This window comes from Rissa tridactyla, chromosome 1 (assembly GCF_028500815.1).
Source record: "Rissa tridactyla isolate bRisTri1 chromosome 1, bRisTri1.patW.cur.20221130, whole genome shotgun sequence".
Taxonomy (NCBI): Eukaryota; Metazoa; Chordata; class Aves; order Charadriiformes; family Laridae; genus Rissa; species Rissa tridactyla.
In genome coordinates this window covers 26,257,769-26,387,325 of record NC_071466.1, presented here as the reverse complement: position 1 = coordinate 26,387,325, position 129,557 = coordinate 26,257,769, and the positions used below count along the sequence as shown (strand labels likewise).

Below are 129,557 nucleotides of genomic sequence, written 5' to 3'. Positions count from 1 at the left end.
ACCACGCCAGGAATACCACAGCGGCACTGTCAGGGAGCATGTGCCCACAGCGGGCTGGGAAGGAGGTGGTGGTGGTGGTGGTGGCAGTGGCAGGAGAAGATGGAAGAAGGCTGGGGGTCCTGGGACTCTGTGGGGACCACGCGCCAGGGTGTGAGCAGGTGTCTATCACACCGAGGACAGCTCGGAGAAGGGCAGAGACGCGGCTGCCATGGTGCTGGCACAAGCCTGATGTTTGTGGACTGTGGATGCCGTTGTATTTTTGGCTGGAAGAGCTCTCACGGTGAGCTGGCTGGCAGTGCTGGAGTAACCTCCAGCATTCATGGCAGCTCTTGCAGGATGCTGCGACAGCTTAACTTCCCCTGGGGGAGATTATAAAACAATAAGTTGTTGTTTTATATGTTTAATGTGGTAGTAAATTAGATGAGGAGCTCAGCGCTTAATTGTGAAGCTCAAAAAGCCAGATATTATCCACCAGCCCTGACATCTTCCCAACGATATTTTGCAACCCCATGGCACAGGCTGGTCAGAGCCAATCTCTTTCCTCCCGACACATCTTTCTTATAACCAGGGACGATGCTCTGCTGCCTGGGGCAAAACCTCCAGGAATAAACCTTCCCACTGTGCCCTGCTGGCACCAGATCCCGCTTCCCTCTGGCTCTTCCTGCTCCACTGTGGCTTTCTGCAGCAGGCACTGGCCAGGGCTCAGACACGTGGAGCCCGTGGGGGGCTGGGACACACGAGCTCTCTGGCTGGCAGCATCCCTGAGCACTGCCGCAGCTCAGCGCACTGATGGCAGCCTGCAGAGCAATCCAGAGGCTGCGGCTGTGCTCAACGCGGGCAGGGCTCTGGGCATCCCCAATTATCCCTTTTAGTTTTCCTGTTTACCCCAGCGGGGTTCATCCACCTGTGCCCTGAGTGAGCTTGGCTCCCCAGGCGGGAATCGGCCAGATCCAGAGGCTGTTGCCTGATGAAGCAATGCCATTGATTTGGCTGAAGAAGTTGCCCCACTTGCTCGGCCGGGTGCCTCCTGCCAACGCGGTGGCATCGCTGCGTGCGAGTCCCGTCTCTTTGCCAAAGGTCAAAGACCATAAACCGGAGCGGGGCTGTTTTGGATGGGACAGCCCGGGCAGGCGACAATTATTCACGTACGCAGGGCGACTTCGACAGAGTCACTATTTACTGTGGGTGTCACCTTTCCCCCTTGTGGGTCTCACCCGCCTCCTCGCAAGCACGTGCTCAGAAGCAGCAAACCCCATGAGCACCTCGGCATGTAGCCGTCATCCTCGCCCCCTTCCCTCCCTGGGTTGTCACCCCAATTTGGGCAGCATGCCTGCTGCAGCAGGTGCTGGGGGGCTCAGCTGTGATACCCTGGTTCAGTATCACAGCTCCTGGACCTCCTCCAGGAGGTGGGTTTTTTTGTTGTTTTGGGTTTATTTTTTGTTTTGTAATTTATTTTTATTTTATTTTTGTTTTATTTTTTATGTTGTTGTTTGTTGTTTTTTTTTTTTTTAATTTCTATTTTTCCTTCCACATCTTAATGTGCTTTTTAATCTCATGCTGAATTTGTTGGCACCTGTCCACAGAGGGCTGGGCATCCCTGTAACAGAATAACCTGCTCCCGAGCAACTCCCACGCGGATTCTCTATTCTGAAGCAAAAGGATTTAATTCTGAATAAATAAGTTTTATACTGAAATAGTTTTTACTCTACCTATTCAGCCAGCCTCTCTGGAACGGTTTTTCCGGAGGGGGTTATTTTGGTGTGGTTGCCCATGAAGATACTGGATGCATGTCCAGTTTACTGAATACTGATGCTGGCACCACGAAATGCCCTCCTCTGTGAAGTTCGGTTTTGCACAACAAATTATTCACATACATAGAGTCTCCCAAGGCAGCGTCTCCCAAGAATTGTCTCCAAAGACAGTGTCTCCCGAGACAGTGTCTCCCAAGAGAGTGTTTCCCAAACATTAGATGCTTGGGAGACCCTGTCTTCTGGCTGAACTGGGCTAGGAGCGTAACCATAAGTGGTTTTATTGTTGCTGGACGGTGTCTTTGTCTTGGATCAAACATTAGAGGTTTGGGGCGTGTTTTCGGCATAGCAATAGCACTTCATAAAGAGGAAACAGATGACAGTTCTTTTCCTGTGTTAGCTTTGGCATGGGTCGGTATTCCTCGCAAAATAACCTCTTAAATTAAGCTAACGAGGTTTCAAACTAGACAGGCTATCATGGCATGGAGCGGAGGGGAGGAAGAAGAAGGTGTGACCCATTGGCATGCTCAGTGGTGCAGAAGGGTGTGTACCAAACAGCTACACAAACACACCACAATTACACGCAAAATAATCAAGTCCAAGTTGTTCCTGCCAAGACCCACCCCCAGCATTCACCCCAAAGCTCCTGTGCTGGCATGATGGTGTGGGAAAGGTTGTGGATGCCCCGCTGCCTTGGGTCAGAGACCCTACAGGGACCTGAAAACAAGTGGGAAACTCCCCAGAAAGGGATGGGAGGTGACCTCTGGGCCAAACAAATGTCTCTGCTTCCCTGGGCAGGGAGCTGACATCAGCCCACTCAGGGGAAGTGCTGGGGCTCAGAGTTGAAATCCACGGCTGGCTGCTCATTGGGTGCTTGCCACGTCATGGCTGCTGCCTGAGGAATGGTCCAGAGGAAGAACCACAGCCCTGACACAGACGAGGCCGCAATATAGAATCATAGAATCATGTAACAGTTAGAGTTGGAAGGGACCTTAAACATCACCCAGTTCCAACTCCCCTGCAAGGGCATTTCCCACTAGACCAGGCTGCTCAAAACCCCATCAGCCTGGCTTTGAACACTTCCAGGGATGTGGCATCCACAACAGGCTGGGCAACCTGTTCCAGTGCCTCACCACCCTCAGAGTAAAGAATTTCTTCCTGATATCCAATCTAAATCTACCCTCTTTCATATGACATGCTGGACCTCACACATGCTTGGTTTGGGTGTCTTCAGGATATAGGACACAGTGGTTGTATCTGCATCAGTGACTGGAAGGTGCCTTGGGCTGTTCTCTGACTCTGTGGCAGCTAGATTGGGGTGGCCCACACCAGTGTGATTGAGATCTCCATCCCCCAGAACAGGGTGGCTGCACTCAAACTACCTACTGGGAAAGGTCCTTGCCCCACGCTAGCTCCCAGAGTGTCCCCAGGAAGGATTTGTGAGCATCATGGTCAGCATGGATGAGCCATGGTGAGCCACTGAGGTCTAGCCTAAGGGAGTGCTGCCTACCACACTCATGATGCTAACAGGGATGTAGCTAACGAGTATCCGGCTGACAGGATATTTGAAGGAATATTCCAAATTTCTGTTCAGCGTAGGTGCCTTTTTACTTGTTTTTGTAAAAACCGTGATGAATGCTAATGTGTATGTGCAGAAGAGGTGCAAAGGAGAGAGCTGGTTGCTGGATTTACCCTGGCACCACAGATGCTGAGAGGGGCTGCTGGAAGGAGCAGAGCTCTGACCGTACACTAGATAAGAAGCTCTGCTTTGCCTTAAACCGGGCAGAATCAGACCCCAGCAGACTGTCACCATTACATGACGGGGAACCGGCCATCTCAGCAAACCACTCATCATCCCTTGCAGCACGACAGCCGTGTCCATCCATCAAGCCCATGCCATCAAGCGACTGGTGCCTATATCCAAAAACATCGCACGTACCAGCCTGGGACCTTCATTCCACATGCAATTTTTTTTCTTGGAAAGCTCTACTGACTGCTGCCTCCCCAGCGGTGTGCTGGTTGGGAGGCGGCAGGGCATGGGCACTGGCAGGGGCTGAGGCTTCAAGTGCGTTAATTAATTTGTGTCAAATTAATTAGGGAAAAGAGCGAGACTGCAAGGGGCAAGCAATGGTGCCAAGAAAATTTACCCATCACTCTGCTCTGCCTCCCCGGCAGGTCTTTTCTGAGTGCCTGGGGAGCTCGAGCTGCCCCGTTCGAGGTGTCCCCACACCATCGGCCTGCGCCTCGTGCTTATTTAAAAGCAAATCAGAGAGGCAGCAGAATTGCTCAAGCAAAAACCCGCAGAATGCATAACAAAGCTCGGGAGCTGCTATGTTCCACACGCCACCAGTTGCATCGTCAAGTAAATAGCCCCGGGGCGCTGGTGACTCGAACGTTGCTTTTGCGTGGCTGAAAAACGATTCTATTTATTGAACATTCGTTTTACACTTGAGAGCTAAAAACTTCCTTTTCCCACCTTCTGTCGGAGACGCACGCACCTCCGGCATGTAACTGAGAGTGAGCTGCTTCCCGGGGGAGAGGAGCTTAATGACTCATGGAGACTCACTCTTTGCTCAGCCCGTGGGCTGTGACATCCCTGCAGAAGCAGCTTGGTTCTTCAGGAGCACAGTCTCTCTAAAACCACAAGGTCTTTGACTCTGGCCTTTATGGCAATTGCACAGACAGAAAAGCTCAAGGACAGGGAAATAAAAACATGTGTCAGGCAGCGGCAGTGGGCGGGCGCACAGGTGAGGTGGTCAGTGGGTGCGTGTTGGTGAGGGGAGCATCACTGGGGACTTTGGTTTGGGTTCGAGGATGTGTAAGGAGCCTCCAAGGCTCCAGATCTCCCCCAGCCTCAGGGATGGGATTATAACATTTCAGCCAACCTCCACATCCCCCCTGGGGCTTCTTCGGTAACTGCTTGGTGATGGCTTTTGTCCTTCTCCAAAAATATGCCGATGTTTGGGATATCTGGTTGCCCCAGCTGCCCCATGGCGGTCATCCCAGTTGGGCAGCACCTGCTTTGCAGCATCCATGAGCAGACCTTTGGGCTCAGGCACACCAACAGGGGGGTGACCTTGGTTGAGTGTGTCCCCTTGGGAAAACCCAAGCTGCACAAACCTCTATGAATGGACTTGGGGCCATGACTGTGGGAAATGGAGACAGGCACAGCAGCCCCTTAGGGATGGGCTTGTCTTCTCATCAGCCAGGGAAAAAGGACATGTTCAGTGGGCCCATCTGCCAAGGAGGGCTCCTGCTTCCCTTTCTGTTTTACTTTCTGAGTAACTACAATGTGTGCGATACCACATGTGAGACATCCTGACAGCAATGCTCAGCAGAAGCCCGGCCATGTTACCATCCAAAGAGATCCTTGTCCCAAAACAGGAGGTGATGGGCACAAATGGAAACTGGAGGCTCCACCTGAACATTGGGAAACACTTTTGCAGTGTGAGGGTGACCGAGCACTGGCATAGATTGTCCTGAGATGTTGTAGAACCTTTATCCTTGGAGATACTCACAAGCCCTCTGGACATGGTCCTGGGCAACTGGCTGTAGGTGTCCATGCTTGAGCAGGGACATTGGATCAGATGACCTCCAGAGGTCCCTTCCCACCTCAACTCTTCTGTGACTCTGAGATATGCCATCTTGAGTTTACTGGAGACTAGGGTGTCCCAGGGCAACACTAGGCTGGCGTTGCCCATCCCCAGCTGCACCAGCACCACGGAGGGCCCACAGCTGTGCTGCAACACCACCCTTGTCCAGCCTCGCTGGGAACCACGGAGGAACCCATCATTACCTTGTGCTAACGGATGCAACCTGATGCTTACTCCCCCTGAAGCAGAAGCCTCCACGTTTTTAGGTGAGCTGTCAGCGCTGGACAGACAGCAGCAGGGTGCATAAGGCCGGTGATCCCCACCAGCAGGCTGGGCAACACCGTGTGCTGGAGGTCTGCAGAGGTCTCCGGCAACAGCAAAACGAAGGTCTTTGGTTTTCAGCATTTCTCAAATACTGTCGGATGTGTGTTGCTGCAGAAATACATGTCCTGGATTTTAAACATCATGCTGGTCTCTGTTAGGAAAAGCCATGTTGCGTCTGCCAGGTGCCTGTGTCACCGGAGGTGACCCAACGGTGTTGCAGCTGAGCAAGCTCCTCCTGCTGTGCTGCACCCGGGCTTGCTCGTGGCCATGCTGCCCTGCCACAGCCTGGACCAGGAGCATGTGTGTGACGTGCCTCTGGTCCCACTGGTGTGCACGACACCTCTGGGACGAGCAGCGTCTCCTCCCCCCATGTTTTCTTATGAACACAGAGGAGAATCAATGCAATGAGCTGCAGGCGCTTTTCTATCCTGGAGGTGCAAAATGGCAACTGAGGTTGCCAAATTAGTTGTCATAGTTAATTATTTTTCTCAATTCATTAATGCTTCAGGGGACCTCTTCCCTGCTGACTTTTCAGAGTGGAAACGTGGGCTGTCTCCAACCAGCCTTTGCCAGTGCAACATACGTTGCAGATGGAAACACGATGGTTGTGGTCACTGTTTGCTGTCTGCTTGTTTCTAGAGTCAAACCTTCCCGGTAAGTATCACACATGCAGATAAAGCATGGTGAAAGCCAGGATATAAATTCTGAAACGGACCTCAGGAGAGAGGAAAAAAAGAAAATACCTACAGCAGAAGGTGGAACCTGGTGGTACGTGCCCGCCTTTGCCTTTGGGAAGATAACAAAATTACTGCTGAAGCAAGCAGGAGCTTTCCGTCCAAGTTTGTTTGCCACACACGGGTGCTGATCACCTAACAAATTGTCCGGGTCCCGCGTATTGGAAAAGAAAGGCTATAACTCATTTCTGGGCTAAAATTTCTCCCACTGACCCTCTTCACTGATGTTTCTGTAAGAGCCAGTGCTCCTCTGATCTATTTACTGAAGAATGGTTTGCAGAAAATAAATCTCTAACAAGGTCATGCCCTTACTTGTGGCTCTGTGGTGCAGGAGGTGACTCTGCTCCAGCTCACCACTTCACCTCAATGTGGCAGCGGGTTTTGGGGTTCGGGGTGGGGGGTGGATGGGGCAGCCTCCCCTCCACAAGGGGTCGGACTCACCACACAAGAGAAGCTGAAAGGTGTTCACCCGATTTTTAGCGTGGACTGCACGGACTTTATCCAGGAAGAGTTCAACTCATGCCCATCAGGGCCAGGATGAGGCCAGCATCCCTGCTACCCTGTTGCCCATCCATGGGTCCAGGGCCCCACACCCTGGGGGGGTGACGTCTGCCTGCCCCATCCTTCCCTGCAGAAAGGCAGAAGCTTCAGTTGGAGCATCCCAAGGGATGAATCAAGTCCCCACCGGGTAGCTGGGCTACACGACGAGCCTCCAGCAGCCTCAGAAGAAGCGATGGACCCCAGCATTTTTGTCACTCGAATCCCAGGTTACCCCACAGAGAGACTGCAGGCGGGCTCCCCGCTGCACAGAGGCACTGAGGATGTGAGCCAGGGCAGAAGACGGTGACTGCCACCATCTTCCCTGTTCCGTTCATGATCCGGGTGTGCAAAACTCTCTGCCTCACCTTTCCATGCGGCGAGTGAACGGCTGCGACTTGCAGCCAGTGTTCCCCGCGTTAAGCAGGGCGGAGCTGCCCTCTACCGTCTCCCTTCCATACAGCTGCCCGCTTGGCTATTAGTTAGGAAATAAAGCACGGATACACTGCTCTGCAGCCAACAGGGCTCTTTGGGAATGGGTCAGGCTTCCCTGCGATGCCACATCGGCTCGCAGCAGTGTTCAGAAATGGTATTTCTGCCGGCTGGCAACTTCCCCAGGCTCACTCAGGGCAGCATCCCCAGGTTCAGCCACCGTCCGATGAAGGAGAAAACAAAATTGGAGCTTTAAGCACTGGGGCACCTCCACTGCACAGAGAGGGTGAGAGAACAGAGGTACTCAGTGCCGCTTCTCAGATGCTTCAGTGTCCCTGGATGCTACTTACGCTTCTGGGCTTTCTGATGTTCCCACGTCATCCCCAGCCATTTCTGCTCCCTGCAGAGGAGATCTGATGGAGGGCTGGTTTAGTTGGATATAAATGCAAAGTCCCTTGAACAGAATTTAAAAAGCACATTTAAATACTAGTTTTTAAAGCAAATCTCCTCTTTTGTCACAGAGGAGAATGGGTGGTGTCATGCTGGTGCGTTCAGCAGTCGGTGTTGTATTGCAGGTGAACACCAGAGAAAGCAGAAGGGATGAATTCCCTTATATGTACCCTGCATCACTGTTAGCGTTTGGAGGTTTGGAGGTTCAGTGCAGCAGAACAACATCAGCTACAGGCACGTGGTCAGCAGAGCGTCCAGCCCCGGTGTCACCACACAGATGACAATGCTGTTGACTCCTGTGGTCTGCATTCAAAACAGCTGGGTGAACTGGCAGAGCTGGTCTGATAGTTCACACACATTTCTTGGATGGTGGTGGGTCTCCAGAACCTGGGTTTATTTTTTCCCCATGACCAAGAAGCAGCAGGAAAAAATCCCAGCTCCATCTATTTCTTCCTGAAGACTGCTAGGTGTTCTCAAGGGATCTCTCGAAGATGCTGTGAGATGCTTTGCCCATCCGTGCCAAGGTGTGAACACAGACGGGGAACAGAGGGACCAGCTGTGACTTTAAGCTGAGTTTTGAAGTTGCATCACTGTTTAGCTTCACCTGACACAAGGATGCAGTGTTACCCCAGGTTTTCTGTAAAGCCTCTTTCCATGCAAAAGTCAGAGAGAGGCTGGAATGAGATACCAGGTGAAAAAATACCTAGCTTTTTAATGCCCAGGCGGGTATGATCTCCAGCTGTGCACAATGCCAGGTGATGGCTATGCAGGGAGAGCTCTGGAAATGTGGTTTTCCCTTATCATAAAATGACGAGTCAAACCAGGGAGGCAGCCCCTGCCATCAGTGCCTGTGGGTTGTGGAGGAGCGGAGGGGCAGGAGCATCGCTGAGCCAGAGAGCACAGGGATGCCTGGGTGAGGTGTTCAACCACAGCATCCCACGGAGATCTCAGGTTGTCGTGATTTAACCCCAGCCAGCAACTAGGACCATGCAGCCACTTGCTCAATCCCTCGAGTTGGGATGGTGGAGAGAATCAGAAGAGTAAAACTCCAAAAAAACCCTTGTAGGTTGAGATAAAGACAGTTCAATAGGTAAAGCAGAAGCTGTGCATGAAAGCAAAACAAAACAAGGAATTAATTCACTGCTTCCCATCAGCAGGCAGGTAGGTGTTCAGCCATCCCCAGGAAAGCAGGGCTCCCTGATGCGTAACTGTTACTTGGGAAGACAAATGCCGTAATTCCAAACATCCCCACCTTCCTTCTTCTTTCCCCAGCTTTGTATGCTGAACATGATGTGATATGGTATGGAATGTTCCTTTGGTCAGTTGGAGTCAGCTGTCCCGGCTGTATCTCTTCCCAACTTTTTGTGCCCCCCCAGCCCACTCGCTGGTGGGGTGGTGTGAGGAGCAGAAGAGGCCTTGACTGCTCAGCAACAACCAAAACCATCAGTGCTTTACCAACACTGTTTTCATCCCAAATCCAAAACATAGCATTATACCAGCTGCTAGCAAGAAAGTCAACTCTTTCCCAGCTGAAACCACGACACAGGTCCACCATGGCATGTGGTGGCATATCCGTGTGTGCAGCTGCCTTCTGCTGAGCTTCACCTTCCTTCTGTTTTCTCTCCATTGCAGTCCCCAGCAAGCTCAGCTCCTGCTGAAGCTTCCCAGGTGCCCCAGCCTGCCCCGCTGGGTGGGCAAGTCCATGGCTTTTCCTCCAAACTCTTGTCATCCTCAAAGGAAAGTCCCCACACTGGGAGGCGCCTGCAAAGCATCAGCAGCAGGAACGGAGGGAACTGGGGATGCGGTCTGAGGGTGCTAACAGGGAAGAACAGAAACTTTATTTTTCTTGCTCAACTTGAAATGAAAATGATGATTTAAAACTGAACTACCCCCTCCCCCCCCTGCCCCATGCTTTCTAATTTAATGTGATTGATGATAATTTGGTTGGACAGCTGCAATTCTCACTAATACCTTGGTGCCATTTCGGGGAACGGAAAAAGCATTATGTTGATTTGAGCTGCAGAATTACCAGTGGCCACTGAAGTGTACAAATAAAAATAACACTTCCAGGACAGTTTGGGATTGGAATATGAAAGGCGGCAGTGGTTGCTGCTTTCAGGAAATTATACATGGAGTGATTCAATGTTAAGTGTTTTAAACATAACTAGCGATACAGCAGTGTTTTAATTAAAAGTGCCCATAAGTAATTAATTATTTTAACAATTCAAGCAGAAGATAAAAATGAGGTTCTCACCCTTTTGTAAATCACTGTACTACATTGTGTTAGCAGGATGCTGTTAAGGGATGGTCTTTATTCTGGAGAATTTAAGTATTATTCTGGGTCTACAATGACAAAAAGATGGAGATGGGATTAATGTTTTGCCCAAGATCAGAAAGCAAATGAGAACAGAGCCTGGAAGAGAATAATGTCCCCCCCTCCAGCTCCTGGCCTTTGAGACCAGGGTGTCCCAGTCTGGCAATTTTGTGAGATGCTGCAGAACCAGGATCTCCATGGCCCCTGTGCTTTGCAACCATTTTGCCCTTGTTGTGTGTTAGTGGGGGCAGTTATAGAAGATGCCTGGTCAGAAGAGACATGTATCAACATCCTTCACTGCTGAAAACAGGTCTTGAGGGCAAAAACCTTTTGAAAAGAAAAAATTACTGCCATCTCCTGCCTGTTGAACTTCCATCCACTCCTGATAGCCTCTGGGGCTGGTAGCCTGCACAGGGTCTTGCCATGATCGTGAACCACAAGTCCCATGTTTTTGCTGTGGCTGGAACCTGAGCCTGTGACTAATGCCCAGCATCTGCTTAAAAGCTTGAACGCAGGGCTGTCCGCAGGAGAGCTGGAGCTTTGCTCCCCTCTTCAGACCTTCACAGAGGCTCAGCCTTCTCTGGTCTAGAGTTATCCAGAAGTTAACACTACGCGGGACTGTATGTCCACCTAAACCTGGCAGCAGCAGCTGCTCTGTTAGCGTGGATTTCGGAACAGAGTCCTCCTGCTGGCTGCGCTTCCCATCCCAGAGATAACCATAACTCTCTGACACCATTTCTGCCTGGACGGCAACACTGCAGGAGCAGAAGTGGTGGAAAACCTAACAAAGATGCTATTATTTGTGCATTTGTTATCCAACACTTGTTTATAGAAGTGGATATTTATAGGCATTTCCCACCAGCCCTCCATAGGGAGGCACCGATACACATTGTGTGAAGTTTTCTACGCGTGCCAAATTTCTCACTCAGCTGTGCTCTTGCAAAATCTCGCTCTTTTTGGCTCTTGTCTCGTGCTAGCGGCTATGTGCAATGCTGTGGATCCCACTATGTGTGTAATTACTAACACAGATGCCTGTGCCAGTGTAGCAAATTACAGGACAGATAGCACATGACAGCCTCTAATTGCAGCGCCAGCCTGGGCACCAGTGCCAAGGGTTTCTTACACTCGGTGCAGGTATCACTGCTGAAGAGGATGGCAGTAGGGACAGGAGAGCGAGGAAGGCTTTGCTGTCCATTAGCGGCACTTGGTCCCCAGTGTTTTTTCATTTTCTAGTCTGTTTTTGAAGAGGGTCAGGAGAAGAGTTGGGTGAGCGATGGTAAACCCGTGGCTGGGCAAGGACGTGCTCAAGTTCTGCTGCTCCTGCGTGAGCCTCAATGCTTTTGGGGGGTGTGGGAGCAGCTGAAGGGCTACAACAGTAAAAAAAAAGTGCTTCAGTCTCACCCCTCCGCTCAGGGACTCGCGAGCTATCACGCATCCTCTGCCAGGCAGCGGGATGCGGGGCAGAGAGGTCTTCCACTCCTTCCCATGGAAATCCCACCCCGAAGTGTGTGGGGTTCTCCCCACCCCTAGCAAGGGTGAGTAGCAAGCGGTGAACTGGTCCAGCCTGGGAGGTAACCCGGCTGTCGGGAGCACGCCTGCCCACAGGATGCTCTGGGGGTGCTGAGCATCCCTGCTCCCCCATCCATTGGGGACCAGGAGCCTGGAGGTGCTCAGCGGGGAGGGAAGCATCCCCCCCGTTTCGGATGGGGCTGGAGGAGCCGCTGCTGCAGGACTGCGCCTGCTCGTGCTCCATCTCAGCCGACTGATGGTGCCGGCAAAGATCTCTGCGGACACGCTGGGCTCATCCTGCTGTGTCAGGGAGATTTTTTTTCAGGCGTTCAGCCTACATTTCTACTTTCTTAATTTCATTCTTAATGTTCTTTGCTTAAGCCCTTGGGGCAGTAAATAGGAGGCAAGTTCGCAGGAATAGCTAAGCAGCTGTAATGAGATTTCTGCTGAGGACGGTCGTGCCTCCCCGTTCGTCTGCATCATGCAGCTTCTGCCTGAGTCAGCGTCCCCTGGAGACGTGCCACTTGCTGAGGTCTTCCCCCAGGATTTATTTTTAGTTCTTTCGACTCAGGATCAATTAGCTCCGTATGCCTCTCCCTCCGTTCCCGTGTTTTACCTGCGGCTGGCCATGGGATCTTCAACTCCTAGGAAAAACTGGAGACCGCAGGTCCCTCCCAGCGCAAGCCTGTCCATCCTCGGTTACAGCTATTCCTCATGGCGAGGCAGTTTTCTGCAGCGTTCCCGAGTGTAGGAGTAGGGGCAGTGATGTATTCGCTTTGGCATCGCCTTCTCACGGACACGGAAGAGCATTTGTAGGTCTCGGGCTTCCTTTCTGCTGTACGAGCGACTCTGTCCTCTTTCTTTCCAAGATTTACAAGATTCCTTTAAGACTCCCACAGTTACTGTTTTCCACTGACATTATTAACTTTTCAGTTTTGTCCTGCCTCATTCTTTCGTACTTTGCAATTAACTTCTCTGAACTCCTGCCCGGCTCCTCCTCCTCCTTCCCTTTCACACCTCCTTTTTCCTCCTGGGATTGAGACACTCACTGGGGTGGGACAGCTGCCGCAAAGGTCCACAGAGACTGGGAGTTACTCTGAGCCCTAAAATGCAACCCTAAATGAGAACTAACACCCCAGTGGCCCCAGTTTCACCCAGCTGATGGGAAATTTGCCTCCTGAGCCTGCTCCAAACTGCCTGCGCTTAGCTATGCCATGTCAAGCCTGATGGTCCTCCAGCACCATGTTCCTGCAGCCCTTCTGCCCTCGGATGCCCCCAAAGCCCTTTTGCTGCACCCCAAGACATGCAAAACACAGCTTTGGCAGCCATTGCTAGGAGAAGGCACCTCTCTGGCAGGCTATGACCAGCCCTCTTGTTATTTCAGACCCTTTGAACTGGAAAGCCACAGAAAAAGAACAATTACGCCTAGTGGCTGTGGGGGCACAGTGTGGGGACCCAAGCCTGGGCCAGCTCTGAGAGGCCAGACTAGCTCCCTGCGGGCTGGGCACAAGCCACCCTGTGCCCACAGGGATGGGGATGGTCCCCCTGGCGCAGGAAGGAGGTTGGAGTGGCTGCCATCAGATGGAGAGGTGCCTGCGTTCCACAGCTACGAGAGCTCAGTCCCGCTCGGCACCACCAGCAATAGGAGTTTGAGCAGCAGCAGCACAAAGTCTCCTGAGGCCACCGGGTGCTGAGATGTGCTGCTCCAGTTGGCTGGGCTCACCTGGATCAGCTTCTCCTGCAGTTTGCAGAGGTCCTCCCAGGTAGCCACCACTGCTGGGGGACACGTGAGGGTGCAGAAGGGCCGGTCGGTCAGCGTAGCAGCAGGGAGGTTTGCTCCATAAACGGCAATGAATAGTAATGGGTGTAGCGTCATCCACTTCTCCTCCGGCACTGCGTGGCCTCCTGCTGACCTGCTAACTGAAGGGAGCCTGAGCGCCAAGCACCCAGCTGGGGAGCGGGATGGATTTGTTGAAAAGGGATGTCAAGGAGAGGGCTCCACGCAGCATTAAGCATTTTTATTCAACATATTCCCTGCTATTGCAGGAAGTTTTGACAGGACGGTGCGCTTTAGCACAGTCAAGCTTTGAATTTGTTTTTTACTAGAGCTCTGAAGTTTGTATAAGATACTAGAAACTTTTTTTGGCCTTGTGGTGTGCGGGGAGATGTAAATGGGCCATCCTGGGGTCTCTGTTGCCCATAAGTATATGGTCTCCGAGGAATATTGCCCCTTACAGGTCCATGCCTTTGCCAGTGTGTTTTCAGCCTCAGCTCCAGCCTCCTTCCATAATGTTTATCACCTCTGAAAACACCCACGGCATTTGAATCAGTCTGTTTGGGAGGTAACTGATGTTATCAGATGTATGTGTCAGAAGGAATTTGTCCCTAGAGCAATTAGGCTGGTTGGCTGTCTTTCATGGGATCTCTCTTGATTTATATAAATTGCAGTAAATATAGGCTTGGCCTCCTGTTAGTCAGGCTGCGACTGGTCCGACCGGGGTGATGAAAAGCTCCTGGGTTTAATGTCTCTGCATATTTTCTCGTAGGCGAGTTCCCGCATTTGCTGCCTGCGCGTGTGCGTGGATGGTCACGAGTGGTCCTCCCCGAGCCCTGCAAGCGGTGGCCGCACACATCAACACGGAGCGAAGCAGCTCCTCATCGCCCCTGAGCCACCAAATTGGTCCAAAATTGAGTATGTTTGGTTCAAATTCCTCCTTGGAGCAGCTGGCACGAGATGCGCCTCTTTGGCTCTTCCTGCTAAGCTACAAATTGATGTTCAAATAGTAAGTGATGCAAAACGATGCCCTTCCTGTGACAGGCACAGATGAAGGCTGCGCGTGTCGTATGCAAACGGGCCCTGATCCAGGCGCTCCAGGGTTTGAGTAAGCCTATTGATGTGCTTCAGATTTAGCATGAGTGTTAAGTGCTTGGCTGGGTCAAACCCTGAGGAAATGCCTGACGGTCCTGGGAGAAAAAACAGCTGCAGGATGTGCTGCAGCAGTGACCAAGGGAGAAACCTACCCCAGGATGAGAACGTACTGTGGCCCCCGTTTAACCGACCGAAATAAATCCTGTGGATCCAGGGTCTGGAGACCCTCCCCTTGTGAAGCCTCTGCTCCGGGGGAGCAGGGAAGTCACGTCTCTGGTCATGGAGCAGAACAAGACATCTCTCCTCCAGGGACTGGTTCTGGAAGAGCTGAAACGGTGCCAAGCCAGAGCTGTCCCCACCTGGCAAAGCCAGTTTGCCCTCATCGGCCAGACCTCAATCTGCCCCATCCTTTCATGAGCAGCCAGGTCCTCCCAAACCTTCCTTCTCTTGCAGTGCCTCCTGATGGTGACAGCCACCCCCTGCCCTGGTCTGGAGTGCCCAGCATGGGACACCCCACTTGTGGGTGCTTAAAGAGGTGAGCTGAGCTCTTCAGGTCTGGTTCTGTCATCCTAGTGGTTTGAAGAAACGTGAACCAACCAAAAAAATTAAGCAGTGCTGAGGGCCCCGGCTCCCGAGGCTGGGACAGCTCATGGGCGTGCAATGTCTCCCACGCTCACTGCTCTGCAGAGCAGCTTCCTCCCCCCCAGCAATCATGATGAGATGCCTCCTCCGTCTTTAATTACTTCCTTCCACCCTGTCCTCCCTCGTTACCCCTGCTCCCTGGCCCATGTGGCTCAGCTCGCAACACCCGCTGGCATGCAGGAGGCTGCAGGGGTGGGTGGGCGAGCTCCCCAGGACCAGGGGCTTTCTCACGGCCTGTTTGCAGCACGGAGGGGGCTTCCGCGTTTCCACCCTTGTGCCTTTCCTCCTGCTTTCCCTGCTGCCGCTTGATAACCCAGATGTGGGCACTCACCACCAAAAGCCGTGCCATTGCCACCAGTTTAAACCTGGTGCCACTAATCTCCACGTATGCCCTTGGCTCGCCTGCTTGCACCAGAAAATATTTCCACTTAAACTGATCTGGTGACTGTGACCACAGTGAGTTGTTGCAGCAGAGCCGATAGGCATAAATAACATCCCGAATCGAGGTGCCACACTGGATCCATTACCCAGGATGAAGAATTATAACTTGCCCAAGAAGAGGAATCTTGACCATAGTCAAGTGATGCTGTAGGTGCCTTAGTGAACATTGCTGGTGGTGGTGCTCATGTATCTTACTGCATCTGAAGATAATTTTAAACATCCTAAAACACCTAAGAGGTTGCATAAATAAATATTCTAGACAATATACATGCCTCATATGTTAACACAACTGTTAAGCAACAAAGAGCAGGTGAGTAAAGAGAGGAAGATGCCTGATTGCTGTAGGGACCCAAAGGGCAGCAGAGCCGGGGAGCAAACTTTTTTTCTGGCTTTGCCCAGAGGCAATTCTCTGATTTTCATTTCCAGATTTCATGCGTTCCTCTAAGGTGAAGGTCTTGAGTTAGGTGCTGTTTGCTCTGGGGCCATCTGGGGACAGGAGAGCAAATCCCTGGATTTCTTCTTGCTGTGACTACTGCGTGTGGGTATTTACTATTTGATGTTTAATCAAACAGAAACATGCATAAATGTAATTATAGTAATAATGATAAAAACCAAACCCAAACGACAGAACACAAGAAGACACCAAATTAGTCTGAAACCAGTCAGACTGTCAAAAATGAGAAAAATGCTAGCTGTCAGTGGAGCCTTAATTCCCACCCACCTCAGGTTGACATGGGTTGACGGTCTGTAATTGCACCGTGACACACATTTGTTTGCAGGGCTGGGGTGAGGGTTTTCAGGAGGAGGCAGGAGAGGAGAAACAAGCTTCCCAGTGTGGCATGGCTGAGTATGAGTGGCAATGATAGTCACCCCAGGTCTCAGCTCCAGCCCTGTGTCCTCTCCTGCACCAGCCGTGTGTCTGTGTCTGGGAACCTTCACCTCCTTCTTTTACCCCCTTTCTGCCTTTACCAACCACCTCCAGTGCGTGGCTTGGTTGTGTGCACCCAGGTAACCCCTGCACAGGCTTTATAATGGTTAATTTCCTCCCAGGTGCTTCTGCGATGCTGTCATCCTGGGAGCAATCTGCAGCCACTAATGATGCTGTCTCCTCTGTCCCCTCGCGGGTGCAGGGAAACCTCCCCTCTCGGTTTTGCAGCAGGGGAGCTGGGGTCAGTCTGCCCATCTCATCTGGGACACACAGGACGCAACTTTTTTGGTGTGCAGAGCGCGTTTTAGTGCAGCTGTTCGTGCGCAGCCCTCCTCAAAATCATGTGTCCTCCTCGCTACTCACAGGGTGTCTGGGAAATGGGAAGGTCAGGTCACCTTTGGGTTGATGGGCTGGTGGCATCGCTTAGAAACATTGCAACCTCAGCAGAGGCAGAGCCCCGTTCTTTGGCGGGGCCATCAGCCCCTTTAGCTGGTCACTTTAACAAGTCCCTCTTCCACTTTCAATCCCCTTATTTCCTTCCCAACCGCATCACACAGGCAGGGATCCTGCAGGCAGAGCCTTCCCTGTGCGCAGCCCCGCCACGTTCCCTGAGCATCGTCTCTCCTGTCACAGGAGGATGGGAGGAAGGGTCCCAGCTGATCTCCAGTATGTGACCATGTAATTAATTTTCCTAATGCACAGGTTAAGTGAAAGCTGCACAAGGAACTTTACTTGGATGCTGCTGAAGTATAGCTAAACAAAAGCGATAATATATTGCATTTGTGTACTTTAGACTAGCTATTTGTTGTATCATATGCCTTGATGGTAGAAACATGTTCTGAAGGATGAAACTAGGGGTTTAAAATGCTGACTTATCAGTTTTTCTGAGTACTTTGATTACTTTTTATTTTCTGTTTGCACAGCACCATCTAAATCCAGCTTTCCCTCAGGACTGAAACTGTAAAAACTGCAAACAAGCCCCACTAATAGGTAGACCCAACCTTTCAAAATGTTCTTCAAAAGCATGGCTGTTGTGGGGGACAGACTACAGGTGACCCTCATTGTCCAAGCAATGATGCTGACCTTCATCAGTTCTCCCAAAGCAGGGAGAAACACTGTGGCCTCTTCCCCATTTCCAGCTCTTCCATGGTGGTGATTTCACGGTACACCTCAGCAAAACATCAATTTATCACGACAATTATCTGCTGTGTAATGACACCTTCCAGCCTGGTAACAGGAGTCTTTCTGCACTTTCTTGTAGTGGTATAAAAGCCACAGACAGGTCATTGGGATGTAGCTTTTTGAAGGCTAATGGGTAAACTCCTGCTGAAAGACAGCAGAGCTTGTCTAACAGAGCCTTAGGCCACACTGTTAGTGGGTGCCTGGGTGGGAACCCTGCATGGGGACAGACACTGTCTGTCTATAAATATGTATAGGATAAACATCAGATTATTTCATAGTGGGAACAGGTGAGTAGAATTTAAAGAAAATCCTGTTGATATCTGCCTACCCTTGGATCAGATGCAAGGAGCCCCTGTCACTCAGGGTGCTCCAGATGACCATCTTCTGGTCGTCCACTCAACATCTTCTGTGGACCTGGCTCTGCAGTCACAGATGAAAGGCTGCTTGGAGGTTCACGCTGCCCCTAGAAACAAACCCACCCGTTCTCCTTAGGAGGAAAATCCCACTCTCCTTTCTTTCTCCAAGTGTTACTGATTCTCAACTTATGCACGGAGAAGTTTTTGATATTCCTGCACGACCTTTTTGCAATATTGATGTCCCTCAGGGAGTGAGGCTGGGCACAGTCATTCCCTGACCTGACAGTAAACAGTACCCTTAGCAAATTCTTCAGTGCTTAACTAAGGGATAAATACCTCCTTAATATATCAATAGTCAAAGCTTCAGTGCAACAATACCTTAATCCAGCGTGAGGGATCCTCATGATGAGTCAAACGCTGTGGCCACCCTGATGCAAAATATTTAGGATAAACTCACTGATGGGGCTCTGCACGGTGCAGGCAGTGACGGACAGGTGTCCCTGCCTGCTCCGGTGCCAGCATGTCCCTCCGAGTGACCCTGCACCGCACTGACCTGGCATTAACAGCAGTGGACTGTGGAGCCTCTCCATAAATTCCACTTTTGGATGAATCGAGTACACTGGCAGCCGTTCTTTGTTTGCAAACATTGAGACATCGCTGGGGCTGGACTGAGCCCCGCCATGACGGTAATTGCCCGTGTCAGGGTGGCAGAGGTATTGGGGTGATTGACCTCCAACCCTGGGGTTCAAGGGATGCCAACACACCTAGCTGGGGAGCTGTGGGAATCCACCTCGCCCAGCCCGAGATGTACAAAAGATGCATTCAGGTGTTATGGGCAGCTTGTGGGTGCTCTGAATGTCCTGTGCTGGACACATCAGCAGCTGTAATATATTATAAATTTATCTCCCATGACCTTTGCTTTGGCTAGTCTGTGAACCCACATGGCAGAGAGATTCTGGAGCGGTATCCCAGGTGGAGCTGGGTCACTGGAGGTGATCTCAGGTGACTACCAGCCCTGCCTCGGGCACACAAGCGTGCAATGAGCATGCAAGGTGTGTCCCAGCTGGCTGCACACCCACAGTCATGGGGGGCTACCCCATACCTGTACACCCCCCAGCCGCAGCCCCGGCCTGGGGTCGGTTTGTCCGTCACATTGAATTTTTGTTGTTGTTGCTCTCAGCGGGTACGTCTTAAACATTTTAATATAAAGAAAATGAGGATGAAAATGAGAAATGAAATTGGGAAGGGGGGGGTTTCATGCCCTGGATCCGAGTAGTGGCTGAAAAGGGAAGCAGCTGAGGCTTGCTGCTGCTGCTGCTGCTGCCGCCGCCACTTTCTGGGGAGCAGCCATGAGCCACCCCCACACCAAGCACCCCTGAAACATGCTCCCAACAGCAGGAGCAGCCCCAACCTCCTTCTGGCTGCAGGACACCCTTCCCTGGAGAGGTGGGTGAGGGCAGAGGTGTGAGGAAGAGGGACGCAGTGGTTCCCTGCCGTGGCAGCCCTTTTCCATGCAGCAAGAGCCATAGCAGGGGTGTAACATGGAGACTTGGTATCCTCCCCACGCAGTGTCTGTCTTAAAATTAAAAGCTTAAAAGTAGCTTTTACTGCTGTGGTGGAAAGCCTTGGTGGCCCCACAGGTGCACTGCCATGCCTGGAGTGCGGTGACTTGGTGGTCCACCACTTGTGGTGGACACGGCTCCTCTTCCTCAGTGGTGAAGCACACCAAGGGGAGCCCGCTTCGTCCTGCCGGGGCTTCGGTTTAAGGAGATGGATGCAATCTGTTAAAAACAGTGTGGTGGCAAGCCCAGAGGCAGAGCGACACAGAGACCCTGAAGCAAAGAGAGCGGCTGTGACTGCTGCTGATCGCCCTGCTGGTCCTGTCCCACCACGTGAGGTTGGCCAGGTGCAGTGCCGGGGCCCAGCTTCAGAGACACCCAACATCGGCTCCATAAGCAGCTTCCCATACAGCTCCCTGCAGCAGGGAACACCACTGCGGATGAGCTGAGGCCACCTGTGCAGGGCCAAGAGCGGTCCCTGGGGGAGGCACAACCCCAACCTGTCAGGGGCAGACACCTTCAACCCCAGCCAGGCCAGAGGCACCATTCAGCCCTGGGACGTGGCGGCAGTGCTGGCATCGGTGTTGGCTGGTGCTGGGACCAGTAAAACTTCCCACCACCCAGGATCAGTTGCCTGCCCCAGCCAGGTCCTGGCTCCATGCCGGGCAGAGGGCTCATCCCAGCACCTGGAGAGGTGCACACCCACCGGCTCCATGGCCGTGAGCATTTTAAGGAGCGAGGGGCCAGATGCCCCCTGTTCCCAAACTGCCTTTGCAGTTTCGGGGGTGTGCATGACAGTCAGCCCCAAAATTTTAATTTCTGCAGGTACTGAGCCCTGCCATCCCTTTAACGTAGTCCACAGCTCCATCACCTGGTGAAAGGACACCACCTCTGATGGGTAATGGTTGTGGCAATGGTGGGGCGACATGCCCTGCCTTCTGCCCCTCTCATGGAGACACTAGTTAAGCCATTTAGCGGGGACACGGTCCTACTAAAGATCAGATAAGCAGCAAATTTGGCTTCCAGGGAGGTGTGGCAGGTCGGGCACAAAGGCAGAGCTGGTGTGATCATCCCTCCCCTTGGCCACACATGCAAATCCTTAAAAGTGGGCAATCATGACTGCTCGGTGTAGCCCCGAGGCAGTTCTTTGCTTAGCAGTAGCGAACAGTCATGTCTGACAAGAAAATCTCTCTTTTGATAGTTTTCCCTTTTTTTAGCAGCAAACCTTCAGTTTTTCCCAAGGGCCTTGGAATAGCTAATCCTAATATCCCAGGTTTCAGCTACCACCCACCATGTGTGTCAGTGGTGGGAATGCTGGATAGTTGGGGGTGGCACATACCCTCGTCCTTCCACTTTTTGTCTGCCAGGAGAAAAGCCTAGGCCCATAAAAAAACCCTTGCCAGGGAAGGGAACAGTGTTAGATAGATTCTGGGGACTCAGAAATCATCACTCTTCCTCCAAAGGAGGGGCTTAAAGCCGTTCCTGGGTGACACTCTGCCCCACACATCCTGAGAGGGAGACATGGGCATGTGGGTCACTTCATGCAGAGACATCTCACTAGTCCAATGCAAAGGCCAGGCTAATTACCGACCTGCCACAAAGTCAGGAAACCAAAATATTTGCCCCGATGTCTGGTTTGGCTTCCCTCACGCTGCCTTGAAGCATCTGCAACACTTGCATCTCCCACCAAAATGCTGATTTGTTTCTGCCAGGCACCCGGGGCTGGTTCCTTGGTGCCAAGCCGACTCATAAGTCACTGTTTAATTTGGTGTGGGACACGGCGGAATGGTGTGTGGTGGGACCAGGGCGACCCGGCCCTGCTGGGTCTGCACACATGGGTCAGAGCCTGCAGCACCTTCCTCCGGGGGAGAGGAGCAGGCTGGAAGGGCAAACCACATGGGAAGACAAAAAGCAGCTGAGGAAAGCAACCTGGGACCCTTCAGTGTCTGTCCATGCCCCTGGCATCACTCTGTTAAGGTAACAAGAGTCAAAATTATTCTTAGCAAGAAGGGCAAGCTGATAGAGCTGAGAGCAGAGCTGGAACTCAGACGTGGTCTCCCCTGTCCTGCCTGGCTGACACCTGGCTCCCGGGCACCATGTGCTGAAACAAACCCTCCATTAATGCATGGTGGGCTTCCGCCTCCACCCGGGATGCTTCTGGAAAGCAAATGGTGGGTTTACTGGGGGGAGAGGAGGCACACCAGAGGCTGTCCCCATATGGTGGGGCCACTCCCACGTGGTTCTTCCTCTTTCCCCATCCGGCCCGGACCCATTGCCCCCAGCGCTTCCCTGACTCACGTGCCCAAACCACCCCCTCCTGCCCGGCTCCCGCCCAGCTGCAGCGCGAGGGTGCACGTTTCGCAGAGGTGTGGTGCTAATGACGAGGCGGAGGGCAGCATAAACAGGAAATCCTGCCACGAGACACCTCCGGGCACTTTAATCAGGTTTTCAGAGCCAACCGCCACCCAAAAGAGATGGAGCAGCCCTATATCCGCTTGTAAAGCCGGGCGGGAATGCTGCTGTCGGGGTGACGGAGGGCTGTGCCCAGCCTGGCTCCTCTGCCCTCCTGGAAGCGAACGCGAGTGGGAGTCAGATGCCTGGCAAATCCAAAGGAGAAAGATTGACCTGCCAAAACTATTTTGTCTGTTCAAGGCAGAGCAATAGATGCTTGTCTGAGTTGTGTCTACTATTAGTGGACCTGTTCCAGAATGGTAGGAGATGTGATGAAAAAAAAAGTGCTTCCATTTTAATAACTAATTAAATAGGCTAACTCAGCCAGGGACCGCTGCCGTGGAACTGAATCCAAACCCTAAAAGAAATAGCGGTAGCTATTGCCCGAAGCCTTAGCAGTGAATGAGCGATAGAGCAAAAACATCTGTCCCTTGGAAGAAGGTCAGAAAAGGCTGATAGTCCTCTTCCAAATGGAGAAAAACCTCTCCAGACTGGGAAATAAAACTGCTCCCGTTGGACCCATGCCCCCCAGCCCTTGACAAGGCAGCCAGCGCGGTGGCAGATGCTCCGTCTGCTGCTGTGGTCCAGGCATGTGGCTGCCTGCAGGCTACGGTGGTCCAGGGTTAGCAGGAAGCTGGGGGGATGCTGTGCTGCTGTGAGAGCGGCCAGACTGCCCCAGCTCGGACCTGGCCCTTCTTGTGGAGTTACTGGTTTATTAAATCGCCAGCTGGGCTGACAGCTCCCTGGTGTCCTCCTGGCTTTGCTGCAAAGCTGGCTTAACTCCTGGCCTTGAAACAGGCTGGGAGCACGGCACACACAGGGATTTGCAGTTCTCAGCACATTTACTGGGGAAAACCAAGCCTTTTACATGAATGTTTGCGCCATCACACAGACTCCCCCATCCTATTATGCCCATGTTAGGGATCATGCTCACCCGGGTTTCCTGATGTCCCATTGACACCAGCTTTTCATGCAGCTTTCCCCAGCGCAGAGGGCATCCCGCTTTATCTGGGGGCCTGCTTTTACCAAATTTATATAAACCTGGTTATCTGGGTTGCCTTTGCCCTGATACCACATCTGGATGGAATTAGTCAGGAAGGTCAAAAATTACTCCGGAGAGGAGCAGAGAGGCAGAAAGAGATGCTCACGTGTGTGTACACCTGCAGGAAAGCGGGCTGGAAGCACAGAGTGCGGTGCCAGGGTGCTGGGATGCCGGGATGCTGGGGTGCAGGGATGGCAGGGTACATCTGCTGGAGCAGGGGGTCACCAGGCCAGGGGGACCCAGCACCAGAGGCCACCGAGGGCACGGGCAGAGAGCTCAACCCGCCTGGTTTTGCATCCAGGACTGTGCAGCCAAATCAGGTGGGGAAAAAATTGCCTCGGCAGGTGCATTTGACAGCAAAATCTATTTATTTTTTTTCTCTGACAGATTCCTCAGGCAAATCTGGAATGACCCAGAAAGGATGAGCTGGGCATAGTTTATGCTTAAAGTGGGCAGTCATCTCTGCGGTGATAGTGTCTCATTTCCCTCTGCGGGCACAACTGCCAGGCAGAGCAATAAATCTTCCAGATGGAGGTACTTGGTGTGGACCTAAATTTACCTTCCTTTCTGCAACCCTCTCGGCTGCGCGGCAGCAACTCCTAAGGCTGCTCCCACCCCGGTTATCCGAGCGCAGAGCCTTTTCAGGATGCTAAAACCCGGCTGCCTGGCGTCATATTGACTCCTGCTAATTTGGGACCAGGCAGAGACAAAGCGACCCTTCCTGCGGGAGGCTGTGCTCGTTTATTTACTCGAGGAGGCCATTCTACATGCCATGGTGGCTGGGCCATGCTTGTCTCCACTGTGTATTTGTAGTGTGCATTTGATCCATGGATGCACATGGAGTAGTCCCAGCACAGCCCCGCTTCCATGAAGGACTGAAGCCACCCCAACACTGCTCCAGAAAATATGTTGGAAAGCAATTCAGCTCTGGGAGCGGCACGTGTGTGTTTATTCCAAAATAATCCATGGTTTGGTACTTTGGGCCCTCAGAGCTGGGGTTTTCTCAGCCGCCTCTTCTCCTGACCTCCAGGGCTGCCAGGATAACGGCTTCTCTCCTCTTATCTCAGCTGATGCTATCACTTGTTCCTACCATGCCCGCAGACACATGTCATGTGGTGAAAACTCCCTCCGGGGGAAGCCGCCTTCCCAGCCCGGCGTGATCCTTCATCTTGGAGCGGGGAGGGAAGGGGTCAGAAATAGATGCTTCTCTCCATTTAAAAGCATCTTTGATCCAAAGAAGCCTGCATGGTATCCTGCCCTTTGATCTGTGTATGAGAGCTGGGAAAGGAAGACCTCAGCTTAAACTCTTCCTAGGGCAAAGCACTACGCTGGACTCTGTAAATCTGGATTGTTCCTGCTGCTGGCTCCCATGTGAGCCCAGGCAAGCCCCTCGCCCCAGCATTGCTTTAGGGTACAGGGACAAGGGCAGGTGTGGCCCTGCAGATAGAATCATAGGATCATAGAATAGTTTGGGTTGGAAGGGACCTTAAAAATCATCCAGTTCCAACCCCCCTGCCATGGGCAGGGACACCTCCCAGTAGACCAGGCTGCTCAAAGCCCCATCCAGCCTGGCCTTGAACACTTCCAGGGATGGGGCATCCACTTCTCTGGGCAACCTGTGCCAGTGTCTCACCACCCTCACAGGAAAGAATTTCTTTCTAATGTCTAATCTAAACTTCCCCTCTTTCAGTTTAAAACCATTACCCCTCGTCCTATCACTACACTCCCTGATAAAGAGTCCCTCCCCACCTTTTCTGTAGGCCCTTTAGGTTGCTATAGGGTCTCTCTGGAGCCTTCTCTTCTCCAGGCTGAACAGCCCTAACTCTCTCAGCCTGTCCTCACAGCAGAGGTGCTCCAGCCCTCTCATCATCTCCATGACCCTGCTCTGGACCCGTAGGGGTTTGCCTTCTTCCCAGTCTCTGACTTTTGCTGAGCGGTGAGCGACTGATTCTGTCAAAGCCATGTGCTTGGGAAGCTGGGCTCTGGACGAGAGCTGGATACCCAGGTCGTTGCCTAGTTTTGCCACATAAACACGTCCCTGGTCGTTGTACACGTGTGCCTGCATTCACACAAACACTCTCATGTGCACTCCACCTCTGGTGGCACTTGGGATTTTTCCTTACACGCTGGTGTTTTGGTGAGGTCAAACGTCCCTGGCAGAGGGACCCTTAGCAGCCCTGTGCCCGAGGGGACCCAGAGCCAGCAGCTGGAGCCAAGGATGGAGGAGCGGTGGCGGCACAGGATTCTGCTGGCCGGGTAGATGAGTCATTTGGGCTCTTCCACTCTCTTTACCTTTTAAAATAAGGTGGTGAGTAAGCCGTGTAATACCCAGCTTAAAAGACAACTCTGCAGTTAAAAAAAGTAGATGGCAGGTTTGCTATATATACTTCTTATTGCCGTATTCCTGTGTGCCATAATCGCACGGTGTACATGTCTGCGACAGTCAGGTAAAAATGGAAATACAACATTGGTTCCCTGAGCATATTGTGTGCAAGGTAGGGGGGGGGGGGGAAAGGTGGGCAGATTCACTCCTCATTACCCGCCTAATGATCAATAAAGTCTCCTAAGATGCTGAGGCAGTGCTCAAACATCCCAGGCAGACGGGCTGAGTGGCTTTTCTGTGCAATAGGATTTTGGAGAGCAGCTGGCCATCTGGGCTCAGTAGCCCTCCTGTAAGACATAAGTGAGACCCAGGGCTGAGGGCTTGCTCCAGCCTCTTGATTATAAGGAACGCGGCATCCCAGAGGATGTGGGTGAAGGCCTGGTGGCGGCAGGGCTGAGCCTGGAGCGAAGACACATCTCGCGCCTTGTGAAACCAGGTCTCCTGGCCCTGACCCAGCAGCTCAGCCAGGGTCTGTGCCAGCAGACCAGGCTATGGCTGGCCAGAGCAGGACCAGCAGAGATGGTCGCCTTGTCCTGGGGGCTGCCAGCCCTCTGTAGAGAAACCTCCTGGGATTGAGTGTCTCTATATATATCCCATGTGATGTGTGGATCCCTCTCGGGTTTCTCCCTGGTGCATCACTTCGGAGAGATGTGGGTTGCGTTCCCTTGGTGCTGGCTTTGTTCTTGATTTGACAGGGGTAAAAATAGTAAAAGAGAAAGAAAAGCAGTGTGTAGGAATGGTCTCCTTCTCACGGCACATCCCCCTCAGCACAGAGGCTGGAGGCAAACCCCCGCCAGTCCAAAGAGCCCAGGATCAGGTCACCTCTGAGATGACCCCTTTGCAATGAGATGCTGGCATGGAGGAGCTGCCAGGGCCTCGGAGCTGGAGGCAGCAGTGTCCTGAGTGCCTCCCACCCACCCGTGCCCAGCGAGAGCTGCTAGGTGAGGAGCAGAAGCCCTTTTCTCCCCGCCCCAAAGTGATTCACAGGGTGCCTGCTCTACCCGAGCTGTCGCAACTGTTTCAACACATGCTGTTGTCTGACCCATTCCTTGGGTAGGTGTCCCCTTGGCAGGTCCCTGGTGCTCCAACATCCCTTGCAGAGCACGGTGATGTTTCTCCTAACACCCTGTCCCTGAGCTCCATGGGGATGCTCTGTGACCAGCTATGGGAGCAAGCACCACCTGTACGGCACAGGAACAGGGCACAGGCATTGCAGAGATACCTCTTTAATTGCTCTTAAAACTACCCCATCCAAATTCATGATCATCCTCTGACCTGTCCAGGCAACCACAATGCTATTTTTGCCTTGTTGAGACAGCATCCTTATCTGGATCTGTGCTACAGTATGTCATATGAACACGGCTTGTCACCGTGATAGCTCTCTTCCTTCCTAATCTCACATCACCATTGACTGCTGTGCACAAGAGAGTGACTCCTTTCCTGTGACAGAGAAGTGCCATACCTACAGGATTACTTTCAGGCAACCCATGGGAGATTCATCCTGGCAGCTGTGAGTTACCCCTTTTACACTCTGGCCCTAAACCCACTGTTTTGGCTCTCCAGTGTCACGCAGAAGAGACTTCCAGGCTCCTCTTTAGCTTTCTCTGCTACTCTTCTTCAGGAGGTTTGGTGCCTGAAATCACAAGAGAGTTTACAGAAGCTGAGCACTGCTTTGGAGAAGCAGGGGAAAGCTCCTGGCAGCGGAGACCAGCCAAGAGGAACCATCACGAGAGTTGTTCAGGCTTTCACAAGAGCTGCAGGAGCCAAAAGAAGTGTATCTGAGCTGCTTCCTCAGGTGGTCTCTGGGCTATTTGGCCATGATCACCATCCCGGAGGCTTTGTGCAAAGCGCCTGTGGCACGAGGCAGCCAAGCTCACCATGCCATCTCATTGTCTGCAATGAGATGTAGGGATCCACGTTGTGGGATATGTTGGGAGATGAGTCTGGGGTTCAGTCACCCCAGTCTCCTCACCACCTCAAACAGCTGATTGCTCCCAGGTCTGCCTCATTCACAAGGAACAAGCGAGATGAAGGCATTCACACCATGCCTGTGTCTGCATCTTCAGTGTGGCTGCCAGGGCACGTGATGTTAGGAGATCGATTGGTGAGACAGAAAGAACTTCCTGGGTTCACACTTGGCAGGAGGCTGAGTGGAGCTCTGGGACTTCTTCCAACGCACCAGAAATGCCATAGCCCCCTGATACAAAAAGCTTACCTAGGATAAACACGTTCTGCTGGTGGGAACCTGTTTTTTGAAAGCTCACGGGTGACCTCTGTGTGACATTAGGGACCGTCTGTTCTCCTGCAGCTGGTGCAACCCCTGTGCCACCTCCTTGGATAGTTTGACAGAAACACACCCATGTATGTGCCCATGTCTAACCTATGTCAGACATGCCCACCCGGGTGATTTTGCTGAATTTCATGATGATGTAGCTGCAGGCTGTCATTGCCCACCTTGAGGGAGAGCATCCTGTGAGATGCTCCGCTTGAGAAACCTTCTGTTTCCAAAGAGATGACAGCAGCCAGAAACACTACCTCCTGGAGAAATTAGGGGTCAATAACATTTTGGGAGAGAGGGAGACTTGAATCTGAATCACATCCCTGGGGGATTTCAAGAAAGAAAAGGAGTATAAAGGCTGCTGTGAGTGGAGTTTCCACCCTGCAAAGGCGGCCCGAGGACCCGGGGCATGCAAAAGCACAAGGGGAGTTTGTAGCAAAGCAGTGGGAATAAAACAGCTTCTTTGCAGGGGGCAGTGCCCTCGGCTCGATCGGCAGAAGGACCTCACAGAGGGTGGGTGCCGGGGCCTTTTATCTGCACGTAGGCTTGTAGTGATAAGGCTATGGTTCTTGAGAATACCCAAGATCAAGTGTGAATATCAAAAGAAGGCTTTATTTCAGTTCCAGGGAAGAAGCAAATAAAATGGCCACCCTGCCATAATGAGCAAGAATTACCAGCCTTAAACCAGGTACCTCCGACTCTCTGCTGTCACACAGCAAAGAAAAACCCATGTTTGATATATGTATGACTAGCTGGGGGGCAGAAGCGTCCTGTGTGAAAACTCATTAGGAAAAAAAAAAAAAGGCAAAATCTTGTGTTAGGTTTAGAATAAACAATGTTTAGCTATGTTTTGCAGTTTGTGTTATTCTCCGGCACAACCAGCTGCAGACTCATCAAACTGAATCATTTCAGAGCTCCGCTCAAGACTGACACTTTATTTTTTATTGCCATCAGAATTTAAACAGGAACAACAGATTCTTTTTACTTTTCTCTTAATTTTTTATGTGAATAATAGAATTGCGGAGTCACAGAATTATTTCAGTGGGAAGGAACCCAAGGCAGGAGCAGCTCCAAAGCTAGATCAGGTCCTCAGGCCTTCAGTTATGAGTTTCTCCAGGCATGGAGATGCCACCTCCTCTCTGGGCAACCTGTGCCAGTGTTTGACCAGCCTTGTGGTGAAATATTTCCCTTATATCAAACCATAATTTCTCTTGTTGCAACTTGTGACCATTGCCCTGGTCATTTCAGTGTGCACCTCTAGGAAGAGCCTGCCTCTGTCTTCCTTGTAACCCCTTTTAAGCAATGGATGACAGCACTAGGTCCCCCAGTAGACAGATTTAGGACCACCCCCCAGACTCAGTCCTCCCAGTATGTCCATGTCTGTCTTATACTGGGGAGCCCAAGACTGGACACAGCACGCCAGACGCAGTCTCATGGGTACCAAGTAGAGGGGAATTATCATTTCCCTTGGTGTGCTCTTGCTGACGTGGCCCCACGGGTGGCCAGCCCTCACCCTCCCCTTAGCAGAGCTCTAAATAAGCAATGATGTGTGAGTCACAGAGTTTGGAGGGAAAATGCCATCACTGATAGAGTTCCTTAAATATTTGACTTCTCAAGAAGCCTAAAATCTGTATTTGCTTAGAATAAGACTAAGAGGATGACTTGAGAAAGAAGGAAGGGGATGTAATCTAGTAAAGATATTCAGCCTCAGTGAAAGGTATGGATGAATATTCACTGGAGGTATTAAACAAGTTTAGTTCCCATTCAAGTTGAGGATCTCCTAAGGCTTAAGTGGACAAAAACTAGTCCAGCCACCAGGATGGGCAGTGTTAGACCCATATGCTTTTACCCCAAAGTCCAGGCTGCTGCCCGCGGAGCACCAGAGGTCCCAGCCTGGGAGGTGGCGAAGCTTATGTGCCTTCCCTTCCCTTCCTGCCCCTCAAAGAATGACCAATCCACAGAAAGCAGGGTCACCTCCAGTTCTGCAGGCTCTTCAAATCCCAAAACATCTCAGTACACGCAGGAAACCTCCACCTGACTCCCGAGCTCTTTGCATTCCCATCACTGCCTACCAGTGCTTATGGCACAAAGTCTTGGACTGCATCGGTCTTCCCAACAACTCCTCCCTGCAAAAACCTCTCTCCTTCTTGTGCTGTCTCTTAGTTTTAATCTGTGCCCCGAACATATTTTACCAACGAGGCTTTTGGCCCACGTATGACACTGTGGCCAGCTGGTGGCGGTAGGGCTGCCACATAGACACGTTCATGGCACACAGCGGAGTCTGTCCTGGGACCCCCAGCATCTTGAGAAAGACAGACGTGGGAGGAGATAGGGGTCATCTCCTGCCCAGGGAGACATGGTGCTGCTGGGAACAGGAGTTTCTTGGAGACCGACCCCCCATGTTTAACCCCGCATTTTGGGAGCTAAAAGCCCTTTAAGGACTCCCTCCTCTTGCTTCAAACTACTCCATTGCCATCACCTTCACTGCTCTGACACTGCGAGAAACCTGGCTGGGCTGGAGTAGCCATGGCTTGTGCTGGCTGGGGGGGACAGAGCGTTTACAAGTGGTTGGTGGATATCACGACCAGACAGTTCACAAACACATGCCCTTCTTTGTCCTTTGCTTCTTCCTCAAGCTACAGCAAACTGAAGCCCACTGACGTGGCTTCTTGCTGACGGCTGGTTGCCCATGCAAACTTCTCTCCCATCACAACCTGGACCAAAACTGTGGAGAGGGAGCCAGGGAAGGTCAGGCACATTTTGATACCTGCTGTGTTACAGGAAAGCATGAATACAGCAAAGCGCGCACCTCATATCGCCACCTTCCCTTCCTCGCTGGATCCCTCGCATCGCCCCAAAGCTGGTGCACGCTCCCCGGTGCTGCTCGCTAGGTCACTTGAAAGCCTTCTGACCACATGTGCTCATTCACCTAATGGGGGAATGTGGCTGCCTGGCTGTCATGTGCTGTGCGCTGCACATCGTGATTCGTGCCTGACTGCCCTCTGGTAAAGGCATTGAAATGCCTTGGGGGGAGGTTCTGTGCTCACCCTCTAATTCCCGTGCCTCACTCTCAGGGCGGCCGGACAGATTCCCAGCACTATTTGCAGGGTGCTGGTTTGAGGTGGATGCTGTTAAGAGGGTGCCTGGATGTACCAGTGTTATTGCTGAACCGCGTACGGTTGCCATAGAAATCTAGGACACGTAAATCTGACTGATCATCCTCTTTTCCCTACCCTTTCTTTCTTTTTGCAGTAAGTAAAGGCAACTGCAGAGCTAGACCTGAGGAGCTAGACTGGGAAATCTTGGCTGTCAAGCGGTGGTTTCAGATGTTGATGCTGCAAATAGCCATGTGTGTGCTGACGGACCAGGGTAACGCTGAGGGAACAGACCTGCCCCAGCGTGGGTGATGGACAGAAGCCAGAGGCAGCTTCTGTTCAGCTGGGACCTTGTACTGCTGCTGATGACACAAGGTGGAAGTGGGATCAGACCCCGGTTTTGCTGAGCGCCATCTCTCCACCCCCAAAATACGTGAACTCGTAACAGCAGAAATATTCTTTCCTAATTAATGATCCATCTTTGTGTTCACAAAGCTCTGCCAGATATTTCACAATAAATACTGTTTGCACTTTACAGCGTGCTATGATGTGATATTTAAGTACATAAATTTGATTTCCTCCTCTAGATAAAAGCAATATAAGACCTCATTCACCTTCAGAAATACCAGCTGCTTGGCTCATGGTGCATTGCCCAGCGCTGCTGATTTTTAAGCAATCTTGCTAGAGTTACTCTTGCTGCAGTTGTGTTTATAACATGCCTGCTCCTTTTGCTTTGAAAGAGCAACATCAGGGCACAAATAATTGTACAGCAAAGAAACAACTGTTCAAACATGTTACCAAAGACCATAACAGAAGCGTTTAAGAAAATGTTGAAGTGTTAAGAGTTTAAAGAACCGAGGTTTCCTGCCACAGCCAGAATTACCTCCCCCTTTGGTTGTCCTCCCAAAATGGAGCACCTGACCAAACCTGGTGGTTGTTGCAATGTGAGCCCCAGCCAAAACATCCAAGCAGAGGAAGCTTTTTGCCTTTCTGAAAACTTTGCTGTTTCTCCCACAAGCCCAGAAGCCACCCTCTGCTCACCTTGGGGAGTCCTCCCTCCTGCGAGTGCTGCCATTAATGTCAGAGGAAATGAGTTACATGCCCAGCAGCATGGGAAAGCCTTGCACAACCAGGCCTAAATATAAACCGGACATGAAAGATAAAGTCTCCAGTAAATATAATTGTGATAGCTCGGGGGCCCAGCCAGCTCGTGTTAGTGTCAGGGGGGTGTTGGTTGCCTGGCCATCTCCTGGCTTCCCCTCAAATCAAACAGCATCATCCTTGAACTTCAGCCCATGGCTTAAAACTAGGGGTTTTTTTCTGAATTAAAAGCATTCTTAAGATAGCCCTTATTAACTGGTGTTTCAAAAGTGCCATGGAGTAAGATGATGAGCAGCATGGTTCCTCCTTGCACTTTAAAGCCAGGGCTGTCTTCCTCCCTGAGTAGTGGTCAGGACTCTTAATTGCGGCAGCCCACTGCGCCAGCCAGCCTGATGTCTCCAGCTGGTGGGATGCTCGTGGGCACCAGGGCTCGCACCCATGTCACGTATGCCCAGGGTGCTGGGGAGGTGGGGCCTCATCAGAGGGCGGAAATTCGGGTAATTACCTCCCTGAGAGCCAGATTTCCAGAGCGTATAATTGAGCTCGAGTTAAATTGCTCATCAACAGGTAATCAGACGGTCCACTTCATTTGCTAAGAGTCATAGCTGACGCTTTCCTGCTCCTGTGTGTTGTTCTTTGACACGTTGCAGAATTTAAGGTCAAGGTGGGGAGTAACGATCAGTCCATCCCGCATGCCAAAGCCTAGCTTCAAACTCCAGCCTCATAATACCTTGAAATGGCTTTGGGTTGGAGGGTTCAAGTACACACCATGGGTAAGATTGCTCTGGCACATCCTTTTTCTGACACTCCTCTGGTAGGAGGCATTTCTTCCCAGAGAGCTTTTTGGGCAACCCGGCTGCTGATCTGGCACAGCGTGGTCATTTTTGCAATACACTGAAATGTCTGCAGTGACAATGCTCTTGCATGGCCCTCGAAAGGTATAAACCTACGTCAGTAACAGATGGATCTAATCCTGTGAGATTCTGTGGGCCTCTGAGGACGTGCTGATGCTCTCACTGCTGCTGGTGACTCCAGACGCTCCACACCTTGTGAGACACAGGCAGCCAGCCACGCTCTTAAAAAAAAACAAACAAACCCAAATATTAAAACAACGCATCAGCTTGTGCCCTGAGTTTCGCAGGATATATGGGACCTTTTGCACCGGTTTCAGGGCGAGAAAGATCACCCTGCGGGGTGGTGGTTTGCAGGAAAAGCAGCGTGGCTTGCCTGCGCATCCAGGCGGAGTTTCAAAGGCAATGGAGATCAAAGGACATGTCTTCAGACAAAGCCACGGCACCGGGTGCTAGGCACGTTAATAATTTAGAAACAGTCAAATGTAAGAATAGTCAAACGCAGGCGCTGAAGCAGTCACAGGGCTTTCGAGGTGAGTGCAGCCCAAGGCAGGAGCCGGGCATCGGTGCGGGGCTCTCGCTGCCTGGCTTTCCCTGCTCGCCAAGGGAGCTGACGGACGGTCCTCCCTCTCCAGAGGGCCTGGAAGCATGATGTGTACTGGTGAGCACGTCTTTGGGAATAAAAACCTCAGATTTTTGCTGGGTGTGTATGCAGAGCCTTTGGAAAGTTGTGAGCGCATAGACGCTGGCCCGCTGCCATTCACTTTGTGCACGTGTGTGTGACCTGAGCGTGTGTGACCTGAGCCTGCCCAGCTGATAGAAAGCATTTTTGGGGGGATGGTTAAAGATTCTTAATAAATTTTATTAGGGGAATGAAATGTTTCTTGGTAAATAAAGGATTTTTAATCAAGCTTTATTTGCCATGTGCCACAGATCTTCCTTATGCTGAAAATAATGAATTTCAGTCTGAATTGTATTCTTAGGTGACTAATGGGACACTGGAAAACTCACTTGGTGATTTTTAGGGATGAGTGAGAGAGGGTGTAAACAAAGAGCCTGACAGAAAGGTACTTGTAATCATTCAGCTCTGGCTGCAGGAAGAGATGAAAATGGGAGTCTAAAAAGAAGCTCCTTTATAAACCCATCTCACAATATTAAGGTATGAATTTTAGAGGCAGCCCACGTAATGGCTTCAAGTTTCAAATCACATGCATGATCCATTTTTAATGGTACTATTTTTGCTGTGGCGCTTCTGACAAATGGTCAGAGAAACATCAGTCCTGACAGCCCATAAAATTAGCAAAATCCCCCTAATAAAGCTAAAAGCAGGAGCCACTTTCTGAAGCCGTAGGGGCCAGAGCAGCGCTGTCCCAGTGTCTCACCACCCTCATCGTAAAGAATTTCTTCCTCCTGTCCAATGTAAACCTACTCTACTTCAGTTTAAAACTGTTGCCCCTTGTCCGGTCGCTACAGGCCCTGGTAAAAATTCTCTCTCTGTCTTTCTTCTAAGGCCGCTTTAACTACTGAAAGGCTGCAATAAGGTGTCCCTGGAGCCTTCTCTTCTCCAGGCTGCACAACCCCAGCTCTCTCAGCCTGTCCTCACAGGAGAGGTGCTCCAGCCCTTGGATTACTTGTGTGGCCCTCCTCTGGGCCCAATCCAACAGGTCCATGTCCTTCTTGTGCTGAGGGCTCCAGAGCTGGACACAGTACTCCAGGTGGGGTCTCACCAGAGCAGAGTAGAGGGGCAGAATCACCTCCCTTGACCTGCTGGCCACACATGGTCAGCCTTCTGGGCTGCAAGTGTACATTGCTGGGTCGTGTTGAGCTTCTCATCAACCAACACCCCCAAGTCCTTCTCAGAGCTGCTCTCAGCCCCTTCATTCCACATCCTGTACTGGGTATTGCCCTGACCCAAGTGCAGGTCCTTGCACTTGATCTTGTTGAACTTCATGAGGTTCACACGGGCCCACTCCTTGAGCTTGTCCCAGTCCCTCTGGATGGCATCTCTTCCTTCTAGAGTATCAACTGCAGCACTCAGCTTGGTGTCATCTGCAAACTTGCTGAGGGTGCACTTGATCCCACTGCCTATTTCCCAGTACAGGCCCTTGAGGGACACCACTTGTTACTGGTTTCCATTTGGACATTCAGACCTTGACTATAACCCTTTGGATGTGGCCATCCATCCAATTTGTTATCCATCTAACAGTCCATCCATGAAACCCATATCTCTCCAATTTAGCAGCAAGAATGTTGTCAAAGGCCTTACAGAAGCCCAGGTAGATGGCATCAGTAGCTCTTCCCTTGACCACTGATGCAGTGAATCCATCATAGAAGGCCACTAGATTAGTCAGGTGTGATATGCCCTTGGTGAAGCCACACAGGATGTCTGTGCCTGCAGTGTATGGCCAGCACTTTTTGGGTGAGGGCTTCCCTTAGACTAGCTGCAGCAGGGCAGGACACATGATGCCTGGGGGTGAGGTGTGGAAGAGTCCCAGAGCTGGTGGATTGTGAGGTGGTGGATGTTGCACCTTCCTGCTGCAACGGGCTACTCCAGGTCACGCAGAGGTCTGTCATGGTCTCTCTGGCCCCGAGCTGGGGCTTGCTTTACCCATACAGACTTGTGACCCTGTGGTTGCTATTTTTTTGCCCTCAAGCATCAAGAGGACACCAGAGTCTCTGAAATAACCCTGCTGTAGCTGCAAGGCACATGGAAATGTGCTATCAGTCCTGGGCTGAGCCCGAGGGGCTGGCAGCCTGCACAAGGAACTGTGCATTGCCATGCTGGGCACAGGATCAGCCCCATGGAGGGACCTTGCAGGCCAGGCGATGGATGGAAGTGCTTACTCAGCACGTAACCTTGATGGGCTTTTTAGTTTAGGAGTTCCTTAAGGTACCTGCCTACACCCACACCTACTTATATATATACATACTTACATAGATCTCAAATCCAAAGTTGAAGTGCAAAGGCTTTTAAAAGCTTCAAAGGATTTAAAGACTCCTACTAGAAACAATGCCGATATGGGAGAAGAGAGAAAATAAAGGTTTGCCCTGGCTGGGGAAGCAAAATTGCAAGAGGGCTGTTGTGGGGAAGCATGGTGTCAGCTTCTTGTCCTTTCCCAAGCTTTTTGTCTGCACACAAATCACGGTCTGTGTCTGAGAAATGGGGGCACTCAGCGTCTTTGTTGCTGCAGTCCCCCATGTCCTCTGCTCACGGGCTGCCCCTCGGCACACAGCACAGTGGCAATCCTGCCGCCTCACACTATTGCAATAAAACCAAGAAGAAATAACAGAAAATTAAGCTTGGGTCAATAGTTACTGATGGGAACTGAATGGAAAGGAAGCAAATTTGGAGAGGACTGATATCAGCTAATACAACCAAGAGCTGACGCTTCAGGGAGTATTCACCAGGGAACGTGGGTTTTTTCCTTTCTTCTTTTCTTTTTCTCTGCATCTTTTTTATTGATCTCTGAGAGGGGAAAGTTCTGTGGCTGCGACATCGGAGAGCTGGTGGTATCTCACGCCTTTATCTTCAGCCCCTGTCTCCGTAATTGTTTCTGGCTTCCTCTGTACTGCGTCTTGGGCTTTCTCCGGGAGGCCTTTCAGCTGTCTGAAATTAAAGGTTCTTCTTCATCAGCCCCTCACCTGAGCTCCTTGCTTCCATTACTAACCAGCGTTCTTCTCGACATCCCAAAACAATTCAGTATTTCCATCAGAGGTCAGGAGTTTCAGCTGGAAAAAGCCATCAGTGGCGAGGCCATCCACCTCTCCCTTTGGCCCCAGCCCTCCTCCCCCTCTCCCACTACACGGGAGGCTGCTTCCATTCCCCCACATCCTCCTCCCGCGCGAGGAGCTGGAGTGATGCTGCAGCCCTGCATTTCCCTCGTTTCGATGGTGCTTTGGAGCCAGGAAAACAGCTCAGCCCCGCTTATATTTTCATTTGTCTGGGGAAGTGAGTGGGTGTTTCTGTATCAGTATCTGTGTGCTCGGAGGCAAAGGAGGGGAAAGCGTTACCCTGCTCCTCGCACCTTCTCCCCTCCTCTTGGACCCTCCGTGTCTGGCCGGTGTGGACTCACGACAGATGGCTGCTCAGTTTGCATCAGCGTTCAAGCCCAGAGACACCGGCATTTCCCGGGCAGACTGGTAACCGGACACAGAGATTAGCTCTGGCACATCTCTGTGTTTAAATGAACTTCCCCTAATTAGAGAAATTGCCTGTGATGACACTTCAGACAGGGCCTCCCTGGAATTCATAAGCTTCTCGCACACCAGGTTACAAATCGAGCCACAAGCATAGTGTGAGGCGATGCTGGTCCCCGAGCCCCTTCCTGCTCCCACCTCTGCCGCGGTGGCCACACCGGTGCCCAGGGTTTACACTCATGTGTCCCCCCTTTTCTCACCAGATGATGCTCACCTTTTTGTCTGGAGATGTGCAGGTTCTTCTTCCTCCACCTCTCAATGGTTACCGTAATGCCACCAAAACCATGACCCCACACTTAAACTTTTATTATCCCCGAACCCCTGCTCAAATCACACTGAAATCTCTACCAGGCCAACTCATGATGAAAGTTTCCCTACCTCCCTTTGCTAAACATGCACGATTTTTAGGACACCTTACAAAAGAACAACTTAAGGGGGTTGTGTGTGTATATATTATATTGCCACATTTTTGCACAAAACAGACCCTTCTGGGTTACGGTGAAGACTGTGTGCTCTGAGACAAATTAAGTCTGGGAAAAAAAGAAAGAAAAGCAACCAAATTAAGCTTGTTAAGTTTTACAGTAAACCGCTGCAAGTCTGAGGCATGACATAAAAGCTGGGGTTTTCAAAGGGCCCTGAGGGAAGCAGACCTGGGGCTGACACTGAATTTAATTTGCTCTGTGCCGAAGGAGACAGCTTTGGAGAAATGCCCATACGCATACTGATCCCTCATATAGATGTTTTACCAGGTTTAGCAAAAATGATGTGCTCCAGAGCAGGCGGGGTGTCCTTGTGCTGGATGGAGAGCAGCATCCAGAGAAGGGGTCCCTCCACCCTGGTGCATGGTGGGGACTCCATAAACACCACGGCTTATCTTTTAATAGAGATGCTACTTCTTCTCAAGAGATATAATGGGAATTTTCTCAGTGTACACAGACAAGAGAAAACGTTTTCCAGAACAGAAAAAAAACCAAACCAACCCTCCACAAATGGCAGATGAAATCTATGTAAGAACAGGAAATGAATTTTCTGTTAATAATCCTTAAGGTTAAGAAAGTCCTAAGAACCAGAGGGTGAGAATGCTGCCCAGCTCTGACATCTGCCCTCCAAAGCGCTTTTTATTTCATGTCATTTTTTAATTGAATGGATTTCTCTTTTTCTGTTCTTTGAATTGTGGGTAATATGTTGGACGGAATAAAGAGGCGTTGAGCCAAAATGAGCTGAAATTGAAAGAGAACTGAGGGAAAAGCAGAGCTTTCCTGGTTTGAGAATATTGTTTTTTAATGTGGGAAGAGGCAAACCAAACAGGCAGAGTTCCCTCCAAAGGAAAAAAACACCAAAACCTAATTCAGGTCCTGGCTCCAGAGCCTGGTTCCTTATCTAAGCGGCAGGATTTGTCATCCCAAGTGCAGTCACACAGAGAGTAATAGAGTAATAAGAGTGAAAATGTATTTAGTGCTTTTAATACAATGTTGTCTATCTGAATTATTTCATCTTGAATTCCAGTGTCAGGAACTTCTGTTAAGGACCAAGACGCTGCAGTCCTGCAGCTCAGCAGCATTGCAACTTTTTATTCCAGCCTTCTTTTTCTCTCCTAGACATCGGGGAAGAAAGCTTGAAACGCCAAGTCCTGAAGATCAGGCTCCAAAAAGGTTGTGAAAGATGTCTAACTGCTGTGGTTTTAAAGCCTCAGTCTTTACAAGCAGGATGAAGATTTTGGGGGCAACCAGATGAACGTATGGGGCTGGCCAGCAACAAACACGAAACGTCATCCAGGGGAGATGAAACATCTTCATTCACCAGAGGAGGTGAAGCATCTTCATTCATCAGTTAGAAAATTCATCTCATTAGTCATTCATCAGTTGTCAGTCATTCATCTCATTAGAAAAGCAGGTTGTCACAATGTGTTGGAGCTCAGAAGGTCCCTGTGCCTCTCAGTGAGCCTGGGCCACCTCTGAGTTTTGCTGTGCCTCCACACAGATCCCTTGCCCAGAGGCCAGATGAGTGTTTCAGTTTCATTCCAACTTTTGGCTTCATGGTTTCAGGAAAAGAGTGAGATCATGCACTGTAGCCAAAAAGCAAAATAAAGAGAGTGCCACGTACGTGATTTTTTTCAAATAGCAGGATTTTATGTCAACTTCATGATGGGAAGGAAATGGCCAGATGGTTGGCAGTCTTGCCTTTACCTAGATTTGTCCCAGAAGCAGGATGACATGAATGTGCTGGAGGGGTCTTTAAAGCCTGGGGATAAGGTTTTGCCTCCACACAGGAATGGAGGGAGGAGGGTGTCTTGCCTCAGTCCTTGCATCTCCACTGCCATCCAGGTGCTGTTTTGGGGGCTGCATATCGACAAAAGTGTCTCTCCCAGATGTCCCTCCACAACCAGGCAAGGCTTGCGAGCTGTCATGCAAGGTCCTGTCTCCCCCCCGCGAGTATATTTGCCTGGGTTTGCTTTGTGATTGGATCTTTGGTTGGTGGCAGAACTTAATTTCATTCTAAATTTGCCTGGAAATTAATCCAGTTCCTCTGAGCGCCAGCTATTTGCAAAGAAATAACGACAACGTCCTGGGTTAGAGTAACTCTGGGGCCAGCGATCAGATCACCAGCCCTCCCTCTTGCTTTGCACAACACACGATGAACACGGCATTATAATGTCAATATACTCGGTACACTTTTCAAACCCACTGAGTAAACACGCGCTGAGAGCGCGCTGCAGATAGGCTCGCTTGCCAAGGGCTGTTGCCTCTTTCCTTAGCTCTGTTTAGCGAGTACATGGTTTTGTTTAAACAGGAAAACACATTAAGAGGCACTTCATCTTCGAGTGTTCCTGTCTACGCTGCCTGCATTCCTGGCTAGGGTGTTTAGTATACATTAAGTGCAATGTGCTTGTGGGACCCTCTGATTAAAATACTGACAGACCAACAGCGCCCCGCTGGAATAATCGGGGTGGCTACTTAACTAACAAAAGGACAGTTATGTTCAGTTTTTCATCACCTTTTTTTTTCCCTTAGGTTTCATGTCTGTTGTCCGATAGTCTGTACACTTCCCATAGAGCCTCCAGTGGCCACAGCACCTGGGTTAAGATCCACAGTCGTGATTTTCAAGCATGACTTCTGGGCTTGAGTTTGGGTTCCTTTAACTTGCACCATGTGAAAGCTGACTTCAGCCTCAGCTGAACATCTGGGTTTCTCGTGCAGCCAGGATCAGTGTCTCGTGGGTAAACCGATGGTCTCCCCATGCCCCTTTTTCTGTGCTGACTGTGGACGGACACAGGATTGCTTACGGAGGAGGGATGATGCTGCATGAGGTGAATCCCAGCTGAGGTTGCTCTGTTTTCAGATGCTCAAGTTGAGAGGGCTCAAGGTGCCCGGCCTTTGTGGGAGAGCTCAGCACGAAATCCGGTGCCCTTAAAGTGTGTTGAGTAAAGACACTCATCATCAGGCCAGGCCTTCATCCTGATTAAATTTATAGTGGAAATCTAGTTTTATTCTCTTCTGCTCAATGGGGTGATACAGATTTACAGCAGTGCAAGGCCTGCCCAAATGTGAAAATTTAGATGCAGCTATTCCAGAAGAATTACACCAAAACGAGTTCTTGACTATTAGTCCAAAACTAAAACCACATTCCTCCACGATGTGCTGAAACAGATACTTTGTCTGAATGTAAGAAGCTGTCTCCTTACTGTACTGAATCTGAGTCCCCAGACATCAGATCCACAGCCCCACAAACACCTTGGTTTGCAAAGATGACAGCAGAGCTGCTTTCTTTGGCCTGCTGAGCATGTCCTGGAGGGGTTTTGGTGGAAGGTGCTCCACCTTCATCCCCAGGAGACCCCATGCCCTAGGCCCAATGATCACTGGTGGCCCTGGACTCACTTGGCACTAAATAAAACCCTCCCAAGAGCTTCCACTGTGAAAGGTATGGAGAGAGTCTTGCACAATTCCCTCTGAGTTTAGCGAGTGGGGATGAGACACAGGTCTCATGTGAAAAAAAACCCCAAAAAACAGAAAGAAGAAAAGAAATCACAGCCAGTGATTCTTTCTAACCTCTCTTTCCTCTCTTCTCATGAGCCTGTTCTGGGATAATTCTCACAAACAATCAGGTTTTCCCATCTCTGTCTGATGCTCTTCCACTCAGACCAAGACACTTCTCACATGCAATCATGACTTTTTCTAGTAATCAAAAAAAAAAAAAATCCCTGAAGTACCAGGGGGATGTTATTTGGTTATTTTGCCTCCTTCTCAGTAGATGAGATTGTCAAAGTTGGTTTCCATTAGATGTGCCATATCCAGCACTAAAGTTAACAACAGCTTTTGTTGGTCCCGTAGCTTCCTCCCAGGAGTCTGAGTTGCAGGCGCCAGAGATCCCCTCCCTCAGTCCAAGGCTGATCTCGTTCCTTGTGGGACATCAGGTACACAGCGATTTAAGAGACTTGCCAGAAACCTAAGTTGTGCCTCAACACTTTCTTCAAATGATCACAACATACGAGGCAGATCGAACTAAAGTAGGGGGAGAAAAGGGCGCCAGACCCAGAGATAAGCATGCCCATATTTATACCAAAATAAATTATTGTAATAACTTAACAGAGTTTATCCTGGAGAAGACGTAGAACAAGTTGCTGGGTACATTTCCAAGAGGAGGCAAATCAGGCCAACACAATCCATCTTCATATATTTTTAGGAGAAATGTAGGGAAAGACTTTAGAAATGAGGAAGGATCTATTTGCTTGTCCTGGAAAAACAAATATTTCAGGGTTAGTAGCTCTGGTTGCCAGCACCTCCCCTGAAAGATTGCACGGGGGCCCATTTGCCAACGATAATGATCAAGTTATGGGATCAAGAGTCCCTGCGCGTGAGAAAAGCAAGCGAGGAAGGTGATACTGTATGGCATCTCCCTGTCTGCCTGCACAGATCCAGGCAGTGCTCTAGTACTACACATACACTGTTGTTAGTTACGAAAGCAAAATGCCCCACAACCAACCAGTACTGGATGAACCAGTTGACCAAGGAAATGGAGACTGTTGTAAGGAGAAACTTGAAGTTTGTGGTGTACCCAAAGAAAAGCCAAAAGGAGCTGTCACTGCCCTCTGTAAAACACCTGGGAGAGGAGGAAAAGCTATTTAAGGTAAACGCTGGCATCAGAAAAAAAAATTATAACTTGTCTCCACAACTCAGGCTGCAGAGGGAAGATCTCTCACCATCAGAGTGTGACATCCTGTGAAGTCCCTGAGCTCCCCAGGGCAGTCGTGGAGGCTGGGAACCCTTTGGTGAGCTTCAGCCTGGAGCTGCTGGTACTTGGTGGTTGCTGCTGGGCAGGGGCTGGCGCGTTATCGCCAATGAGGGAATTGTGGAGCAGAGCAACATCTGCTTATGGTACCGGACAACCAGCCATTGTCCTGGGGTTGGCAGCCCGCAGGGATTCCCGAGATAAGCTGCTGGCTGAAACCAGATCCTGGACATTGGTGATGCCCATAGCGTCCATCAGACAATAACGTCAATTGATCTCCTTATCATGGAGGGGAGAAAACCCAGAAGGATTAGTCATGGGAAATGCACCCCAATCACATCTCTACTTCATGACAGAAATGAGTCTTGTGGGTGAAAATAATGTAGCACAGCCAGGGCTGGCCAGTTTGCCGACACTGGAAGCCATGCTGGTCTCATTAATGAGGAGGAACAAGTGGGGACAGACCGCAGAAGAAGCAGTGACCGGGCACGTTGCAGCTGGCAAGCCCCAGTGAGTCGTGCAGCCCCTGAAGGCGCCGAGGCAGCGGGTAGAGATACAGCAGCAGGCGACGCAGCAGCAGGCGATGCAGCAAGGGTTACCCCCAGAGACCATCCCATGCCCCAGGGCAGCCTGGAGCCCTGGCTGGGGCCTCCTGAGGAGAGGACCCTCCTGCCCACCCACATGATCTTTCCTCTAACTTTCCTCTGTTTAGATTTGGTTTTGTACTGACAACTGGTATAAACAGGTCTGGTAGCCTGAAGTCAAATCCTGGCCTTAGGATTTCTGGTGCCCCAGATACAGCTGTCAGAAGAGACTGCAGTGACCCTGTTTGTTCCCTGGTGAGCAGTAGCAAGAACGGTATGTCCACGTCAATTCAGCTATATCCATCTCTGCTGATAATTTTTCTCTCTGGAGGAATATAAATATTCGTTTCCCCTTCCCACTCATGAGGGGTTGCTCAGAGCTGGACTAGTCTCACTGATATCCATGGAGTGATTGCTGGGTTAGAAAGAGAAGAGTCCCAGGGAGGCTGGCCATGCCAGGGTTTCCACATCCTCCATAGAATCATAGAATCACAGAATGGTAGGGGTTGGAAGGGACCTCTGGAGATCATCTAGTCCAACCCCCCTGCCAGAGCAGGGTCACCCAGAGCAGGTTGCACAGGAACGCGTCCAGGCGGGTTTTGAATGTCTCCAGAGACGGAGACTCCACCACCTCTCTGGGCAGCCTGTGCCAGTGCTCTGCCACCCTCAAAGTAAAGAAGTTCCTCCTCGTGTTTAGATGGAACGTCCTATGCTCAAGTTTGTGCCCGTTACCTCTTGTCCTGGCCCCGGGCACCACTGAAAAGAGCCTGGCCCCATCCTCCTGACACCCACCCTTTAAGTATTTATAAGTGTTGATAAGGTCTCCCCTCAGCCGTCTTTTTTCCAGACTGAAGAGACCCAAATCCTTCAGTCTTTCTTCATCAGAGAGGTGTTCCAGTCCCCTAATCATCTTGGTAGCCCTTTGCTGCACCTGGTTTGCATGACAGGATTTGGGTTTTTTCCTGACTGTATGGCAGTGCTGGGGTTTGCTCAGGCCTTCAAGGGCTGCTCTATCCTGCAGGGAGCAAGGCAGCACCTGTGAGGAGATAGGCAGGGCTCTGCCGGGAAAGAGCCCACTGAAGCTGTGGTAGCTTACCTGCTGGAGCCCACCAGGCTCTGCCCAGGTGGAAGGAGCCTGCAGGTCCCAGGACAGACAGTGCCTCCTCCATGTGCAGTGTGTTGTACACCAGGGCCTGTGTTAGGCTGGGTAACACCTTGTACAGGGCACCAGCAGAGATGTTTCACCAGTCCACAAAGTCTCTGATGCATTTTTTTGTGCGTGTACAGCCCCAGAGTGATGGAGGCAGGATCATTTCTTCAGCCACAGTCAAAGACCTGAACAGGGGTTGAGCACATGTTAAAACAAGCAATGTAAAAGTCTTTATTTGCATCCACAGTAATTATACAGTACCACCAGCTATATTTTATAAACTGATTCAAATACTCTGTTCTCTTTTAAATGAGCTCAGAACTGTTCAGAAAATGGGAGAGATGAGGGCAGCTAATAAGCAGAGGGAACTAACATTAATCAAAAGGGAGTAAGAGTGCTTTCAGACGTTCACGTAGGCAAACTAAGGGGAAGATGACGAAGGAGACAGTAACTGATAAAACATTGAGGAATTAAATTAGTGGAAACTAAATAATAACCAAGACCTGACCTTTTTCAACAACCAACTTTCCTCTAGCAGAGAAACATGTCCTGGCCTCCAAGACACAATGAAGTAGGTCATCAGGATTTGAGGGATTATGTTTCTGGAGCTCCTGAATAGAGAGTCATATTTTCCAGGTCTCTGTTGCTGTGATGAGGAGATACTTGACAGAAAAAGCTGTAAAAAAATGAAACATTTCAAGGAGAGCGAGGTTGCCTTGCTCATTCAGGGCTGGCAGACATTGAAAAAGACCTTGCCACCAGTTTATTACTGGGACTGCAGTGGTCCTAGGCACCTTGTCAAATACGTGGGGAGAGCCTGGAGGTTTTGAAATCTGAGCAGACCAACACAGAGGTGAGGGGACTTGCCCAGGGTCAGAGTGCAGGTTAGAAGGGAACTTGGGCCATGAGCTCCGATCCCCTGGGCACCACATGTTCCTGTCGCGTGTACAGTTAGGCAGGGCTGCTTCAGGGCTTTTACATACTGTGGACCTTTTTGGCGTCTTTACTGCAGACATAAGCTTCAACTTCTTCTAGCAGTGCCATGCTACCCGCCGGTACCCACGCGGGAGGTTCTTCCTTTCACTTCTCCTTTCCCCCGGCTGCACGCAGACCTGGGGCAAACGGCCAAGAATGGCAAGTTCTTCTTTGCAGCTTCCTCAGCTGAGTTATGCAAGCAATTAAACGGTTTATGCCCCTCCCCCCCCCGCCTCCTGCCCCCATTTTCTATCTTGTGACTTTATGCAGGGTATCCGTCCATCAAAATTAACAGCCAGCCATATTGATAGTGGTCTCCGGAGCTGCTGACCTGCCCTCCTAGCTCCAGAGCTGCATGTACTGCGGTGGGGTAGCCTGGCTGTCACCACCCTCCAGTCCTCAACACAGGTCTTTGCAGAAGTCACAGCCGAGATGCCGATGTCTCACAGGAAGCTGAAATGACTGCCTTCACTTAGAGCCCAGGCCATGGCACGGCTGCCCTGGAGGAAGCTGTCTCTGCCAGACACATTCCCTCTCCCTGTTTTGAGCAGCTATTCCAGCTGCCAGGCAGGAGCCCATTGTCATTAATCAAAGCCATAACCATGAGAAAGGGCAGTAAGGAATTGTTTGAGCATATTTTAAACCAGAAAGCATTTTTTATGCTTCCTCTTGAGATCAGCCAGTCTCTGCCCAGGCATGAAGCATCTCCACTACCTTGCTGTGAGGGTTCAGGCACCCGGCACAGCGTGTGAGAGTCATTTGGTGGGTGCCTGCCCTCCGTCCCATGGTGCAGTCCCGTGGTGGTGCCTCGTGCTCCAGACCTCCGCCGTTACACGAAAGTGATTTACAACACAGTGGGAGATCATGGTGTCACTGCGGCCACCGGCTACACAGGGCCATGTCCTCCTCTGGCTCTGCTGCCCCCCTCTCTCACTCCCTCTTTGGGGTTCAGCCCAAAGCACTCCTTCAAGGTGAAGATCACTTCCAAGAAGTCTGGAAGAATGACCCAGGATTTTTTCACCATCCCCCATAGACCGGGGTCCACTGTATGACCCTCTTGAGAGTTCCTAGTCTTGCTGGAGGGCCAGCAGCTTGGCTACAGGAGGTTTTCTGTATGCACTTTAACATCTAATATTTCTTTTAGAACTGTTCGCTCTGAATAAGAAGCTGCAACACATTTACTGTGCCAGAGTGTGCCTCAGCCATCAGCTACAGCTCACAGTGCATCACACAGCCTTTGGGAAGACTGTAGGTGCTAAGGTGCATTGCAAACTGAATAGGGTCAAACCTTCCCTAACTCTGGAATTACTGTATTTGCCTCCCCAAGCCCAACTCTTCCACCTCCCCCCTGGTTTTAGCAACATAGTCTGACCAAAGCATTTGGGAGTGAGGTACAACCAAGCCCCCTGAGGGCAAGATGAGAGAGATCAGGCGGGCGTATATTCAGTCCCAGCTCTGACCCTGAATCCATGTGTGGGTTTGGGCAAGTCATGCACAGGTAGATGCGGATCATAGAATCATAGAATCATAGAATGGTTTGCATTGGAAGGGACCTTAAAGATCAGCTAGTTCCAACCCCCTGCCATGGGCAGGGACACCTCCCACTAGACCAGGCTGCTCAAAGCCCCATCCAGCCTGGCCTTGAACACTTCCAGGGATGGGGCATCCACAGCTTCTCTGGGCAACCTGTTCCAGTGCTTCACCACCCTCAGAGTAAAGAATCTCTTCCTAATCTCTAATCTAAGTCTCCCCTCTTTCAGTTTAAAACCATTACCCCTTGTCCTATCGCTCCACTCCCTGATAAAGACTCCCTCCCCATCCTTCCTGTAAGCCCCCTTTAGGTACTGGAAGGTACATAGGTACAGATGAAGTCGTAGGCGGTGCTGGCTACCAAAATGATCTGGTGGCCAGAGGGTAGCTTGTGTGGTTGCTGTGGTCTTTGGGGATCTAGAGGAGAAGGTGTGCCCATCATGTCCATGGGACAGGAGGAGCCCCGACACAGACGTGCTGCCCACCTTCCCTTCCCAGCACGGCTGACGCAGCTGCACAGGAATAAGAGGGTTTACAGCTCTTGGGAGCATCTCAAAGGTGTTTCCCATCTGCTCGGACATGTCCTGTGGGGTGTAAGAGAGCCTGGAAGGGACTGTGTGGCTGTTGAAATTGCTGCCCTCTGCTAAGACAGCCAGACAAGAGGGAGGAGGAGAGGAGCCTGACGACACTGCTGAGCAGGCAGCAGACGCAGCGCGGCAGGAGGATCATGATTTCTAATCCCTGCTTCTGGGCTTGTTTCTGAGTTTCTCTTTGTACCGTTCCTTGTGCGTTCCTGCCATTACCAATGGGAAACTCAACTGCTACCGATGTAAAGCCGTATGTTAGCGGCTCACCGAGAGCCCGTGACGGAAGGAGAAATGGGAGACGGAGCTGTCTGAGCAGACAGAGCCTCCTCCTGCCCAGCATTCCCCCTTTCCACCCCAAACCCAGCCACACAGCGTACCCTCTCACGCCTTGTGACCGCACGTGTAAGGACCGCTGCTCCCCAAAAGGGTTCGTTATTCCCGTCGGGATGAGCCGGGACGCAGCCGGCGGCGCTTCGGCTGCCGCCCGCGCATCCCGTTGGCTCAGCCGGGCCCCGGGACCCCCCACACGGCGGGTGGCTTAAAAATCATCACAGTGAAAGCAAAGGCTGTGCAGGGAGGGGACCGGGCTTTCTGTCGCCAGCAGGTGGCATCGCCATTCGCACCGCCCTGCCCAGGGAAATCAAGTAAAACTTCTTTTCTATATATATATTTTTTTTTTTTTTTTAAAGTGTAGGTGAGCCCAGAGCTGAAAAAAGCTTGATGGGTAAATTTATGAAATAAATTTATAAAATGTGATTTTCTCTGAAAGTTCTGTTCATGCAAAACCTAATGAAGGAATGCTGCCCCATTTATTCCTGGAAAATAAAGGGCTGGGCGTGAAATATGCCAAGCATCCTTACATCCTCCTAACCTGAGGAGCTGAGCGTACTTGGTACCTTGGGTCGTGCTCCATGAGGACCCAGCAACACACCTCTTGTGCAGCATCTCCGAGGGCCTGTGAGGTGACAGGGGACCAGGCTGGGTGCTGCTCGCAGCCTGCTCACCTGCCAGCTCCTGCATCTCACCCTGCACCGCACGAGCCCTGCCTGAGCAAAGCACTGCCCAGGGAAGACTGACTGTGCCTCTGAAAGCAAAGTCAGTGAGTCAGCAAAATAAGGCTGACAAAGCACTTCCCCATTAGATGCTGGACATCAAGAAGCAAAGTATCGATGACTTTGCATTTATTAGGCAGAATTACTGATGTGGCTACAAGCCAGCAGCCTTAAAGCACCAATTACTCCCTTTCAAATGCAACATCCTTACTAAGCTCAGGTGATAAAGATTTCAATTCCTCCCTTCCCACAGAGAGGCAGATTTGTCTGGGAGAAGCGTAAGACAATAGATCCTGTCATCTCCACTTACATGCTTCTTCTACTGCATCAAAGGGTCAAGTATGTTATATTTTGCACGTACCATTAATGATTAACTGTTGTCTGTAGAGGAACTAGTTTTTCTCTTGACTTGAAAAAAAACCCTTGAAAGATGAAATGGAAAACCAGCCTTGGGTTGGCTCCAGTGGATATTTATGACTACGGCATTGGTGGTACAGAAGATTAGAAAGCATTTGGAATCTCAGGCATTTTTTTTTTCTGCTGATCTGTTCCTGGTAGGCTTGGAAATGGTTAGAAAATCATGAGAGACAAAAGTCAGGCTTGTGGTTGGGGCATGTTATTTCCTGGTCTGGTTGCCAACTCTGTGTGACCTTGAACAGGTCAGTCGGAGAGGAAAGTGAGAAGGGAGTATCCATCACTCCTGTTTCTAGGCTTTTACAAGTTCAGGTCCAACTCTCAGAGATGACAAACACTTAGTCAGGGTCATTCCCTGAGCTATGGGGCCAGGCCCCACAAATACCCCAGGCTTCACTGAAGGTGGTTGTGTAGGTTCTCCTTACAGCCAATGGAGGGTGAATTGTCCCACCTATTTTGGGATGGGATGAAGTGCTCTCTGGAAGAACCTACTAAAAAGAACATTTTAAAAGCGAGGTTCTTGCCTTGGCTTAGCTGCTTAATTTTGAGATGGCTGAAGATGGTTAGGATGATTCCTAGGTTTAACCTCCTCGGGATGCTGCCTTCAAATTGGGAAGAACTATCGCTTCTGCTGTCTTATTTCTTTGTATGTTAAGATGTTCACAGATAGGACCAATTCCTACAGTATAATATCAAGGACCTTGTTTCCATCCAGATGCCAGATCAAGGAAGGCCAGCCTGACCCAAGGGAGCTGGAGGAGCTCCTGACACCCATGCTTGGGGATCCCCCAGCACGCTTGTGTGCCCACTGACACACACACACATACACACACACACACGCAGAGCTCTCCGAACATCTCTGGCAGCTCTTGGCTGCATGAAGCCTTTTGGTACATACCTTGTGGGATCGCAAAGTTTGGACATCCCTGCTCCAGGCACTGCAGGAATGTGAGACTAGGTGGTTGTATCACTGCTAGGAGAGCGGCTACGCTGGCTTGTAGGCATCTACCTCAGCTGGATGAGATCACATAACTTATCCTTGACTCCTCTCTTGGTGGTAAGGGTTGGGCAGCATGTTCACCAGCAGCCCTGGAGCTTGCCGTGTGGGGGCTGAGGGTGGCTGTGCAGGAGGCTGTCTGCCACGCACAGCTCTGCCGTGGCTGTGGAAACCCCCTCCCAACAGATATCAAAAAGACCACAGAAATAGCCCCCTCCCAAGGGGTATCACCTCGCCACAGCTCAGCTTTCATGTCCTAAGTATCCCCTGATGATAAAGGATAATAAAATCAGCTCTGACCAAATTATTCCTTCATATACCCTCTGGTCATTGGGGGAGAGACGGAAACACGAATACAGAGTCCCGGATCAGTCAGTTGCTGCGCACAGAGACTGTATTGATGGACATGTTAAAAATATCTGGATGGCTGTAAGCCAGAAACATTTTGTGTCTAAAAAGGGATTTCATTTCCTTTTCCTTTCTTTTGTTTTTGTTCCACTTTTTCTGAAGGACCCTGTCTGCAATTCACTACATCGGCGCTTTACGCTTCAGTTGTTCTGAGGCAGGGAGGGTTTTTGTGCCTGCTAAGGTGCTTACAACAACATTTTTAATGGTATGATACGGACAGACTCGCGGGTACAGTTCCGGTTCACTGTTGCAGAGAACTGCACCGAGGAGCAGAAAACTCAGCGCATCGCCTCTCCCTCCAGCTCTGCAGGGAGCTGGTCTGTCCTGGGGAAGAGCAAAGGGTTAAAAATCATATCATCCTAGAAAATGTCAGGTTGGAAGAAGCTTCTGGAGATTGCCTGGTGTGACTTTCCCTTGAAAGCAGGGCCTTAGACTGGATTTTCCAACTCACTAGGCACCGTGGTAGGCATCCACTGCACCCTCTCCCATTTTCCAATGTGTCTTTTGAACTGGGGCCACCGAAACTGAACCAGGCCCATGAACTGTGGAGAAGAATGCAAAAATCCCACCCGCTGCTCTGCTGGCTATGCCCTCACCAGTCCAGCCCCGGAGAGGGGGCTTGTTTTTACTGCTGCAGGGGCATGCTGCTGACTTAAATTTGGGAAGCTGCTTTTCTGCTGCTCAGAAACATTTTGGGAGGCTGATTGCAGGGACACGTACACAGTAATATGCTCGGATCTGTTTGGGAGCAAACACATGCTGAATAATTGATATATACTGAGTACGGCAGTATAGTATAATCCATACTGGATGTAACAGGAGTGTTGCAAAAGAAGCAGAGGAATATAAAGGCCTTTTGTCCAGGTGTATTTAAAATCATCATACAACAAGTTAAGCCTTTCCTTCAAATATATTTCATTATATAAATACAGTGCATTCCTCAAAATGAATATAATAATCAGAAAGCTTTTACCAAAGGTCCCCAATTAGCTTTTGGATATAATTTCCCATTGCAAAATATCAAGACATGGTGTGCAGAAGGCAGGTAGATCTTCTCTGGCGTAATGGTGGTCCTTTGTGAGACGTGACAGCTAACTCCCTAATTAATCTTCGAAATGTCAGAACCTGCTGGAAGTAATTGGGCCTGACAGTTCAAGGGCTAATTAACTTCAAACCTTGCATTTTCTCTTGCTTCCTCCACAATTCTAGGTCACTTATTTACTTTCTTTTTACATGGTTTTTAATGTTCAGGAGTGTGTCTGTTCATACCTGCTTTTCTGGACACGAAGGTCAAGACTAAAGGTATTAAGTTGGGTGTGTTGCACTTCATGAATCCTCCTGAACTATCTTGACTTCACAGGAGAAGAAAGCCGCTGTAAGCAGACGGCTGGTCCTCGGGGAGCATCTCACCACAGGAGATGCTGGCTGCAGCCTCCTGGGGCCTCCTCTTTGCTGGGAGGTATCATCAGTATCCGGGAGCAGGCGATGTTCCCAAGGCCAGGCATCTTGTGGAGCGGAGCCAGTGTCATTCATCACCATCGCCATCCCAGCGAGGCAGCAGGGAGCAGTTTTATGGGCCCCATAGCGTTACGGTTTCACTGCTCAACTTCACGCGAGCAGCGTTAGGTGTGCTACGACCCGCTGTCTCGGCAAGGCTCCGCTGGCCTCCTGCATCAGGTCTCCTGAGCCTGGTGTCTCATTTGTCTTTCCCTCTCTGAAGTCTCGTTTGACCCTTGGCTGAAAAAAGATGAAGGACTTTTGCAGCAGAGCCTCCAAATCCCATCCCCTGCTGCCTGTACCCACGCTGAATGACCTTGTGGTTATTACTAGAAATGAATGAAAAGCCTTTTCTCTGGTTGACAGGCTCAGCCTCTGGTCATGCACGGATATAGAGCACGCCTTTGTGCGAGCAGCATGTGCGTGGACTCCTGAGCTGACCCCTGCATCTCTTTGGTTTCCACATGGCCAGTTCACAAGGACAAGGGAGTCAAAGTGCTATTTGGGAGGCATTCCCCATAGGCACACCTGCACCAGGAGCCGCAGGGCTGCCTTCAAGCTCTCCAGCAGCAGCAGCCCAGCGGTGGGAACAGATTCCTGCACCAGCCCTGACTTCTGCCGGCACTGAACAGGTCCCTGCCAGGGCACAAGGACAGGGCAGCAGCATCCCTCCCCTACCTCCTGCTGCTGGCGATGGAAATCGTGAGTGCCAAATGATTCTAGTCTCTTTCTGCCTCTGGCGTAAATGTGCTGATTACATTTTCCCTCGGTGTAAGAGAGTATGAAGAATGGGAAGGAAAACCTATTAAATCACAAACTATTTTAGGGGAAGAGAAAGTTTCCATCTGAACTCAACAAAGCTGCAATTCTGGGTGACAGAAGTTAAATCACAACAGCCGCCATCTCCCATTCAGCCATTAGCTTCAGACACACAGGGCTCATACCTGAGCAGAAGGATCATCTGCTCGGAGAACAGGGGCTGGAAAAGCTGTATCTGATTTCCTCCCTCTTTTTTTTAATCCTCATTTCCTCTCAGCTAGGGCTTTCTTACAGCTGCCGCGTAACCCTCTCCAGACAATATCTAATCTGTCTGTCACAGACATATCAAGATGTCCCTTGAGTGTGGTACCTAGTGATGACTGACAACTGTCATTAAGTGCTACTCCTCAAATGACAAGGCTTATTTCGCTAAAGGGATTGCATAGACTCAGCCTGCAATCTCGGAAGGGGAAAAAAAAAAGCCATATGTTCACACAGGATTTATATAATGTCTCCTTTTACAATCCCTATCAATTAGTACCCCAACAAAATGAAGAACAGATGATGATACTAGCCATATATTTCATACATATTTTTGTTGGTTTGCTTTTAAGTGTTCTGTAAAAAAAAAGAATATTTGATCTTATTTAGGCTGTTTTCTTTGACTAAATGTTATCCAAGTCACTTCAGATTGTCTAAGCCAATGAAGTCGAGGTGAAACGTCAACGGAGAAGAGGTTTCTGAGAAGTTAATATCTTATGGTAAAGGGGTGGTGGTGGTGGAAAGCAAATATAATGAACCAGAGAGCAAATGGCAGCATGAATCCTTTCCATACAGACACTGCAATATTTCCTCTGCAGTTATGTCTTTTTTTGTTCACACTCTTCTAGGAAGGCCATACGAAAGCGCCATTAATTTCAGTTTTTCCTGGTCACCTTCGTATCCTGTGTTGAACGATGTTATGATGACAACAGTTCAACACCACCAACTGAAATCAGCTCCTCTATGAATTAAACTACTCATTCAAGTTAGTGAAGTCAGGGGTTCATCAGACACAGGAATCCAATGTCAGAAGCAATAAGTCTTTTGTTCAGGCTAGAAAGGTTCCAGCAGCATAAGGAAATCACCTCTGCCAGCTTCCCTTCCTCAGCATTGCAAACAGGGCACACGGTGACACGGCAGGAGCCAGCGATGCTGAAAGAAGGGGAATGACTTTGAGCGAACAGCCCAGAGTTTCTTGCCTGTGTTTTCATGGCTGAAGGTTACATTTACCCTTGCTTCAGTGTGAACATCCTCCACCCGCTCACCCTGGCCCCCCTGCCCAGCTCTGGCAGCCAGGACAGCCTGGAGCCTCCTTTGCGTGGGTAATGGAGCAACTCCACATTGGGTGCTCTCATGCAGTACCTCAGTACATTGATGTTTTTCTGCCTCCTGACTGTATCCTTTGCCTCTGTGCATAAGCTGTACCACACGCAAAGATAAAAGTCAAGTGAGGACTGTTTCTCTATGAAGATGTTGATATTGGGGCAGGTTGCTCCTGGAGTAAAAAACTCATTTGTTTTCCCTAGCAAGGACCAGCTCTGAAAAAGGCAGGGAGTCACTCCAAAACATGTAGGTGTTTCCAGCATCTGAGATTACGGCCCTAGGAATTTTGTAGGCCTTTAGGATAATTTTCTTTCTGACTCTATATGAAATACCAACCACATTAGACCAGGATTCACCTTTGGGTTTGGCCCAGTTCTTCTTCTGAAAGTGGTCATTTCTCCCCTCCCTGACACTGATGTATTGGGAGGAACTACAGGAAAGATGAGGGTATTTGGAGTCTGGGCTGCAGGTGTGAAGTCCATCCAGATACAGATAACTGTGCTGTGAGCTGGCTGTCAACAAGTCAAGCCAACTGGTGGTGTTTTCACTTGAAAGAACTTTGCATGCTCTGGAAATGACGAGGGAGGAGAGCAGCTACTTGCGGTCCCAACTCTAGCAAGCGTTGTGCCTGCAGGGTTCTGTATCTGGGTACTGCTACTTTTTCTTTCTTCACTTTCCATCAAATACCTGACTTTTGTTGCATCCACAAGCAAAGCCAGATGATTTTCATTGCGCTTTAAAAGCTGGAGAAGAGCAGTAGCGTACAGCAGTGAGTGGGGCTGGTAATATTTACTCTGGCCACTGCTACCTTCTCTGTTTTATAGACCATCCCTGACAGAGTGTAGGAATGGCAATGGACCTTCTGCTGCAGGGAGAGGAATGGTTTTGCAGGTGCTTACATTTTGGCAAATGGAAAGCCCAGCATCACCTGTAGTACTGTGCACCCACTTTCTAGCAAGGGGCTCAGGCACCAGGCTTTTTCCTGACACCAACACATTTTTGTCCTTTCCTTCTCCTCCTGCAATCCAAGGACAAGCCCGAAGGTAACCAGAGAAGGCTTTCTCTTCTCCAAACCAGAAGGCATTCAGGGACGGTGCTGGGAGCCAAAGCCAGCATGTGGCTTCTCTGGGTGTGAAATGTGGAGTTCAACATCGTGGAGAAAATCCTCCTGGGTTCCTGCACCCGGGTCTCATGGCAAAATTAAGTGATTACATTTTCTGCTTTGTGTGTGTTTAAATTTTTAAAAGGCATAAGCATTTTCTGCTTTCAAAGTGAGAAGCAGTAAATACACTGGTACCAGAAGTGGCTTTTGAGTGTTTCTTACTGTCTTTATTTTCGAGCAGAGCATTTTAGCTCCCACATAAGGAGACGCTGCCAGCTTTCGCTATACAGGATATGCAAGCTACCTGGGGCTCTGTGCTATTGCCTTTCCCCTGACTTCATTGTGTATAGGTGAGACCAACATTTCCATAATATACAAGTAAAAGTACATTGGTAGCGCGGGCGTTTAACGCTGGAAAGATTAGGCATGGATCCCTTGTTGAGCTATCACTGTGCACTAGCAAGAATCGCTTTGCTACTGTGCACAAAGTGGTTTGTTGTTCTAAGAGCAGAAAAGTGTTTTGTTGTTCTGATATTATGAAGGTTGTTTTATGCAGATGTACTGGCCAAAATCACTTGAGCATTCTGTTGTTCTCAGCCCAAGGCTCCTCACTGCTCAGCCTGCAGCTGGAGTGGGTATTTTCTAGTTTTTTGCATATCAGCAGAGCAGGAATGCTCTGGCAGCCGGAATGCTATGGTACTGCATCTCAGCTGAGAGGCAACCACTTTTTACAATCGATCTGGCATGATGCGAAGAGCTTGCTTTTTTGGAAAAGGAACAATAAACTCTGTTGGGGGACCTAGAGCCACTCAGTTTGTCTTAAGATCAAAAATTTAAGGTTGGGATTCTTATCACCTAAATTTAGCTTTTCAGGAGTCAGGCATCTAATCTAAGTTAGCCGTGTTGCCTGCCTGTCTGGTCAGAGGAGAGATGGGTTGCCAAAATATGGTTCATCTCCTCGAAGACAGCTGGTGGCGTAGATGGGATGACTTGCCCTCTATGACTTGCCCTCTACTCTTGCCTTTCTTCGTAGTTCATTTGAATCTTAAGGTAAACGCCAACCTTTCAGATGACCTTGAGAGGAATCCACTTCTAAGTGTTCAAAGCCGCCGTAAAAGACCTCTCTGAGCTGGAGGACTGATATTTTCTCCGTGCGATTATGCTGTTGGAGTGGGGGTTTTTTGACCAGCATGCCTGCAACAAATGCCAAGCCTGTTAAGAGATTAATAGATGAGGTTTTCTTCTGGCTTAGTTTATTTTTTTTTCAAATGTATCTCAGTATTTTTCAAGGGAGGCGTTTGATCTGAGACAGGCTCGTATGTCAGAAAAGGTTTGTACTGACGCCTCAGAAAACAGAATTCTGGTCCTTCCTCAGGGAAGAGAGGGTGGTCACAGAGCTGAGAGCAGGAGGGTAAAAGAACAGAGCTCTTAGCATCTCCTCTCCCATTTGCTAACGAAACAAACCTACCCAATACTTAATTTGGTAGATTAACAAAAGAAGCTATCCCTGCAGAGTTGGAAACAAGCTTCATTATGCCATGTCTTTAAAATTGCCAACAAGTCTCTACAGGACCTAATTTAACACATTCATTTGCTCACAAAAGTGCTTGAAGAACAACAAACCCATCCAGTAGAAGGACAAAGAAACTCTATTCACATATTTTTTCAAGCTGAACCAATCATAAAAGTAACTGTATCCTTCTCTGCTTTATTTTGCACATGTATGTCTGATTCTGTACAACAAGTAAGAGTACCCATAATACTTCCCTGGGGCTCCAGAGTGCCCCTTGGACTCTTAACTAAAATGCCCCAAATGCTCTTCACTAGAAGACCCCACCAAACTTGCCAATTATTTCTACAACAACCTAATACACCCAGAGGGCCAAGCACTAGGTAACAGCACTCACAGGGAAAAAAGAAACAACTGTCTTTGCTCACACACACACACACACACATACTTTTATAAATATATATTTTGATATATATATTTTTCTATGTTCACTGATCTGATCAGTACTTTTCTTTGGCTTCTCCAAGAGCTGCTGTTCCCCAGTAAAAGGAAGTGGATGCTTGGACTCTCTCGGGAGGAATTATCTGATCAATAGCATCAATAATGACAAGAGCATCCATCACACATTGTTCCACCTCGAGCAAATTTCCTGACAGTAAGCCAAGGTCACAAGCTGGAAGGGACTGTCTCCATGGGATTTCTGGCAGATCTGGTCACCTACTGTGTGAGAAAAATGCAAGGAGTGATTCAAAATCCCTGTTTTCCACAGCTGCAAAGCCAGGACTTGGTCTGCAAATGCGAGGGAAAAAGGGCTGCATGCAGACCTGCCACACTACAGACTTTACAAGCAGGAACCACACTGAAACATCTAAGACAGACTTAAGCCAACCACTTAGGCTTGGCAAGTACACCAGACCACCTGAATGGTCCACTCTGATGAGAGAATGATCTCTCTGATGAGAGAATGATCTCACCAGTGAGATCAGCTCACTGATCTCCTGAATTTAGTCACCACAGCAGGTGCTTCAAGCCTGATCTCCAAGGTCACAGTGTGCATGACCCAAGGGCTGCCTCATGGTCACAGGGGAGATGGTGTCTTCTAACCACCCTTGGCCAGTGGAGGTCAGCCCCATGCCACAGCACGCATGGTATCGTCTTTCCCAGGAGATGATGGATCCCCTCATAGTGTCAGCGCAAGCCAACAAAATACTGCAGGCTGTGCTTAGTTTCCACACATAAACAGCCCAGGATTAGTGATGTTCTTGGGATTATGCATGTGCTAATTGCCAGAAGAAGGAAACAAAGAGTATGAGAATGGAGGCCGGTGATGAAGAGGCAGATGTGCACTCTGCTAGCAGCTTAATGCAAACAAAATATTCAGAACAAGATTAAACACATGCTGCCCAAACTATTCAGCTACTTGCTCATAAATCTGTAAAACATCACATCAAACCCTGTGAAACTAATTGGAAAATATTTTTTAAACGGGAAAACCACTCTCACCTTTTTCATTTTTCTTAATAATTTCTGAGTCTGTAGAGATTTTACCTCTACCATCATTTTAAGTGCTTATTTATATTTGCTAGCGTGTAAATCCATTTTAAGAAATCACCTGTCTTTAGATCACAGGGTTGAATGAAAGGCTTAAAGGCCGAAGAAATCAGCACAACCATTTATTTAACAACATTCCCTGATACAGCAATCCTGTGACGCATCATTCGGATGCTCATTACCGAGAAGGAATGGCATTGCAGTCAGTGAAATGAAACTGAATCTAACGATGCATGCCAGCAGCAGCAGCAAAAAAAAAAAAAATTGCTTTGTGAAAGAATTCATAAGCAAACTGTTTAAATTATTTGTTTTCTCAAACTAGTACAGTATTCAGTGTTGCCCACCCTTCCTCCTTGTTGGTCTTGATATGAGTTGCTACAGGCTGTTGTTTATTGAAGGATTCAACTGCAGAAAAGGAAAAACAAATGTGGAAAAGAAAAAAGCTTACTACGTTGCATGTAAAAATTAAAATTTTACAAAATATTGCCAATGGCTTAGAAAATACAGAAAATGAAATCATTGGTCTCAAGGGCTTTTGCGTAATTTCAGGAGGGCATGCACTGCTGTCATGGATCACCAGGCAAGGAAGTAACAGTTCGGTGCTGGTGAGACTACGGCAATTACAACTACCTGAGAGGAGGCTGTAGGGATGTGGGGGTTGGTCTCTTCTCCCAAGTAACAGGTAATGGGACAAGAGGAAACAGCCTCAAGTTGTGGCAGGGGAGGTTTAGACAGGATATTAGGAGAATTTTTTACACTGAAAGGGTTATTAAGCATTGGAGCAGGCTGCCCAGGGAAGTGGTTGAGGTATCACCCCTGGGAGGTATTTAAAAGATGAGTAGACGTGGTGCTTAGGGACATGGTTTAGTGATGTTTTTTGTCAGAGTTTGGTTGATGGTTGGACTAGACGATCTGAAAGGTCCCTTCCAACCTCAGCAATTCTATGATTCTATGAAATACATGAAGCTCAACTCTGTGCTCATCTTTTATCTTTCAACTCTGCACCTGCATTAGTACCTGGGCAGTACGTACAAACAAAACTGAAACCAGACATGAGAATGGGCAGGGTGGTATTTGTAAATGGCTGTGTTTTGACGAGAATGTATTGCCTTAGTCCCTGAGTTTATGAATTGCTTGGCTACATGTTCCTCTCTATTGCTCTTCTCCATCCTACAGGCTGCGAGCTACTCTAACTTAATACTCTTGCATTTCCATGCTCACACTGTTTTTCTTACGTCTTTTTTAACCTGACTCATATTTGCAACATTCTAGGCTCGGATGTGATTAAGAGTCACCAGATGGTATTACTAGAGATGGTTTTGCTGATCTTATTTAAACTGACTTATTTAAGACCAGTTCCTTCCTGAAGAAATGTTTATGGCCAAGTGTGATACATTGCCATTCGCAGTTGTGGAGAGGCTGACGGGTAAAACCTGTTTTTCTAAATGAGGTTTTTTCTCAAGACTGATGTGTGGATTCTGCCTGTTGGGTACATCTATGCAAGCAACCAGCTAGGAGCGTTGTAAATCCAAAATCAATCTATGGAGAAGTTTGCCTATATTATTAAATTTGCTGGGATCCTAGAAAGAATTGTAAAGGTCTGATACTCTTGGGAGCTGGACAAGTCAAAGCAGCATGAGAGCTCTGCTGGATCACTGACAGCCTACAGAAATGTGCTGCTTTGAAAATCAGTTCTTTATCAAAAGGTTTGCGGGCATATATTGCCTGTGAAAGCTAAAATGGAAATGCATTTTTTGTTTCTTCATGCTACACACAGTAATCAGGAATAGAACAATTCAGTCTGATGACAGTTTTCTTTCCTTTTCTTTTAGGGGAAAAAAAAATTCTGAATAGCTTTTTGTTTTTCAGTACTTGCCTTGTTCCTCTACCCTAGTGTACAGCTTTTGCCCGCTTTTTCAACTGCCACTTATATACTTTCTAAAGCACATGAAAATTAGTTTTTCGTACAAAAGGGAAGAGGTGTTTCATAAATAAGGAAAAGCGGGAGTTCACTCTTACTGCAGTCATTTGTCACAGAAAGGGCACGGAAAGTGAACAAGGTCTTTGTTTGGTGGCATTTTTAATACTCTTGAAAATACTCAGTAATATTCTGTGTAACCAGTCTCTGTTTAAGAACTACCTCTTGCTGCATTTACAAAGAAATCTGTGACAGTGAACTAGAAAGGATACATGTTACATGCCATATTAAAGCTATGAAGCGATCTAGACATGTTTTCGCCAAGCTTTCACATCCTCTTCTTGTTCTCTTTCAACAAGCCTTTAACAATCAGTTCCCTCACTGTGTGCTCAGTGTCCTATATAAGGATCCTTCTGGAAAAATGAAAGGTTTTCAGACCTGATGCAACTCTCACCTGGGCAGTGGGACTCTGCCCATATAGTTTAATAGCAGCCAGGCTGTGCCCCGAGGACCTGTCGTCGCACACTCCAAAGCACACGCTGTGATCACCGAGTAGCCTCATTTAGCAGAACAGCCAGCCCATTACCTTCTCACCTCTCTCGGGAGAGCGCAGAGGTGTTTCAAGTGATGCCATGATTGTAACACTTCCAAAGTTACTTCATCGTTCATCAGTTTGAAAACTGAGTTCATTAAGTGACAATAGCAAGTTTTGTGCTGCAAAGGAAACAAAAGAAGAACATTTTCTTGCCTTGAGGTGATTATTATTTAAGCCTGGATCCTGCCAAAGTTTATGCACCTGCTTAGAGTAAGTAACTAGTTCTGCTTGCTGTTAATTCATTCAGCCTATGACTCCAGCCACGGTGGTACCGCCTTCATACTGAAGGTCCTGCATACATGTTTGCAGCATCCCTGGCATTGGATCTCAGCACTCAGGAGTATAAACCATGCCAAGGTCTGGGTGGGTTGGTGCAGAACATCCCTGAGCAACAAATCTTGGTTAACTTTCCAGCTAAGCAGTGTGCGGAGCTGAAAACACCGTGTTAGTGAGGAGAAGTGGAAGAGATCAGAGAGAAATTCACCATGGCTATCTTCAGCTATATAAAAATTAAGCATTTAGTCTATACTAATTGTGCAGGCTTTTTAATAGTCAATAGAATGAAGTTAAGAGTCAAGTTGGTGGATGCACCTTGCTCCATTGATGACCGATGGAGGCCGGACAAGTAGCTTAGGCAAGATATCCAACATTTTTAGAGGACTAAATTTAGATGAGTTGAATTCCACCCTTAGCATCTGACAAAGGGAATCTGAAAATACAGCATAAGATTTTGTACATTGACAAACATTGACACTACTGCTTCTCATTCATTTGTCGGGCCCGCAGCTGGCACCCAAAGACACCAGCCCACTGCCAACGACAGACACAACATAAATGAGTAGTCACAGTGATGTCTGATGAATTCTCCTTTCATTTAACTTTTAACTAAAAATTTTAATGAATTAATAAAACTAAAACTAATAAAAACTAATAAAGGTCTTTAACAGCAAAGACACATACGTATAACAAACTCTAACGTGGTAAGACCTGTCTGCTCAGTCTTTCAGACTCTCCTGCTCTCTTGCTGTCTCTAGCAAGACTCTTGCTGATAGTAAACCAATTAGATAATTTTTAGTGCTGGCTATTTTGGGAGCACTCATCTATACTACACAAACACCTATTACTGTCCACATAGGCCTTGGCACTGGAACGAGAAAGGGAGGCTAGAATTAAATCAGGCCCTCTTGGGTTTTATGGTCATGATAAGCAAAAGTGAAAATAGAGAAAAAAATCAATCCCAGCATCAGCAGCATTCAGGACCCAGGTGAATGCGAGCTTGGAAGTAACATGGAATTCAGGCTCCTATTAATTTGCTCAATCCTTTTCTCACCTTGTTGTAGACCAGCAATAATTCAGATTACGTCAACAGAGTGAAACTCATAAAATAATATAAGATCTCAATGCAGCCAAAAGTCTCTGTGTTAAAAAAAAATAAATCCTATATGCAAGACTCCATTCCCCAGAGCTATTTTTTCTGTATTTTCCCCTTTAAATCTGAAAGAAAGGGGACCATTCAGCAAAACAAAAAGCAGTCATTCAGTGTTTCATATACTGACAACATTCATCCTCAGGAAGTCTTTGTCGATTGTGCTTCGCATGTATAGTAATAAAGTAAAAGAAACACAAAACTGTGGTGTCTCCATATCCTATAGATGACATGAGACTATTGTCCTGTTATGTTTAAACAATGTGCCACCGCTCATGGAACGTCTCCCCAACAACAGTAACCAGTTACCAGAGGTCAAGCAATCTCTTTAGCCAATTAAAAATAGCATTTCTAGACACTGCTTCATTTAGATACTGTTTCTGGTTTGGAGACTAATGAATGATAGAAAATAAGGCAGATGAAATGTTATATTACATTGACATAATGTATGTAAACAACAATTATCTCCTCAGCGCAAGTTCTGAGATGGGTTTTTGTTTCAGTTTAAGTAGCATACAATCAGATTTGAGTGTAATCTATCTGAGTGCTACAGTTAATTTAAAAAATGTCCAGAGAATTAATACGCATGTGTGCATATAGATTTAGAGCCTATATAAACATGTTTATGTATATATACAAATGCATATGCATGTAAGTAGCAGTTTTAAATTACAGACATAAGATCCTTAAATTAAAAAACGTGAAGACTTCTAATGTAGCGTAGATAACAGACACAAAAATCGAAGGAGCAAGAATGATTTCTTAGTTCAATTTAGTATTTTTAGTACTAATTTTATAAATGGTAAATATGAGCTATAATGGGAGCTCACTAATATTTCGCTTCCCACTGGAGACCCTTACACATACATATATATATATGTATAAATGAACCTAGCTGCCTGATAATGTAAAAAGCAACCTGCTGTAGTCAGCAGGAGAAAAGGATGATAGAACGCCGTCAGTACTCCAGGGTCCCCGCTGAGTTTGGCTCTGCGCAGCTAATAGGCTACACTCAGCCTTGGGCTGCAGCGGCGCCTGTAAGACACAAATGAAGGCTGGGATCCTGGTAGCACCAACAAGCAATTTGAGCTTTAGCTCTCAAGTTTAACAGTTCTACAAAGCTGTTTTCCCTCTACATCCTTGGTCGGACTGAGAGTGATTTCTGGTGCTCTTTTACTGTCCTCTCTTGAACACTAATTACGTATTTTTCTTTAATTATTTTCCAGACAATTTCTTTTGCAACGTTGAGTTTTGCAACAGCCATTCCCCAAAGTCACAGACTCTGGTTCCTTTTTCTGAAAAGCTGTCAACTAATTTGATATGGCACTTTCATGGATCTTTGACCTCCCTCTTCACTGGCAAATTTTAGTAATTTTTGCCACCACAACCCTTATGACCAGTTGCGTAGGACATTTTATCCACATTTCCACATATGTGATTTCCTGATATTAAAGAACATTTTATTGCTATGTTTTGTAAGTCCTTCGCTAAATTCAAGTTTGAAGTTTAGAGCTTGAGCGTTATTTCAGTGTTCCCCTTAGTTCCCCCTTGTTGTCAGGAAGCTGATCCGGATGGATGCTTCTCTGCTAAAACTTCTCCTTCCTGTTTCTTATCTATTATAAAATAAGGAACTTCTCCCAATTGTTTTCAGCGTCATTTTTCTGTATGGACTAGGCAGATGTATCTTTTAATTCCTAGATGTACAGATAGTTAAATCACCTCAGGAATGCTGGTGATTTGAGCACTCTCTAAAATGGGCCCAGGGATTTCTTCTCATTTGTGTTGGTCTTCCCTTCTCCTTATTCCACCTTTGTATCTTCTATCAGTCTTCATCCCTGCTCTTAGGAGTTCCCTGACATAATTTATGGCATCAGTAACTGTAACACCACTATGTCATATCTCTGCTACGCCCATTAGATTGGCAGAGCACAGGTCGTGCCTGGTTCAGTTGCACCAGGAAAGTCAGAAATAACCCCTGGCACTTGGTATCACTTGATTGTTTCCTATTGTCTTGTATTTGTGCATAGGTACTGCAAACGTGTGTGTGTGTGTGAAATAAATCCTTATATTGGGGCATTCAGGGGCATGATGCGAGTTGTTTTAAATAACTGTGCATTTTCATTTTCCAGCAAGATTGTTCCGACAACTCACTTAAAAAGTAAATAAATAACTGACGATGATGATGGCCTGCGGTGTGTATTGTAAACTAAACATCAGAGGTCCTTTTGTTGCCTTCCTGCTGGTTCTGAGGAAAGTGGGGACTGCTAAACACTATTTCCAGAAGCCTGCTGGCATCAACAGAGAGGCTGGTAGGACCCACATGCTGGCCTGCCTTGACACAGAAGCAGCAAACAGGCAAAAATCAATGTTCTTCCAAAGGGAAAGGAATCGGTTTAGCATGAAAAAATATCTGAAAACACAAAATCTGAGGTTTTTCCAGAGACCAGCACAAAAAACTGACCATGTGCAGGAGCAGACAGTAGGCTGCAAGCATGCTGCAGCATCCAGCCCTCATTTCCAGTGCAGGTTTTTGCCTGAACATTCCCTTGTAAGGGGTCTGAATTCAACAGGACAGAATCACACTGAGTTAAATGCAAACTTAGCTCTGTAAGAGTTAAAAAAAATGGCCACGTGTTTCTACAAAGGTATCAAAAGTCTCCTGTTGACTAGCCTAATGTGTTCCTTGCTGCCCTGGATATCTTGCCTCTGTGGCTGCCAGAGAGGGAAAGAACCCTGATCTGTCCCATGGCCAAACCCCGGAGAATTAAGCCCTTTGTCTCAGGAGCCTTTCATCTTCTCAGGTTGCTCTGAAAATCTGGAAAGAAATCAGAAGCGATGGATGTTCTTGCCTTAAAAGAAATTTCATCGTGGTGTGTTCCTTCTCCTGAAGATGCTCCTGTTCGCAGCCTGCCTCAAAGACAAAATGCTGGAGCACAGTACTGGTCTGAAATGTTTAATGTCGGCCTCAGAGCATAGGTTTGACATGGTGTCCAACCCCAGCAATAGCATCCGTTGGGAGAGACCGCTGGCCTTTTGAAAAATGGCAATTGGTTTCACGTGTTATCGATGGGTTATTCTGCCATTAAGGCTATAAAGGACATGAAGTTTTGTGCTTCGGGGCATAAACCAGCCTCTCTGGCAGCCTTGGCAGCAGTGGAAACTTAGCAAATAAGAGGATTATAACGTGATTGTCCATTGTGGGGGTTTGTGTCTCTTTCTCTGAAGCATTTGATGCTGGCCACTGCTGGAGACAGGATATCACATTGGCTGGACTACTAATCTGATTTAGAATAACAGACCTTTTATTCCTATTAAGCATGTCTCAGTACAGAGTCAGGTTTCAACTAGTACTGATGGCCACGAAACACTAAAACTGGAGCCCAACCTACCCGTAAATACCTGGCACAGTTCTTCTCAAAGGGAATAAAGGGTGGGAAAATTCTACTTATTTGCTTATGCCATGTTATATTTTTCAAATGAGGAGCAAAATATCAGTTGTATACTTCTTCATTTTCCCCATAAATTGCCAAAGTAATGATGATGAATGATTTTGTACCTAGATGGCTAAATTCACATGACAGTTCTGCCAGGGAGACTTAATGGAAATAAGATTTGTGTATCTGAGTACAGGATTAGGTCCCAAAAGCGGAATAGCTGTTTTAGCTCTCCATGTTGCTAGCGCTTCTCTCGAACAGCACTTCCCTTTTTGCTTGATCCTTGGATGTGGGAAAGATTTATTTTCAGATGTGTATGCCTGTAGCATTTGCTCGGGGTTTAGCCGCAAGCTGATCCCACACGCAGCCTGCAGTTACGCTTCTGCAGGGTCCCTTGTTCCAGCTGACTACTGCTGACCACAACTCTCATTTCCTCTCAGTGCAAATGTGAAATAAATACTATCATAACAGCCTTTCTTGATATGTGCCAAAGAGAAAGGATCTTTTTCTGTTTTATATTTGACCATACTGCATTTCATATACACGACCTCACCTCCACGAAACTGGTGGGATTTATCCCTTTCATCCTACGTAGTACAACTTCTACCAGGACCACTGTGCAGCACCTCTTTTTATTCATTTGCCTGGCACACAATCATCTAAAATGATCTCCAGCATGTACCAGCTGTGCTGGATCTTCCATTCGTTTGTGTTATGTATGTCATCATAGCTGAGAGCTGGGGGAAAAAAATTACATAAATGTGATAGAAATGTCAACTGCAGAGTAAACCTGGTACTATGAACATTTCAGGACAGAAACTCTGATACGTGTTTGTATGTGCTGTGCCTAAGACAGTGGGTTTTGGCCTGCAGTCATAATTGTAGATTCAAATATGTAATAATAAGAACAAAAAAGCTAATTCTTCATGCAGTCTCTTGGACAGCACAGCTGCGTGTCAAAGAAAGAATCTCATCCTCATTTATACAATACTCGTCAGAAAAGTTGACCAACCCGAGTGTGTACATGAAGTAGCAAGGATAGTCCCCTGACTCCTCCTGTAGCCCACTGCTTCATCAACGCAAAATGCACGATCCTTCCTTTCAATAGATTGTTAAACTAGAGGCAAAAAGCAAAAACCATGGAGTCATGCTGGTTTAGGCTCTGTATCTTCTGTATTCTTTCTTATGGTTATGTCCTATGTATATGCTTATCTTAAATGATGAGCTCATCCATCTAAATAATTTAAAAGAGCCATCTCCGATGCAGCGGATGTGCCCTGCTGCTGCCTGCTTGCCTTGATGACCCCTCATCCAGTTTATCTGAGCTTGTTGGTGTCCTTACTTGCCTGACTTCTTTGGGCACAAGGACTTCTTGATGGTCAATTAAAGGGTCTGTCCATATAACCTTCTGTAATTCAACCTGCGAGCTGTAAATGATTACAAAGCCCCACTGTCTGCGCTGCCTCCTCATAGCAGAGGAGGTGGGAAGGGCCATGCACCTCAGCTGTCACAGTGCAGCCGAGGACATCGTTTTGAGTTGCCACCAATTTCAGTTTACATGAGAAGACAGCTGTGAGCTGCAGCGCCTGAAAAGCAGTCATGGTGCCTATTCTCTTGCCCCTGCTGCGAGAGTGCTAGCGGGGAGGGCATGGGCAGGACACCTCCTAAATTACCCTGAGACCACCTCGAGGCACCTGTACAGGGCTGCTGTATGCGTGGAGTGAAAGGCTGGTCTGCAGGGTGGCCTCGGAGCAGATCTCAAGAGCTCGTTTAAACTTAAGCTGGTGTATGTAAGGATTTTTTTTTTTCAGGGAAAACCCCACATTATTAACATTCTAAGCATAAACTTTATTCAGCAAGACCTATTTATAGTTCTTCTGTCTGTCACTGATTTAACCAGAAAGTCGTATGTGCCCGGGAATGTGTATTATTTGGGATGGAGAGACACCCTTCAGGGGTCATACCTTGGACCTTCATCTATCAGTATTACTATTTAGATACTTTATGACAATAAAAAAAAAAGAGGAACACTTGCACTGTCTCTGTCCCTCAATGATATTCAATTGGAGAAAAAGTAAGCGATGTTCAACAATTTGCTATTGGTCCCACAAACACAAGCGTTTTTATCCTGTTGGTGGCTAGAAGACCTGACTAAGATTGGGTATGATGATATAAGGTACCATAAAAGCGTTTATCAGGGGAGAGTCACAGTCACAGCACCATTTGGGTTGGAAGGAACCTCTGGAGGTCGTCTTGTCCAACCCGCTGCTCAAGCAGGATAAGCCAGTGCAGGTTGTCCATGACCGTGTCCAGTTGGGTTTTGAGTATCTTCACAGACACAGGCTCCACAACCTCTCTGGGCAACCTGTGCCAGTGTTTGGTCACCCTCACAGTAAAAAAAGTCTTTTCTTACGTTCAGATTGGATTTATCTTGCACCCATTGCCTTGTTCAGTCAGTGGGCACCACTGACCAAATAGTCTGGCTCCTTCTTCTTCATTCCCTCCCATCAGGCACTTACACTGATGAGATCCCTCCGAGACCTCTCTTCCTGGGGCTGAACAGTCCCAGCTCTCAATCTCTCCTTCTGTGAGAGATGCCTTAGTCACTGCTTCCCAAAAATGTACCATCTAAGCAAACTAGGCTGACAAGGGAGGGAGTGACGTGCCTAAAGTCATACATGTGACAGCACAGGATCCTCACAGAGGCCATGCGTGTGGGGCAACTTCTGATGGCCCCCAACTCCACTCCCAGGCATCAGACAGGGCTGCTTGCTGTCAAATCTATCTTCTGAAGTTGGTAGCTTTGTGCTATTTTGGAGCAGAGTATAAAGAAAAGAATTATAACCTCTGCAAGGGATGGTGTCTTGCCAGGGGTTGCCTTTGCTGTGTGAAGTTCTAAAGAGGAAAGGCAGCCTCAAACTTTTAGTGTTAAAGGGAACAACTCTGTCTTAATTTCCTGTGGTTTTACATGAGATCTGTCCCCAAAAGAACCAGGCTGCATCTGTCACAAGTTCCATCTACTTGATTTTCTTGATTTTTTTTCTTGGCCAGTTCTACAGTACCAGCATATGTGTCTCTCCACACACCTCTCAAAAGGCCTTCAATAGATCTGCATTTTGTGTAGAATTTTTTTTTGTGTCTTCTAGGTGGGCTGCATTTTCCATCAGGCACAGCCTTCCTTTGTTGAATGCTGGTATCTGGGAGCAGCCTGGAATAAGAAAAAATATACCCATTACAGACACCATTTCAGATAATGTGGATCCATAACAAAAGTGAAGCTCTTTGCGGAATGGGACAGCTTCGGAAGGGGGCATTTTACATGCTAAGTCCTCTTTCTCCAGGTGCTTCCAAGTTGGAAGTCATCATTTTCACTGTGAATCTTCCAGGAGCTTTTTTCATTAATAAAACTACACAGTTTGGGGGGTGGGGGGAAAGACAGCCAAGAAGCACCTTGATATATCAAACTCTAAAATAATGTAGGAAATGAGAAATACAAAGAAATGATGTACAGGCCCAGACTTGTGGATCGGTGGTGCCAAAATAAAATTAAAACAGTAACATAAAAATTTCCTTTCTTTTTCTTTTTGGAAGCTGTCCAGCAGAGGCCCGCACGTTGAGAAGGGGACCCAGGGAGAAAGGGCTGCAAGGAGAGCCCCAAACGCCCTGAGGAAGCTGCAGCCGCCCTCGGGGAAAACGACGGTTTCTGTGGTATTTACCCGGCTGGCGGTGAGGGGGGCGGGGGTAGGCTCTGCTTGCCAGGGCCTGGAAGTGACTCCGAGGCCCCGGCGGTGCCCAGGGGACCCCACGGTTCGCCGCCTCCACCGCAAGGCGAGCCGCGGGACGGGGGCGAGGAGCCACCCCGGCGGGGCGAGGGACAAGGGGACGAGGAGCGCCGGGCGCAGGCGGCGAGAGGCCGCGCACGGCGGCGGGCCGCTTCCCCGCCCTAGCAACGGTTGCTAAGGAGGAGGGGCGTGGTCAGACTGGCCCCGCCCCCTCCCCTCGGCCGCCTACAAGCCCCATGGTGCCGCGCGGGGTGGCGTCACGTGATGCGGCGGGAGGGGCGGTGGCGGAGGAGGGGGTCGGTCTCTCCCCTGCCGTGTCCCCTTTCTGGGATCGGCGGGCGCCATGTTGGTTTGAGGCGAAGATGACAGGGGGCGGCTGCGGGCGACGATCGCGCTGAGGACCGGCACCTCCCGGCTCGCAGCGGGGCGAGGCAGCGCGGCTGGCGGGGGAAGGAGCCGGGGGGGGGGGGCCGCCCCTGCCGCCCGCGGACGAGGCGAGGGAGGGAGGGCGGGCTGAGGAGGAGGCGGCGGCGGCGGCGGCGGCGATGCGAGCGGAGACCTGAGGCAGCGGGACGCGGCCGCCGTTGAACGCCCCCCCGGCCCCCGCCGAGTGCCGTCGCCGCCGGAGCATCGCGGGGGAGGGCTTTCCCCTCCGGCCGCCCCTCAGGCAACCCTCCCCGGCCCGTCTCCCTGGCAGACCCTGTTGAATGTCGCACACCGCTTAAGGGGGGAGCGAAGCCCGGCGTCCTCCCCAGCGGCCCCGGGCCCACCCCGGCCCTCCCGCTTGCCTGCCCCGCCGAGGGCAGGAGCGAGGTCCTGCCTGCCGCTGACTGAGGAGGTGACTTGGACGCACCATTATCCCGTGAATCATCCCGTCGTCATTTGTCAAGGGTTGGAAGAAAAGGAAGAGGGAGCGAAGGGGGGGAAAAAAAAGCCCGCACGCAGCTCATGTGGCGGTGTAGTCCTGCCTGGTCTACCTGGCACCACCGCTGGTGCTGCTGCTGACAGGGATCTGCTGCCATCTCTGGTCTCCCGCTGGCTCCCCCGGTTCAGCCCCGGCACCGCTGGCCACTGGATATTTCTCCTCCTCAGCCCGCCGCCTTCCCCGCCGCACATCGGGCACCTCTTTTTCGTAGGGGACGTGGAAGTTGCTGCCTCCGACGTTGACACCGGTTTTGCTTCTTGAAAGATCTGCGGCCGGCTGTTCTTGGTGCTTTTTTTTTTTTTTAAAGTTGATTTTAAGCCATTTAGGGTAACATCAAGATGTCCAGCAGCGTTCCAGCTGATATGGTAAGTCTTACGCTTCTTTTTTAATAGTATTGTTATGGAATAACGTTTATTTCAGCCCCTTTTGGCAGACAAGATGGAAAGAAGAGGGGCGTGGGAAGAAAAAAAAAAAAGAAAGGTCTCGGTTACATATTTAAGGAACAAAAAGTTGACAGTTAATAACCCCCCTCCCGCCCCACATGCTGGTTCTGCTTTGTTTTTTGGTAGCGGAGTGGGAAATCTGCAGCGTCGCCTTCTGTGTAGCAAGGCAAAGGGGGGATGTCTGCCTTCACTTCCTATGGCAGTTAATATCTGACTGCTCTGGTTTATTTCGTGTGGCACTGCTCTTCAGCTCTGCCGAGCGTTTTTTGGGGGAAGAGAAATACGAAGTAGAACATTCGGAATGCTTTTAAACAAGCCATTTCTCTCTCTCCTTTTTTTTTTTTTTTTCTTCTTTCTAAACTGGCTGAAATTTACTCTCAGCTTTCTTCCTTTTCTTCTCTCAAACTTAGCTTGTTTCTTACCGACGCTTTGTCTTTCGATGTTGATGGGAAGTTAATCTCTTCCCTTGCTGCTGGGTCAAGAGCAAGAGAGAAATTCTCATGCATTTATTTACATAGCGAGGTCCTTTGTGCACTAGCTGCAATCTGGACATTTTTCAAGGGCACTCCTAGTACTTCTTATGGCGGACTGTACTTCAGCCTGTGTTGGCTCAGTACATTTAAAATAGGAAGGTGTAGCAGGGCATGAGGAGAGAGGGTGAATCAGGTCTGCTAGGTAATCTTTCTGTTCAGCACGACTTTCCCCATTTGTATGTATTTCCATAAATCACTTAATTGGAAAAAAAAAAATGTTGTGGCTGCGTTTGATATGTTAATTCTTTATTCTTACGGAAGAATATTTTCACATATCTCCGCACCATTGTTCACATATAAAGGTACTTTTCTTCTAAAAGCAGCAGACTTGTCTATGATTTTTTTTTCTGTTCAGGGCGAAGTTCTGTTTTGCGAGTAAAACCTGCCCTGACAGAGATAACAATGAAACCGAGTAGCCCTTGTTTCAGCCATAGATATACAATTATTGGTGCATATGTATGACAAATGGCCTATTGAAATAATGGTGTCCTTTAGTTGCTTACTTTTAGTGTTTCCTTCACAGCTTTTATACTGCAGTCAAAATGAGTGAATTCTGCCAAAAAAGTAGAATAGTAAGATATAGAGGATGATCAAACATGGTTTTAAGCTCACCTTTTTTTTTTTTCTCCCTTCCCTGCCTTTTTCAAATATTATAAATAAATTTTGCCACCCAGAAGAAAAGGTTGATGAGAAGGCTATTGCCTCTGACTTTGAATCCTTTCAATTATTATTTTTCATATATTTCTTTTTAGGGTCTCTCTGGCTGTTAGAGTGCTCTGAACCCCCTTCTCACTTGCAGATATCTGTCTTGCATTTTATCACAGAAATCCTCTCCTTAGCTGTGGAGGGTTAGATGCAAATCTCTTAGTGCTACTTTTTAAATTGCCTGGAGGAGTCCCTTGTCAGTGACATAAAGCACTTCTCTTCCCTCTCACCCCAGGCTCAGTGCGCTGCCACCTCCACACTACTTCTAGGTCCTGCCTGACTGCCTGGGAATCGTGATGCTGCCGCTAGCCTTGTAATGTTTGACGTTTGACATTTTATACAAGATACACAAATTTTAAGATAAGCGAAATACTGTTTCATTTCTGTGAAAACTGTTTCCCCTCTGTTGTTATGATGTAATGAGAATAGCACTGTCAGAGATAGCTAGGCCTAGCGATGCTCTATTTCTTCAAATCAGGAAGAAGCTTATTATACATAGTGATGTTTAAATACTGAGTCATTACAAAAACACTTGAATGAAGATGTTACCAATGTCAGTAGAATTTAACTGAATAAATAGACATATTCTGGTCTATCTTAGGATTGTTTTCTTGAGTTTCTGCATTATTAGCTGCCGCTTCTCTCTGAAAGTTTGAAGTGTGTTGTACAAATCCAAGTTATTAAATACAGTTAATATTTATTACTTTCTAAAAAGAGCATTTGAAAACTCATTTTTGAGTCTCCTTTTGTCACCATCCCCTTTATTTCAAAGGAGCTTGTTCAGGAAAGAAAATGGGATTGTTATTTGATTGCTCTTTAAAGAGGAGCACTTTCCAGGCTGTCACTTTGTTTATATATGTTTTTATTTAGGGTAGGATTTTGCAGTTTGCATTTCTCTTATCCACCCACCCATATGTAATTTGCATATACAAAAATTATTTCCCATTTCTGTAGGAGTTGGCATTGGTGTGATGGAGTGTTGTATTATGAAGACTTCATCACAGTTAGTAAATCTGCTGTGAATTACTTAAACAGTTTGAAACATAATTATTATAATACTTATGTCAGATTCATGAACTAACCCTCTCATAATAATAATAATAAAAAAACTATTATAATTGCTGCTTCTTAAAAAATGTGTTAATTTGTCTTCCTGCCCCACCTTTGAGAAGGATCTACTATACATAAATTCATAGTAAATTATCAAATCTTCAGTAAGGTTTGTACTTGTATGTAGGCATAACTTGATCCAGTCTCCTTTTCTCTGACATTTAGTTGACTTCTTTCCAGAACTACAGCAGATTTTACTAGCTAACCATTTCAACATCACTTCTTAAATAATTAACACAGTACTTTATCATTTGCATTCCACTAATAAATTGGAGAGTGACACACTACATTCCGGGTGTTGTAAGTTGGTGATGCATTATTCCTTAGCAATGTGTGCTACTTACAGGTCAAAACTCCACTTCTGGAGTGAAATCTGCTAGTATTGACCTCTGTACTTGCGTAGTTTTGTTAATTTGATTAGGACTAGACATGTATGGGCCAGTGCTTGAAGACTGTACTGCCTATCTTGAGCCTTATTTTGTTTAGTTTTTCACATAAGTAGTGGCAATTGTGGTGGCAACAGGGTATCTCTGAGTAAGTTCAATAATTTCATCAGGTATTGCCATTTGGTAGCAGCTAGAGTTTGGCTGTGAATAACAGTAGGGCTGTTTGCAAGTTCTATTTCTTTTGTAATAATAGAGAGACATGAGGTGGTTTATGGACTTGAAGTTAATAACTTTGGTTTTTTGGTATTTGTTTAAACACTGTAGCTGACTGTTCTTTTTTTTTTTAAAAAAAAAGAAAAAAAGCTATGAAAATCCTATGCTCAGTCCAGAAGTTATTACTCAATTGAATAATCCCCTTTATTTCAGTGGATTTACCACAAGAATCTGGGAAGCAGTGTCTGTGTATTCTGTGTGCCTATGATACTTCTCTTTACAGACATAATTCTTCAGGGATCTTGAAAGTTCACAGTTAGGGGCCTGTGTGACTGAAAAGTGTCCACTGTTTCCTGTATCAGTGTGTTTTATCTAGGTACAAAAAGGCTCTGCCAGCACTTTCTTCCTGGGCAGTTCTTCGCATGCCCTCTAGGATATCAAATTCTTTTCCTGTCTGAGTAGTAATTGAGAGCGATGCTTTCGGCCCGTGGTGGGGTTTTTTTGTTTGTTTGTTTATTTTGTTTTGGGTTGTTTTTTTATTTGGCGTTTGATAAACAGCAGAACACTGAAATCTATGAAACAGTTAAAGGTTTTAAATTTTATTATGTGCAGCTATTGAATTCATATGCTATACTTAAGAGATCTGGGCAGTAGGGGAAAGATTATTTTTAATAAAAGTGAATGTTTGGTGTGAGACATTTGTCGACATGCAAGAGGATGGAGTCTATGGTCTAAAGCATATACATAGACAATGTTAGAAGGGGGCAGCAGGTGGAAGAAGAATAACACATAGAAACCCTGCTCAGTTCACACCTTGTTAGTGTCAGCATCTTTAGTGGAAATGTGTATGTGCGTGTTCTTTTTTAGGAAATAGAGTATAGAATGCTGATGAATAGCTTAACTTTTATATAAGGACTTTTTAATACATATTAATGGAGGCTAACAGGGGAAAAGGATGGATGTGTAACTGATGCTACATCACTAGGGGATTTTCGGTATCCAGGAATAAGATTCAGAAATGAGGGACTCAAAGGAGTAGCTGGTTGTATGGCAGCTGAGTTTTGTTGTCTGTCATTCAGTTTAAACAATTCTTTAATGTAAGAATAATAAGTGCAGTATCATTATAACACACTTGGAAGGTAGAAAGAAAATACTTTGTTCACTCATAGTTCACTCAATACATTCATTTTAATGTATTGGAACAAAATGTAAGATGTCATGCATTTCTGTTCTTCTGTTTTAACTCCTCCTTTTGCTTTCAGTAGATACATGTTGTTCATTTTGAAAACTATCGTATCCCTAGTAGTTTTTGTGCATATAGTTGTAAATTAGTCCCTTAAGTTTTTTTTATAATAAAGGTCTAATTATTTCTCTGTATTTTTGCACACCCCTGCATGTTGAAACTTCTAATTCATTACGTTCTTAGATAAAAATAGCTTATCAGGTTCTTCTGTACGGATATTTTTTTCCTTCCCTTTTTTGATTTTTCACTGTTGTTTGCTGATTGTAACAAAAGTATCCTATCCTTTGTCCTTCTCAATGTTTTGTTTTGGTTTTTTTGCTTCCTTTCGGAGAAGGAACTGGTGAGATCTGTGTTAGAAAGAAGAGCTTGAAGAGCCTGACTCCTTATATATTGAGCCAGCCTTTGTAGCATATTGCAGTGTTTCTCATAACGAGCTGAAGAACCTCCTTCTTTGTTATCTGCAGCAGTGGCCAGGGATAAATTTGTCAGTGCTGATGTTGAATGTTTGTATTTGGGTATACTTCAAAATGATTTGTATTTACTATTCCCCCCACCCACCTTTTTTCTTCCACAGATTAAAAAATGTCTTACCTATTTATATAACAACCAAAAAGAAATATCTTAATGGCTGGCATTTTTATGTATGACACTGTAGTGGAAATTCCACAGCATCCGAACACATTAAACATACTCTGAAACAATGTTTGCATGTCCTTTGTCTCATTTTTTTCAGGGATGAGATAATGATTGATACTTATGCTGGGCCTTGGTGCAGCACTGTTCTTCGGATGGAAGTGTAGGCTGGCAGTATAAACTGTTTCTTCCTTCCTGCCACCCACCCGTGTTGTTGTTGTTACCTGAATTGTTTTCTCTCTGCTTCTGTTGTCTAACTCCATGAAATACTGGAGAGGATGTGTACTGAAGGACATTTAACTCCTCCCTTGTTGGGAATGCTGGGAAGCCAGCAGTAGCTGCTGGCAGGTTCCATCAGGGCTGAGAGACAAAAAACAAACACTGAGTATTCAAGTGTAGCAAAATGATCACCTCTACAGCAGGAACATTGAATTCGGCATGTGAAAAAAATTGCCAGATGTCATCTGTGGGAACTGGGCAGCTCAGTCGGGACTGAATGGGGACAAGTTGCGGCACTCAGTTGTGGAATTAGGGACAACTTCAGGTACCTGCAATCTGTATTTCACCTTGGAGCTTGTGACTGCTGCCTGTGCATATCTAAACTTAAATTTTAGATCATTTGAGGCCCATAGTTCTCTTCCTTGGCTTGACTTAGGGCTGTAGTAGGAAATTAACCTGTCTGTGGTCCTTGCAGCAGACTTGGTAAGCAATACCTTTGTGATACTGTAAACTAAATGACTAGGGGCATGCTTTTTTGTTTTTTAACTGAGAGGTCTTTCTAAGTACAACTTCTGTGAATGTTGAAAGCCGCGGTCATGGTATATGCAGTAAGTGGGAATTTCTTGCTTTATATTTCTGGTCAGTCAGCTTTTTTCTCAGTAAAAGTCAGAATGTAAACTTCTGGTGATATCTTTCTCTATGCTTATGCAATACTGAGCAGAATGGAGAGCTCATTCTGACTCAGCCTGTGAGTGCTACTCTAGCTAGCAGGAATCCAGAAATATCTGGAATGTGATTAATCATTCTTGTGGTTTTATGTAAAAGAGATAGTACAACTTATTTTCAGTCTTTTCTTTGTACAGTATTGGATCCACTATCTTGGTTATTTATTATTATTACTTGGTTAGAATGGCAGTCGAATTGCTGATCAGTACTCTTTTCTGTGTTAAGTCTGTTTTTGCAGCAATTAGTTGAGACTACTGAAGTAGCAAGCCTTCAAGCCTTCCCTGCCACGATTTTGCATGTATAAACTTTAGCTCACCATAATTATTAAAGGGATATGACTGAGCGCAGTGCTTTCATTTTAGAAGCTACTGAAAATGAGCACAATGTCAATGAGAAATTTTAATGTCATTGCTCTCACAATCTAAACTTTGAGACCCTGGCTCTGTATCAGTTTTAACATAATTTAGAGGTCTGTCATTTGAAATTCAGTGACTGTTAAATATTAGCCTGTAAATTCTGCTAGAAGGACAACCTTTAATTTTGACAGCTTCTGTTATACATATGTTGCAGAACATCTTAAAGTAATGACTGGAAGATTTTTGACTTGGTATACCTCCCAGACAAATTTAAATTCACAGATGTGCCACTGAATGTTGAAAGCAATGATGGGGAGGAAATACTGAGGGAAGAGAAAAATGAAGAATAAACACCCTGCAAGAATTGTTTAAAAAAAAAAAAGTGTTGCTCAAGTATCAGTTGGGGTACTGCAAATAGCATTATGTGCTTCAATACTATTTTTTTTTTTATCCGAAAAGAAATTTGATGGGGGAGAAAAGTTGCTAAGAGGCTTTCTAAGAATGTAGAGAAAATTATTTAGGAGGTCTGCTTATTTTTGAGAGCAACACTTAAAGAAAAAGTTCAGACCTTCTTGCTTTTAGGTCTGCTGGGCCTCAAAAGTATAGTTCTGCAGAAATACTTAAATGTTTGCAGCTGAGTACTCTTACATATGTGTGGAAATTTGGTATATTTTGCAGTCACTAACTAGGTTTGTGTTTAGCTCCTTGAGAGCAGATAAATTTGTTGCTGCTTGTAAACCATCCACAGTGAAGGCTATCTCGATTTGTATTAAGACTCTGCAATTATGTTGAAATCCGATTTTAAAATGTAGCATATATTATTCCACAAAGAGAAACTTTGTGTAAAATGAAGATTTGGCAGGTTATACAATTGTGACGCTGCCATCAGCGTCTTGTAGTCTTTTCTGCTTTCTGTAAAGAAATTTTAAAATAGCTTGCTAGTGACAGGATTGCATTTGTGGGTTTGTTTTGGTTTGGTTTTTTTACTTAAAATTATTTGGGAGATTCAGTTCAGAGTTAAATGGAAAGTTTGTGGCAGAGTTTAACAGAGACTGTATTCCATGATACTGTTGTTATGGAGACAGAAACAAGCAAGAAACTCCTTCAGTTTTATGTATCCTATATAAATTAACCAAGTAGAACCAGAGATTCTGCCTAGGAGTTTGGTAGTTTTGTTCTATTACCAAAAAATGAATTAATGCCTTAGTGGGACAGAGGTACCAAAATGGTACTTCATGTTCAACAGTATGGGGATGCAATCTGGAAAGGTTTGCGTTGGTGTCTACCTACCATGATGGTTTTGGTTCCTCTTGAGAGCTGGCACAGATTAGCGTTCAGGCTAATCTAATTTATGTCAATGACTTGGACCACTGCTGAGGAACAAAGGTGGTTTTATCCTGGATTGCTCTTAATCTGTGAATCTATTGGCAGTTTGGATGGGAATGAAAGTTTAGCTTTTTTTTGGTGTGTGTTTGTTTTTTTTTTTTTTTTTTTTTTTAAAGGGTGGTCCTGAGCTCTTCTGGAAGCTCTTCTGTGATCTTCATCATGCAATATGTGCAGTTTAATGTAGCATAAGAAATTCGCTCAAGCACTTGATAAAAGTGTAGCACCAATTTCAAAATAAACACGGGAAACTAAGTGCGTTTTTCTTTCAGAGATTGAAAAGAAGAATGTGTTTCATCTGAAAAAGAAGAGTGCTTCAAAGTCATGTGCTGTAGCATTGGTTGGTGTCTCCTCAGTGGAGTTATGATATGGTAATGCTTTGTGGTCTGGCAGAGATCCACATCACTGTAATCTGTTTCTGATACTTAACATATATTCTAGATGGTACTACTTAATCTGTCTCCAGAATCTGACATATGTTTTTAATATAGAGAAATAATGGAATAGTGATAAAATAGTGAAGTGCAGTGTTAGTCAAAAGTCTTTTGTAGCGGGGAGTGTAAATTTAGGATTCTCCTCTTAGAGGTAGATTAGTGCCAATCTGCATGTGAATATATGTGGCATATGCTAGTAAGGCTCAGGAAAGGTATTCTAAATTATATTACTGTAAAATAATTCTTCTAAAATAGTAGGTCTTTTCAGTATTGCTTTTAAGATTATATACTGTCTGACATTTTTCAGACATGCTTATCTTTTATATGCTGTAAGGGACTGACTATATACCTTCGTATGCTTTTAAAGCCTGACATACCTAGTTGCAGTATTTTTTTTATTTATATATATATTTAATTATAGAATTCATATTTGTATGGTCAGTAACATGAACATCAAAATAAACGTAAATCTTGGAATAGTGTTTTGTGGTTGTATTTGATGCACAACACATTACTTAGGGCATATTAAATCTGAATATTTATGTCATTTTGCCTGTGAAAGAATATACTTTCAATCTGTTACACATCATAACAGCTGTGCCGTATGATAGTGAAAGCTTAGCTCTCACTTCTGAATCCAGGTTGTTGATCTGTGATGGAAACAAACTTAATTGGACTCACATGTTTTAGCGGTTTATACTTTGTGTACTTCTATAGCTATTCTTGGCAATAAACCCCAAACCTTCAAAAAGCTTTATTAAAAGATTTTAAGTGAGAGGAATAGATTCCCATTCACTAACTCCATATGATTCAGTAATAATGAAATTAACGTGAAATCACACACAAAATTAATAACTTCCAATACCCTTATTACAGCATATAAGTGGTGATAAGGATGTATTACTGTGTGTTTATACATGTAATTAAAAAGCTGCGCTCTCAATAGAGCTGTGTGCTTTCTCTTACGAGGACTCCCTAAGTTTTTACTTGCCTTAATATTCTGAATTTTAACTGTTGGACTGCTATGCCCTATATTAAGCAGGACGAATTGTGGTGTGGCATCATGTACACGCTGTAGCTGCCCCCCAATAGTTGCTTGGCATGGGTGGTGCTGGGAGTAAATCCTTGCCTTGCACTGGTTAGTGTGGTTGGCACACTGGAATTGGTGGTTTAGTTGTTCTTGTGAACACCTAAGGAGATGTATTGCTTTCTGTGTTACACAAAGGTCATGGTGGTATTTCTTGGACTCATTTTAGTTTGACTGTATCTCCAGTCAGGAACTTCATGTTTGTAAGGTGGGGTTTGTCTGACATGTTACCTTTGGCCATAAAAATGTATAGGGATTGTTTGACCTGAATATTCAAAGATTTTGTATCAAAATGTGCTGTAACGTGTTCTTCATGCTATGTATTTTGACGAAAAGCTATTTTAAAGGCCACCTTTATAATTTAAAGATGTGGTAAGTATTCTATGTGTGTCAGTTCTATGCTAGCTCACTTCAAGCTCAAGTACAAAGGAACGGAAGCTTTTATCTCAAAAAAAAAAAAAAAAATGCTACTGAGTATTTCTAGTTGTCTAGACACAAGACCGAGCTTTTAAGGTACAATATGTCAGATCTGGCACCAAAAGAACAGCTTGTTACTGAGAAATTCAACTTTGTCTTGAGGATCTTGTTCCTGTAACTAATGACAAGATGACTAGGAGCTCTTATTAAAAAGGAGCTGCAACTGTGTTTGATTTCTGTCTGCTTATTGCTTCTGGCCCATATAGTTTCATACAAATTGGAATTTCATGTAAATCCATAAATGGGTAGGGTTTTTTTTCCAAATTACATATTTTAAACCTCCACATGATTTTAAACATAAGCACTGTTGTGGGTGAAATGCTAGGTAAACTGTAGGTAGGGTTGTGATGAGGGCTCCAGTGAAGGTGGCAGTGGGTATTTGTAAAATTGTTTTAACTTGGACATGGTTGCCTTTGAATTGGTTCTTACCTGTAGTCCTGCAGAAGGTGGTTCAGGGGAAGAGTGTAGGTGCTCGGAATAGAGTAGCAGAGGAATCAAATGGTGGGCTCTAATGCTTCTTCAGTAGCAAGGATCTCAAAAATTCTAATTTTTCACACAGAATCACAGAATTGTAGGGGTTGGAAGGGACCTTTAGAGATAATCTAGTCCAACCCCCCTGCCAAAGCAGGTTCATCTAGAGCAGGCTGGACAGGAATGCATCAACGCGGGTTCTGAGTATCTCCAGAGACGGAGACTCCACCACCTCTCTGGGCAGCCTTCTCCGGTGCTTTGTCACCCTCAAAGTAAAGAATTTTTTCCTCATGTTCAGATGGAATTTCCTGTGTTCCAGCTTGTGCCTGTTGCCCCTTGTCCTGTCCCTGGGCACCACTGCAAAGAGTCTGGCCCCATCTTCTTGACACCTGCCGTTTAGATATTTATAAGCCTTGATGAGATCCCCTCTCAGTCTTCTCTTCTCCAAACTAAACAGACCCAGGTCTCTCAGCCTTTCCTCATAAGAGAGGTGCTCTAGGCCCTTGCTCATCCTTGTAGCCCTCTGCTGGACTCTTTCCAGTAGTTCCTTGTCTTTCTTGAACTGGGGTGCCTAGAACTGGACACCACTCCAGATGTGGCCTCACCAGGGTAGACTAGAGGGGGAGGATGACCTCCCTTGACCTGCTGGCCGTGCTCTTTTTAATGTACCCGTTTTCAAATTCATTGTAAAAAGGAGGGTTGAAGCACGTGGTTTTACAATGAACTGTAATCACTCACTTCAGCTGGGATGATGGGGACTTTTTAACTTTCTCCTAGGTGCCCCTTTTTATGGGAACGAAAATGGGCCCTGTGTGCCCATTTCTTCCGTTTTGCAGATATCCAGGGAAATCCCTATGGAGGGCTACAGCGCAGGTGCAGGATGCTTCTTGTTCCAGCACTCTGATGCTGGCGCTTGATGATGCTAGTGTATGTGTTCCTTGCACTTACTACAGGAGGTAAGTAGGACTTCGAAAGATTTTAATGGGGAATCTGTAAAGTTTTGGTGGGAAAGGAGTCCGGAGCCACAGCTATATCTTTCCCTGAACTGACTATGAAGAGTGTAAAATCTCTCTATAAAGAGCCTGGCACTTTTAAGCTGAGGTTGTCTTTTTCAATAGAGATTTGTGGCTTTTAAGCAAATGCGGTTTATCTTGTTCTTTTGGTTTTTGTTTTTTTTTTTTGCCACTGGGAGTATGATATTTGTGCTATAGCACTATTTATGTCATATATGGAAAACTCACTTTAAGAGGGAACTCTTCCACTTGCAAAATGGAGTACAAACCCAGTCAGTACAATACCTGATTGATCAACAACACTTATCCATCCTGTGGTATAAATGCATAATTGTCTCTTCTTACAGAACCACGTGCTTTTTCCCTTCTTATTCAGCACTTCCTTATTGTTCAGGGACTGGATCAGTGCTTTACCTTCCTATATTGCTCAAACTTTTCTTGGAAGATAAGTCTTAATTAATTTTGAGCCTTCCTGTGATACTAGTCTCCTTGACAAGTTCTTAATAAAAGTCAATTTATTTTTGGAAGATCTGTGAGAGAAGAGATTATTATTTATCAAAACCTCTGGATATTGTGGAATGTAATTTCACTTAAGTGTACTCTATAGTAGATAACTCAGCAGCAGAGTTGCAGGGAATGAAGACTTATTGTTTGAACTGCAGTCAGACAGAAACAAAATTCAAACAAGATCAAGATTTTCTTGTTTGTGGGTTTTGTTGTGGTTTTTGTTTGTTTGTTTATTTTAATGACATTGTATATTTTAGTCAAATTTTATTGGAATTTCACTGGACAGTTCTGCTCTGGTGCATCTTCAGTGTCTGTCAGTCTTGGTTGTTCAGAGTAGTTGTATTGCATGACTGTACCAACATTTCATTTAAAGTAGTGTGCTCTTTGCTGATGTGAAGGCTTTATTCCAGAAGGCTTGTTGTGGACAGCGAATTCATTAAAATGATGCAAAAGTCAATAAAATATTTATACATTGGTAGACCTCCCAAGAACATTTGGAGAAAGATTGTAACCATATTTGTTAACAAGTTGTAAAAAGCAAGTTTTGAGGCTAATGTTTTAAGGGAAGCTGGTTTTTATACCAGCTTTGTTGTAGGGCTACGTTAGTATTTCTTTCAGCTCTTATTATTGATTAAGAATCACATGTTTTTGTTGATCTTTCAAAGAAAGTGAAAATCTGGGCCCTTCATTATCAAATATTGCCTTAATATAGCTGTCAATTTTCATGTTCCTATTTTTCAAATAGCACGCTATCAGTTTAAATCTGAAGCAACCTCAAGAGAAGAAAACAAATCCACAGGAGTTTCTGATGTTCAAGGACCTGGGGATTTAGTTTTATTCTTAAATTATCTCCCTCAAATTCTGGATTGGTTTTTTTTTTTTTTTTTGAAAATTAAATGTAGGAAAGAGAGCTTACCCTATCCATAGAGCACGGAATGATTATCAGGCAGTGCCTTTGTTTGCAAATGTGCTGCTTGGTAAATTTCAAACTCAGCTTAAAAAAAAAAAAAAGAAAAAAAAAAAAAAAAAGGCAAGCACCAAAGTGAATAATTCAGAGTGCTGACTAATACCAGATACGGTGGAGTGAAGGTAAATAGTTTCTTGACTTTTATAGTTCGTTCTGCTGCTGCGTATCAGTCCTGACTTTAATGCTTAGTGTCCTAGGTTATGAATTTTATGTATAATGAACATGTGGTCAGGAGGTGATTTTGTTCCCCATTGTGATTCCCTTCTGGAAAAAAGAGAAACTAACCTTTTTTGTTTTATCTTGTATTTCTTACCATATAGAAATAGAAGCATAGTTCTGTGATTCTTAGCAGATAGAAATGAAGAGGGGAAGAAAGTTGGTGTAGTTAGTGCCTCTATTAGTACAGTTTTGAAGCTTTGTTTTTCTTTTACTAGACGTTGTTTTGCAGGGGATGGAAGATAGAGATTTATACTTGAATAAATACAGCATTTTCTGCAGTCTTTTGTGTCACATAATAGTTTCTCTTGTAAAATCAGATTGCAGCATGTTCCAAGAAACAGGATATGTTTTTTTAGGAAGAACCACAGCTCTTTGTTGTGGGAAATTGAAATTTCCTATACGAAAATCACTTATTCAGAATTTTAAAATATAGTAGTCCTGTATTTTTGTTCTGTCTTTAACTTTGGTGTAAAGCCAACAGTTGTTTTGTGGTGCTCTATTTGAAGCTGTTCTGGCTAACCCTGGAGTATCTGTGGAGCTGTTGGGATAGGGAAGAGAAATCTTTTGAATTGTTTCAAAATAGTTCTTGCTGGGTTGCTGGAAAAGATGGCATTCACTTTTTGTTGTGGGCATTTTGGACTGCGGTAGCAGTCTGTAGGGTTGGTGGTGGTAGCAGCTGAAAGGAGTACAGAGAGAAGCCAAATCATGATTATACAACTGTCTAGTGACAAAGGTACAGGCACTGAACATAGCTGTGTAAAAGCCTTCAGGCTTATTTATGGCCAGTAATTTGCTATACAAGCACGAGGGGCAGCAAGAAATAGTCAAGGAGTTGTCATAATTTTCTCTTACCATACATGGGTTTGTACTTTCAGTGATTAAATTCCATTTAGTGAAGTCTTCAATGTGTCAGAGATGATAACAGGTTTCTGATGAAGGACATCCTCACCCTTCCTTTGCCTGCCAGACATAAACATATCCAGATCTGTCCCTTAGTATTTGTATTTTCAGTATTAGTGCTGAATGGAAATAGAAAAGCAGCGTATGTTACTTTGCTGGGTGGAAAAATGATTGAGATGTGTCTGTGGAAACGTTATCTCACCTTCTGGCAAAAGTAAATCTTACATTACCCAATATAGGCTCTAAAACAATAAGGCTTCAAAAACTTGATTCAGGTGCCTAAACATGGTGTTTAGTGTCAGTTAGCACAAGCCAATGTGTCCAGGATGGCCAGAGAGAGCAGACAGCTATGACACATGAGGTATGGGAGACCCCTTGCCCTTTGGGAGGAGCAGCTGCAGTGTATGGGGAGAGCACTTCACAATGCCTAAAATTAGCACTAAATGTATATGTTTAGGTAATTCTTTTGAGCTGTTGGGGCTTTCTAAAATCTCATTTGCAACACTTTTGTGTTTTTTCAGTAGGTTGTCTTTTCCTAGCTTAAATTCATTAAGTAGCACTTCAAAATCATTAAATGTTTTCGTTTACATTAAATCACAGTGCTACCAGCTTTGTTATTTCCTACAGAAAACTTCCACATCTACAATTGTGAACGCTGCAGTAGAAAGAAAATTTTCCAGCATTCAAAAATACATTTCTTTGCTTTTAGCTTAGTAGATCTTCTCCTATTTACAACTACGTGGATATAGTTGTAGGTGTGCTACTACTTGTTGCGGTGAAATATTTATGGTGTGATTGCAGATCTTTTTGCCAAGTGTGATCCCATTGAAGTGGCTATACACAACCTGCTAAAAAGACGGAAGTGGATTTTTGTACATGTTATTGCAGTAAATGTTAAAGTAATTCAACCTACCAAGCAAATGAACGTTTCTACACAACTGGGTTAATTTTTGAAAATTGTCCGAAGTCCTTGAAAGCGCGTTATCCATCCTCTTTGTAATTCATTGTATAAAATTGGACTTGAATGGTCTATTCTAAACATCACACAGAAATGTGGTATGTTTTTAGTGCCGAAGTGTGTAATCACACTTGTGGAGTAGGAAAGAAAGAATACTGTCTATACAAATGCTATGTTGTTTTAATGATACTGAATTTTTTATAAGCAGTCTTGCAAAAAAAGTCAGATATGGGTGTTTTTTTGGTGTTAGATTAAAAGAAAGAAGCTTACTACTTGAAGCTTGACAGGTGTCTCTTGACATTGGGCCTGAAATGTTTGCAAGATATTTCATATCCTCAGAGCAGAAGTGAATATGAGTGGGTTGAATATTTATGCTTACATAATTAAATAATGAAGATTCTTTGGCATTATATAAGGTAGGAATGCAGGGAAGCTTGTTATCATTGCTGTAGCAAAGTTTCCTGTTGTATACTGGAGTAAATGTCATACCTGTAATTTGATAAATACATTTTACATTTATATTTCGGAGAGCAGCTTTTGATACTCTTGTATTGCTAAAGGTTGAAATACCTATTGAATGAAGCCTTTATGCTGTTTCATATTAGCACTTTTGTTTTGGCTCAGTTTAACTTTTGAAACATTAGTTTTGTGTGTATGGTGGTTTATTGTTTTTTTTGTTGTTTTTTTTTGTTTGTTTTGGTTTTTTTATAAGCTAAGGTAGAAATCTAATGATCATAAATTAAACTTTTCCAGCATTAATTGTTGTAGTATTTGTAAAAGAGGAAACAATATCCAAGCTACTTCATGATTATCTTGAAACTAAACATATTTTGTCTCTGCATACTTAAAGGCTGCATTTTATTTTGCTTAAATACTTCCTATTTTGAGGAATTTCATGTAGAGGAATCTCTGTATGGTGACTGTATAAATAGTTATATATCTAAATATAGTCTTCATTCCTTTGACAAGACTAATCTTTGCATTTGTGCTTCTAGCAGACCTCTTCTGGATAGCTAGATTTCATTACCCAGGGATCAATCAAAAACTTACAAAGTAGAATTGACAAATTAGGAACCCTGGAAATAACACTTGACCTGAAGAGTCAGATAGTATCATTTTTTAAAAAAATAATTTTAAGTATAAAGAAGCAAAGAACTAGCAGCCCACAAGTATATTCGTTCAACTCCATCCATTTTCTGCTGTGGATACATGGGCTGTTACACTTTATAATGCAGCTTCTATTTGTGGATGAGCGTATCGTGATTGTTGAATGCAGGCAGTTTATTCAAAAGACTTTTATTGTTCAAACTAAGCTGAAAATGATCTGTAGGATAAAGCTGTGACCTACTTCTGGATTTCCGTGCTGTAGAAAGCATTATATTGCCAAATCTGTGCACGTGTATGTCTTTGTTAATTTCTCTTTCCTCCTCTTTGCAGACTGATGATTAATCAATTATTTTTAGATTAATAGTTACATATCTATGAATAGAGTGTGCAAAGTATTCTCTTCAGTGTTAAATTTTAGGGTTTAATTTTTGTAGGAATAGAATTTTTCACCCAATGTAATGTATTAGAGAGAAGGTCAGCCCACCTAACTGGCGATGGCTCTAAAGTATCGTGCATGTTTGTAGCATCAGCATGCTACATATGTAGGGAGAATTGACTGCCTAATCTGTAATGATAGGTATTTGGATTTTATAAGTTCAGTAATGTTCCTATTTCTTTTTCAGGAATGTTTCTGTAAATGAGCAAATTTAATATTAAAACATGTACAAATACTATAGATTTTTAAAACAAGACTGAAAAGTTGCAGCTATGCAGTTACGTTCTGTGTTTTGCTTTGCTTTTAAATTGGTGAAATATGGGGCTGTACTACTTTTAATAGTAGCTTGACCCCATATTGAGCTTGATTGTGTGGCACTGAACCTGCTGGTTAAGAGGTCACAGGACTGATGGATGTTTATTTGCAAGTCTAAGAAAAATCCCTAACGCAAAATAATGTTGTCTGAGAAGATACCTTCACTTTTCCCTATGTCATGTGACAAGATTAAGACTTTGTTTTATAAAGCAGTAGAAGGGAACTATACTTGTTATTTAAAACAAACAAATCTCCTTTCCCCCCAAACCCTGTGATGTAAAACAAAGATGATGGAATTATTCCTTTCTCTGTGAAAATTGAATGTAGTGTCATGGCATTACCTGCCAAAGGACTATATATAGAAGGCAGCTTCGTGGATATATGAATGAGAGGAAGGGGTTTTGGTTTTTGTTTGTTTGGTTGGCTTGTTTGGGTTTGGGGTTTTTTTTGTATGGTTGGTTTGGTGGCTTTTTTTTTGTTCTGTTTTGTTTTTTTCCCTAATAAGCAACTTAATGTTCAGGCATCCTCTGGCTTTTTTGCTTGGCATGCGTCTTAACTGTTTTGCTTGAGGTACAAGAAAGTAACCCTAAAACTCATTTTTCTGAGCATGGAGATTTTTTCTTAGGCAGTAAAAATGTGGACTAGGATGTAATCTATAGAAACATGGTATTTGTTCTAAGCGTAAGTGCATGTGCTACAATAGGTGCTTAGTTTTGTTTAATTTGAGAAATATTCTAAGGCTATTTAAATATCGTATCTCAGTTACATTAAAATTTTTTTATTCAGAGACTGAGGCAAAGAGCAATTTTATAACCTGTGCCACTGTCTGTTAAGTACACCAGAAGCTTATTTTTTTTTTTTCTGGATGGGTTTAGCCAGCTGTCCATTTTGCACTGTTGCCTGGAGGGAGGCGTGCATTTAAGAATAACACAGTAGACTTTCTGTGAGTTGACAAAAAAGCTTTTTTATTTTGATGTGAGACTCCGTTAGCTTGTCTGACACTTCCTTATATTTAGTCTCTGGCTGAGGAATGTATTTGAAACCTTTCCCCTGTTGCACTCCTCTAGTCTGTGCTTTCATCTCCTCCCACTTAGGTCTGGAGCTGCTCCACGGGACAAGACATGTGCCTTCTCACCGAACCCTCTGTGAGACATGTGGATGTATTTGCTAGTGACAACCCAAAGTCCATTCTAATCCTATTGACATCTAACCCAAGTGGCATTTAGTTAATCTGTCTGGCACTCTCCTTTCTTTATCTGACCCTGGGAGATGATACAGCTTTTTGTAACTTTATTTTCTTTTAGATGAGTGTTTCGGGATGGTAATACAGACCAGTAGAATTTCCTGAAATCATGTGCCCTTTTTAAATGTTGTCTTCATGGTGAATAAACCTATTCAATAACGGTGTCAGGGTGACCTGGCAGATTTTAGGGTTATGCTGTTGTTATGCTTAATTATAATTTATATAAGGGCTGATGAGACAAGGAAAAAAATTGATATTTACGGAAGTCTGGAAAGAAAATTGTTGCAGGTCAGTTCATTATTCTATTCTGCTGTTCAGCTGCAGCAAAACAATCAGTATTCAGAGAAAAAAATTGCAGAAAATGATTCAGAATTGGAAAACAGCTCTTTGCTGACTGCAATTCAGAGCTGGCTTTAACTCTAAAATGTAGTTTTAGAAATTCATTTTCTGACTTCCACAGGAGTTTTGCTTTTTTTAAATTGTAAAATAATGCGCAAGTAAAATCTAGCAGAAGTCAGTTGAAGAACCTACCTGAGCCAATGCACTGCTTTTCCTTACTTGGATTTCTATTAAATACATTGTGTGCTGTGTCTGATCACTCAGTCTTAAAACGGCAAAGCTCCTTTCGTTGGCTCATTCCATTCTGTCAGGTTGAGACCGTTGGGTTGGGAAAGGATTTGGCTTCACTTCATGTGGAAATCCTTGTGTGTTTATTCTTCACCGCAGGGCTAGCTAGAGGTGTCTGCACCACTTAAAAGTATGAAATCTCTGAATTCAGTGTTGTGTATGAATACCACAGTATATCCTCCTTCTGTCCAGCTTTGTTTTCTGTTCTCAGAACACCAGTACTCTGTTTTGGTGCAGCTTGATGGAGTAGCATTTTGCTGTGTCTCCAGAGTGTAGATAAGCATATGAAATGGGAACAAGAATTTGTCGCTATTGTATGGAGGACATCTGTGCTACTAATGAAGCTATGGTATCAAAATATTTGAAATGCTTGCTTTTCTTATATGCATGTGTCAGTTGGATAAACTGAACTTCAGAATTAATTGCATCCAGTCTCTGCTGTTTGTACGTGGTTTGCTTTGGCTTAACTTTTATTGGCCCAGCTCATCAGGGGCTTATTCTAGGAAGATCAAGGGCCTCAAATCTATGCTTTTAAAATCTCCTTTGCCCCAGCTCTTGTCTTCAAAGTCTCACTGGAAGCTTTGTAGCTAAAACCAGAGTATACAAGGTGATTGCAATACAGTCCATTTATCTGTGTTCCCGGACAGCCAAAACAAGCACTCAGTGCCTTCACTCAAATATTTTGGTGAACCATCAGACAAAATTGTGCTAAAAGCTCTGTTTTGGCAATACAGTTTCTCCCTCTACTTTCCCATCTAGTCGGTATGTCTATATGTGACTAGCCATGTAGCACTTGCCCTCCACTGGCCATGTTTCCATGTCCTTGTGGTAGGATTCAGTTAGTGGTCATGCAGCCAATAGAGGAACTGGCCACTGAGTGATTTAATGGAGTACTACCAGAAATTTCCCCAGAGGTTTTCCATACATCCAGCTTAAAACCACTCATCTGATGATACTAGGTTCACTAGATCTGACCCCAGAAAAGGGGAGAAAATGGGAGCATCCCTTTCATCGATAGCCTGCATTCACACAAGTTCAGACATAACAGAAAATGCACTCTCTTTATGAGAAGCCATACTATCTGAATGTTAGAGATCCAAGTGTGCTTACATTTATGTAACCACCATTGTACTGAGACAATGCCAATCTCCATGTAGGATTGTAACAAAGAACATAGCTTAAAGGATTAGTTGCTTGTCAGGCAAAACAGAAGCACTCTGAAATTTATTTTTTTTTATTTATTTTGTGAATTGAATATTAATAGTAAAAGGCACATGAATACCTAAATAGTTTTCATTTTAAATAGTTATTGCTGTTGTAAACATCATATGGAATTGAATAACCAAGAAGAGACTTAAGAAAACAAGTTTCTTTCATTTTAATACCTTTTTGATGTAATATTTACTCACTCCTTTCTCACATTCCTGGTGCCATGTTTATCAGACATTAACTTCCCTACTGGTGCTGCTTTGGCGGGGGGGTGGAGGAGGGTGGGAATAAATCAGAGGAGCAGTGAGAAATCTGTAGCAATAAAAATCCTTTGGCCTGACAGAAGACATGAGTTTCAATAAAGGTATAATGTGCATGTGCGTGGGAAGCATTGGAGGTGTTCACCTATTCCTGTAAAATGTTTTTGTTTAGCCCTTCAGCTATCAGTTGTAGTAATGAGATTATCGTATAAATTGTTAAGGTAAAATAAAAGATTTTTTCCTTTTTAAATCTTGGAGTCTCATAGAAAACTTACGAGTGCAGAGATCCAGTTCTATACCCATAAAAAGTTATTTTTCCAGAATTTATTAGTTGGGCTTAAACCTGTTGGTGGGGCTGCCAGACATGGTCTTTGAAGCTCTATTCAGTTTATCAGTGCCTTAATATATGGAATGTGTTTAATACAAATTGTATTCAAAGGGAAGAAAATCTGTATTTATAGACCATGTAGTCTTAAGGTTAGAAGAGACCTCTGAAGGTTGCGTAGCGCAAAGCAGAGCTGGCTGTGATGGTGGCTCAAAGGAGGACTAACCTTAAACCCTGGCCATATTGCTCAAGCCTTGTCCACTTGAGTTCTGACTGGATCCAAAAAAGCCGATTCCACCAGTTTTCAGGGCCAGAGCTTAAACTACCTTCACTGGAAGGGTTTATCTGCATGTGCAGTGGGAATTTCCCTTGCTGTGGCTTGTGACCATCAAAATGGTGTTAGATACTTTAGCTCTTTGAATAAGAACTTGCAACCAAACTACACCAGAATTCCTTGTATTTTAAAGTCTGGAAATGATTGATTTGAAATTTGTAGCAGATAGGGAGTTTGCCTGTGCGTAGGAGTTGTTGATTTTTTTTTTATTTCATTTTTTTCAAAATAACCTATCATTCTGCGGTCCTCATTTCTCTTCATTAGGATATTTAGCCTCATCCATAGATAGAATGGTTGTGATTGTATAGTTTTTTTACTGAAAAATGGGCTTAGATGAAATAACAAAAAATATTGTCCATCTCAGTTATTTAGGTGAGAGTAGGAAAGAGAAAGTAAATTTATTTGGGGGGTTAAGAGGGTCTTAAAAATAGCAAGACACTTCAATAGATAGCTAAATAGGAACAAAGAAAAGAATTCTCCCCGAATGCAAAAGAGGCTCTTGTATGTGTGAAGCTTTGGAGAGGAGCAGTTCATAAGATTTTTGTAAGGCAAAAACAATAAACAAGGAAAAGCTTATTCTCTTTTTGTTGTTGTTCGTAACAGGAAAAAGTACTTTAAAAATGTATGCGCAATGTTATGTTCTCCCTTCCATCTTTTTGGGTCAGAAGTTAACCTTTTGTTCCTTGCATGTCTAGTAACCTACATTTTGTTCACTCATATACTCTGTTTAATGTGTTGGGTTTTTTTTTTTTTGTTTTGTCCTTAGGTTTATTTTAAGCATTCAGGCTAGCGAAAGAAACAAAACGAAAAAGGGGAAAAAGACGCCATCAAAATGTCTTGATCTGAATGGTGTCAGTGACACTAAAAGAGGTGGAAAAAAGTGCAAATTGTGTTTAAGTTGTTCTCTACAACACTACATTGCATGTGTTCCATAAGTTTTTGAAAACAGATACTGCAAGAGAGGTTCTCATCTCTGAAATATCCTGGTGGAATTTGGTACTAATTGCTGGAAAGGAGGAAGATCTTCTGGAACAGAATATTGCTATTTGCTTTTGTTATGGAAGAGGAAAGGAGCAACAGTTAGTGATCTTTTCCCTGGCTGGGAAAACGCTTAATGTGTGCTTCACCGTGGATGTTCCACTGTTTCTTCACCTTGCTATTTATATATAACAAAGACTCTTTCATTTGAATATTTGTTCCCCTGGCTTTGTTTACAAAACTCTCTCAGTTTTCTGAAGTGTAATAAAATACAACTAACATTCTTATTTTAATCCTGCAAGGCCCTTGGGACCTGTGCTGCTCCCATGCAGATAATGTCACATCAAATGTACAATACCTCCATCTGCATGTTATCAAGCAGCGTCATCCTCACAGCAGGTTGTGAAATTGCCAGGTAGCATTTTAGATGATATTACAGTACTTTTAGATAATATTCTTCACTTTATGACTGCTTTTGTGTGTCCGTTTTGCTATCTCGTTCTAATACCAAGTGTAAACATGCAATGAGTCCATGAAGAAAAGAACATTTATAGTATTTACATATCAAGGGAATGTGAATGGTTATACCTGGTGACTCTTCTGATCCTTGCAGATTTACAGGAAAAAAATACCCATGCCTGTTGCTCAAAGAAACAATTTCAATACTGGAAATAAAATTATGACATAAGAAAACACCCAAACCACCTATAAAATTTTATAGACTCAGTAAAGAGTTTGGGTAATATTCTAGGGAAATGAAGCTTCAGAAAATCTTAATTTTAATGAAAGTGACACTATAGTGTGTTGGGTTTTTTTTCTCCCTTCAAATATAAACCATGAAGAGAAAAGTTCATGCTGTTTTAATGAATTTTAAAAATGACCTTTTCCTAATCTTAGTAGTTATAGGAAGAAATAATAAAAAAGCATAAGAAATACTTTCAAATCCCAAATGACTTTCTGAACACATATTTATACCCTGCAATATGTTTGTCTTTCTAAACAGATCCAAGGGTTGGTTTATTAAATTTACATTTAATTCTCGGTGCCAAGAGAGGATTATGAGTAAAATGAGAATAATTTTTAAGTAGGTTTATATACCAACAATTGAAAACTTTCTGATAAGACATGCTTTTCTTCCCTGGACTTTTGCCTGGCCTAAAAGTCCTAAAACCCTGGTCTGGTTGTGGAAAAGGCTATGTTAATTCAGGTATAATAGAGACAGACATATAGTAGGAGAAGAAAGAGAGGGATTTTATTTTTTTTTTTTTTTTATTAGATAATGGTGGAGATACTGTAGGCTACAGCATCCTGCCGTGCCAGCCGGAAACTGCGCCGTGCCCCTTGCCAAACTGCTGAAGCTTCCCTTTTTTGAGCTTTCTTCATCAGGGCTTTTTCACAAGTTCCAGTTCCTCTAAGCACAGGGGTGGTCTGTCCCAATAATTGGGAAAATGAGTAGATGAGCCACTAGTCTGGCTTGGTTCAACAGGGAACTCATGGTTGGATCATTAAGCTTAAGGGGTAGTGCTTAATGTTTGGTTTCCTACCTGCAGGTTAGTTACAAGCAGACCCGCAGGGATCTGTTGTAGGACCTAGATTGTTTAATATCTTTATCAGTGACCTGGAAGAGGAGACAGACTCATTAAGTTTGTGAACACCAAACTGCAGGTGCAGTTGACCTGCTTAAGGGCATTCAGAGGAAGCTAGGCAGGCTGGGGAATGGACCAGCAGGAACTTCATAAAATTCAGCAAGAACAGATGTCTTTTGCACCTGGGGTGGACTAACCTCCAGAAGTGGTACATGCTGGGGACTGACTGGCTGGGGAGCCCAGTGTGCCAGATGTGAGCCACCGGTGTGAGGGCTAACAGCATCCCAGGTGCTACCAGGAGGAGCATAAGCAAGGAAATTAAGGGAAGTGATTGTTCCCCTTTGTTTGGTAGTTACTAGACTGCATCAGGAATACAGTGTTCAGCTTTGGATGGTTTTTCCTGTACCACACTGGAAGAGGAAATGTATTGATCAGCTGCAGCGTGTTCACTAGAAGGCACTGAGATGGTCTGGTCTGGAGCACCTCTGTGAGGAGAGGCTGAGGGAACTGGACTTCTTCAGCCTGGAGAAGAGCTGGCTTTGGGAAGACCTAACACCAGCCTCCTAATACTTAAAAGGAGGTTATCTAAAAGATGGAGCCAGTCTCTTTACTTAAGTAAAAAGGTGAAAGAATGAAGGACATAAATGGGAACAGGAGAGGTTTTGAATTAAAGAAAAGAAAAAAAAAAAGTATGAATATCTGATGGCATTATGGTTTTATTTTGTTCTTGCATTCATCTACATGAAGCTTTTTTGACCCATTCACAAACTTGCTGCACGTCTTCAGTGTTCAGGTTTACTTTCCGCTATCTTGTTGCTTGCTAGAGAAGTCTTCTGGTCATAACAGTTAGTAAAAGAGCTTCCTTCTTTCCCTGACCCATGGTGAACCAAACCACACCGTGCAACTTCTGTGAGGGTATATATTTTATCTTTATTGGGTAGCCAGCAGAAAATGCTGGGAAGTTAATTCATAATGCTTCATAAATTGGCCTAATCCTTAGGTCAAATGACTGCTGTGTTTTTAATAAGTTATCTTGAAATGATCTTTAATTAAATCTAGGCTAAGGTAAAATTCAAAAACACACTCTAACATTTCAAGTAGAAAACAGAAATGATTTAAAGAACACAAATACAGAAATGGAAGAGAGGATTAAAGTTAATTGATTTACACTGAGATTAAATCTGGAAGACCTCCCTCTGGTATCCAGATGGTTTACCATATTTTATTTCTGGAAACCCACCTTGACAGGGATGCTGTCTTTTTATGTTGTGTTCCATATATAGTTACTTCTCTTGGAACCTCTTAAAATTTTTTTTTTTGTTTTTTAATCCTTGGCTTTTTAAAAAGGCAGAAAGGCTGTGAACGTATTTAATCTCTCCCTTAAAACTTCTTAATTTATACTTAAGAGAATGTTTTCTGCTGCACTAACACAAGTACTGTCTTGCTTACTTGAAGGTGGAAATGCGGTTTTATTTTCTCAGGTGTCATTTTTTTAATTATGTTTTTGTTCTGCTAGTAGCAACTAAGAAGACCTAAAACTTCTTGTTCTTCCTTCTGTGCCTGCTCAAAAGCTTGTAAATCTCTGAGAAATGTCATCTTCAACTACATCATCTATCTGTCCAACGTGTACTAAATAACATACTTGTTACTAACATCTAAATGAGATAAATGTGTATATCTCACTACTGGGTGTAGATTTGGGACAAGACGTGGCAATAAATTACAGCTTTGGGGTGATAATGGATTTGAGGTAGTCTGTCCTTCAGGGATGCTATAACGTTGTTTTCTCTTGTTTCTTCTGCAGTGTCTTTATTGCATCCTCTTTAGATGACTCTCTAACTCTATTTTTTTTATTCCTCTCTCTCCCTGCTATGACTTTACCAAACATTTTCTTGTTCACAGACAGAACCATCTGCTGCCAGATCTGTACAATAACCTCTCTAGTCCAGGCTTGTCTCCTGGTCCAGCTAAAATCTGTCTATCCCTCTGACACATCTTTGATTAGCTCAAACAGAACTGGGCCTAAAGCCATCTGCCCTACCTCTGTTCTGGTTATGTGGGCAGTATCAGCTTTCTGATCATCACTTGGGCCTATAATCTGGGTGCTATTTCTGAATGGATGTGATTGAAAGGCCTTAATGAGATCTTTATCTAAATCTTTCAGATTCTTGTTTCATAGCAACTCTAAGTAACTTGTGTTCTCTTTACTTGTCCCTACAGCTAGAACTCTAGAGGTTTTCTTCATCTCATTTTTCAGTTACTGCAGCATTCCTTTTCTCTGACTCTTTTTATATGCTTCCAGAATGATCTGGAAAGATATAAATGTAATGTTTGCGTTCTTAATATAAATGGATGCTCACTATCTCTTTCTTCCCTAGCTCATGAAAAATAGATTGCTTATCTTTGTATCATACATTTCTGTTTTCTGCTGGGTTGTTTGCCTCTCAATGGCAGCTGCTCCTGCACATGCATTTAATGATCCAGGGAGTATATCTTGACCTTCACCCCATGCTGTCCATTCTGTTCAGAAAGAGTATTGTATATGTGTACTGGAAAATTAGCATTTTCCATTTTTTCCTCCTGAATTTCTTCTGTGGATTTCTGCAAGAATTTTGACAACATGTAGCTGATGTTTGAAGGCTGCTGACCATAATAATAGTCAGCAGTGCTATCTTTGTGGTTCGTCTACAGGGTTTTCCTATTTCCTTGCTAACCTTAAGTTATAGGGGACAGTTTCTTTATTCTGGTCACAGTTAAGTGTGTTAAACTTTGATTTCTAGGCAATGTCGCAATACAGATAAGTAAGGAAAAGGTGGATAGTGTCTGTCTATGTTTATAAGGGGAGAAAAAAAATATTCAAGGCAATCTGAAAATTGCAAGGTGTGCCTGAATGATGAAAGTCCTGGTCGGCAGCTGCTCACAGAAGTCAGAAAAATGGGACAAGAGTTTGAAGGTAAAATGCAAACATACTTTGGGTTGTGTTGAGAACAAGCTACCTGTAGATGAAATGAATTGTCGGATATGTAGGAAACTAAATTGAGGGAAAGTGGTTTGATGTATAATGTCAGATAAGTGCTGGTAAGTAGAAAACACTGCTGAAAGGGGGAAAAGTTGGGAAAATAGATAAGAAAATTGTTAGGAAGCTGAAGTGTTGTAAGAGGCAGGGAGGGCAAAGAGCACACGGGATCACAGCAGTTCAGAGGAGACTAGAGATTAAACAGAGTCATCAGGGTGTTTTATTGCAGTTCTTGTTCACCTTCTGGAAATAAATTGGGTTTTGGCTTCCTGACAAGTCACAGTCAAACAGGAAGGGTGATGTAATATGTGTTTTCTAGTGATTTGTGCTGTTTTTTCCCCAAGGAGCAAGAACTTACCCACCTAGAAAAAGTAAAGTTAATTGTGTAGGATGATTCATGAGGGAAGCTGAATATGATATGTAATGTTCCTATAAAGATTTCCTCAGCATTGTATATTTACCTGTATTGCTGTGATAGTTGATTTCTTCAGTTGTATTTACTGCTTTATGTAACTGCATCTAATTCAATGTGAACTGAACTAGGAAATAAACCTTATCTACAGACAGTAATGTCGGCCGATGAATTAATTATCAGAAAGCTATCAGGTAAAATGACAACTGCAAAGGATGACTTGTTGCTGAGCTTCCTTTTAAGATGTAACTCTTTCAGGAAGGAGTAAATGGTGTGTTCTGATAGTTTCCAAGATAACAGTAAATAGATGAATTTTCTTCTCTTGAGTTAGAAGGTAGCTATGTCTAGATCAACGGTTAATGTTGAACATATGGTACATCGCTCAAGGCTTACCACTGGACTTTTAAATTCATTTCCATTTGTCTTGGTGCAATTGTTCTGAAATTTTAATTTAAAAAGTTGCTTTTTTAAAAAAGTATGTAGAATTGCTGCTCTGTTTTCCCTGTCCCTTCAGTTCTCTCAGAAGTGGTCAGTTCATTCTGGTCCTCTTTTTGGACAAACAGAGCAAGCCCTATCTTAAGTGAGAACCAGTGTAGCAAATCTCAGTGTCACAGGCAGAAGTCTCAGAATGTTAAGTATGATCAGTGGCAGAAGGCTTCAATAGAAAACCTTGGTCAGTGTTAACCATCTCTTTCCTTTTAACCTGTTTGTATTATTAATGCAGTGAATCTGGGTCTGTCTCGCTCTAAAAATGTTTCTCTGGACAAGTTTGAGGTGGATGTACAACCTGCAATTTTATACATCAGAAATGTAATCTTACTATTTCGAGAGCAATTATAGTGATTGTGACTGTTTAAAACCCAAAGCAACACTACTAACCCTTTATTGTATATAAAAAGATCTAATCTATTAAAAGATATTATTTATTTATAGTTCACAAACACTTAATGCTTGCTTTTATGGAAAGGGAAGCAATCAGTGTTATTTTAAGAAATTAAATATTTCTGTGTTTTATGCTGTGTTCATACTTGAATGTGAGCAAAGGCAAAAACATTTTGAGTAGTAATAAAATTTCTATGCTAGAGTGCACTTTTAGTTTTTAAAAAAACAAAAGAAGCTAGCTTAAAAAGATATTAATATTCTTGAAGCACCATTGGAATAACTGAAAGTTATTCTCCTTACTAAGCATTCTTTATCAGAAGTTGTAAGGTCTTTGGTTGTGTCTGAACACAGGGTGCTCATTATGGTTCTGACTTGGTTAGTGCTTAACATCTGTTAAAGGGAAATCTGTTAATTTTGGAAGCTGATGGTTCATTGGTTTTATTCTCTACGCAGTGAACCACTGCCTGTGGAAGACACTGGTGAAAAATGTTCGTTGTTTTTTTTCTTAAGCTCAAACTAAGAGCATTTAGTTAGGGTAGTACTTTTACACCCGTGTCAAGGGACAGTATGTCTAACTAAAACTATTCAAAATGTGCACAGGTACAGCACAGCCTTTGAAATGGAAATGGAAGGTTTTCTTAGGTTGAGGCTTATGCCTTTGGCTTGTTGTTGTGAACTTATGCTTCCAACTGTTAATCTTGCTGCTTTGCTTATAGGATAATTTTTTCTTCCTATATGTATTTCTTAGTGTTTCGTATGACAGCATGTGTGTGTTTTTTGGAGAGACAGAAGGGGTTCCATTTAGCGGCCTGTCATTACTAATATTTCTCTTTGGTTTTCTTTTTAATGCTTTTCTATGAAGCATTAGGAGCTCTTTAGGAGACTCTGGCTTCAGCCTGTTGTTATGAGGCAGCAGAAGCAGCAGCCTGGGGAGCTGCAAGTCAAACTTGCAGGTCCTCCCCAAGCACAGAGAAATGATGCAGAGGCCTCTCTTCTAATCTTCTCCTGTTGAATCAGTGTTAGTTGGACACACCGTCCATACAGAAGACAGCTTAGTTGACACAGAGAGGGGGAAAAAACCCAAAAAACAAATTAAGAATCACTATGACTGTCTCTTGTGGTTTGCAATGTCAGTTATATTTCCTTCCTTGATGAAACAAACAGTGTAATAACAAAGCAGTATTAATTACCATTGTAATTTCCTTTGGAAAGTTTGGAAGTCTTTAACTGAGGAGTGTCTGTGTATGTAGCTTGTGAAGCAGAGAAGCAGGATGAAATAATCTTTGGATTTCTGTCCCTCTACTCTTTAGCTTACCACAAGTACCGTCCCTCTGTGCAAGCGCTGTTACCAAACCACAAAAGAAATAATTAGTAGGCAACAAACATTTGGTTTTGTGTTGCAATTTGCAGAGTTCTGAAAAAACATGCTTTCTCTGTGTGTATGTGCATCAGTTTGGTGGTAATGATTATCAGTATTTAAAGAAAGATCTTTATGTTCTTCCAAACCTCTCTGTGCAACTTAGACTTAGTGCAGTTGTATTTGACTTCAGCTTTATCTATACGTGGAAATACCATGTTTATATTTACTATTAAACATTAACTTAGAAAATAATGTGTTTTTAGCAGCTATGAATTGTTATTAGCCCTTAAATTCAAGAGAAGCATGAAATTCAGGTATATGCCAGGGTAAAAATGCTGCTTTGGGGGGTAAAATGATACTTTTTCTTGATTAAATACAGTCTTTCAAAATAGATCAAACTTGAGTGGGCCACATGCTGAATTACTACCTTCTTGGACATGAAAAATATCCTTAATGCTTCATTTGAGATAAGAAAGAGGATGGTAAAGTGCTGTAGGAGTTGACATCTATATAAACTGTCTTTGGACCGTGAGGCAGATGAATTGTTAAGATTTAAAGAGCATAGAGATTGTGTGAGGCAAGTATTCAGCAGAATTTACTAAGTTGTTTTAGCAAGACCAAAGATGTAATTTAATAAGAATCATTGTGAAAATGATTGTCATGATTTATGTCAAACAGAGCTGTTAATTTTCAAGAACCAAAACCAGTCATTGAAGGCAGGAAAACAACCTTCAGTTATGGCACTGTGGAACTGAGACTTCCCATAAAGATCTTGCCCCTTTCTCTGAGATATCCAGAATAGGATTGTGTCCAAATAAGACTCCAGCTATGATAGGTGCTTGGATTGATCTTTCATGGTATTTTTTACTCCTTCACTTAATCACAAGAAAAGCTCTAAACAACTTTTTTCTGCCCCACACCACCGTTTTGTTCCTTTATAACTTCACCCCTATGTTGCAAAATTACAGCCTACTCTTTATAGCTTGTTTTACCTTAAATTCTGAATTAAAAGTTAGATGTAGCAAAATCGAAAACTTTGGAAACTTCTCAAATCGGCATAGATTTGGTTGGGTTGACTTTGAGATTTTTACATTGTAATGTAATAACTGATTACATAGGACAGTTTTGCCGTGCATTGAAGTTCCCTGTGCAGAGATCCATCTGCAAGTTAGTATTCTCCATAAGTAGTTCTTATTCTGAGAAGTAATACTGTAATTAATAATTATGAAAGTGCTTGCTAGTATATGGACATTTACTCTTTGGTTTATAATGGATAAAGGTAGAGGTGTTTTTGTGAAACACCAGGAGTATTTGAGTTGCCAAGGAAGTATCTCAGAAGTTTTAAGAGAAGTTTAAACTTGTGAGCTGACAAGCATTCTAGAATGTAAGATTGAAATACTGTCTCAGTTTTCGTTTATCTTTGTGAAAGTGCAGATTATTAATATTGTATGTAGATTCACACTACTAATAAAAGTGAATTCTACAGGTAATGTATCTTAATTTTTCATAGCAGCATTGAATGCGAGTAATTTTTCATTATAATGCAACCAGATTGACTCAATATATGTATTCCAGATAATACTTAAAACACCAGTGTTTTTTAACACTAGTCACTTTTTCACTACTTAATCTATTTTCTTATGTGCACTTGTATTTGATCCCTGTTTTGAAGTTTCAGATTGTTTGGCCTCCTGTTGCACTGACTTTTGTAAAATACCTTTATGGAGGCTTATTCTTGGTTTGATATTTAGTGTGTTAAGATTGTTCTATTGTGACAATTTGTTATATATCCCAATGTAGTACATTTAAGTGTTTGTAATGTAAGTAATATTACGTTTCTTAATGTAAGGATTTTAGTTCATTATGGATGAAGTCCATTCTCTTCACATCTAAGGAATGGAAAATGGATTATGGGGAACAGATGTGTTCTCTGTTCCAGAGTTTGGATGGGTGCAAGACTGTGAGGTCCATGCTGCTTAACATACGAGCACACATGCAACCTTTCCTACATTGTTCTAAGAAAGTGACACCAAGGCTTTTGAGATTTGACTGTTAGCAGATAATCACAACAATGGTCTCTTCTTCAGAGAACAAATAGTACCCTGATGATTTTACTGACACACTTGGGGAGGAAGGTGAATATGATCAACTAGTTCAGTACTTGCATGAAAAACTAATTAATCCTACCTCTGAGGCATGTATTGGAAAGGTCTAAAATACCACGGGTTTTGAAGAAAGAAGTTTTGCTTACTGTCTGTTATAGTTCTCTATGTTGCAGTTTTTAAAATATGAAACTAGTTTTTGCCAGCATAGAGTATAATCTTTGATATTTGATTAAAAGCTTCAAAACCTTTGGCGTGGAGGTAATTTGGGAAAGCTTTTATTTGGGCTGTACCACGTTCGGTATATTAAACTGATATTTCTGTGAAAGGTTTGCAACTTGAGGGGCTCAGATGATTGATACCTTAGTTTTACTTATTTTTAACCAGTTGGACATTAATATTTGTGGCCAATTTATTTTCATGGCTTAGAGCCTCATAGGATTCACGTAGCTTTATAAAGATTGTAGCAGATGGCCATCAGTCTCATTTCATGCTACATTCATCACCATTGTACTTAATTTTCTTCCTTTTGCTGCTGTTCTGTTTCCCTTGCTGATGTTATTCCTGTTCTTTGCAGTCTGGAACTGGGTTGGTTTGGTTTTGGTTGGGGTTTTTTTTTTGCTGTTGTTGTTTTGCTGTGGGTTTTTTGTTTGTTTGGTCTGTTTGTTTGTTTGTTGTTTTTTTCCCCAGGGAGACAGTTTCCAGGTTTTACAAGTTTTTGTATCCTGTCATCTTGTTCTGTTTCTACCGGTGTCCTTTGTCGTTCCTCTCTGAGCTGCCTTGTTTAGTTGCTTTGCAGTGGTTTTAAACTTTTAAATAGTCTTAAATTTAAAAAAAATATTTCTTTTTGAGCATCACTTACTTATTTAGACTAAATCAGAGCTAAACTGTCACAGGTGTTACTCACCTGTTGATTAGCTGACACACTAACAAATTTATTTGCAAGATGACAAGATCGAACTTCCATGTAACGTGGTGATGTTCAGATCCTTGACGGTATCTGGCACAGCATACGCTTATCCAGCTACTCAGATCCTTGGTTTGTAGTGTAAATACTACACAGTGTTCATGCAACACTTATTTTGTGTAACTTGGTAGGCTGTTTGTTATAAGTAAACGGTCTTGCCTGTTGAAGTAATCAATGAAATAGTTATATGCACATGAGAATTCATTATGTTCTTTGAAAACTAATTTCTGAATGAGAACGTTAATGTGAAAAGCAGATGATGCCATAGTTGTGTCTGGCACCACTAAGTGACAGTATCACTAGTCGCAGATTGATGCTGATTGACTCTCAGCTGAATAGTCACCCAAGCCATGGGTAGCTTAAGACAATAGTTCTCTTGATAGCTGTTTTGTATGACAAATGCATTTTTCTTTCTAAATGCCAGATCCTCCTTTCAGCATTGTATAATGATTTGTCTCCCAGACTGTTGGGAAGAATGAAATAGTTCTGGCTATGTGGACTTTCATTCTCTTCCTATAGAGCAGCTGTGTTTTCTATACTGTCTTGTGAGTATATGCTAGACCCTTTGTAAGAAATAGTTATAGCTACAATTCTACTACTGTGCTGTAATTGTGACTTAGATAACTGATAACTAGAAACTTTTGAACTATATCACTATTAACATCAGGTTTTGTGCACAGAATTGTCATTCAGTCAATACCTACATACATGCATATTTCCCCCCACAAATTAATAATAGCGGATGTTGTGTCTCCTGACAGAGCTTGCTAAATTCTGTTCTTATACTCTTCTCTCCAAAAGTGTAGTTGCTTTAACTTTTATCATGTCATGACAGCAAACACAAAGATATGTCATTTTTCTTTTCTGTAATGAAAAGATGTTTTCTTTCTTAAAAAACAAATTTTCCTTTTTAGATTATTTTTGTTAATAATTGGTCATCATAGCTGACATGGACATCTATCCACAACTCTGAGTTGAACATGTTGAGTCCCAATAAGAAAGAACACCTTCTGGCTTGTTTGTTTTTGGGAGAGAGTGTTTGCTGTTTCTTGTAACATCAAAGTAATGCTTTGATTGACATAATTACAAAAGTTTAGTAATTGTCTGGGAAATAATTCTCCATTAACTAAAGTTAGTCATAACCGATGGTACCAGTGAGATTTTTTCATAACATGGTCAGTCATTGATGCTATCTCTCTAGAATGTCATGCCTTTTACCTTAATGAAGGGAGGGGGTGAGAGGGTCTTTAAAACCCATTATAGAATTTGTTTTAATAAAACACTCTCTGTTTTAAAACGTCTGTTCTGTAAATGAGCTATTCCCTGGAAGTGTTAATACATGAAGCAAAACAAGTAGCTATCCTAAAAAGCTAACAATCTGAGGACATGAGAAACAAAAGGGGAAGAGAGGCAGGTCATCTCCACGTCTCGAAGAGCTCAGATGTGTGGAGGTAGTGAGTCGTATGTGCTAGCTGTATTGACCACATGTGCTAAAAACACAAGGACAGGAAAGTTTAGGATTTGGAATATGACTTAAGTCTAAAATGATTTTATTCTAGCAAAAGTCACAATGTATGAGGAGAAAAGCCTTGGTTTATCCTCCTGTTGCCTATGTATTTAGATTCAAACAAATTAGTTCAGGGAACTATTACTAATTCTTCTGTGTTTTAAAGGTAAGAATCATAGATAGTTTGGGGAGCTTTTAATAACATACCTCTGTAGTTGCCCATACATAGTGTTTTGTAAACCGTAATTAAGATGCAAGCTAGAACACATGTTGCCCCAGATTCACAGTAGCGAACCTTACTCACTACTTTGACACAGAGCAGATGGCTTGTTATAATGTAGTTGTTGATGCGGTAAGAACAGAGAGACCTGACTGGTGTTGCTTATAATCGCTACCGATTAAAAGCCTGTAATGCCTTCAAGAAGGCATCACTATTCTCCCCGCCTGCTAAGGGTTTAGTGAGATCTTAGACTAAGGTGATATGTATGCTTAGAAGACGCCTGAATATCAATTGGATCTTAAATTGGTGCTTTTTATGCATATTTGTATGTAGATAGATTTTTCTGGAAGACCAGAATGAAGTATTTTTATGTAATTTGGTGCTTTTTGTGTAGGCCCTGGGCATACAAGACAAATGAAGAAAGGAAAAATATATTAAAAGTGTGCTGTCTAAAAAGCTTTTCTTATTTTTTTTTTTTCCTCCTTACTAAAATCTGATTTTCTTTGAGGAAAACTCTTTTCGTAGATAAAAAAGGATAAGGTACTTTGCCAAGCAGATGCAGTCCCCTTTGGAAGCGCTTGACTACTGTGGTGGCGAGTACTTCACAAAACCATGTGGTAGACATACAGGGATGCTGCACCAGGAACTAGATCATCCAAGGAAGCTGATCAGTAAGCTAACAGCTGGTAAATTGTATGCTTCTGACTCTGTAGAAGACTTAACAATAGCAGAGGAGGAGGAGACCAAAATGAAAGGGCAGCTTTAACTGTTTTAGTCATTAGTAAACAGCCTGGATGTGCTAGTGCTCTTCATGATGGGAATAGGCTAAGAATTACTATTAGACTGCCAGCGGGTTGAGAGAGCACAAGCGCTTAACTAACATGCAGTAGCAGAAAGGTGGATAAGCTGTGCCTTTCAGTATTCAACAGTGAATGCAGAGCACAATAAATAACTCAATCAGACCTTGTTTACAATATCACTCCATTAACTTCAGTCAGTTGACTTCAGCAGGCTTAGGCTGGGGATGAATTAGTGCCATAATGTTTAAATAGAACGAAAACATGTAAGCTTTGTATAAACATCTCTTACATTTTTGTTGAACGTTAAGGGTAACTCCTTGAGGAAGGAAAAAATGGAAGTTAAAGCGTGTTCATTATTCTGTTCTGAGAGGTACAGCCATAGGTCAAGGTCAAACTGTTTGTTCTTGAAGAGCTGTATTCTGGATAAATTGTCATCAGCATCGCAATCCTTGATCTCTTATCACATAATTCTGTGTTTTCTCTGGGCTATTTTAGGAGGAAAACACTCAGAAAAGGTTGTGTTCTCATTCATATCCAAGTTGCTTCCTTTTGCTAGAGTAAATGAGATCTATGGTCATTGAAACCTCAATTTTGATTAAATTTAAACTATCTTTTGCATCAGAGACAAAAATATATAATGCCCCATCTCTTGCCTTTAATTATCACAGCTCAGTGATTTACATAGTGCTTTGGAATGGCAAAACTGGCTGACTGCCATGATACACAGTAAGCCCAGAGAAGCTAGGAATCAGTAGCTAATAATAAAAATGTAATTTTATGATATTTCCACCCAAGTGAACTGAAATATCTCTCTAAGTCAAGGTGCAACTCTTTGCCTCTTTCATGTCTTAAAAGATATTTAAGACTTTCTGGTTTGTTTTTGACATACTCTCTCAGGGCTTGAAAAATTTAATACTTTAGTGCTGACCAAGATACAGATTCATATGAGGTGAAGGACCTGTCAGCAGAGTCCCAAAATGACTCTAGAGTGAGAAGCTGCAAACTTACTTCCTGTTGCTGACATTTCCATTGGGATGTAGGTCCTGAAAAATCTTAGGGAAGTTTTTTTTATTTATTCACATAATATTCTTATTAATAGCTTAGGGATGATATGAGAGGATTTTCAGGGGACCATGTCACTCTTTATTTGTCTTTAGGGAGTGACTTCCTTTTTTCCTAGAATTTTTCAAGCTGTGTCTAGTTTAAATGGCGAGTAGTTTTTATGTTCGCTGTAATTCTCTACTTAAGTCACAGTGAGGTTTTTGTACTGTCCAGTAAACTGCATGGAAACAATATAATACAACAGTTACTGCAAGAGAAAATAAAATAGAAGACAGAATTGGATTCAGAAGGTTGTTGCCTTGTTCTTCCATTATTTCTGTTCTGTTGCAAATCAGGCTATTTTTGTAGTTGGTCGTCATTGTCCTTTTTTTGGGGCCTGAGCAGTAGCACATTTTAAAGATAGGCTTTGCGTTGGAAATTAGTTTGTTTCTGAGGAAAAGTATAATCTTATGAATCTCTATGCTCTCATAAAGAACTAAGAGGTGGACCTTTAATTTCCAAGAAAGTGGGGTGGTTTTTTTTGTTTGTTGGTGTTTTGGGTTTTTTTTTTTTAATGCATTTTTTTCTTTATTTAGAGATCTCCCAAGGAATTTTCTAAATTGTCTAGTTACTTGTGTCTTTTTGGTGAGAACTGAAAAATAAATATGTACACTAACTTAAGTGGTCCTTAATTGCTGTTCCTGTCTCGCACAGTAGAAAGTGGGAGCAGGGGGAAAAGCAATTGGATAGACTTCTGCAACAAATATTAACTCAGGAATGCAGAGCACCCAATACATGGTTATTATGTTCAAATAACTTAAAATAAAAAATCACTTTCTAGAACTCTTATCTCAAAAAAAAACCCCAAATAAAACAAACCCAAACCAAAAACTCCCACTTGTCTCTCCTGAAAATCAGCATGTGGAACTAGATAATATCCATTGCAATTATCATTGTTTTGATTGCTTCCAGTCAATAGGAATTCTCTTGAAATGTCCATTTTTCCTGTATTTTTAATGCTTTGTGTTCACTTTTTTTTTTCTCTTCCTGAACCTCATTTGTGGTCAAATTGAAGCTGATGTTTGTTTTCATCCAGGCTATAACTGAAAGGTTATTTTCAGCTTTGACTATGGTCTCACTGACCTATTCTAGTTATACAATTGTATTACCTCCAAGTCCAGATGTATTGTACATGATTTCTGAAATTTCCATTATGCAGCAGGAAACTCAGTTTTCTGCCTCTGTTTTCTCATAGTGTACAAATAACGCATTCAATATACTCTTCCTTGGCCATCGTTAGTTGTTCTTTCTTCTTTGTAATCATGGAACAGCTGCATTTGAAACTTCTAAGAGGGTGGGTTAAATCAAATTGAGCCTCACAAAATTGGTTAAAGATAGGAAAAAATAATCAATTGTGGATTGAGAAGGGGTGGAGGATATCTGTTTGCTCCTTGGATTTGGAAAAAGCAGCTATGTATGGAAATGGTTCCTTGGAATTGTATTTTCTCCTTTGTTAGCAGCAGTAGTATTCGCTTTCAAATCTGAGATGTTAGGTGTTTCACAGAATAAGCATTCACAAACTCTTTAAAGACGACTTTGAACTGTCCTAAATAATATTTTAAAATATTATGTAAATACTGTCTCTATAGAATATATTAGATCAAATGTTGCATTAGATCAGAATTAAATACAAATTTAAGTAAGTGCCTGGCATTATCATTATTCACAGTTGTGTAGTGAGCTTCTAAGCTTTAAATACCGGTTGATATGAGAGGTTGAAAACAAGGTGATGGGCTTATCCAGGGGCAGCTCTTGAGAAGAGATGGCAGGACAGTAACAGAGATGGTTTCACGCACACAGTGCTGATTTCACTTTTAAATTCTGGAGCCCGATGTTGGGATGCATGTCACTAGAAGATACTTTTAGGGAGATAGAGATTGAAAAAATAGAAACAGACACCACCTTCTCTCTCCTACTCACCTTCTTTCCCACTTCAGAAAGAAAACCTGGAGTGCTCTTTTCTGCTGTTACTGTGTGTATGTTCTGAAGTCACACAAAAGCCTGTGTTTTGTTGCTGCAGGATGGGATGGTTCCAGTTTCACTGGGAGTCGTTCCTGAGAGCAGAAGCTCTAAAACATTGGAGTTACCAAACCAGCTCGCTGTGGCCGTGCTCACTAGAGCTAACCAGTTTGGTCAGCAAGCGCAAGCTTCTCATGGGTGCATTGTCATTTGATGTAGTTTTATTATTATTTCCACTCTTGTGTTTTGAAATGACTGGCTCGGCGTGGTATACCGATTGCCAAAATGATCTCTACCAAAATTTCATGTTAATCTGAGTATATCAGTTTCTCTGTTTCTTGTTTTGGTCACTTTATTTCCAAGTGAAAATACAGTTACTCTAACACTGGGTTGGAAACAATAAACTTTGAAAATAGCAAACTTGAATGCCATGTGGTTAACTTGTTCTGCTGTTTTGCTACCTATTTGTATTTAAGTTCAGGTCAAAAACATGGTCTTCTGTATGTTGTAGTTTACTCGTTACAATTCTGATGGACTTAGACAATTCTATCATAATATAAGAGAGATTTATTTTGCATGTGCTAGGTGAAACTGTCCTGTCTCTGGCTAATGAGTAATCAGAGTAGGTCTTTGTCTGAATCTTTCCTGTTGGAGTGGATTTGATTGGGGGCCAGCAGAAGGCAGGTTAATTCTGTACCCAACAATTAAAGCACGCACCTGGGATACAGCAGACAAAATTCCATTTGAGCTGAGAAGACCAGATACTTTTGAATACTTGCATTATTTCAGGTAAAGGACTGCCTCCATTATCTCGTACTGCTTGGGGAGAAGTTATTCCTGGGTGGTCATTTGTGGCTCTCATTTCATCAAATTATTGAGAAGCCTTTTACTGATAGAATCAGTATGTTTCAAGAAAAGGTTATTGTTTTGTTTTTACTTTCTTATTAAAACTGATTTTCAGTGAAAATTCTTAACTGGATCCAGCTGACATTTTGATATTTTGTGTTCACCCCCCTCCAAAAAAAAAAAAAAAGAGGCAAAACCAGCCTTGTCCTAGGAATGCTAATAGTCAGGATAGTAAAGGAAATAGTATAGTACGTAAATGCCACTGGAATCCATTGTATTCCTGTGGTTATTTATGATAGTGTCTGTATTAATTTAATTTGAAGAGCAATGTTTCATAGACATTTCTTCTTAAAAGATAACCCTGGAACTCATAGGAGGATACTGAAGAATATATTGCCATTGTTTCTGTGTTATTTGGTCTGAGTGAGGGAGTGGATGAAGTGTGACCAAGCACTATGATTTTAAGTTCAAGAATGTCCTGGTTTCCATAGAAACAGCTAGCTCTATTGTAGCTACTGAGTTAAATGCTTATGGGATTTTGCTTTTTCCTCCTCTAAATAAAATTTGATTATGCTTCAGTTTGGTTTTCTCTTTCCCTTCACTTCAAACTTCTCTGAAATTCGCTAACTTATTTTTTATCAGTGCAAAGCTTTCTTAGGCGTTCCTTGTTTGAAGAAAGCAGTTGCACATAAAGATGTATTTGTTTCTCTTTGTAGTAATCTAAAGATGAGTATGTCATTGTAACTGGCTATTAAGTTAATCTTGAATAGGGTGATGTGGGGTGCTGTCACACTTTCATGGTGTCATGTGGGGATCGCCCTAATTCCACAAGTGGTGTGGCTTTGAATGAGTGACGCGGGTCTGTCAGCCAGCTGGCAATGGAACTTCAGAGCTTTGTTCAGTCACATTGACAATTTATGTTACTTCTCATGTTCTGCATCCGCTTTTTTTTCCTGATATGAAGTAAATTTATTATAGGTGCAAGGTATAGGTGCAAAGCCCCTTTGTGCATCTCAAAGCTAAATGGAGGGGTTCCGAGTGTTGCCAAATGCAAATTTTAGGTGTTCAGTTGAAGAAGTGCAGTTACGTTACCTGTATTCCCTATAAAGTATCTGTTGAAAATAGGTGTCTAGAAGTGTGATTCATAAAAACTATAGTTTTATTTATTTTGCCAAGTGACTCTTGAACAAGAGTCCAGAATCAAGGATCTCTTCTTTCTCATGAGAATGCTTGCATTGTTGAGCTACAAATTCATACTTCTTGCTCACTTACTTGCCTTCCTTCTGCACCTGTGTCTCCATACCTCTACCAGCTAGGTAGAAGGAGCTAATATTATTATTCTAGATGTGTCTCTTAAATTCCTAAAGCTCTTGAAATCTTCAGAGGGCTGCTTGGGAAAATGACATTGTATCCAATGATCATGAGCTGACACAGTTAAAATCAAATGGAAGAATAAACAAAGTAGCAATGTACATAAAGGCTTTGGATTTCAAGGGGGCAGATGCTGAGTAAACTAAGTGTAGTAGGTTACTTTAAAGAGCATATCTGAAGAATTTGCATGCTTGGTATTTCTTCGGGTCAAAGACATTAAAGGTATAAAATACTTGCATGCTCGATGAGTGAAAGGATGTAGAGAGAGAGAGAGACTTTGAATTTGACAGATGAATAACCACCTCAAGAAGGATATTGAGAAGGAACAGAGAAGAAATAATGGATTAAAAATCACAATATATATTTACCCAAGTTAGATTATGATGGATTCATCGGCCAGTTTTCTTTGGAAGGGGAGTGTTTTGCAGAAGAGGTGTAATCTGTCTGGACTTCAATGGGTAGTTGATGTTGTGTAGGAAAGGATTTACTTGGGAAGGCAGGGTTTGATAGTGTGATTTGGGTGGAGAAGATGATAGGACACTGTTCAATGTGGAAGTGTCAGGCCAGCAGTTTTGCTTAGTGGAATTCTTTAGAGATTAACTTTGGGAACAGCTATCTTTCTGATGCTTTCATTTATGCCACTGACACAACGAAAATCAGTATGCTGATGAAATTTGTTGATGATGAAAATTTGGAGGCACCAATAGTACAGAGGTGATCATGGTGTTGTATGGAAAAGATTGGATTATCTCAAGGACTGAATTGATAGCAACAAAATTAATTGCATTAATATAAAAATATTTTGTATATCATGGGTGGTTAAAAGCAATATTTTGTAATGCAAGCTTGAAGGCTTATGTCATGGAAGTGACTGGACTGAAGAAAAGCATTGCAAGATCGCTGCATTGCAAACGTGAGACGGCTGTGATGTTCATGTGGAAAATGGAGAGGCGTTTGCAGTCGAAAACGCGGTTCTAGTATCATTTTGTAAATTCCTGAAATATTATGTATAATTCTAATCATGCATACTTAAGCAAAAATGAAACTAAAGCAGATGCAGATTAAAGTGAATTGTAGAATTGTTCACTTTGGAAAGGACCTTGAGAAATTTTCTAGCCCAACCTCCTGCTGGAAGCGGGGTCACCACTGAATTCAGACCAGGTTGCTCGGGGCTTTGTCACTTGGGTCTTGAAAACCCCCGAGGACAGGGCTTCCAAAGCATCTCTGGGTGACCTCTTCCACTGCTTTGATGTCCGGAAGGCGAAAACTTTTTCCCTTATCACAGTTCAAAGCCTCGTTTCCATTTATGACTGTTGTCTGTTGTTCTTCTGTCTTGGACCTCAGTACAGAGGTTGTTGTCGTGGTAATTCAGGCATAGGAAGGCCTCTGATAAGAGCCCTCCAGGCTAACCAAGCTCAGTTTCCTTAACCTCTGTTGATGTGCTTCAGAGCTTTGAAGACAGTAATCAGACCAAGGGCAAGCCTATTAATGAGGAAAACCTTTGCTTGTTTATTTTAGTGAAGTGTGTCCTTGTCTGCAGATGTAGAAGAAAGCCACCAAAACCCTAAGGGGGAAAAAAGTCTATTGTAACTAAAGCACAAAGTTGGTCTGGCATCATTGAATGTAGCCTGTCCAAGAATAAACTTATGCTGGGAATTAGAAGAAAGCTCCACTTAATGGGACAGTCAGGTTCTAGAGCAGCCTTCCAGGGAGCGTAAAAACTGAAGTTCTTCATTATATTCAGGTGGATACATTTCCAGAAGGGATAATGTGGAATAATATATCTACCTTAGGAGTGAACTAGCATCTAGAACCTGCAGGTCTCTACTGACTTGGCCTGGGTAATGCTGCTCTTTCACTTGGACTGTTATTGAGGCTTGGTTCAACCTCTGACGTGAATCTGGTGAAATTCGGTCAGTAAAGTGTACTGTGTCGTGCTGTGAGGTTTCTCTGTGGCCTGGAGTCATTAGGAAACTTTGATGTATCTTTGGAGAACAAACTTATTTCTTACAATTATGAACTTGAACTAGGAAGTAAATGTATTAGGTTTTGAGAAGTGAAACATCTGTCTGTATTTCTGACTGCCCTTATCCCATTGCTTTCCCTTCTGGTCCATTGTTAGTTTTTAACTCAATTTCACATCTGTTAAGAAAAGGGGAAAAAAATAGTCTTGTGTATGTATTTTAATCGACTGAAGAAAAGCAGTTAGTTTAAACTTGGGGTTGTATAGCATGTGGTCATATGACACTTCTCCTCTGCGTTTTAATTGTAAGATGAGAAGAATCTTAAGCTGCTACTGGAGCATAAAATTGATAACAAAATAATTTGTTTAACTCAATTGATGGGAAGTCACTTAAACATCAAGCAACATCATGTGGATTGTAAATCTCTCATTTCTTAATGTTTAAGTGACTTCACATTTATTTAACTTTAGCTGCGAAATTAGAAGCACTGCGGCACCAAGACATTTCGTTGTTAATGCCTTAAAGAATGAACAACAAACTCTGTTGCAGATGCCTAGAACAAACAAAACACAACTTAGGCTACATCTGCATATACGTGACCCAAATTTCTGTTCCAAAAGTTGTCGTCACGGTCGTGACTACAATCTTTGCAGATATATTTTTTTATTATTATTATTTATTTACAGTATATAATTTACACAGAAATTCTTTATTGTGTCATGCGACTGCTGGGGTAGTTCCTGGAGCTGTACTGATGAAGCTGGTGTTGGCTGTGGTGGCGGGGGGGACAGCGGGTGAGGTTTGCACGCTTGAAGTCACAAACACAATGGGCTATTACATAAACGGGCAGAAGGGATGTCCTCCACAAATTGTATTTAATCCGACTTCCGATACTGTGGCTCTTCTTAACTGCTTTCAGCAGTAACCTTGCATTGGGGTACTATAATGCAGAAGTGTGAGGATACAAGTCTGTTCAGAGAATATCAGTTTGTTGTAGGAAAAGGCTGGAATTCCCTTTGGTAGCCTAAAAAAATATGTATATATAAAAAAAAATCAGGACGGTTGTTGTTATGTCACCTGTGGAAGGGCAAACTTGTCAGGGCCACAAGAATCGTGAAAGTGTCTCTGGACCAAGACTTGACAAGAATCGGTGGTGGGGCTTTAAAGCATGCAAGGGATACAGATACAACTTCCTTGCTAACTTTTAACATAGGAAATAGGATATAGGGTAGATAAGAGCACTAAGAATCCGTTCATAACTTGAAAAATTTAAATTTGCTGCTTTTGTGTCAAAACTTCTCTACCTAACCAAGATGTTTTTTCCTGCACTTTCCATTGAGTAAATGTGTATACACATATGGGCTTTTTTCTTTCATATATGAACTTTCATTAGTGGCACTTCGCCAGAAAGATTGTTTCAGATCCTCTACAGTTTGTTTGCTGTGGGGTTCTCGGGCCTGCAGAATAAGTAGTACAGCAGTTGCAAGCCATTAAATTCCTCAATGCTCTTGAAGGGAATGAGATTAGACTCTAAATTTAAAGGCAGGTTTGGGGTTTCTTTGCTTCAAACCCTTTGAGCTAGTGTGACGTGCAACTCAAGGCTAAGATTCCTTCAAGCCAAGATTAAGAAATATAAATATAAAGATATATTTATCATATGTATACATATGTGCATATAGAGAGAGAGACAAACATGCAAACTAAATGTGTCAGTGGCATGCTGTACTATAAATAAGAAAATACTTTAACCTTTCATTAGAGCAGCTGTTTCCTTGCACTTGATGCAACATCTGCTTGACTGATTTAAGGATTTATTTTGGGCTTCTGCTGATATTTGGTGGTATTCTCTTTTTTTTTTTTTTAATGAAAATATTCCTCCTGCATTTACATGCACTTTGTAGTATATCCTGTAAAACTGTTAGCTTATCTTGATGTGCCTTTTATATTTCATAGTAAGACTATAAGAAATGCTCTTCAGTAACAAAAAACTTCAGCACTATTAAGTTATTTGTCTTGGGGAGGTGGGGGGAAGGAAGGAGCTAATGTTCTTCACACAGACACACCCCAACCCCCCGTTGCTTATATTGATTTTACATTATATATAAATTGCAGAAGTATGACTTATCAAATTTTCCAGGAAGCCAAGTTAGTTTTGATTATTTCTCTGTGATACTCTTCGCCTTTCTGTATTCAATTTAGTGTGCCTGGTAGTCTCAAAACTCTGTAGGGAGAATAAAAAGAAATGTGTCTCCTGAGCAGCACTAGTGCTGAGCAGCACTAATCATCTGGGTTTTCTTAATCTGCTCCGTGTAGGATCCAAATCAGACAGCTCTAGGGAGTTGATGGTTTGGTGTTATGTCTCCTGCCTAGGAAAGTGTTATGATCTTCAAAACAGGTAATCCCCACCACAGATAAACTACACACAGATGAAGGAAAAGAAATCCTTAGGGTTTAGATTTGATGGGGCTCTGAGCAACCTGGTCTAGTGGGAGATATCCCTGCCCATGGCAGGGGTTTTGGAACTAGATGATCTTTAAGATCCCTTCCAACCTAAACCATTCTGTGATTCTGTGATTTACATAACCTGCATAAAATCAGCGTTGAGGGACTGCTTGGCCAGAGGGAGCAAGCGAAGGGGGAGATCTCGGGAACCAGTTAGAGTAGGGGAAATGGATGTGGGGGGATTCAGGAGGGAGGCAGGAAGGCTGCTGGTGAAGGAGCTCCTCACCACTAGTGCCTACAACAGGCACTGCTGCCCAGTGCTTGGGGCTGGTTGGTTTGTTTGTTTTTTAAACAGGCAGCCCGTTCCCAAGTACAATAACAGTCTGACGCAGTCTAAACCTCCGAAATTTTTGGCAGTGTGTTGGTGTTGTAATGAGATGCATTAACGCTTAAAGGATAATTAAAGATAATGAGGTATAGAGAAAGTGGATTGGAGCGCAGCACACTATGCCTCTGAAAGCTGGAGCGTGGCAAGCTGACTTTTGATGAAAAGAGTGGATTTTCTACATAGACATTTTTATAGCTTCATCTGAATGCGTACACAGTAACTGATGTAGTGCCGTATTGCAAACTGTTGGTTAAATAGGAGAAATTAGGATTTAATAGAGAAATTGTGAGTGGCCTAACAGAAAGGACCTAGCCGAGAGGAGGGGGAAACCAGCTCAGAGAGAGCTCATTATTGGCATCATTATTGATCAGTTGTCAGCCAAGTCTTACGTTTCCTGATTCATTTAATGACAAGGGTACATGTAAAGGGATCTTGCTGCTGGGATTTGTTGATGACATGAAGCTTAAAAAATGCTTTTGATGTAGAGAGAAAGAAGTGTTACACAGAAATTTTGGGGGGATTGCATAGGCCATGGGCCCAGATGTGGGGGATGCCTGAAACATCTCTGTGGTGCAGAATATTTCTTTCCACCCAGCCTCCTTTCTCTGGGAGGGATGGAATAATAGGAGTGGGATGAAATCTGGAGCCTTGTGCTTTAAGGCGTCAACAAGCCAAAATGTCAGTTATAAGCTTGGAGGCTGAATAATTGAAAGGATCAAAGTAGAGAAGGGTACGAAGTAACTGAGCAAATGACAGGGTGCAGTTATGAAGAAGGTATCTGTGCTCTTGGGACACAATCACAGAAGATGTTTCCAGTATGCAGAGGAAATTACTGGTGATGTTATACAAGCATTTGGTGAGACATCATTTAGCATGCTTCGGAAATAGTCACTTGTTTTGAGGACAAAAGAGAAGAAATTAAAATATGCAGAGACAAGGTCCTAGGATGAATGGGAAAATGGATATCTCACTAGAGAAAGCTTGTTTTGGGTAGTCCAATGAAAGAAACTGTATATGGACGTGTCGTCTATACATACACAGGTGGAGACAGCTAAGGGGGAGCAAACTATTTAAACTGAAAGACAATATAAGCAAAACAACAAGTGGACGTAGTCTGGCCATTGCTAAATTTAGGCATAACATTTTGAAGTTGTAATTCATTACAATAGTCAGGTTTTTGGAATAGTGGAACTTGGCTTTTTCTGCTAAATTTTGGTGAGATTTGAAAATAATTCCTTAATCATTCTGGAAATATCACAGAAAATGGAACTTTAATGTTTATAGCCAGGTGTGTTCTGAATTTTATGAATAATTGTCTTTGACTAAGCAGCATTCTTGCAGTTTCTCTCCTTTAAGTTTTTTTTTTGTGATTTCCTGGTATGCAGTGATACTCTTAGAGTGACTGTGGGGCTTTCTCAGAGACAGCTACCACCTGGCTTCTTTCCTGGGCTAATGGCAGAACTCGTATTTTCTGAAGGGTGTTAGCTGGGGGACAGGGAGGGGAAACTAGCCCTTTTATGCTAACTCGTTTTATCCTTGCTACGCTTTGAAATAGACACTAGATTGCTTTTTTGGAGGGGTTGTTTTCTTCATTGACCTTGAAGTGTGCGGGATGATAGAGATTGTAATTTGGATACCTCCATTAGGTGCTTAAAGGTAGGTGGGATGAGTCGAAGCCAAAGCATTCAAGAGACAATAGACAATCTGTCTGGAGAGCTTCTGAAATAAGTGGGGAGTAAGTAACTGAGGCAGGGCTGTCATGTTGAGTGGATATGAAGTGCTGAGATTTTTTCACCGTGAAGAAGTCTTGAAAACTTGGGCATCACTGTAAATTTTCCCTTTTGTACTTGATCTAGAAAACCTCTTACTGAATTCCAACAAGGAAAGCTTTGTTGCAACTTAACTTAAAATGAGAGACACAGTTTTAGAGTGTGATTTGGAAAAAGGTATCTAAGCAGTTGATATGCTGAAGTCTTGCTAAAAGTTGATGCAATTTAGGTTTGTAGGGCAAAACATAAAAGCTACGAGACTCCTACTTGCCGTGGGCATTGGTAAGTGCTAGCTATCCAAACACATTTTGTGACCTTGCTAGGAGCTGCTTGAGGAGCCAAAATTTAATCTCTTTTGCATTGTAAGTAATGTCATAGTGAGTTCTTTATACAGGTTATTTTAATGCTATATGGAAAAGGAATTATATTCGGTAACTTGCGAATAGAAGAGAGGAAAATTATAGCTGAAGATGCTGATGGTTAGGTAAAGGAAATCGATGATAGAAAAACTGTGATGTGGTGTTATTACTCTGTTGCATGTGGATCTCAGACACTTTGCTTGTAGTGAAAGACAGTGGTTGAACAAAGTTTTGGGTTCAAAAGACTGTCAGAGGGATTCCAGTTCTGTGGCAGCTGGGACTGAGAGAAGATGCTGTTTGAATCCCTGATGTTTCGTAGGAGATGCAGTGAGTGAGATAAGGACTGGCAAATATCATACTGGCAGGAGTGTGCTAGGGATTTTACTGGATATTTTACGGGCTATTCAGGCGCAGATTTTCATATTTTTAGTGTTCTCTGTTCAGGTTAATTTTTCCAGTTTACATGGTTCCTCTTCATTCAATAAGATATGTTGCCAGTGTGTCTTGGCTGGAATTTTTTTATACTCTGCTGAAAGCTTTTTTTAGAGGCACAGTTGGTCCAGTCACTACCTATCAGAACCTTCTGGTGTTTATCATCAAAAATACCAGCTGTTAGAATTTAATCTTCCCAGATTATGTGTAAACAAACAAATTTTTATTGACTTCTTTGGCCCTATTTTTGACACCATCTTAAACTGTTCTTTCAAATCACTTTGGATCAATCTTCTTCTAAAACCAATGGCAACTTTTTATAACTTTAAAAAAAAGTAATAATAATCAAAGTCTTCTCTGGATAGTTTCCTCATACTGCATTATTTTTTTTTTAACAGATAAATTTGCGCCTCATCTTGGTAAGCGGGAAAACGAAAGAGTTCCTATTTTCCCCGAATGACTCTGCTGCAGATATCGCAAAACATGTGTATGACAACTGGCCGATGGGTGAGTAGCTGTGTGGCTTTGGCTTTGTAACTGGCAAGCCAGGAGCTTCCCTGTATTATCAGACTAAAGCGTTAATAAACCGATGTCTGTTCTCAGTATTCAAATTAAGTATGTTTATTATATGTCTGGGCATAGATTTATATAGAAATACAATTGCCTTCTTTTTCTCTGTTTCTTTGGTTGGGCAGTTTTTTAGATGTCTGGACTGTTTCCCATTTTATTTCTAAAATTTGCTTCCCCAAATTCTTTCTTTCCCCTTATCATTAAACTCTTTTCTTGATCAATCTTGCTTGAGGATCTGGTAAATGTGAGGACATGTTGGAGATATGAAACCTCTTATGTGAGAATAGCTAATGTAAAACATGGCATGTCACGGGAATGCATTAGTGGAATTAGTCTGAAGTCCTTATTCCTTACGGCCTTATCTTGGAAAGCATCTGTAATAATTTCCAGGAAAAAATAAAATACAAAAGAACATTTTAAGAGCCATTAAAAGACTGAGGGAAACTGAGGTTGTTTGTATGAATATATTTAGTCTTATGTAGGAACACTAGCTTCAGAAAATGGAATTGAAAACTTAAGATGTGTATTCACATATGTGAATAGTTCCACAAAAACAAAGTGTTTCTGTTCTCCCTGACTTCGATTTCATGGGAAAATAGCCAAAACACAGACATAGTATTATATACCATGAAAGAAGATGCTTCTTTTGGTACAAGACTTCATTTGGGTTACTGTTTTGATGTTAAAAAAGGCTACTGTTTACACAAACTAAAACATTGCAATATCTGTTTCTGTGGTGCCTTTCTCAAAGGTATGGTGGATGATAATTCATGCCAAAAAGTTAGTGGTGATAATCCACATTGTAGGCCTTAAACTGGTCTTTGAGGTCAAGAAGAACTGAGTTTCAGGGGACTTGTTTGCTGATTGTGTTGCTGGGATGCAGCATTATGTATTTAGTAAAATATATAATAAAGAAGGAGGGGTTTAGTCCTCTGAAGTATTAGATATAGATGTAAAACACTCTCACACTGAGAAATCTGGATGCTGTAGCACCTGTTTACCTACTGTATGTATTTTAATGTGTGCCTACAACACAGTTGTCTTGACCAAATGTTCTTTGTGTACTTTTATCTGAATTAGTAAAGGCAGAATTATTTTGGTTTTTTTGTTACTCAGGTTTATTCCTCAACATGTGGTCTCATGTTCCAGGTCTTGTGAAGAGCTTGAAGGTTGCAGATTCTGAGTTCAGAGTTGGGAATGAACCCAGACTTTAAAGTCTCTTTTTAAAGAAAAAGAAAAGTAGAACCTGATTGGGAGGACTCAGTTCAAATACCTGCTGTCCTGGGGGAGTGCTTTAAATCTTGATGAATATTTAATTGCCTGTGCAAAGAAGAGTAGTGTCAGTTTAAAAGACTGAGGAAAAATCTACTTCAGAATAGCGTATAGGTTTTCACAAACATTAGCCCACTAGCTGTTTTCAGTCTGAGAGTGCTCTTTGTCACAGGACTGAGAAATCTTGATGAGGACTAAGGTTTCCTTGAAATAGAGATGATATGAAATGATTTATTATTTTTTTAACAACCATTTTGACTTGTCATGATCTTTTGGGGGAAAAAAGTCATGAAATATCCTCAGTCACACGCTGGCAGAATTAAGGCAAACCTCTCCTCCCCTCTTTTGGCAATACAGTTGTTAATTAAATTGTTAATTAAGGGTCTCTTGACTTGTAGTGGAAAATGCCAAATTTATATTGATTTATATCATCTAGGTAGGTTACCTGTTCTCTTCCCCCTCTACCTCTCCATTTTCTTCTAAATAATATTAACTTTTTTCTTGTACAGCAATTATCTGCTGATCTTTAAAAAAAAAAAAAGTTGTAGGTAAATATTTTTTCCTTGGCTCATTTAGTCATCAGTGGAAATTAAAATTTGAAATCATGTCAGAAAGAAATGTTTCAGACTGCCAGCCAAGAAGCAAAAATTAAAAGGATGGGTAAATTGGCAGCTTAACAATCAGTAAATACCTGTGCCAGAATATAGTCTATCTTCTTTTGGTTGCTGTTTTACGTCATTATGGCAACGTAAACTGGCTGATCTTCTCTTTACAGCCATAGTATAGTGGAGTCCAGACTCTGTGAAGTAAAAAAAAATAAAAAATTCGGTATCTTCCAAAAAATTGTTTAACCTAGCAATGTGAAAATTCAGATTCTTAATGTAGCCCACTTCAGGCGCAGCAAAAAGGGCCTGTGCTTGAATTGCAAGACAATTGAATCAGATGCTGAGTGGAAATACTTGAAATTCAAATAGCTTTGGTTGCCTAATTTGATCTAATCTTATAAACTAGGCACATGGCAGCACCCGGGGAGATTGCAGGTTCTGCTGTTGGTACCAGCCCTGCCTCCGCCGTGTTCTGGGGCTGCGACGGCTCCTGCTGCCCGCGTCCCTGCCTGCTTGCTTTTTTGCACCAGATGCCTCTCTGTATGCTCTCCGCAGCCGTGGCTTTTGTTTTAAATGCTTTCCCCTTCTCCCCTTTTCAGTTCTTCTCCTTTTGTGGTGCCAGTTGCTACTCGGCCGTATGTTAATTGTATGTTCCCAGTGAACAGGTTGGTTTCTGTTGCTTGTCGTCATCCCTTGCTGAATATTCATTTTGGTATATAAACACTACAAAAGCAGAAAGAGAGAACATTTGTGAACAGCTGTTACCAGATATCTGGTCAGCTAAGAAACAGAAGACATTGTATTCCCAGCGAGCCCATTTAAATTCAGCATTTTAAGGTTTTATGATATTTGTTCTGGAAGCAAAGTGCAGATTTATTTGTTGTTCGCGTTGTGACAGGGAACAGTAAAAGAGTAGGAAAAGATCGTTTAAGCTTATAAATGATTTATGACAGCTTAAGCATTATAGGAGATGCATTATAGCAAAATGCATGCAAGCTTTTCCCGAATCACTGTTTGCCACATAAAACCATCCACAGATTGTTCTTTGAGAAGTTCCTTAAAATGTATCCGTCTGTGTCGGCTCTGTGAGAACCCTCTGTTCAGGCTCTCCCCAGCCACCGTTTGGGGCTGCTCAGGTCACTGGCCCCTCTGGACATTTAGCTGGTCGGATCTGGCCATCATCGAACGCCGCCGAGCAGCCTGCGGAGCCTTTCAGTGCTCTCATCTGAGAATCCTATTTCAAATGACCCATCACATGTGCTTTCGCTGTGTGTGTGGCTACTTCCCATTGCTGGAGAATGGCTCCAGTTAGACAACTAGCTGGTGAGGAGGACTACGGCTTGAGAATCTTCTGAATGGGAAGAAATTAAGGCAATTTTAGCCAAGTGGATATTAAGCCTCAGGAAGCAACTTGCGCTTCTGAAATATTTTGTATAGGACTTGTGTATGTGCTAAGTATCTCATAAAATCTGTGAAGTAAGTTAGTAATGTTTATACTCGCAGGCATAAAATTATGTGTTTCAATGCCCAATGTCAAATAGTAAATTTAAGAATAGATTTCAGGAGTGCTAGCCTTGAATTATCTTTCTGTCTCTTCAGCCGATGCTCTCTTTAGTGTTTCATGCAAGAGTCCTGCTCTTAGTTTTCTTCCTGGGTAAAGGTGAGAGATACAACAAAAGATGTGTTTATTACAGTGCAACTGCGGAAATTCTCTCGTTTCTTTTCAGATTGGGAAGAAGAGCAAGTCAGCAGTCCAAATATCTTGCGGCTTATTTATCAAGGGAGGTTTCTTCATGGCAATGTGACATTAGGAGGTATGAAAATAATTTTCATTATGCGTGTTACAGCCAGGCAAAGGAGATATTTATTTACAGTGCAGTAAATACTACTATACTGTTCAAGATAACAGTATGGCTTGCTATATACTATTTTTCCTCTGCATGGAATGACATTGTATCTCATTGTGTATTTTTGCATCTCCTTACCACTAGTTAAACTTTGGGAGGTACCACCTGCTAAGTCAAGTCTTCTCTTGCATAAAGAAACAGTAATGCTGCTTTTCTTTGTTGTCTTTCTAAATGGAATATTTTGTTGCACCTCTTTTACACTGCACTCGCAGGGTAAACTGCTTCACAAATGTCTGAAGTATTTTAAGATGTTTGATGAACTTTATAATAATTGGTTAAAAAATACCTTAAATCTTAGTGCAATGAAGGAAGACAGCCTATGAATGAGAATGAGGGGAAGCATTCTTGCTGTCCAGTGCTCTCCCAGGGATACAATTGCATAGTTATGTGAAAACAAAAGTAAATGGCTTCACTTCATATGCTAAGGAAATGCAATTCAACCGTGCCCCCTTGTGGCAAGTTGTTTTCCACAATTATATCTTTTGATGGGTATCTTAGAGATATGACTCAAATTTGTAACAATAATCTTTCCTTTTGTAGATAAAAGTTGCCAGTGTGAATATCAACTCTATCAATAACCAAGCAAATTGAGACTCTATTCTCTGTGCCAGTTTAAAAAGAAATTAATACTTCTGCGTTCTATGTATGTTCAGGTTGTTCATGCATTTGGTACTTGAGTAGCATACAGAGAGGAGAATATAATAAAATAAAATCACCAATGAAATGTTCTTGAAGTTAAGATGAACCTGAAAAGAGTATTTCTGGACTGCTTATGGAGATCTTTCCATGAAGAAGTGACTGGGATGATATAGCCATTGATTCGCTTTCTACCATTACTGATGTCGGCTAGTGATGTACTTTTAGAATAGATTTACTCTCCATATAAATCAATTTTTAATAGTGCTATATGTACAAAAAGATCGTTGTCAATTCAGCTGGGAGAACTCTGAAATTTTTATTCACTCTTTAATTTGTTGTGTTTACCAGGGGCCAATGAGTGCATCTAGTAGCAGTTGCAGTAGTGTTGAAAGGCAAATGTTCAGTCTTGGATCATCTCTGCAATTAGAGATGCTAGTCTTACCCTACATTTTCCAGGCAAGGATAGCTAAATGGGATTTTCTTTGCCATTCATCTCTAGGTGTTTCTCTTGGCCACCAGTGCTTGTTCCCTTTAGTAACGTCTGTCTAAATCTGAAACAACTTTGAATATTTATTTAATATATTGTTTAATGAGTTGAGCTGAAAAATAATAGCTGTGTGCAGCTGACTCTCACATTTACTCGGGTCTATGGATTTTGGATTTTGGTCTATGGAACACTTACTTGGATTCATTTTAGTTTGTTCTTAATCATTCATGCATTGCAATTTAATCATCATGATTTCACCCTAAGGATCTTACACGTGTATTAGCATTTTTCAAAGATCTTTTTGTTGCTGTATTGTTTTAAGAAAAGAAAAAAATCCCTAAAACGTTGGCTTACTTCAGTACTAATGAAGTTATCTGGAGTGAGATTATACAGCTGAAAGGGGAACAACAATTCATGAGGCAGACTGAAAAGGCTATTACTTCAGTTTGTGGTGTTCATTAGATGTAACCCTAAGCAAACTAGTTGTCTTTAAAGGGGGGAGGGGGTGGAGTGGAGGAGGAAGGAAATTTCTTGCTATATGTAATATTTAGTTTCTTATGCTGTTATAACACCATTCTATTAAGCTTTTCTATCTGCAGCTCTCTATAACTGAGTTATAGCACTTAATGTTTTATTTGCTTTAGGTCATTAGGAAATATTGACTGGAATTTGGACCTACTGTGTACTGAAAGTCACTCTATCAACTAGTGAAACAAAAGTTTCCAAGGAGACAGTTTGGTGTTTTCTTTTTTAACAGGAGTCCATTTTTGTTCACATTTAAAAATGACATTGTAATGTTCTAGTTGTAACCTCACATGTCTACGTAGCGTCCTATGAATTTGAGACTCCTTTAAACTAGGAAGCATTAACAAATGACAAATTGATAGGGAAAAACTGGCTTCTGAGTCGAAAAGTTTATTTTAAAGAAACTGTCTCTTTTGCCAGCTTCTCTGAATGGACTGTCACTACAAGAACAGTAGAGCTAATGGCACTGGAAGTGGTAAAAAAAAAAAAAAAATCATGAAAATAATAGACCCCTCTGTAAAGCTTGCTGTGCCACTTTGGCCTGCAGTGCTTGAGCCACACTGTTCTGTCTTGTCCTGCCAGTGTGAAGGGTTGGGGAGTTGGCCAGCAAGGCAGAGTCTGTTGTTCAGGTTCCAACAGGAAATTTCATCCTTCAGCTAAATATTTGGCCTGCAGTTTGCATTTGAAATAATATTAATTAGGGAGGTAATACATAATTGGCAGTTCTCTGTTTCTTCTTAGATAATGGTAATCAGCAGCGGTTTACTTCCTTATTTATCGGGGAGGGGGAAGGGAAGCCAGCCCCCCCTGTGCCATACATACACCAAAAGAGGTGGTGAAAAGTAAATTGTGACAATAGAAAATATGGAATGAAAGTGGAATGAAACAGATGGGAAATGAATTAAATAAAAGCTTAGTGTAAGTGAGAGAAAGGGGTGGAAGATCAAAGACAAGAGCAAGAAAGGGTTACTGAGCATAGGTTAGGATGCTCAGATTCTGTCATGGTTCTCCAAGCAAGAAGCTGGAAATTGCTAATAAGAAGTTGTGTGAACTATGCAAACTACTAGCTGAAATTAGTTAATTGAAATATTAGCATACTTTTACTTGATTACTGTAAATAATTAATCTCCACAGCTCACTAATCAAGTCTCTTCAAGTGCCCTGATATTATGAAAGATGTCCCTAACGTGATTATTTTGTAATATTTTTCTCTTTCTGTAATGGCTTTTTAAGAGTTTATGTCATGAAGACAATCCTTTTCCATTGAGTTTAACAGGCTGTTAATATGCTCTTTGCAGAGTTTTCAGTTGTATCACAGAATCAAGTACCCAAAATACTTCAACCTTGGCAGACTCTAAGCTATCAATAGCTTCTGGTTGCAGGCAGTGCTTCAAGTCAGCTAAGCAACTTTCAGTTCTGACTTTCTGTAGAGATCACTAATTCCAAAGTTCAAAGAAGCTCGTGGGTCTGTGTATCCCTCCGGATGCTTACACCTGCGTTTTAATCATAACTTGCCTTTTTTCAAGCAAATAGGCAATGAATGTGATTTAATAGCAACATTATAACTAGGCTTGTATTGAATACATGTAGTAACCAAATACTAGGTTTATTTATTCCAACCCCGCATGGCAGGGGGGTTGGAACTAGATGATATTTAAGGTCCCTTGCGACCCAAACCATTCTATGATTTATTTTTTTTTTTATTACTGAATTTTGAATCTATGCTGTAGTGATTATGATAGAGAGGCATTTTTCTCTTCAGTTACCTTCAGGTTTATTGGGCATCCATTATTCATTTATTCACCTAAAAAATGCCTTGGTGCACTGTATGGGAAAACAGAAGATGTAAATTGAATTTGAGAGGACAAATTCTGCTCTAGTCAGAATGATTTGTGTATTTAGGGTTAAATTCTTGTTACATTTATCACTAACTTTTTGCCTCTGTAAGGTGGGGGAGAGGACAAAACTTAGAGCATCTTTACTTTACACTTCTCAGAAAAGTAATCAAGAAAGATGCTTAACCTTAAGAGTTGGAGTGAGGAAACAAAACTAAAGTTATGTAAAGAACTTATAAAAATAACGCTTCCCCCCACCCCCAATAATTGGAAGAAGCCCAAGTTCAGAATATTGAATCCGTCAATGAGAATCTGCTAAAGATAATGAGCAACAGAGAATCCTTTCATTTCAAGGCGACTAGAAGTTTTGACAAATATTATGCTACAGTGCTAAAACCATAAATACAGCATTGTATTTATTGTATTTTTATTGTATTTATTAAATCAGAATGTGAAAATTATCATATTAGTTTCAGCAAGAAGCAGAGCGAATTGTGGAAAGCTGCAATTTTGTTATTTTGTGTTACTAAAGCTCACAAAGGCAGCATTGTGTGAGCTACCTTGTCTGATTGAAAATGTTTTAAATCTGGTATTTTTCACATGCAGATGATGTTAAATATTAATATTAAAAGGCAAGATGCAGACATTTTGTATTTCAGAATACCTGTATCGAAGTATGTTATAGGAAAATCTGTTTTGTAGCAGTGGCCCAGTGTTTTGATGTCTCAGGAATAACAATTTAGTGGCTGAATTAGCCACTTTTTTGCATCCTTATCAATAAGGAGTGCATAGCATCTGAGTCTTGGCACAAATGCCTACTCCTTTTGTTACTGAAAAAAGGAAGACTAAGTTTCCTAACAGGAATATAATGTTTCTAAGAACACCATGTTTTAAGTTATTGTTACAGGGTCCCAAGACCCTGATTTGCAAAGCTTTAGCCAGAAATGCCTTTGTAGATCTATTTAGTAAGAAGTTCAAACCTAACAGTGTGAACTTTTGAACAGATGCTAATCCAATTATAGTTAGTTTCCATTGAGCGTTGTGAAGAAGGCGACTGCTGTAATGTATTTAACAAACCTCCCTTTCTCCTTTTGCAGCGTTAAAACTTCCTTTTGGCAAAACAACGGTGATGCATTTGGTGGCTAGAGAGACATTGCCAGAGCCAAACTCTCAAGGTACGCTGTGCGCTAGAGGTATTTCTTACCTAAGTGTGGGGCAAAGCTGTCAGATTGCTTACAGGCTTTTTGAGTATTTCATAGTAGAGAAAAGTCAAGTCCTGGTGGTCTTCTGTGAAGCAACTAATGGAGTGCTTTTGTACGTGTTGTTTATAAAAAAGCTAAGAAATTAACCTTCTGGTTTAGCATTTTTGTAGGACGCAGAAGTTTACTCAAACCTTAAAAGCTTTTGTGTTTATTGTTAAAAACTATTGATTTATTTTTCAGTTATGTATGCATGTGTATAATAATAATAAAAATAAATATATTTAACTTAAAATAATAAAAAACATACTTGTATTAAGCATACTCACACACAAAGCAACCTAATTGCTTTAGAAATGGCATGTAAGCAAAACTTCCTTCTTGCTCCACAGGTCAAAGGAACCGTGAAAAAACTGGAGAAAGCAATTGCTGTGTAATCCTGTAAACCCTGTTAGCTTTACCTGCTAAGTGTGATGTAATATAGTCTTTGTCTTTCATGCTGCTGGAATAGAAGAGGCCCTACCTTGCTTCAGACACCTGTAGGAAGAGCCTGTCTGTAAATCCACGGAACTGAAATATTACACGAACACTGTCTCATTAGTCTTTTTTTTTTTAAAGAGAAAGATCTATGAACACTTTCATTGTTTTTTGTTTAGTTTTTTAAATTCCTGCTTTTTGTTTGTTGAATAATCTTTAACAGTACATCAGTTCTTGAAGGAATTTAATCTCTGGAAAAGTTAATGTGTTGTTTTCCATAGCAGGAATAATTTTGCTACCACAAAAATTTCCATTAACCGGATCTAACCAGTCAAGCTTTCTAGATGCAATTTGCACTAAATATGGTTGACGGTATATTTCTCATCAACAATCTCTAACAATATTTGAGACACCTAGTAATAACATACAATGTAGAATGCAACACTGGAAAATAGTTTATCTATAACTAATACAAATTTCACTTCTGGCCAAATCAAAGGAAAAACTGTTAAGTCAATTCTACCTAAGTCAACCTTGGTGGCCGAACTGGCACAGAATACTAACTAAACCAAGTCTAACTATATATATTTTCACTGCAACAAACAAAAAAAACTATGTGCCTGTAATTTAAAAGCACTCTGTAGAGGGCTGATGAAACTGATTTTTTCGTTACTGCGTGCACTCTGATCTCGTTCGTTAGTTGAGTGCTTACTCAGACAGCACAAACAAGCGCAGAGAGTGCATTTCCTAGCCTTAATATGGGAGGGGTAATTTCCTGTAGTTCATAGGCTTTTATTATTGTGCATACATGTTAGAAAACATCATTTACTAATCAATTTTATGTATTTGAATATTGGCAATTTGGTGTTTTTAAGTCGTTTTCTCATCTGTACCTTAGTGTCCAGTGTCATGCTTACTCACTAGAGACTTCAAAAGAATTATTAAAGTTTAAAAAGCAAAAAGAAAAACCTCTGCCATAGTACTAGTTTTGTTTCTTTACGTAATCTGCATTTGGGTGTTAGTGCTTGCAATTGTATTAAAATCAGAAGCTGATTTTTGAAGGCATACATAATTAAAAAGGATGCCATTCTTTTGTTTCATATCAATAATTTAAATGTTGATATGCTAAAGAAATTTGCACAGCACTAAAGCATGAGCTAGTTTCATCTAAATCTGTACAAAATAAAAATAAATAAAAATTAAAAAAATATAAAAGATTTTATATTTTTTTCACTGGGGAGGAATTCTTCCTGGGTGAAATTACAAATATGTGTAGAATATATTTAATAAAAATCTTATAAAATACATAACTATAGAAGTTAAATATAGATTGGCGTGTAGTATAATAGAACAATATTCCATATAAATAGCTTTAGCCTTTAAAAAAAAAAAAGAGTCACAGGTTGACATTGTGTTCTGTACTTAAGTGTCCACAACTCTTACAGATGTTCTGTGTAATCGTTTTTTCGAATGATTGGCATCATTCAAATGTAATCAGGTTATTTTATTCATTGTTACTGCTTTGATGAAATGCTTTATATGCAGTAGATTTACAAAAATATTGTTCATACTGATCAGAATTAAATTTGTATAGAGCAGAGTTTTAAAACGAATTGTAAATAGCACTAAACATTTTCTTTCTGCAACCTGTACTGATAGACTCTTCTGTAAACTAAATAAAAGAATATTGTAGTGCATTTTGGTGGTGTTCAAAGGGTTGTAATTGGGTCTGTAACTACTTTTAATAATACTTCTTAATCTCAAAACTAAGTAAGGACTCCATTTTATTTATGTTTAAAAAGGGGGGGGAGAGGGGCAAGCAAAACCTGCTGAAAACCGCTCAACACCTTAAACACCTCAGTAACACAGGCTCAGATGGGAAATGGCTATGACAGTAATAATTAAAGAAAAAAAAAGAAACAGACGGAGACAGGGCATGTTTTGTTAGTTAAACAAGTCTTTCAGATGCATTGATTTTGAGAAAAGAATGTTTGAACTGTAATCTCCGTTTGAAAAGGTAGCGAGGTACTTCATACAGTATAAATACATGAAAATCCAGTAGCTTCTAGTCAAAATATTTGGTGAGCTTGAATAGCAAAGTATGTGGAGTTCCCTTTTGTTGAGATGAGTAAGATGCATATATGTGCATGTCCAAGCAAATCCTTGAATGCTGGTTGGCATTTAAAGCGTGAGTTTGCCAAAATAACTCCCGCGGAAAGCGGGTAGAACCACTGCCTTAATTTTCTTGCAAATTGTCAGAGTTCCGCCCATCGCGGAGCAGTTCTGTTGTGGTTTGAGGCTGGTGGAAAACTGTGGGGGAGAACTGCTAAAAGATTTGTGCTTTTTTTCCCTTGGATGCTTTGTATTGTGGACTGTGTATTTGCCAAAACAAAAGCCGTAGCTCTTAATTCCAGATTCCTCAGTCTTACTAAAGTTCACGCGTATGCTTCTCTTCTACCCTGATTGGAGTCAAGAGGATACTTGCTGCCCATAAAGATTAAAGCTACGTCTTTTGCAGGGTCAGGCTGTTGGACGGTCTGATAATATGTTGAAGAGTTTGACATTTGATTTTCACTGTTAGATGGAAATGATATTTTCCCTATGGATGAGTGAATAGATGTCACGAAGGAAGAGGAGGAGAGGATGAGTTTGGAGCCCTTCATATTCTGAAATACCATGAAGGCACCGCGTCTGTCCCCCAAACCGTTGTGCGTGCTACCAATCATGAATTAATATTCACACGTGTGAGAAATGATATCTGGTAGCAATGAAAGTACTCTGTAACTTCTCTTCTCTTAAATGATAGCAAAAATCCGACTGTTGAGACAGCCCTAGGGATTCACTCAGCTGCTGGAGGAGGAAAGTGTGGCCACTAAATGTTAAAGGCTTTGCCAAGGTGCTGCAGTGATATTTATCCAGTGGTGATTGCTGCAGCCTC

At 43.7% G+C, this 129,557-nt stretch overlaps 1 protein-coding gene across 1 annotated transcript; it reads left to right on the top strand.

The window, feature by feature from the left end:
- Positions 1–69,364: 69,364 nt before the first annotated feature.
- Positions 69,365–128,316, top strand: UBL3 (ubiquitin like 3). The gene is made up of 5 exons (XM_054199797.1): positions 69,365–70,168; positions 117,502–117,610; positions 121,278–121,364; positions 126,041–126,118; positions 126,535–128,316. The coding sequence occupies exons 1-5, from the start codon at positions 70,142–70,144 to the stop codon at positions 126,585–126,587; spliced, it is 354 nt and encodes a 117-aa protein (XP_054055772.1). The 5' UTR covers positions 69,365–70,141; the 3' UTR covers positions 126,588–128,316.
- Positions 128,317–129,557: the final 1,241 nt, after the last annotated feature.

What these genes read in the sequence shown, in the direction of transcription:
- UBL3 (XM_054199797.1), top strand. Translation starts at nt 70,142, where the DNA reads ATGTCCAGCAGCGTTCCAGCTGATATG. An exon ending in GCAGCGTTCCAGCTGATATG is followed by an intron (nt 70,169 to 117,501) that starts GTAAGTCTTACG and finishes TTTTTTTAACAG; the next exon opens with ATAAATTTGCGCCTCATCTT. An exon ending in GCCAGAGCCAAACTCTCAAG is followed by an intron (nt 126,119 to 126,534) that starts GTACGCTGTGCG and finishes CTTGCTCCACAG; the next exon opens with GTCAAAGGAACCGTGAAAAA.